Genomic DNA, 144,179 nt, shown 5'->3' on the forward strand with positions numbered 1-144,179 from the left:
ACCATGCCATCTGGTTTGCGCTTAGTGGGACTATCATTTGTTTTTCAACAGGACAATGATGCAACACACCTCCTGTCTGTGTAAGGTCTATTTGACCAAGGAGAGTGACGGAGCACTGCATCAGATGACCTGGCCTCAAACAATCCCCCGACCTCAACCCAATTGAATGGTTTGGGATCAGTTGGACTGCAGAGTGAAGGAAAAGCAGTCAAACAAGTGCTCAGCATATGTGAGAATTCCTTCAAGACCGTTGGAAAAGCATTCCAGGTGAAGCTCATTAAGAGAATGCCAAGAGTGGCTACTTTAACAAATCAAAATATATTTTAGATTCTTCAAACACTTTTGGTTATTTCATAGTTTTGATGTCTTAACTATTATTCTACAATGTAAAAGTAGTAAAAAAAAAAAAGAAACTCTTGAATGAGTAGGTGTGTCCAAACTTTTGACTGGTACTGTATGTAAAATAGATTTCTGCTAATTATTTTAAATGTGAAAAAAAGAAATCACTTTATCATTATGTGGTAGATGGGTGAGAAATGTAAGCCATTTTGAATTCAGGCTGTACCACAAAGGAATAGTTTCTGAAGGCACTGTACCACAAATGACTCATTTGCTAAGCTCTCCATTACTCAGCCTGTATGATCTTTAGCACAGTAAACTTTATCCCAATTCTAGCTCCAAGACAGATGCATTTTTTTTATTTTTTTTTATAAACCTAGCGCGCTGATTTATTGGCACACTGAACCATGTTGCGCACCATAATTTAAAAACTGTGGGTAGTGCTAGAGGTCGTCACTAGTTACCACAGCAACTAAGTCAAACCCCACAATTCATCTTAAAAATATGATTCTAACCTTAAAGGAAGACCAAAAAGCAAATGTTCATGAATTTTTACAATAGTCATAATTGGCTATATCTGAATACTCCATCTTTATGCAACATTTTCAGGGGACCCGTTTTGGCTCATGAGCGCTACTTTCAAAACTACTGGCTGGAATTATAAAACATCTCTGTAGCATTAATACATTTGTTATAATTCAAATTATTTAGATATCAATAGCTGACATAGCTTGTAAATTCTAGGTAGATTTTCCATGAACATACCACCATTCCAGAGCATCAGTCACCCGAATAGGGCCTGCCACATACGCATCTTGAGCCTGGATCTATGTTTGTAAAAAGACCAAGGCAGGGAGAGCGCTGTCTAAGTCTTCTCTTACACTTTGGACTCTTCACTGAACCCCCTCCCTCCCTCTGCACTTTAACCCGTGCTAGCAATGACTTTCAAGTCTAAGGGCTAAATTCAATCAGATGGTGTCAGAGGTGGTACTGTGTTAGAGCTGTCAAATCCACATGAGGCTCCTTGCGTTACCGTACCACGGACAATGCGATTGTATGCAACGAAACCACCCGATTTTATAATCCCGCAGCAGCGCTATAAATTCATCCATCCTTGTTAAATTCAAACACTCGAATTAAACTGAGGCATGTTTTCGCGTTAATTTGGATGGGGGGGGGGATTTATAGCCTAACATCAATTTTTTTTAAAAATTTTAGTCATTTCTATCATCGATAGAGCCTACACTTCTATCGCCGTTTTCAACTTCTAACATGGTAGAGATGAGGGAATTGTTTGACACGAGCAGCTGTTCACCGATTTGTCAGCTCATACCGCAGTTACACATCCAAAACCGCCACACACAGGTTAATGCTCGATCTGATTGAATCAAGCCGTAAAGCGTAGAAAAATGCAGACAGAGGGGAAATTAGCTAACAATAGTAGTAATTAACGAAAATATGCATTATAGCTAATGGTCTTGAAATGATCTTAAACTGAGACACAGAATTAAATATAAAATGTATTAAGTAAAATGTACAATAGTTGGTTAGCCTATGCAACTGCTCAAATATATACTTTTTATTCCACTCTTTGAGACTGGAAATATTTTAAGTAGGTACTTTTTCTGAACATGTGAAAACATTCAAATACAAAACAAATCTTCAAGACTTGAACGTTTGGTTTAGAATGGTGATTACTCCTGTTTAGAACATCCCCCTCAGTCCACTCCGTCTCAAGCCCATGCCTCCTGAGTTACCATAGAAACCGCCGCCGCGGCCTAAAACCAACCAGGAAATAAATTCAGAAATGGCATTAAACATTGATTCAACCATTGTTGTCTGAGTGTTTTCTGAAATACAGGCAGGTGAGAGAAGAAACTTACCCATTTCAGATGCTCCACTAGCAGTTGAGTTTAAGAAGAGCTCAATGTATCGATGTTCTGGGGAACAAAAATAAATAAATTCCCTTTAAAAAAGGTTATATTTTATGGTTCATTTTGAGAGTGGGGTAATCATAACAGGGTAAAACAAAGTAGGGATCCACGTACGCATGTGATTCTTGTCCTTCGACATAGCTGAAACAGCATCTTCATGAGACCTAAACTCAACATCGGCCTCGCCTGTGGATTTCCCATTTGGTCCAAAGTCGATATGAACTCGCACAGGAGTCAATGGGGAGAAGAACTAAACCAAAAAGGCATACACGCCAAAGAGTAAGGGGCTGCTCTGACCACCATGATTGTATAAATTCCAAGTTACATAATTGGACTGTCAATATTTACTTTAAAATGTGTTGACATCATTGGAAGAAGAAATGGGAGTGATTATGGGTACTAGAGAAATGTGATTCTTACATTGGCTATGTCTCCCTCAGTGGCACGGAAAGGCAGGCCCCTCATGTGTACAAAATGGCCACTATGGAAGCCGCTGTGGGAGCCACTGTGGGAGCTATGATCACCTGCACCACCGTAGCCATGGCCACCTATAGCTGCAAGCCAAGCACAGAATACATTTTCCTGAGAAGGAAATGGAGGCACACCTTCAGTGTGACACTAAAAAGGAAAGAGCATATCTTACCTCTTCCTCTATCGCCCCTTATTCGGTCATCAAACATGCCATTGCCAAAACAGTAATTACTGAAGCCATTGTAGTTGTCAAAGCCGCCATAGCCTACGTAAACAGACACAAAGAATAGGGAATCAATTATCATCTTTTCAGACCATTGGCCATCCTCAATCCAGTCCATTCACAAACACTAAATTGACTTCACTAACCAAAACTATTGCACATACCCCCACTGTAGCCTCCTCCACGCATTTGGTCCAAAAGTGCACCCCCCCGTCCTGGACCAGGGAAGAACCCACCTCGCTCCATCATGGGCCTGTCGTAGGGACTGGGTCTCTGCCCCATCATCCTTCTGGGGAGCTCATAGTAAGCCCGGATCTCATTCCGGCTGCTCTTAAAGATTTCTATGTACCTGAATGGGTTTAAATGCAGGTGGGGTTATGACAAGAACACTACATGGGACAATAGCCATATGGAGAACATCAGCAGACAAGACATTGTGCATGATTTCATATGGGCAACTTTATCTAAGCCAAATAGTTGGCGTCAAACAGATAGCTTTATTGTACATCTAGAGGGGCAAGGAATAATACAATTTATTAATTTTAGCAATAGCAGTAACAATATGGCACAGCTTTCACATAATCTGCTAATATTACAGCAGGTTTTGACTTTGCACTTTCATCATGATGCAGTATTAGAAGGCACTCTGACATAAATAGCCTAGTTCCCACAATTCAGCTATTAACAGCTCTATGGTGGTACTGTCATACAATATCTATTGTACTGTCAAAGCTCTCAATTCTGCAGCACTGATCTTAATTCCCTTTTCCCCCATTGCACTGCTTGACAAATAAATTCAATGGAAGACAATGCCCAGATTAAGCATGGTAACTGTCCAAGTAACAAAAAAAATATATTCAAAGTGTGATTTATGAATGATCATACCATCTTTAACTTATAGGAAAGATGCATGACCCCCCGCCCCATATTAGTCATAAAATTAATACCCAGCCCAGACTTTCCGTCCCCACCTGTGCCCTATTCTTTCCTTGTGTTTCCCCAGTGCCTTTTCTGCTATCTCCTTTGAGGCAAACTGCACGAAGGCTTCCCCTGTGCTCCTCCCCTGGTAGTCCATCGGCAATGTTATCCCATTTGGCACGATTTTCAACCCTTTAACCCAAGGACAAATAACCCCACAAGGGGAGACATGTTAAAAGCTGCAACATTCCCATATGTACAAAAGAAAAACCCTTTCCGCTTTTATTTGACTATTTCAATGTGATATCTCTTAGTATTAGACACACCAAAAGACCCAAGAACATACTGCTGAACTTTATTCATGAACACATTGACTTCATGTTATTCAAAGAACAGTAACATCAGAGCAGCATCATGCCATCCAGAAGATGTGGTGACTTTGCGTGTGGTTTTATAAACAGATATTTGTACATTTGTGTGCATGTATGTTATTTAACTATAAGAGATTGAATATCATGCTATACTAAGTCACCACATTCTTATAAAGCCAAATACGGATTTAATTATTTTGAATTGTATTTGCTTGTCATGCACTTACTTGAATGGCTGAAAACTCTAATCCAGCAATAGGCCTGTTTTTGCATTCATAGTTTAAGACATACACTTTGTTTATAGACACCTTACTAAAGCAACGCTATGTATGTACCTGCAAAGAACTGCACTATCTCCTCCTTACTGCAGCCAAAAGGAAGTCCCCGGAGACGTATCATACACCCGCTGCAGCTGTCGTAGTCAGTAGGGCCGCTGCGTTTCAACACCCAGTCCATCTCGCTACGGTTTGACTTGAAAACTACAAGACCGGACAGGAACGGCAAGGATTGACATTAAGATCTGAAAGGTACTCGGTAGGTGGGCAAGTTTTGGGGCTTTTTTGGTTGTCCGTCATGGGTATTTTTTGGTTGCCGAAGACTATGTTCACTTGCCCGAAAGTATAAACTTAACTATTTCCACAAACACATTGGGGAGGAATCAGAAAGACCAGACTAGAGGTCGACCGATTAAATCGGAATGGCTGATTAATTAGGGCCGATTTCAAGTTTTCATAACAATCGGAAATCTGTATTTTTGGACACCTTTAATATTCTTTATTTAACTAGGCAAGTCAGCTTTATTTTCAATGACGGCCTAGGAACGGTGGGTTAACTGCCTCGTTCAGTGGCAGAACGAGGGATCCAATCTTGCAACATTACAGTTAACTAGTCTAACGCAATAACGACCTGCCTCTCTCTCGTTGTACTCCACAAGGAGTTCCTGTTACGCGAATGTAGTAAGCCAAGGTAAGTTTCTAGCTAGTTAAACGTATCATAATCACTAGTTAACTACACATGGTTGATGATATTACTAGATATTATCTAGCGTGTCCCGCGTTGCATATAATCTGACTGAGCATACAAACATCGAAGTATCTGACTGAGCGGTGGTAGGCAGAAGCAGGCACGTAAACATTCATTCAAACAGCACTTTCAGGCATTTTGCCAGCAGCCCTTCGTTGCGCGTCAAGCATTGTGCTGTTTATGACTTCAAGCCTATCAACTCCCGAGATGAGGCTGGTGTAACCGAAGTAAAATGGCTAGCTAGTTAGCGCGCGCTAATAGCGTTTCAAACGTCACTCGCTCTGAGCCTTGGAGTGGTTGTTCCCCTTGCTCTGCATGGGTAACGCTGCTTCGAGGGTGGCTGTTGTCATTGTCAAAGGTTAATGAAATACAAATGGTATAGAGGGAAATAGTCCTATAATAACTACAACCTAAAACTTCTTACCTGGGAATATGAAGACTCATGTTAAAAGGAACCACCAGCTTTCATATGTTCTCATGTTCTGAGCAAGGAACTTAAACATTAGCTTTCTTACATAGCACATATTGCACTTTTACTTTCTTCTCCAACACTTTTTTTTTGCATTATTTAAACCAAATTATACACATTACATTATTTATTTGAGGCTAAATTGATTTTCTTGATGTACTATATTAACTTAAGTGTTCATTCAGTATTGTTGTAATTGTCATTAATCGGTATCGGCTTTTTTGGTTCTCCAATAATCGGTATCGGTGTTGAAAAATTATAAAATCGGTCGACCTCTAGACCAGACTACTGAAATACTTTATATTTTGGTTATCATCAGTAAAATATAATAATAAATAACCTGCCCAATGGGGCAACCTCTGAGCAGGCTCAACTTGCGCAACTGCTCAGGTCACTTGTCCCGGACAACCCTTCATGTCAATCCTTGAGCGGGCAACATCGGTCATAATATACTGAATAACAACTAGCTGACTGATTGATAAGTCTAAATGTGACGACAGACAGATTAGAGATCTGTCAGACAAAATACCTTCAATATAGCGATGACCCATGTGTTTCCTATCCTTTGCTATGGCTTTTTTAAAATCCTCTGCTGATTTCAGCTCCACGAAAGCTTCTCCACTGGGCCTTCCTTCTTTGGAAAACGTGAAGCACACTCCATTCACTTTCCCGACGATGTTACAATCTGCAAGATACACAAGATTAACTTAATTTGAGCCTTCTTCATTGAGCCTTCATTATTCCAGCCAGGTGCAAACAAACGATAAAGTGACTATTGAATGCCACCACTTTCAGTTTTATGAACGAGGCCTACTCACCAGAGAAGAACCCTGCCACCTCTTCCTGGGTGCAGGACCAAGGCAAGCCACGAATTCTCACCACATACCCATCATCATTCACAGACATAGTCTCTTCCTCTGGACCATGGTTAAAAAGGGCAATACAAGTCTTCATTAACGTTAGCAATATTGTGCATAAAACTTACAACCTTACTAAAGTACTAGCTAGGCCTACATGTGGAATTAGATTTCCTAGTAATTAACATGAGCTAGCTAACGTTAATTGTTAACTAGTTAAACCAGCTAATGTTAATTGTTTGCCTCAAGGTCGATTGCATCTTCTTGGGACTTTGGCGAACCTCGCAATTATTGACTAGTTTAACTTAACTAGCTACAAGGTTACCGGTCTTTTTTTTTTGACTATACAAGTCTTGATAGTTAACGTTAGCTAGAATGAAATCAGAGAGATTCATTTCTCACTCAAGCGCTGTTAATTGGGTTCTGTCATTATAGATGTCCTTGATAGTTTACTGACTCTGTGACTAAAACACCAATTTCCATAAACTATCCAGATAGATAATGGTATGTTTTCGACAATACATTATTAGCTATCTAGCTAGCCAGTCTTGTTCCGGAGTAGACGCTAAATAACGTTAGCTAGCTAGCCAACTCTTGCTAAGCTAGCTAGCTAGGACATCGTAACGGTCAAACGGTCTAGGTCAGAAAACAAAACTGTCCATCCAGTTCCGAAAATATATCCATTCCAAAGCGAACAAAAAAAGCATTATATATTTCAATAGGAAGCCACACAAATATTGGGAATAAAATGATAAAACGCGTCTTACAATTTATTTTCCCCGGTCTCAGTTCTTCTCAGGTGACAGGGAGTTCCGCAGCAGGTAATGTCGCGAGAACATAAAACCTCTTCTACCAACAGCCGCCCTCTAGCAGTTTCTAAACGCAGAGGCGCAACATCGCGAGACTTCTGGGAACGCTTACCAAATTTACCAAAGGCCCAGATTCACAAAACGTTCTTAATTGCACTTTTCCCTTAACTATACACTTAAGAAGAAAGTTAAGCAAAGTTGCTATTCCTCAAAAAGGTTATTGGAAATGTTCTTATGTTTCTCCTTAAACTAAAAATTAAGAAGACATTAGATTATTGAAAATAAAATTATTAATTCCAAGAAAGCTAAACCCTTGTTTTAAGCAGGGCAGTCAGAATAAAAGCTCCTGAAAGCCATTGAACATGTTTAATTCACACAAACTTTATCTGAAAATTTCACAATTGATTATTTTACACCCAAGAACATGTTTTAGAACAATAATCTCAGTAAGAAATATGCTAACATGATTGCCATTACTAGATAAATAGCTTGCTAAAACGGTTGTCTAGCAACAACCACATAACATTTGTAAGAAGATATTTGAGAAGTTCCTAAAAAAAATCATTCAATATTAAGATAGTGTTGATGAATTGCACTTACGAACTATTTTATTAACTTGTTGTTTTTCTTAATAAGCTTCTTAAGTTTTTGCGTAAGAAGTGTTTTGTGAATCTGGGCCCAGGTCGGGAGTTGTAGTTTGAGAAGTCAATAAGAGATGTGAAAAATTATTAATTAGTTGTTACTTTTCACTAAATCTAAAGGCACAACCTAGATTCGAGCCAATGTCTTAAGTAGTTGAACATGTTATTACTCCAACCTCGTTAAAGCGACAAACTGCCAAGTTTTCATTCTCGTCAAAAACAACTCTTATATCGAAGGAGTGACTTTAATTTGATGACTTGCACATGCGCAGTTCGGCGCGAAACGACCGTTGGACCAGATGACGTGTTTTAACGAATGTTATTTTTTAAATATAAACAAAATCAATACAAAAAGTACATGGGGGAACACAAGAATATAGAACGAATATAGAAAGGACAATTGGGCTAGGGGGTACAATATCACATTACACAAGGACCTTAAGGGACACACACACACTTAGACATAACAGCTTTTTTGTTGGTAGAATATTTAATTGTCTTAAAATTTGGTTCAATTTATTTTGTAAGGTAAGAAAATGTGTTTTATTTGGACATTTACATTTGTGAATATGACATTTGGCCAAAATAATAATTAAATTAATTACCTAGAATTGTTTCATATTGGCACTCCCCACCCAGTAGGCGCAGTTCTCCATAGGAATGAATAGAATGCTTCAGTATTTCAATTAGAATGTTTGAATGACAAATTTACATGTATTTAGGTATATGTTTGTTATAATGGGGACAGTACTTTTTCATGTTTTATTTTTATGTTTAGGTCACAATATGTAAAATGATGCATTAAGGTATCTATAATAGAATACATGTGGCAAAAATTTATGTAGACATTAATACATACATTTCTATAGCCTCCAAAATATATATATTTTTACAGCGGTGAGGGAGTGCCAGAATGGGGGCATGGTGGCTTTAATACAGTGCCACCATCTAGTGTATATATAAATAATTGACCGCAAAGGCTGTTGAAGAATGGTGCGCACACGGTTTTGGCGAAATGTGTCTTTCAGTACAAACCTTCACGTAACCTAGCAAATGTGGAATCAAACTGAACGCACTCCTGTTTAAGATGGGTTCCTCCTTGTGATTTTGAAAAAATAAATAAAAATGAACCCAGGGCAGATGCGCACCGAGAGATAGCTACACCTGTCCGTTTCTATGAAATCAATTAAATATCGTGCTCATCTGCACTACCTAAAAAGACAGACGAGCAATATTTCAAGGTGGGCCTATTCTATTGGGGAGATTGTCTAGCCAAGCCAGCACTATCAAGTGAGTGCAGACAAAGGAAAGGAGAAAAGGAGAGGAAGCAATGGACTTTAGACTTTTGGGATGATACACCCACTGGTTAAAGTCCATTTGGAGGCGTGCAGCTGTTAAACTTCTGCACTTCTCACTGGGAAATCAGCATAGGCCACTCTAATAAGTAATGGAGATTCCAGTATTCATTGTTGATGCATTTACCAATTTACCTTTCAAAGGAAATCCTGCAGCAGTTTGTCCCCTTTTACATGCAAGTATACTTTCTTTATACATAATTACATCTTATTACATATTCTCATGTATTGCTGAATAATCAACATTAGTATTTGCTTTAAGTTATCTAACCAGTAATCATGCAAAAAAAATACTGTTGACTGTTCAAAACCAAACAGGAATTGCAGGATGATATGTACCAGAAAATTGCTGCTGAGATGAACCTGTCAGAGACTGCCTTCATCATAAGGCTAAATTCAAAAGATGACTTCAGCTCAGGTATCTTTTTCGAGACATTCTGAAATAGAGTTGAAACTGTACTCTATTTCTGTGCAGAAGTTTTCCAAATCTGCCATCTGGTGGTACTCTATTTTATTGCAATTAACCAAGAGGGGGTGATTGATGCCAATGAGAATGAGAGTATATGGGACTCAGGAAAGAAAAGGTAAATCAACTCATCACAACATCCTGAGATTACTGACATGGGAACTTGTATGTATTTTGGTATGTGTTGTATTGAAGGAGCACGCTTCCGCTTGCGTTGGTTCAGCCCCACCAATGAGGTTCCTCTGTGTGGACATGCCACCCTAGCTTCAGCTGCTGTACTGTTTTACAAAAAAAGTAAGAATGACTGTCACATAACAGTATCTCACATGTAAGCAAGTGAATGGCAACTAGTACAAACATATAGTGCAATTCAATTGTTTCTATCCCACAATTCCCTTCCTAAAGAAAATGTCAACGCAAAAGTGGTATTTGAGACTTTGAGTGGAGAGCTGTATGTGCAACAAAAGGGGGAATCTATAGTGATGGAGTTCCCTCTGAACAAACCTACTCCGCTGGTAGGTGATGAAATCAATGTGGCACATTTATGTTCAACATATATATACACTGTACACGTTATAAGTTTTGCATAAAAGCCTTTGCAAATTAATGTAACTTCAGAATTGAAACTTCATATCCACAGGGTCTCAATGAATTTAAAGACATTGTTAATGTAAGTACATCATCCTTCTTACCACTGTTTCTATAATTTATGGTGAAGAATTAAGATCATGTCCATCAGTCTGAATATGAATGCGCAGGCTGCTGTGGGAGACCAGCCGGTTCTAGAAGTGTGCCTCTGTGGCACCACCAAAAAGCTAATGGTGCGCCTTGCTGACACTTGTGACAGGTAACAAAAAAAAAAACTTACTTTATACATTATCACTGGTGCTGGGAAACAGGATGGAATGGCAAATTTCACTTGAAAGGGATTGAAAAAGTGACTGTTTGGTTTTTAGGTCAGTGCTCACATCCCTGCAGCCAGACCCAGCAGTTCTTCTCCGTGTAAACACTGGAGGAAGGGTTAGGGGTCTGATTGTCACCATGATTGGAGCCCCTGGCTGTCAGCCTGGCTATGACTTCTACTCCAGAAACTTCTCCCCCTGGTTTGGGATTCCTGAGGACCCTGTGACTGGTAAGTACAGCAGACATTGGCAAGTCTTTTCTGTAGTCTTTTAGAAAGTTTAATTTGGTTTGTTTTTACATCATTGCAGGCTCTGCACATACTGTCCTTGCAGGCTACTGGTCTGAGAAACTGGGCAAGAAAAAGATGCTGGGTGGGTAACAGTGGAGGCTGCTAAGGGGAGGACGGCTCATGACAACAGCTGGAACCGCACAAATGGAATGGCATCAAACACGTGGAAACCATGTGATTGATACCATTCCACTTACTCCGCTCCAGCCATTACCACAAGCCCGTTCTCCCCAATTAAGGTGCCACCAACCTTCTGCGGTGGGTAATGTAAACAGTGCAACATGGAGTTCAAATTCCATTGCACAGAACCCAATCAATTTACAGATATTGATGGACAGGTACATCTAGAGTAAAATAAATCCAATAAATAAATAATGTATATATATATCATTCAAAGAACTACCACACTGCATTCTCCTCCTGTGTGACAGCCTATCAGTGCTCCAGTCGTGGTGGGGAGTTGGAGCTGGAACTACGGGATGATGGCAGACTGAATATCGCTGGCCAGGCTGTAACCGTCCTGCAAGGGATTCTAACTGTGTAGAGGCTATACTGTTCACGTCAACCTAGCCAAATAATCTGTAGACCTAGCTGTGGCTACAGATTGAGTTTGAGATTAACAATTTGATACAATGGAATAGTCATTTAACAGATGCTCTTATCCAGAGCGATTTACAGGTTTGGGTTAAGTGCCATGCCAAGGGCACAGGCAGACTTTTCACCAAGTTGGCTCAGGATTCGAACCAGCGACTTTTCAGTTACTGGCCCAACAGTCTTTAACCGCTAGTCTACCTGCCGCTCTAGTGAACACTCAACATACAATCCTCACCATTTGTATTTGGACAGTAATCTTAAATTAAAATTTAGGCTCTATAGCCCAGCATTTTGGATTCGAGATCAAGTTTTGAGTAGGAGGCGAGAATACAGAATGTCACTTAATGTGAGGGTATTTTCATACATATTGGTTGCAACACTATATACACAGAGCGTTGCCATTCTTAAAATTACTTATTTTGGTGTTCAAACTTTTGTTCATGTCTTATCTAAACTCTGGCACTGCAACATAAGCATGAGGAAGTGTATTGCTGGTTAGGGTAAATTTCTGAAAACCAAGTGAAATCGCAAAAAAAGAAAGTGTCTGTAACCTCCTGTTCTCTACATGTGACCCCATGTCTGGACTCCAAAATGCAGATTTGGTTCCAATAAAGAAAACTTATTTAATGAGACAAAAGCGCTTCATGAATCGTGTCCCCCCATTTGAAGTCAGAATTAGAATTTATGCTTCATTTTCCAAATACATATGGTGAGGACTGTATTTCAACAGTCTGGAATTTTACTGACAGGGACACAAGGGAAACAAATGTACAACACTTAAAATGATTTATTCACATAGAAATTTTCAAAATGAACGTCAATATAACAAGTAAAAGCTCGACAATCAGCACTGGCTCAGAAACAAGACTAATGACCAATCTTAATCTAACGGAGGTCTGTGAGGCAATGTCTGAGCAATTGCTACATAGCAGATTTAGTGTAAATGGTGCCTGTACTTCAACTTTCGAATGGTCACATTCTGTTGTAATAAAAATAATTAAAACAATAACACCACAAACATAGCTGCCATGGATTCTTGTTAAAACATGAATTAAAAAATATATAGCATATTATCAACTATTTCAAGTAATCAATATTGAGGAATCGATACATTGCTTGATCAGTCTAAAGGCTGATTTCCAGATGGTGAGTGGAGGAAAGGCAATGTTCTACATCAGATGTCCCGTCACAGGTGCATGGTGGGTAATACCTCATGGGCTGCTGGAGGGAGCTGGAAGACGTGGGCCAGTTAAAACAAACACCCTGAGTGGATTGAACAGTAATCATTATCAATCATCAAACAACAACTTAAACCTGTAAAACATTGTTTAAACCTGTAAAACACTGATGTCTACTGCCATTGACCTGGGGGATAGGTTTATGACAGTCATAAATACCTATTCCCTCCCTTCTCTCTCTACCCTAGTGAGGTTACATTTGCAAAACCCTTGGTTAACAGAGATTCTGGGAACATCAGAAGGTGGGGGGAAATTAACTATATTCTGGTAATCTGACCAATGGAACATATGCAGTGGTACTTAATGAATATGATGTCAGTTCGGTTGTCATCTGAGACATTCTCATCAATGATCAGATGACAAACTCTACAGTGGAAAGTCTACACATCAGTTATCGGATTCACATGGAATTGTTGTTCAATTTAAATGTTTGAATATTAAATTATTCGTGATGGGATGAAATGTGATTTTAGCTTCTAAAATGTGAGATTTGGGTTTTCATAAGGGCTCTGTTCAATCAGTGGCCCGCCCCTGTGAAGGGACATGGGCTATAAAAAAAAACCCTTTTCAAATACGCCCTCCTCTCCCTTCCTATATAAGCCCTTGACGTCAATGTAACCTCCTGTTCCGAGGATGTAGGACGACGGTCCTATGTCAGAATGGTTCAGATAATAACTACAGAACGAAGCCAACATCAGCGTGAGCTTTGGTTGCGAATGGTATGAACTTTGAACTCTTATTCACTACAGAAGTGATACCTCCTAGCCGTTGAGATAGCAACAGCAGATGGTTAGGAAGGAACAGAGAGTATCCTGTCTATCACCTAACGCCGTTACTACAACGTATCCAATTGACAACCAGAGACATTCTTCAAAGGACTCGGTTTGGCAACACGGCCTTCCATCTACCACCAACCTACCGAAGAGCAGCTCAGAGTAAATATTTATTGCATTTTCCTTTTCCAAATGGGCGGTAATTTAGAATGCATCAGATACTGTATTTACGATAGCACAGCTTCTCCCTGTGTCCCTGAGTCTTCCCACTCTTTCACTCAAACCCAGCCCTTTTCCTTTGTGTAACAAGCTGTCATATCTGTTCCGCCCGCTAGGGACGTTTTCCTTTATGACGTAATTTGTAATCAAGATAACAGCTCTATAAATATTATTTCGTGGTGCCCGACTCTCTAGTTAATTACATTTACATGATTAGCTCAATCAGGTAATATTAATTACAGATTACAAAAAATATAGAATAGCATGTCATATCACTTAATCTGGCATAGCCAAAGACACGACACTATACAACAAACATTATAGCACCTCCACAGCATCCATTCACCACTATTTCTCTCAGCCATGGTTAAGGCCATACTGGGCAGTGTAAAGGATATCATGCTCTCCTGTGTGAGGTGGTTGAGGAGTTTTTCCAGGGGGGCGTAGCGGCGCAGGGTGGGGGCCGAGCCCACCATGAGGAGCTTGTGTTTAGCTCTCGTGATGGCCACGTTCAGCCTCCTCCAGTCCTTCAGCAGCTCACCCAGCTGGCAACAGACGAGGTCTCACACAGATCAAAAATGTCACGACAGATACAATATGTCCAATTTATTAACAAATAACTAATGTTGAAATTTGCAGAGAATCTATTTTAACTATCCATCCAATTTTGAGGTACTTTGACAAAGGTCAAGATCTCAAGAGACATGGTCGGTTTAAGGTCAACTCACATTGCCTTCTAGGTTACTCCTGACAAAGGAAACGATGATGACGCTCTTGTCGCGGCCCTGGTACTTGTCCACAGTGTTGACCTCCACAGTGCTGAAGGCTGGCCCGGCTAGTAGGCCTGAGATGGCCTTCAGTTGTTGTCTGTAGGGAGCAATGACCCCGATGTCACTGGCCCTGCACCCAGCCTAGTAGAACATAAGGGTATAATTAAGCAATAAGGCCCGAGGGGGTGTGGTATATGGCCAACGTACCACAGCTAAGGGCTGTTCTTATCCACAACATAACACAGAGTGCTAGGACACAGCCCTTACCGTGGTATATTGGCCATTTATATCACAAATCCGAGGTGCCTTATTGCCATTATAAATTGGTTACCAACGTAATTAGAGCGGTAAAAATAAATGTTTGGTCATACCCATGGTATACGATCTAATATAACATGGCTTTCAGACAATCAGCATTCAGGGCTTGAACCACCCAGTTAATAACAGGTTAGTGTAGTACTACCTCTATATGTATCAATGCAGAGCAATCACAAAACAGAGCACTGAGTGACATTTTGAACCAAAGGGGTGGGGGGGAACAAAGACAGTTCTGCTGTTCTAACACAGTACATACAATCTCTGTCATTGCTGTGAGTCCAAGTAAATCAGATTAATTCATTGAAATGTGTGCATTTCGTTTGACTTTCATTGAAGCTCCCACCTTCAATAGCAGACTGACTATGCCGTGCACCAGAGCAGCTTCTGTCTGGTTGCTGATTCCCCCCTGGTCAACCGTCTCCAGGGCTGGAACCTGTCAGTCAGAGCAGCAGTGAGGCACTCAAAGAAGAGGCATGCATATACAGGTCAAATAACATACAAAGGTCCAACAACACCGTTACACAGGTCAAACAAGCCACACTTAAATGCTTATTTAGTTTTGTGGCATCATGTAAAATATAGTAATCAAAATAAAGAGTATTGCAAGAATAATATTGGCGCAAGAGACTGACCTGGGTGGTGTCCAGGAAGCAGACAGGGTTGAGAGGCTCCAGAGCTGCCTGGACCCAAGCCAGGTCCTCCGGCCGGCCCAGACTTAGCTCCAGCTCCCTCTGGACAGAGCCCTGGGAGGGCAGGGTCAGCATGGCGCTGGCAGTCCTCTCTGAGCCACACTCCAGCCTCCCTCCGTACATCAGAGTGTTACTTAGGGACATGATTTTACTGTGGAGGCCACCATGAAATTAGTGTAAAAACGTTGGGTGTGACGAAAGGAAACAGTAACCATTGAGAGAAATAGATAAACAATAGAAAAACAAATTGATGCTGAAATAAATGTTTTAAATAGTTGACATGATTTTGTTAAGAATAACCCACCTATTCATCCTGTACTGGACGTTCAGCTGGACTACAGCCTCACTTTTACGCTCGAGACGCTTGAATAGACTCTCGTCCATACCCAACAACCTAATGACGACTTGAAACATTAGAAATGGAGAGGAAACTCTACTCGAAGAGTCCACACTCTTATTGTATGTTTGGTTTCATCGATCCTGAGAGGTGGGGTCGGTGGTGGTTGTAGAGATGTGTCTACTAGGGCTGGGAATTGCCAGGGACCTCAGGATATTATATTATATGTTGCCGTTAGAATCGCAATACATATTGCAATTCGATACTGTGATTTTTCTATGTCATGGAAATAAAACAAATTGTGCTGAAAACAAATTGTCGCCCTATTTAAAAAGATGGAGAACAAGCTATGAAGGGCAAATATTTGCATTTTGGTGAAGCTAGAGCAAAAATAATATTGCAATCTTGTCAAAACGATAACATCCCGGTGTAACTTTATCAATTTTTGACCCCATCACTAGAATCTACTCACCTAGCCTCTCTGTTCTGGACAATGGGGGGCAGCTGTTGGTGGTCCCCCACCAGGACAAAGCGCTGGGCATAGAACAGGGGCCCAAGGCACACTGGCTGACTGATCTGGGACGCCTCGTCCACAATGCAAAAGTCAAAACGACGACGGGAGAAAATGGGGTGCTTTACACCCATGCACGTGGTGGCCACCACCAGCTATGGAGAGATGGGAGGGGTTATTACATAAACGTTTTTGTATGATAACTGTAGTCTCTCAATGGTTGTGTTCTGCCATCTTGTGAGAGTCCATTTGAACAATTGTAGATCATGCGATAGGGCTGTGGCAGTCATACAATTGTCAGCAGGTGATTGTCAAGCAAATAACTGCCTGTCTCACAGTAATTGACAGTTAATTAACAAACACATTCAGGATCTCCTGGCTTCCACCCATAGCCTACAAGCCACTGATGCAGACAATGGAAAATCTACATTTAAAAGGTCTAACAAATCCAAGTAATAAATCATCACAATAAATCCATTATTTATTTTAGATAGGCCTAAAGAAACATGAAGAAAATGTAGTCGATTTCAGAACAGAATAGCATACTCAGTTGTCCTTATGTTAGGCCCGGATCTGGCTATGCCATATAGCTGTGGGCTACACTAGTTCATTTAGCAGACAAGATTTGCTTACAATTCCGTGTCATTATTTTATAGTATGAAGAATACTAAAGGAAAAGGACAAAAGGAATACTTACGTGAGAATGCTATTCATTGACTATAGCTCAACGTTCAACACCATAGTGCCCTCAAAGCTCATCACTAAGCTAAGGACCCTGGGACTAAATACCTCCCTCTGCAACTGGATCCTGACGGGATGCCCCCAGGTGATAAGGGTAGGTAACAACACATCTGCCACGCTGATCCTCAACACGGGGGCCCCTCAGGGGTGCCTGCTCAGTCCCCTCAAGTACTCCCTGTTCACCCGTGACTGCATGGCCAGGCACGACACCATCATTAAGTTTGCCGATGACAACAGTGGTAGGCCTGAACACTGACAACGATGAGACAGCCAATAGGGAGGGGGTGTGAGACCTGGCCACGTGGTCCCAGGACAACAACCTCTCCCTCAACGTGATCAAGACGAAGGAGATGATTGCGGAGGACCGAAGGAGGACCGAGCACACCCCCATTCGCATTGACGGAGCTGTAGTGGAGCAGGTTGAGAGCTTCAAGTTCCTTGGCGTCCACATCACCAAACCATCATCGTCCAAACACAACAAAACAGTTGTGAAGAGGGCACGACAAAGCCTATTTCCCCTCAGGAGAACGAAAATATTTGGCATGGGTCCTCAGATCCTCAGCTGCAACATCGAGAGCATCCTGACTGGATGCATAACTGCCCGGCCTCCGACTGCAAGGCACTACAGAGGGTAGTGCGTACGGCCCAGTACATCACTTGGGCCAAGCTTCCTGCCATCCAGGACCTCTATTCCAAGCGGCATCAGAGGACCCTAAAAATTGCCAAAGAAAATTGGCAAATTGCCAAAGACTCCAGCATCCCTAGTCATTGACTGTTCTCTGGTATCGCGTGGTACCGGAGCGCCAAGTCTAGGTCCAAAAGGCTTCTTAACACCTTCTGGAGCCATAAGGCCCCTGAACAGCTAATCAAATGGCAACCCAGGCTATATAGATAGCCTGGAGGAACAGAACAAAGGCCTCAGTATTCCTAATTATCCTGGCATCTGGGAGACTGCACCAGAGGCAGATGACCACAGGATGAACCCAAAGTGACTTATGGTGCCCTCCAATCTATATGGAGGGGTGGAACCAAGCATTCTGGGTATCAGCTATATAAACTGCGAATTGTCTGTAAAGGGTAGGCTCTCGGCCCAACAGTCTTCAGTTTTATTATTGCAATAAATAAATCGATATTAAATAAAGATGATTGATTAAAGAAATGACTAAGTCTCTCTCAGTACTGAATTTCCACAACAATAGCCTACAGAAATGTTGAGCAACCTAAGCTCATGGGCTCTCATGAAGTGTTTGATTAGATTTTTGATTAGATTTGCTTGATGTCAGAGTGATTAGAGAGACAGAGTGCTGAATACCAGGCAGTTAGCAAGTTTGGTAGGCTACTAATGACCATTGGGTTCCCGAGTGGCGCAGCATTCTAAAGCAGTGCATTTCAGTGCAAGAGGCGTCCCATAGGGTGGCGCACAATTGGCCCAGCGTCGTCCGGTAAAGGGTTTGGCCGTCATTGTAAATAAGAATTTGTTCTTAACTGACTTGCTTAGATAAACAAAGGTTAAATACGAGAACATTTTTTTAAAATCATATTACTCCAGTGCTAGCCTCCCTACACTGGCTTCCTGTTAAGGCAAGGGCTGATTTCAAGGTTTTACTGCTAACCTACAAAGCATTACATGGGCTTGCTCCTACCCATCTTTCCGATTTGGTCCTGTTGTACATACCTACATGTACACTACGGTCACAAGACGCAGGCCTAATTGTCCCTAGAATTTCTAAGCAAACAGCTAGAGGCAGGGCCTCCTCCAATAGAGCTCAATTTTTATGGAATGGTCTGCCTACCCATGTGAGAGAAGCAGACTCGGTCTCAACCTTTAACTCTTTACTGAAGACTCATCTCTTCAGTCGGTCATATGATTGAGTGTAGTCTGGCCCAGAAGTGTGAATGTGAAGGGAAAGGCTCTGGAGCAACGAACCACCCTTGCCAGTTCCCCTCTCTCCACAGGGATTCTCTGCCTCTAACCCTATTACAGGGGCTGAGTCACTGGCTTACTGGTGCTCTTTCATGCCGTCCCTAGGAGGGGTGCGTCACTTGAGCGGGTTGAGTCACTGACGTGATCTTCCTGTCTGGGTTGGCGCTTCCCCCTTGGGTTGTGCCGTGACGGAGATCTTTGTGGGCTATACTCGGCCTTGTCTCAGGATGGTGAGTTGGTGGTTGAAGATATCCCTCTAGTGGTGTGGGGGCTGTGCATTGGCAAAGTGGGTGGAGTTATATCCTACCTGGGGGTATCATCGGATGGGGCCACAGTGTCTCCTGACTCAGCCTCCAGTATTTATGCTGCAGTAGTTTGTGTGTCGGGGGGCTAGGGTCAGTCTTATATCTGGAGTACTTCTCCGGTGTGAATTTAAGATCTCTCTCTCTCTCTCTCTCTCTCTCTCAGGACCTGAGCCCTAGGACCATGCCTCAGGACTACCTGGCATGATGACACCTTGCTGTCCCCAGTCCACCTGGCCGTGCTGCTGCTCCAGTTTCAACTGTTCTGCCTGCGGCTATGGAATCCTGACCTGTTCACCGGACGTGCTACCTGTCCCAGACCTATTATTTGACCATGCTGGTCATTTATGAACATTTGGACATCTTGGCCATGTTCTGTTATAATCTCCACCCGGCACAGCCAGAAGAGGACTGGCCACCCCTCATAGCCTGGTTCTGCTCTAGGTTTCTTCCTAGGTTTTGGCCTTTCTATGGAGTTTTTCCTAGCCACCGTGCTTCTACACCTGCATTGCTTGCTGTTTGGGGTTTTAGGCTGGGATTCTGTACAGCACTTTGAGATATCAGCTGATGTACGAAGGGCTATATAAATACATTTGATTTGAAATAAAATAGATAAAAATGCAGCAGAGCTTGGAGAAGCCGAATTACCATAACAAAACGGGTCAAGCGGAATTTGACTGCCGTCATAACTCGTGACCGCCAGTGTGACGGTAATACGGTCAACATAACAGCCCTAATCATGGAACTGCTCTTCCTTAGCCTGGGTTAAGTGCAGCATAGTTGGGTGGCAGAGCATCGCTCTAAGTCACCTCTTTCCCTCAGTTTAGCCCACTCACCTCCTTGTTGTAAAGATTCTCCAGCTCAGGGAGTGTGTGGATGCCGTTGGTCCGACACCTCTCCTCTGTGTAGGCCAGGATGTCTGGGTGGACCTTCTGAGCCCGGCCCAGACGCAGGAAGCCCACCTTGAACCTCCGGAGCTTTAGCAGGATGTTGTCCACAGCAGAGTGGGTGTAGCTGGTCAGCAGCACACTGAAGCCACATGCATGGAGAATACGCACCTGAGTAAGGACAGAGAGGAAGGAGACTCAACAACCATTCCAATGTTGATCACATTCACACATACATTGCACGAACAAGGGTCACAGAGAGTGTGTTCGTAAATTGAGCAGAATGTGCAGAAAAACAGATTAATTTACTAACGCTCAACACCCCTTGAATATGGGCGGTGTCATTAAACGTTGGCAAAAAAATAGTAATTAAATTGTTGCCAGCAGCACAGTTAATGCCACCAATGCTCTGGATAACATGAACAGCCTAACCAGCTCGTCTAGGGTGAGTAAAATGGTCAGTGAGGTGTTCCCTCATTTGTGTCTGGAATTAGCTAGCAAGCTATCCAACGTTAGCCAGTTACCTTGGGTGCTTGACTACCGTTGTGAGGTCAGAACGCTCGGGTCAACCATACTCCTCGGGCAGAGTGCGCTCTGAACGCTCCGAGCTTAACGCTCGGAATTTACAAATGGACAATGTGACAACACTGAGCACACTCTGGCACTCCAGATTGAATTTACAAAATACACCCAGAGTATCTAAGTAGAACAGGGAAATGACAAACACTGCTCTTACCAGTGTGCATATAGTGGTGGTTTTCCCAGTGCCAGGCATCCCAACTATGAGCGTATAATCTTTGGAGAGCAAAACCTTCTTCATGGCCTGTTTCTGAGGTTTGTTGAGCCCTGAGACAGAGATGAAACACCAAGTTAGTGTTATAGTTCACTGGAGAGCTTTGCAATTAAGTTAGCAAATAAATAAAATGTTAATATAAAAAGGTAACAACTAAAGTGAGACAAAGGAGAGCGGGGAACAGGGGTGACCAATCAGGGGACACACCTTTCAGGATGTTGGCGACTGTGTCCTTAGCTTCCCTGGGCAACACACTGCTAAGGTTGTCAATGAACTGAGGAGGGTGGAAATCCACTATCAGCTCCCTTAGTCTTTCACTGCAAAGGGGGAGGTGGAGCCATGAGTTAATACCTACTATTAGAGGTATGAGGTAAGTTACTTCCATTTCAGGCAGTAGTACTGAACAGACCTTGAAGGAGACCTTTTCATCATCTTGGAGAGGTTGACCAGATGGGTGCTCAATCCCATTACCCCTTCGTCCTGGTCCAGTCGGAACACAACATCAGAGGAACACTTCGAAAGGTCCCTATGGAAATGAGGGGAACAGCTTCAACTTCAGATGAATACACATACAAATAGCAACAAAAAACGAGCTAAAACCGATAGATAGATACATATATATGTGTATGTATATCTATCTATCTATATATATATATACACACACAGTACCAGTCAAAAGTTTGGACACCTAGCCATTCAAGGGTTTTCCTTTATTTTTTACATCGTAGAATAATAGTGAAGACATCAAAACTATGAACATGTATGGAATCATGTAGCAACGAAAAAAAGTGTTAAAACATTTTAGATTATTTGAGGTTCTTCAGAGTAGCCACCCTTTGCCTTGGATGACAGCTTTGCACACTTGTCATTCTCTCAACCAGCTTCACCTGGAATGCTTTTCTAACAGTCTTGAAGGAGTTCCCACACGCTGAGCACCTGTTGGCTTCTTTTCCTTAACTCTGCAGTCTAACTCATCCCAAACAATCTCAATTGGGTTGAAGTCAAATGATTGTGGAGGCCATGTCATCTGATGCAGCACTCATCACTTTTCTCCTTGATCAAATAGCCCTTACACAGCCTGGAGGTGTGTTTTGGGTCATTGTCCTGTTGAAAAACAATTGATAGTCCCACTAAGCGCAAACCAGATGGGATGGCGTATCGCTGCAGAATACTGTGGTAGCCATGCTGGTCAAGTGTGCCTTGAATTCTAAATAAAATCACTGACAATGTCACCAGCAAAGCGCCATCACACCTCCACAGTTTCACAGTGGGAACCACCCATGCGGAGAACATCTGTTCACCTACTCTGCGTCTCACAAACACACGGCGGTTGGAACCAAAAATCTCAAATTTGGACTCATCAGACCAAAGGACAGATTTCCAACGGTCTCGTGTTCATTGCTCATGTTTCTTGGCCCAAGCAAGTCTCTTCTCCTTATTGGTGTCCTTTAGTCGTGGTTTCTTTGGAGTAATTCGACCATCAAGGCCTGATTCACACAAGTTCTTAATTTTCTGGTTTGACTGACCCTCCATGTCTTAAAGTAAGGATGGACTGTAATTTCTCTTTGCTTATTTGAGCTGTTCTTGACATAATATGGACTTGGTCTTTTGCCAAATAGGGCCATCTTCTGTATACCACCCCTACGAAGACATGGATGTTGATTAAGGCAGTCCCCCGCACCTCTGATTCAGAGGGGTTGGGTTAAATGCGTAAGACATTTCAGTTGAATACATTGTTGGACAACTGACCAGGTATCCCCCTTTCCCTTACCCTGTCACAACAAAACTGATTGGCTCAAACGCATTAAGTAAAGAAATTCCACAAATTAAGGCACACCTGTTAATTGAAATGCATTCCAGGTGACTGGTTGAGAACGCCAGTGTGCAAAGCTGTCATCAAAGCATGGCTACTTTGAAGAACCTAAAATATAAATATTTTTGATTTGTTTAACACTTTTGGTTACTACATGATTCCATACGTGTAATTTTATAGTTTTGATGTCTTTACTATTATTCTACAATGTAGAAAATAGTAAAAAGAAAAACCCTGGAATGAGTATGTGTCCAAACTTGACTGGTTTTGTATATAGAAACTCACTAAACTTCCCAGATTACCATAGTGTTTTGAAAGACATTGATACTGCCATCTTACCGATCCAGGGAGCAGCTTACTGCAGTGCTGCTCATGTCTGTGACGTATCCAGCTGCCACACCAATTAGCTGCAAATCATGGTCGCTCACCACAACTCTGTCGCCAACAATCAAGCCCGTCACACCCTGTTCCCCACCACGACGGCGCTCAAAACGGTGGATATACACACCGTCTGACTGGTTCTTCACTGGGCCAATCAGCTGCATGTTTCCCATACACCCCCCACTCTTCTCCCTGGACACCAAAAACAAATTAGACCACCAAATCACCGGCAAAAGCTTGAGGACCACCATTAGGGGAGTTGCGGAATCTTTTAGCATAAAATGTCTTTGCATTCAAATTTAGAGTACATTTTGTCAGTGAATGTAACAGATTGAAGACCTATTATTACAGATATAAATTGTTCAACAAACATCCATTGTGAAAACTCATGTAATTTTTTCAAGCAATTATAGCCCACCCCCCCAACACTATATCAGCTCACATATGTCACTGTCAATGTTCACAGTTCTGTAAGTCACATTATGTAAACCACATCTGATTATAGATTATCTGATATAGATTTCTTCCGGACCTCTCTTGGGCAGACTGCAGCCAGATGTTGTGCCGGCCTCCCTTCCTCTCCATGGTGTGGGTCTCCAGGGCACAGAGGAGCAGCCAGTGGCTGAAGTAGAGCAGGTGTGCCTCTGTCAGGTGCTCACTCTCCTGCTGCACCAACAACTGCTGTGACTCACTGGAGTAGTAGTCTGGAGCCCTGCTCTCAATGGCCCTGTGCACGCACACACACACACACAAGCTGATTTTTAAGGGCATGAAGTTGCTGTTGTCCTGAATCTCCTATCAGCATATAAGTAGTTCACTCTGGAAGGAAGGCAGTTGTACCTGTCATAGAGAGCACAGTTCCTGATCTGGGGACACCACTTGCAGGCCTGTCTGTCTGTGATGATCCCTGGTAGAGGTGCCATCCGTGTCTTGCCTTCCTTCTCCATACTATTGCCAACGTGATGCGCCAGGGTGTTCCTTAATTTCAACAGCTCTGAGAGAGAGATAGAACATGAGTCAACTATGAGGTCCTGTCTCAAAAGAAATGAATAAAAACTATGTTCCCTATGGAAAATAAAATTCCAAACATATTTGTGGTCAGGGCTTACCTCTTCTGTCCATGTGGTTCCCGACTATAGGATGCAGGTTGCCAGTCTTCAGGTAGAGCAGGAATCCTGCCTCTGCATCACTGCGTCTCTCTAAGCTCATCAGAGTGTAAAGGATGACCTGGACAATAACAAGAGTTTTTATTGGTTTGAGCACTGTTGCAGTCATAACGCATGGATGGTTCATAGAGCTCAATATTTGCTATCTGACTGCCAGGCTGTGTGTGTTCGTTCCACTGGTGTAGTACCTGGCTGCGGTGTTCAATGGAGTTGGACTCTTTGCCAGTCTTCAGCTCCAAAGGCATTACCCTGTTGAGTGGAGGCCTGCCCTTGCGATGAATACGCACCCCTGCTGTCACGTCAATTTTACCCTTCAGGCCGAAACGTGGCGACCAAATGTTTTCCTCGATGTCCACAAAATCTGTGACAGCAATGCTGCATGCGGAGTCCTGCCAGCTCAGTGCCCCATCACTTGGCCTGTGGGTGGGGAGGACCAACATTTTTTTAACTGGCAGTCTTAAAAGATTATTTAAGATATAGAATGGAGAATCAAATTAGTTAGGGGTGGGGTGAGTTGGTACTACTCACAATTTGAGAGTTAACAGTTTCTTGCCTGCCTGTGGAGAGGTGTGAAGGTAATCTCTGGCCCATTCTGTCATTGCTGGCAGGTACTCCCAAATCTCCTGCTTCATGTCCTCCTGAGTCAGTTTCAGGGTGTACCTATGAGGAGGGTTGAGAAGAATTACAATAAAACCCAGACTTAAAGCTGCAAAATATAACTTTTTGGGTCACCCACAATTCAATGTGAATTTGGTAGGATTATAGATCTGTCATCCTCATTGAAAGCAAGACTAACATGTGGTAAATCTGTTCAATGAGCGCTATATGTATGCATCCCATGCTTAAGTTAAGTTTTTGTGTCTTTTACTTTCTGTTTTTGGTCACCAGCTTCAAAACAGGAGAAAATACAATATTTTTCACAGCAGTTTAGATGGTACAATGATTCTCTACACTGTACTTGCTTGTTTAGAATTTTAACAACCAAAGCAATTTCTGCATATTGCAACTTTAAGGGGATACTTTGAATTTTGAAGCCCTTTTTCTACTTCCCCAGAGTCAGATGAAATCATGGAGACCATTTATCTGACTTTGTGTGCAGTTTGAAGGAAGTTGCTAACTAGTGTTAGCGCAATGACTACAAGTCTATGCTATCTACTAGCATGCTAACAACAGTTAGCAACATCCTTCAAACTACACAGAGTCAGATCAATGGTCTACACAGGTTCATCTGACTCATGGGAAGTAGATAAAGGGCTTCATTGGCAAAATACTGAAGTATCCCTTTAACATTTCCTAAAAAACTCCCAATGTCAATGTATGATGGCATTGTATGGTATAGTATAATGACTCTTACATGTCTCCCAGGTAGTTGGGGCTGAGCAGGGCTTGGTTGGCCAGCAGTTGCAGCCTTTCCATAGAGAAGTCTCCAGACATTGCAGCTTTCTGGAAGACGTCATGAACTATCGTACCGTTCAGCATCTGTTTGGAGCCTCCGTCGAAACACTAAGGCAAAGGTGAGGATTACATATCATTACAATAAGGTCGTCAATCAATTCATAAACAGATAGGATAACTGAGCCTGGTATTTCATGGTCATACCTTGAACATTTCCCCCAGCACGGCCCGTCTCATGCAGCGGATCCCGCTGGCGATGCTAGTGCCAGATATGAGCACGTCAGGGAGAAGCACCAAGAATCCTGACTCCCTGTCTATCAGCCAGGTACCTGAGACACATTGGCCCTCCAGGTGAACCACATCACCCGTGGACACTGGTGTCGACTCCCTAGAGAAGGCAAGACGTACTATTATTTTCACATGAACTATATTGTTTGTCTGAAAGTAAACTTGAGCAATATTACCCAGAATCACGTTCTAAAACGGGCAAAAATCTTTTGAGTTCGATACACTGTGTACAAAACTTTAAGCACACCTTCCTAATATTGAGTTCTGCCATCAGAACAGCCTAAATTAGTCAGGGCATGGACTCTACAAGGTGTCGAACATGTTCCACAGGGATGCTGGACCATGTCGACTCCAACGCTTCCCACAGTTGTCAATTTGGCTGGATGCTCCAAGGCAAGCAACACTGAAGCATGCATGAGAGCACCAGCTGTTCCGGACGACTGTGTGATCACAATCTCCGCAGCCCATGTAAGACCTTTAAACAGGTCAACATTCACAAGGCCGCAGGGCCAGAAGGATTACAAGGACGTGTACTCCGAGCATGCGCTGACCAACTAGCAACTGTCTTTACTGACATTATCAACCTGTCCTTGACCAAGTCTAACAAACATGTTTCAAGCAGCCCACCATAGTCTCTGTGCCCAAGAACACAAAGGTAACCTGCCTAAATAACTACCGACCCATGGCACTCACGTCTGTAGCCATGAAGTGCTTTGAAAGGTTGGTCAAGGCTCACAAACATCATCCCAGAAACCCACCTCATTTGCATATCGTCCCAATAGATGACGCAATCTCTATTGCATTCAATACTGCCCTTCCCCACCTGGACAAAAGGAACACCTACGTGATAATGCTATTCATTGACTACAGTTCAGCGTTCAACACCATAGTGCCCTCAAAGCTCATCACTAAGCTAAGGACCCTGGGACTAAACACCTCCCTCTGCAACTGGATCATGGACTTCCTGACAGGCCACCTCTAGCTGGTAAGGGTAGGTAACAACACATCTGTCACGCTGATCTTCAACACAAGGGCCTCTCAGGGGTGCATGCTCAGTCCCTTCCTGTAATCCCTGTTCACCCATGATCGCATGGCCAAGCATGACTCCAACACCATCATTAAGTTTGCCGACGACAACTGTGGTAGGCCTGATCACCAACAATGATACAGCCTATATGGATGAGGTCAGAGACCTGGCAGTGTGGTGCCAGGATAACATCCGCTCCCTCAACGTGATCAAGACTAAGGAGATGATCGTGGACTACAGGAAAAGGAGGACCGAGCACCCCCATTCTCATCAACGGGGCTGTAGTGGAGCAGGTTGATAACTGAATTCCTTGGTGTCCACATCACCAACAAACTATCATGGATCAAACAGACCAAGACAGTCGTGAGGGCACAACAACACTTTTCCCCCCCTCAGGAGAATAAAAAGATTTGGCACGTCACCTCAGATCATCAAAGAAGTTCTACAGCTACACCATCAAGCGCATCAAGCCCTAACTGGTTGCATCACCGCCTGATATGGCAACTGCTCAGTCGCTGACCACAAGGCACTACAAAGGGTAGTGCGTACGGCCCAGTACATCACTGGGGCCAAGCTTCCTGCCATCCAGGACCTCTATACCAGGCGGTGTCAGAGGAAGGCCCTAAAAATGTCAAAACTCCAGCCACCCTAATCATAGACGCTCTCTGTTACCGCATGGCAAGTGATACCGGAGCGCCAAGTCTAGGTCCAAAAGGCTTAACAGCTTCTACCCCCCAAGCCATAAGACGACTACTGAACAGCTAATCAAATGGCTACCCGGACAATTTTTATTGTGACCCCACCATTTTTATGCTGCTGCTACTCTGGTTATTATCCATGCATAGTCACTTTACCTCTTCCTACATATTACCTCAACTAACCTGTGCCTCCACGCATTGTACCGGTACCCCCTATACATAGCCTCATTAATGTTATTTTATTGTTGCGCTTTAGTTAGTTTTCTATTTTCTTCTGGTTTAAAAAAAATATTAAATACAAAAATATATTCGGTTCATATAGTAAATAAATAAGTTACAGTTTCTTAAACTGCACTGTTGGTTAAGGGCTTGTAAGTAAGCATTTCACTGTAAGATCTACACCTGTTGTATTTGGAGCATGGACCATTCTTGATACACGTGGGAAACTGTTGAGCGTGAGAAACCCAGCAGCGTTGCAGTTCTTGACAAAACCGGTGCGCCTAGCACCTACTACCATACCCTGTTCAAAGGCACTTAAATGATTTGTCTGGCCCATTCACCCTCTGAATGACACATATGTAAGATGCGCCAACAGACATGGAAGCTCTGCTTCTAGCTCCTAAGCAACAATGCAGGATTTTGTTTTTATGCATTATTTCTTACATTATTAACCCAGTTTTGTTTTTATATTACATACAGCCGGAAATAACTTTTGGAAATCAGAGCATCGGTAACTCACCAGCATTACGACCAGGTATACAACTTTCCCGAATTGGATCCTTTGTTTGTACTCACCAGGACAATTGAACTTATCCCAGAGGCTGTTCCAAGACACCGCCAGCGGAGAAGGTATTCGGAGTGGACTTTAGTCTGACTCAGGAGGGGTGCACACCATCCACCACTTCAGAGAATATTACTCGCTAATGTTCAAACTCTGGACAATAAAGTAAACAAGCTCAGGGCGAGGATATCCTTCCAGAGAGACATCAGGGACTGTGACACTTTTTCACAGAATCATGGCTCTTTCCAGATATACTGTCCCAGTCCATACAGCCAGCTGTGTTGTCAGTACATTGCGCAGACAGAAATAAAGAACTCTCCGGGAAGAAGAAAGACAGGTGTATGTTTCATGATTAACTACTCATGGTGGGATTGTGATAACATACAGAATCAAGTCATTTTGTTCACCAACCTAGAATACCTCAAATAGTCACAGACGTGTATATTCCCCCTCAAGCCGATACCAAGATGGCCCTCAAGGAACATCACTGGACTTCATGCAAACTTCAAACTACATACCCTGAGGCCGCATTTATTGTAGCTGGGAATTTTAACAAAGAAAAATTGAGAAAACGCTACCGAAGTTCTATCAACAAATTGACTGTAGTACTCACTTAGGAAAAACAGATCACTGCTACTAGCCTTTTTGAAACACCTACAAGGCCCCCCCCCACCCTCCCTTTGGCAAATCAGATCACAACTCCATTTTGCTCCTCCCTTCCTATAGGCAGAAACTCAAACAGGAAGGACCCATGCTAAGGTCTACTCAACGATTGTCTGACCAATAAATCAGAATCCATGCTTCAAGATTGTTTTTGATAACTTGGACATGTTCCGTGTAGCCTCAGAGAATAAAATTGACGTTCACACGAACACAGTGACTAAAGACAATGACGTATTACAAATGGAAAACCAGCCAAGGCACGGACACCGACCTCTTGCTTTCGGACAAACTAAAACACATTCTTCGCCTGTTCTGAGGATAACACAGTGCCACTGACACGGCCTGCTCCCAAGGACTGTGGGCTCTCCTTCCCCGTGGCCAATGTGAGTAAGACATTTAAGTGTGCAAACCCTCGCTAGGCTGCCGGCCCAGACGGCATTCCTAGTCGCGTCCTCAGAGCATGTGCAGCCCAGCTGGCCGGAGTGTTTATATACATATTCAATCTCTCCTTACCAGTCTGCTGCCCCCACTTGCTTCATTCAAGTTGTCCACCATTGTTCCTGTACCCAAGAAAGCAAAGGTAACTGAACTAAATGACTTCTGTAATCATGAAGTGCTTTGAGAAGCTAGTTAAGGATCATATCCCCTCCACCTTACCGGACACCCTAGCCCCACTTCAAATAGATCCAGACTACGCAATCACCATCGCACTGCCCTTTCCCATCTGGACAAGACGAATACCTACGTCAGAATTCTGTTAATTGACAATAGCTCAGCATTCAATACCATAGTATCTTCCAAGCTCATCAAGCTCGGGGCCCTGGGTCTGAACCCCACCTTGTGCAACTAGGTCCTGGACTTCCTGATGGTTCCAATTTGTGCTATGTAAAAAAGCTAATGTTTAAGTTCCTTGCTCAGAACATGAGAACATATGGAAGCTGGTGGTTCCTTTTAACATGAGTCTTCAATATTCCCAGGTAAGAAGTTTTAGGTTGTAGTTATTATAGGACTCTCGCTATATACTATTTGTATTTCATTAACCTTTGACTATTGGATGTTCTTATAGGCACTTTAGTATTGCCAGTGTAACAGCAAAGCTTCCGTCCCTCTCCTCGCCCCTCTCTGGGCTCGAACCAGGAACACGTCGACAACAGCCACCCTCGAAGCATCGTTACCCATCGCTCCACAAAAGCCGCGGCCCTTGCAGAGCAAGGGGAACACCTACTCCAAGTCTCAGAGCGAGCAACTTTTGAAATGCTATTAGCACGCACCCCACTATCTAGCTAGCCATTTCACATCGGTTACACCAGCCTCATCTCGGGAGTTGATAGGCTTGAAGTCATAAACAGCTCAATGTTTGAAGCAATGCGAAGAGCTGCTAGCAAAACGCACAAAAGTACTGTTTGAATGACTGCTTACGAGCCTGCTGCTGCCTACCATTGCTCAGTCAGACTGCTCTATCAAATCATAGACTTAATTATAAACACACAGATATAGGAGCCTTTGGTCATTAATATGGTCGAATCCGAAAACTATCATTTCGAAAACAAAACGTTTATTCTTTCAGTGAAATACGGAACCGTTCCATATTTTATCTAATGGGTGGCATCCCTAAATCTAAATATTGCTGTTACATTGTACAACCTTCAATGTTATGTCATAATTATGTACAATTCTGGCAAATTAATTACGGTCTTTGTTAAGAATAAATGGACTTCACAGTTCGCAACGAGCCAGGCGGCCCAAACTGCTGCATATACGCTGACTGCTTGCACGGGAACACAAGAGAAGTGACACAATTTCCCTAATTATAAGAAATTCATGTTACCAGGCAATATTAACTAAATATGCAGGTTTAAAAATATATACACTTGTGTATAGATTTTAAAGAAAGGCATTGATATTTATGGTTAGGTTTGGTGGAATGACAGTGCTAAATCACCCGGTTGGCTGTGATTAGTAGGCTGTGATTCGATGAGAAATGAACAGGCACCGCATCCATTATATGCAACGCAGGACACACTAGACAAACTAGTAATATCATCAACCATGTGTAGTTAACTAGTGATTATGTGAAGATTGATTGTTTTTTATAAGTTTAATGCTAGCTAGCAACTTACCTTGGCTTCTTGCTGCCCTCGCGTAACATGTAGTCAGCCTGCCACGCAGGCTCCTCGTGGAGTGCAATGTAAGGCAGGTGGTTAGAGCGTTGGACTAGTAACCAGAAGGTTGCAAAAATGAATCCCCGAGCTGACAAGGTAAAAATCTGTCATTCTGCCCCTTAACAAGGCAGTTAACGCACCGTTCCAAGGCCGTCATTGAAATTAAGAATGTTCTTAACTGACTTGCCTAGTTAAATAAATGTGTAACAAAATATAATCATAAAAATATGAAAAAATATAAACTTGAAATCGGCCGATTAATCGGTTGACCTCTAGTGAGGGCCCTGGCGGAGTGGTGCCATGAAAATAACCTCTCCCTCAACAAAACGAAGGAGCTGATTGTGGACTTCAGGAAACAGCAGAAGGAGCACACCCCTATCCACAGATAGGACTGTAGTAGAGAAGGTGGAACGCTTCAAGTTCCTCAGCGTACATATCATTGACAATCAGAAATGATCCACCCACACAGACAGTGTGGTGAAAAAGGTGCAACAGCGCCTCTTCAATTTCAGGAGGCTGAAGAAATTTGGCTTGGCATCGAAGACCCACACAAACTTTTACAGATTGAGAGCATCCTCTTGGGTTGTATGACCACCTGGTCATACGGCAACTGCACCACCCACAACCACAGGGCTCTCCAGGGGTGGTACGGTCTGCCCAAAGCATCACCGGGGGCACACTGCCTGCACTCCAGGACACCTACAGCACCCAATGTCATAGGGAGGCCAAAACGATCAAGTACATCAACCACGGCCTGTTCACCCCGCTACCATCCAAAAGGGGAGGTCAGATCAGGTGCATCCAAGCAGGGACCGAGAGACTGAAAAACAGCTTCTGCAGTATCTCAAGGCCAACAGACTGAAATAGCCATCACTAGCCGGCTACCACCGGACTACTCAACCACGCACCTTAGAGGCTGATGCCCTATATACACAGAGTTGGAATCACTGGCCACTTTTATAATGGAACACTAGTCACTTTAATACTGTTTACATACATATTTTTTCATCTCATATGTATAAACACTGTATTCTAGTAAATGCCACTCCCTGACATGGCTCGTCCTAATATTTATATATTTTACTTAAAAATGTGTGTATTGTTAGATACTGTTGGAGCTAGGGACAAGCATTTCGCTACACCCGCAATAACATTTTTAATGGAAGCCTCTCCAACATAATACATGTAGAATCAGGAATTCCCCAGGGCTGCTGTCTTGGCCCTTTTCAATCTTTACTAATGACATGCCGCCACCGGCTGTGTCTATGTATGCGGATGACTCAACACTATACGTCAGCTACTACAGCGACTGAAATGATTGCAACACTCAACAAAAAGCTGCAGTTACATTTCAGAGTGGGTGGCAAGGAATAAGTTACGCCTAAATATTTCTAATCCCATTGTAATTTGGACACATTCACTAAACCCTAAAACTCAACTAAATCTTGTAATAAATAATGTGGAAACTGAGCAAGTCGAGGTGGCTAAACTGCTTGGAGTACAACAGTAGCTAAAACAGGGAGTAGTCTGTCCATAATAAAGCGCTATTCTATCTTCTTAACACTATCAACAAGGCAGGTCCTACAGGCCCTAGTTTTGTCGCACCTGGACTACTGTTCAGTCGTGTGGTCAGGTACCACAAAAAAGGACTTAGGAAAATTGCAATTGGCTCAGAACAGGGCAGCATGGCTGGTCCTTGGATGTAAACAGAGCTAATAATAAGCATGTCAATCTCTCCTGGCTCAAAGTGGAGGAGAGATAGACTTCATCACTACTTGTATTTATGAGAGGTATTGACATGTTGAATGCCCCGAGTTGTCTGTTTGAACTACTGGTCCACAGCTCGGACACCCATGCATACCTAGAGCCCTATGATTTCCGCAATGCGGAAAACTGGGACGGAATCGAGGAATTTTCTATAATTTGGCTGAAATTGATTTTTTTAATCAAAAGTAGGCCTAATTATTGCAGTAACCTAAATGACAACTGTGAAATTACAGACAAGTAGGCATAGAGAAATACTTCCGTTTTCGATTGCCGTGTTTTAAGAGGGGGTCGGTCAGGTTTAGGACCCTTACGTCACCTCACAACTTGGCTGTCACTGAGAAACGTCTAGAAGAGGCCGTCTATGACAGCCAAGAAGTAAACTATGAGTCAGGCGATAAGCTGTTTTGAAAGTTCTGTCGGCGTACTATTGATTGGACCCGTAAAAATGTGCGATGACCACTTAAAATCTAAAGCCCATGTGAAGAACAAGGAAAAGCACCGTGTTAGCCAGAGCACGCCTCTTCAAACTACCATTACTAGTGCAAGCGCATTTGCAGATTTAAGACAATTTATTTCAGGACTTTGTGGCTGTGTGCACCGAGTCTGAAATCCCCTTAGAAAAGCGAAGAAAGCTACAGCTGTTTCTAGTGAAGCATTACAAACAGGGAGGAGCATTGCCCGAAAATGAGAGCAGCCTCGGTCAAACTCACCTGCTCTGTGTGTTCGACCAACATATGACTGTCGTTCTACAAAAGAGCCGTGGGAAGAGGTTTGGGGTGGTTGTTGACAAGACAACAGATGCAAGGGATTGCAGCGGTCTAAACATTGTCATTGGTGAGTTAATTTAACAGCCCATTGATATACCGTTGCATTAGCCTACATATACATTCTGCAATGTGAATTGTCCGCATGCAAATTGTGATATTCCAAACAACGAGCTATCGTGGAGAAATATAGCGATGTCAGCTAAATGGAGAGGCAGACAGCTGCTAACTATCGCTGTATCTAGTTTGTTTTTACACTTGAAATGACTTATTTTGTCACTTATTTTAGGTTAAAACAGTTTGTCCTTATCTTTTTGCAGGTGTTGAAAACCAGTACTTTCTGGTGGATGTCATTTTCATGGACAGAAGCAACTACTCAACGTTTTCCCAAGCTATACTAGCCTCCCTTCACAGCAACGATCTGAACCTGAATGATGCCTGGGCAGTCACAGATAATGCCTCTTACTGCCTGAAGGCATACAAGGAGGTTCTGAAAGGAGTGATGCCCAACAGTGTCCATGTAACCGGTCTCTGCCATGTCATCAATCTGGTGGGTGAGACCTGGCAGCACTACAAATACTTCTGAAGTTGCATCACTTGTGACATGGATGAGAGGTCTTCTTCAAGAAGCCTGCCAGAAAGAGAAGATGGGTGAGCTTCCTCATTATGAAGGAGTTTGTGCAGGCCAAGGCTCCTCCTAGAGCAGTGATCTCCAGGTGAAATAGCTCCAGGTGAAGTACCATGCACAGCACGTTCATCTGTACAGAGCTTTTGTTGGCAGAAAAGTCATCATCCCAGGCAGTCACAAACATCCTCAGCCAGCTGGAAACAGAGGAGAAGGTGCAGGCCTTCACTGTTAAGCTAACCTGCATCTCAGAGGGCTGCTCCAAACTGATGACAGCTCTGTCAATCCTGGAAGGAACCAGTGTCTGCATACAATGTCATGGAGGACCTGGGCTTTTATCTAGTGAATGGAACGGCAAAAACATGTGGGTATGGTGCCAAGACAGATGAGCTATTGAGAAGGATGGGGATTGGAGAGAGGAGGGAGGTGCTTGACCATCTCCATGATGCATTCCATTTGGCCTTCAAAGTTCTCAAAGCACTGGGACACACATCCAGCCAGAGAGGTCAATCCTAGGCAGGCTCCAGCCATGGAAAAGCAGATTGATGCCTACACACAACTGAAATCCATAGCAAGCCCATCAACAGAGCTCAGTGAAGAATGGATTGCCTATCACCACTGTGTGTCCAGGGAGCCCTCACCTGCTTTGTAGCTTGCTGATTACTAGAGGGGCCTGAGTGCAAGATTCCCAAGAGTTGCAGAAGTGGCAGTGCCCTACATCTACTTCCCAGTCAGTTCAGTCAACAGAGGAGTTTCAGCAAATACAAGACTTTACACAAACAAGCGAGAAGCACTCACCGAGCTAAACACAGAGGCTGACAATCATGTACCTCAATGGAGATATCTGTGATAGATGGAAAACTTACAATGGACAGACATAGGAGCTCATAAGGTAGTTCCATAGGTTTTGCCTATTGCTGCATTATTGCCTAGATTCTTGCATTCATCTTTTTTTCCATTTATAAGTTCAAATAAAGTGCTTCACAAGTGTTACAAAAAACAAAAACGTATTTTTACATAAGTTTAACTCTAGGTTTTGCATATTGCCTAGATTCTTGCATTACTTTTTAAAATTTATAATGAAAAACTTAGAACTCTGTATTGAAGCACTTGCCTTAATAAAAAAAATTGTGCAATGATGTATTGCATCATTACAAATTTACTGTTATACATCTTAATAAAATCGATGTTTTATTCATTCACATTATTAGAAACTCTTTCTGATGATAAAATTAGTGTAAAACACAGAACACAGATTTTTTTTAAGAGAAAAAAATGAATTTTGGGATTTAAAATAATTGCGTATGAGATAAGGCCCTAAATACCCCACAAGACATGCCACAAAAGGTCTCTTCACAGTCCCCAAGTCCAGAACAGACTATTGGAGGCGCACAGTACTACATAGAGCCATGACTACATGGAACTCTATTCCACATCAAGTAACTGATGCAAGCAGAAAAAGAAAAAAAAAAAAAAATATATATATATATATATATATATATATATATATATATATATATATAAAAATTAAATACACACATTATGGAACAGCAGGGACTGTGAAGCAACAAACATAGGCACAGACATGCATTCACACACAATAACATACGCACTACAAACACATGTGCACATGGATTTTGTACTGTAGATATGTGGTAGTGGTAGCTACCAAAACTCAAACCAGCCACACACAAATCATATTCAAGTCAATAGAACACCTAACATCACACACATTGTATAGAGGCACTGTATAGCTAAACCCCAAAAAAACAAGAATCAACGTTGTCCAGGTCATTGATTGTATTAAAAAAACCTCTACTCGCAACTTCAAGGAGAAACACACTAGATTGTATTGGGAGTGCACACAGTGTGTTGTGAAATCTGTGAATGTATTGTAATGTTTTTAAAATTGTATAAACTGCCTTAATTTTGCTCAACCCCAGGAAGAGTTGCTTCTGCCTTGGCAGCAGCTAATGGGGATCCATAATAAATAAATCTGCTAAATGTGTATGTGACAAATAACATTTGATACACAAGCCATGTCTCAAGGCTTAAAAATCATTTGTTAACCTGTCTCCTCCCCTTCATCTCCACTGATTGAAGTGGATTTAACAAGTGACATTAATAAGGGAGCATAGCTTTCACCTCGATTCACTTGGTCAGAATGTGTCATGGAAAGAGCGGTGTTAATGTTTTGTCCACTCATTTGGGTATGTAAAATAATGTATTGTGCAGAAAATTACCATCCATCCTTCAGAATACAAATCTCAGTAGGATGGGAGGTCTTGGAGGCAGTGATGGTCAGATGTTTCTCCACAGAGCCACGAGCACCATGGATCTCCTGCACATCTAGTATCCAGTAGCGGTTGTGCAGCCCAGTGGTCAGAATAACATGGTCTGGGATGCCTTTCTTTTTACTGGTTAGTGAAAAACAACAAAAGGGTAATTTTTATGCACAAATATCACTCCATACCAGAAGAAAGGCATTTCAGGCATATTTTTAAAAATCCATTCCATTTTTTTTTTTTTTTTTGAAACGATGCCTAGTAAGTTAGATGTGCTCATCATACCCAGCATTGGATTTCTCCTCAGTGTTACTGAAGATCTCCTCCATTTTGTCATCAAACCAGTTGTCCTCCAGCCCCTCCAGGTGGTCTTCTGATGTTACTCCTTTCCCATCAGTGCCACAGTCTCTGACAGCACTGTTTTCAACTTCCATTAAGCTCTTATTGGGATTGGGTGGACACGGAAGGATAGTTTTTACACTACTAGGCTTCTCAAAGCTAGTTGCTATCACATGCCCACCGCTTGTATTCAAGTCTGTAGGGCAGCCATTATATTCTGTGGCATCTTTCTGTTCTGTAATGACCGTAAAAGCACACTCCTCTTCACATTCACTCAAGCTGCTGGGGAGAGAGCTCTCATTAGAGGACAAGGACGAAGCTCTTTTGACAGACAGTGGCTTTAATGATGGCATGACGTTTCTAATCTTCTCCTTGGCACCTGATGTCAATACACTGTAACCTAAGTGTATCTGACCAGCCTTGGATGGCTTGCTGCCATTCACAGCTTTGACAACTAGGCCTGTGCCCTGCTGGAATTTCGTACCTTTGGAGTTTTGAGTGTCATCAATGACCTGCAAGCATTCGCTCAGGAATTCCTCTCCATGAAGGAGAGGCTTCCGCAAAGGGCTAATAGAGGGCCTCTTTACTGGCATGGTTTTGGGACGCTTGGCAACCTGCAAGTCATCGGAACTGAACAGTCTTTTCACAGAGCAACGTTGCATGTTACTGTTCTTGGTGCTCGTCTGTACCTGAGGCGGGGGACTGATCTTACTCCTCAGGGAGAACATAACTGCCTTGGGAGAATTTTCCCTTATTAAGCTGACCCCTCTGGAGCACGGTCTGCGGCAGATAGGAGAGAGATGCCCATCTTCAGGCTTTCTGGCAGGGTGAGAGGTTCTGATCTGGCTGTCGGGGGTCTCTGGGACAGATAAGAGGTCAAAAGACAGGGGAGAATTTTCAATGCCTCCCAGGACACTGCGCTGGTTAGAGGTGACATTTGACGAGTCCATCTCAGTTATGCTGCATATAGTTCTCTTTGAGGGAGGCGTTGACTCCTGAAACCAACACAAGGTCAGACTTAAGTTTGTCAACAATTGTACACAGAGTGAGGATAATTCAATAAGAAACGGTAAAGGCGTCAGCATGCTTCAGTTCAGTTGGTGCCTAGCCAACTCTGCTAACCGAACGAGTATGTTCACATGCTCCCTTAAAAAGACCTATGCTTGAAAAATTCGAGAAAAAAGCAGCAATCGTTAAATCCATTGAGGTCGCCATAGCCAGTATACACTTCTTCTAAATAGTCCGAATTAATCTAACTCAATAAATCTGTCATTCATTTTGATGTTTTGCAGAAGATCTTAGTTGAATGTAAAATTGCGCGACTAAGATGTTTGGTGCAGTTATGATTTTTTGTTGTTGCATAAAACGAGTTGCCTCTCATTGAATGACAAAGACTATTGAAGAATCCCTACTGTTGAGCAATCACCGAGGAAGGGGAGTAGGCTTTCCCTGAAATTCTGCTTGCCTCCAGAAAACAATGTGCGCCCAAACAGCGGAATAAACTCACCCGAGTCCAAAAGAAAAATATCATAGTATATGCCAAACTCTACCGGCTGTGAAGCATGTGGACGCCTTAACTCACCTTGAGTTTGTTTGGGTAGAAAAATGAAGAGAGTGTCTTCTGATGGCCTCCAATTACCTATCGTTGGGACAAAGTACAGCAAATTAGCATAGAGCCTTTGTGGTGTTAGGGTAAAGGGGGATACCTAGTCAGTTGTACAACAATGCACGTCTTTCGCATTTAACCCAACCCCTCTGAATCAGTTATCATATCGTAACGAGACCAAAATATCCACAGGAAAGTATTAAACTGATTTGGTAAAAAAGCTGGTACTAGTGCGCTCAGACTTCTGTCACATAAAGCATGTGCAAAATCAAGTAACATGCACGAGCTGCTAGTATGTATGAATTTCATGCATGTATTTACATTGTGTGCGCATGCTTCAGGTGAAATCTGAATGCACTACCAGCATTTTGAAAAGTATGTTTGGTAATACTTTTCTTGTGGATATTTCGCCTCAAATTTCCAGCAGAGTTACACATGGAATAAACAGTATCAATAACACAATAGAGAAAGTGTATATATACAGTGTGTGCAAATGAGGGAGCATAAGGGGGCTGAGGCAATAAATAGACCATAGTGACGAAATTATTACAGTATGGCAAATTAAACACTGGGGTGATAGAGGTGCAGAAGATGAGTGTGCAAGTAGCGGTACTGAGGTGCAAAGGAGCAAAATAAATAACAATATGATGAGGTAGTTGGATGGGCTATTTAAAGGTGCAGTGATCTGCTCTGACAGCTAGTGCTTAAAGCTAGTGAGGGAGAGATGAGTCTTCAGCTTCAGTGATAATTGCAAGCAATGGAAGCAATGAACTGGAAGGAAAGGCGGCCGAAGGAAAAATTGGCTTTGGGAGTGACTAGTGAAATACACCTGCTGGAGCCCGTAATGCGAGTGGGTGCTGCTATGTTGACCAGTGAGCTGAGAAGTTGGGCCTTTACCTAGCATTGACTTATAGATGACCTGGAGCCAGTTGGTTTGGCAACGGATATGAAGCCAGGGCCAGCCAACGAGAGCATACAGGTCACAGTGGTGGGTAGTATATGGGGCTTTGGTGACAAAACGGATTGCACTGTAATAGACTGCATCCAATGTGCTGAGTAGTGTTGGAGGCTATTTTGTAAATGACATCGCCGAAGTCAAGGATCGGTATGATAGTCTGTTTTACAAGGGTATGTTCGGCAGCATGAGTGAAGGATGCTTTGTTGCGAAATAGGAAGCTAATTCTAGATTTCATTTTGGATTGGAGATGCTTAACGTGAGTCTGGAAGGAGAGTTTATAGTCTAACCAGACACCTAGATATTTGTAGTTGTCCACATATTCTAAGTCAGAACAATCCAGAGTAGTGATGCTGGATGGGTGGGTAGGTGTGGGCAGCAATCAGTTGAAGGGCACACATTTAGTTTTACTTGCATTTAAGCGCAGTTGGAGGCCATGGAAGGAGAGTTGTATGGCATTGAAGCTCGTCTGGAAGTTAGTGACAGTGTCCAAAGTAGAGGTCGACCGATTATGATTTTTTCAACGCCGACACCGATTATTGGAGGACCAAAAAAGCCGATACCGATTAATCGGCCGATTTTTTTTTACAATTGTATTTATTTGTAATAATGACAATTACAACAATACTGAATTAACACTTATTTTAACTTAATACAGCAGGGGGGCAGTATTTAGTCAGCCACCAGTTGTGCAAGTTCTCCCACTTAAAAAGATGAGGCCTGTAATTTTCATCATAGGTACACTTCAACTATGACAGACAAAATTAGGAAGAAAAATCCAGAAAATCACATTGTAGGATTTTTAATGAATTTATTTGCAGATGGTGGAAAATAAGTATTTGGTCACCTACAAACAAGCAAGATTTCTGGCTCTCACAGACCTGTAACTTCTTCTTTAAGAGGCTCCTCTGTCCTCCACTCATTACCTGTATTAATGGCACCTGTTTGAACTTGTTATCAGTATAAAAGACACCTGTCCACAACCTCAAACAGTCACACTCCAAACTCCACTATGGCCAAGACCAAAGAGCTGTCAAAGGACACCAGAAACAAAATTGTAGACCTGCACCAGGCTGGGAAGACAATCTGCAATAGGTAAGCAGCTTGGTTTGAAGAAATCAACTGTGAGAGCAATTATTAGGAAATGGAAGACATACAAGACCACTGATAATCTCCCTCGATCTGGGGCTCCACGGAAGATCTCACCCCGTGGGGCCAAAATGATCACAAGAACGGTGAGCAAAAATCCCAGAACCACATGGGGGGACCTAGTGAATGACCTGCAGAGAGCTGGGACCAAAGTAACAAAGCCTACCATCAGTAACACAATACGCCGCCAGGGACTCAAATCCTGCAGTGCCAGACGTGTCTCCCTGCTTAAGCCAGTACATGTCCAGGCCCGTCTGAAGTTTGCTAGAGAGCATTTGGATGATCCAGAAGAAGGTTGGGAGAATGTTATATGGTCAGATGAAACCAAAATATAACTTTTTGGTAAAAACTCAACTCGCCGTGTTTGGAGGACAAAGAATGCTAAGTTGCATCCAAAGAACACCATACCTACTGTGAAGCATGGGGGTGGAAACATCATGCTTTGGGGCTGTTTTTCTGCAAAGGGACCAGGACGACTGATCCGTGTAAAGGAAAGAATGAATGGGGCCATGTATCGTGAGATTTTGAGTGAAAACCTCCTTCCATCAGCAAGGGCATTGAAGATGAAACGTGGCTGGGTCTTTCAGTATGACAATGATCCCAAACACACCGCCTGGGCAACGAAGGAGTGGCTTCGTAAGAAGCATTTCAAGGTCCTGGAGTGGCCTAGCCAGTCTCCAGATCTCAACCCCATAGAAAATCTTTGGAGGGAGTTGAAAGTCCGTGTTGCCCAGCAACAGCCCCAAAACGTCACTGCTCTAGAGGAGGTCTGCATGGAGGAATGGGCCAAAATACCAGCAACAGTGTGTGAAAACCTTGTGAAGACTTACAGAAAACGTTTGACCTCTGTCATTGCCAACAAAGGGTATATAACACATTATTGAGAAACTTTTGTTATTGACCAAATACTTATTTTCCACCATAATTTGCAAATAAATTCATTAAAAATCCTACAATGTGATTCTCTGGATTTTTCTCTCTCATTTTGTCTGTCATAGTTGAAGTGTACCTCTGATGAAAATTACAGGTCTCTCATCTTTTTAAGTGGGAGAACTTGCACAATATGGTGGCTGACTAAATACTTTTTTGCCCCACCGTATAATACACCAATAAAATCAATTTAGCCTCAAGTAGATAATGAAACATGTTCAATTTGGTTTAAATAATGCAAAAACAAAAGTGTTGGAGAAGAACGGAAAAGTGCAATATGTGCTATGTAAGAAAGCTAACGTTTAAGTTCCTTGCTCAGAACATAAGAACATGTGAAAGCTGGTGCTTCCTTTTAACATGAGTCTTCAATAATCCCAGGTAAGACGTTTTTAGGTTGTAGTAATTACAGGACAATTTCCCTCTATACCATTTGTATTTCATTAACCTTTGACTATTGGATGTTCTTATAGGCACTTTAGTATTTCCAGTGTAACAGTATAGCTTCCATCCCTCTCCTCGCTCCTCTCTGGGCTCGAACCAGGAATACAACGACAACAGCCACCCTCGAAGCAGCGTTACCCATGCAGAGCAAGGGGGAACAACCACTTCAAGGCTCAGAGCGAGTGATGTTTGAAACGCTATTAGCGCGCGCTAACTAGCTAGCCATTTCACTTCGGTCACACCAGCCTCATCTCGGGAGTTGATAGGCTTGAAGTCATAAACAGCGCAATGCTTGACGCACAACGAAGAGCTGCTGGCAAAATGCCCGAAAGTGCTGTTTGAATGAATGTTTACGCGCCTGCTTCTGCCTACCACCGCTCAGTCAGATACTTGCATGCTCAATCAGATTATATGCAACACAGGACACGCTAGATAATATCTAGTAATATCATCAACCATGTGTAGTTAACAAGTGATTATGAGATTGTTTTTTTTATAAGATAAGTTTAACTAGCTAGCAAATTACCTTGGCTTAATGCATTCGCGTAACACTCCTTGTGGAGTGCAACGAGAGAGAGGCAGGTCGTTATTGCGTTGGACTAGTTAACTGTAAGGATGCAAGATTGGATCCCCCGAGCTGACAAGGTCAAAATCTGTCTTTCTGCCCCTGAACGAGGCAGTTAAAACCTCTTTGGGATAGGGGGCCGCATTTTCACTTTTGGATAAATAGCGTGCCCAATTTTAAATTCCTGCTACTCATGAAGAAGAATATAAGAATGCATATTATTAGTAGATTTGGATAGAAAACCCTGAAGTTTCTAAAACTGTTTGAATCATGTCTAAGTATAACAGAACTTATGTAGCAGGCAAAACACCAAGGACTAAACTTTCAGATTTTTTTTAGGTCTCCGTCTGCTCAGTGAGTTCTTGTTGGCAAACGATATTTCTTGGGAACTGGTTCAGTTCTTACCACTTCCACTGGATGTCACCAGTCTTTGGAATTTGGTTGAGGTTATTCATTTGTGCAATGAAGAAGTAGGCCATCTAGGAAGTGCGTAACACTGTTGAGAGTTGCTCAAGACTTGAAAAGTAGCATGGTTTGTTGTCTTCCTGTATTGAACACAGATAAACCCATCTACAATTTGATCGATTAATAACGTTTAAAAATACCTAAAGTTGTATTACAAAAGTAGTTTGAAATATTTTGGCAAAGTTTATAGGAAACTTTTGAAATATTTTGTAGTGAACGTGTCGCATTTTGGAAGCAGTTTTTTTCTGGATCAAACGCGCTTTATAAATTAACAGTTGGATATATATGGATGGAATTAATCGAACAAAAGGACCAATTGTGATGTTTATGGGACATATTGGAGTGCCAACAAAAGAAGCTCGTCAAAGCTAATACATGTTTTATATTTTATTTCTGCGTTTTATGTAGCGCCTGCAGGGTTGAAATATGCTACAATCTTTGTTTACTGTTGTGCTATCATCAGATAATAGCTTCTTATGCTTTTGCCGAAAAGCCTTTTTAAAATCGGACATGTTGGCTGGATTCACAACGAGTGTAGCTTTAATTGAGTATCTTACATGTGTGATTTAATGAAAGTTTGATATATATATATATATATATTTTTTTTTTTTTTTTTTTTTTTTTTTTGCCCCGCTGCATTTCCCCTGTTTTTTGCCCAAGTGGCACTAAAACCGTCCCCTATACTATAAGAAGTTAACCCACCGTTCCTAGGCCGTCATTGAAAATAAGAATGTGTTCTTAACCGACTTGCCTAGTTAAATAAAGATCAGTGGTGTAAAAAAAATAAATGTGTCCAAAAATACAGATTTCCGATTGTTATGAAAACATGAAATCGGCCCTAATTAAAGCGGCCATTCCGATTAATCGGTCGACCTCTAGTCCAAAGCATAAGGACCAACCACCCAGACAACCAGTAGAGGAAGTAATTAAACGTACAACTAAGTCAGAAAATTACATACACGTAGGTTTGAGTCATTAAAACTCATTTTTCAACCACTCCACAAATTTCTTGTTAATAAACTATAGCTTTGGGAAGTCGGTTAGGAGATCTACTTTGTGCATGATACAAGTAATTTTTCCACCAATTGTTTACAGACAGATTATTTCACTTATTGCCTTCATATCATAGGCCTGCAGTAGCTAAAGTTGAATAATAGACATACCATACTAAACATTGACAAACATTTATAAACTTTATTAGGGTAATATCAGAAGTAAGTCAAGCAATTGTTTATAAGTAAATTATAAACTGGGTGGTTCGAGGCCTAAATGCTGAAAGCCGTGGTATATCAGACCGTATACCACGGGTATGACCCCAAAAATATTTATGTTGGTAACCAGTTTATAAAAGCAAAAAGGCACATCGGTAGTTTGTGGTGTTTGGCCAATATACCATGGCTAAGGGCTGTGTCCAGGCACTCTGCGTTGCGCATACGAACAGCCCTTAGCTGTGGTATATTAGCCATATGCCACACCCCCTCGGGTCTTATTGCTTAAATAATGCCCAGTTTACATTGTGACGCATTTCATTAAGCCATACAGCATCTACACCTCCTCTGGCCTTTTTGCTTAAATACAATCAGAAGAGAAAATGTAAACAAGGTAAACACACACATTACCCTGAGCCCAATAGAAAAAAGAAACCCTCCCCAAAGCAAAAACAAATACATTTGACAACCCTTGGATCACCCCTCCCCCAGTAAATGTTGATATTTCGCTTACCTGTTGCAGTTTAGCACAGATCCATACATTTATGACTTCCTCTATTGACACAACTACACTTTCTGAGTTAGGCTTATACACAGGTGTTCGGGGAATGCAAGCCGTTTAGCATCCTAGACCTTGCTGTCTATCTCCGACATTTGCAACATTGTTTCAATATTCAAATTTGATCTCTAGCTGTCCCATTGTAATGAACATGGTTGGGACGAGAGCGAGAGGAAGGCAGCGTTTCTCAGCTAGTTGAAATCATGAATCAGCTGCCATCATTTTTATGGATGTATCCAAATAAATGTCACTAGAGAACAGCTTATGCAAATGTAGCTACTGTTGTTACGTGACTGTAAGTTAGCTGTAGTTGGCTAGCTAGCAAGCAAGGGATAAGAACGTTGCCAGCCTGGATGGCAATGGAACATTTAGAATGAATGACTGGGTCGCGTCCATAGATACAGAACAAAAAGACTGAACGACTGGGTTGCAACCCTATATTTGATTTGTGACTATATCTTGTGGAAGGATGAAAAAGTATGAATACATATATCAAAATAAAGTTTAATGAAAATATGGCAATCATTATTTGAATATGTTGGTAACGAGTTGTATAAAAGTGACAATGCCGTCAAAGCCGGCGTTTGGAGGATATATTGGCACAGTTTGCAACACTCTCAGGCTTTATCACTTAATTGTGTGCGTATGTATGTATATATACACACAAATTCAATCAAAATAATTGATACACACCTTGTTAGGGTGAGTGTACCCAAAAGGCCATATATCGATTTTACAGCACGTTTATGGAAAACAGACGGAAGTTGGGGTGACCATCTGATGTTAAAATGCCTGCAGTAACTTGTGGAATAGACAACGGCTGGAATGCACTTTTAACCAATCAGCATTCATGATTATACCCCCGTTGTATAACTCAATAAATCATTAGATTTTTCCATCGTGTTAATGATGGCGGATTAATTTACTTTAATATCATTTTTTTCAAGATGAGAAGAAAATCGTCCACCCCCATGTTTTAGAATATGCACAAGGTGTCTCAATTCAACCGTTAGTTTTTGAAAATAATTTCTTGCTGATATGAAAGGTCCTTATGTTTACAAAACCATACCAAGTAACGCGTGTTAATGTTCAGACTGAACTTCTGGGCTTTTAACAAATCTCCCCCATACAGAAGACGACTTAGTCCAATGGCTACTTTAGCTATGTGTAATGTAATGGAACTTAGTCATGAAGAGCTACGGGAAACCCTGCGAGCTAGCGAGCTAACGTTACGTATTCATGTGACAAACTATTACTTTTACATGCATCATAAAAATGTGCAAATACTCACAGAGTTCTTCTTTAACTTGGTCCTCTGCATTGTAACGTTAGAGATCTGACGACGTGCATGTGTGTTTGGAGGATAGCTAACTTAGATGACTAGCTTTAGATAGCTGCAGCTAACCTGAGTGGCTAAATTACTTTAGTTAACGCAAGCTTACATATTTCGTTAGCTAGTTCCTAGCTGGAAACGTATTACTTCACTAATCACACATACATCTCAAATGCCTACCGGTTACATATAAAAAGGTAGCCAACCTCGTCAAAAGACTTGGCTAGCCAGCTATTTCAGGTTATTTCATTCATTGCCAGCTATGCGTTCCTTCTTATTTTTCGCGCTAAAAGCATTCACGGTAGTTAGAATCAAGACACTCCCACTCCATAATATTTTCTTCTTCGTCTGTGAGTTTTATGGCAGACTACAAACCAAAATGGTGTATTACCGCCGCTAACTGGACGGGGTTGAAAAAAACCAAGGGAAAAAATAAAACCAATACGTGATAGGGAAAATGTACTTAACCAACCCAAAATAAAACAATAAAACAAATACATTGACAAAACCAAAACCCCCAGAGCTCCCACTTCTTTCTTACCTCAAATCTTAATATCTCCCTTCACAGACTCTATGACCTGTGAAGGTCACTTGGCTTGGCTTGAAGATCACTTGGCTACATAGCTGATGCATGCTGGACTGTCCATTAATTCATGGTAATCCATTCTGCTTGTTTATGTTTTATCTGTCGGCCCCAGCCGCATTTAGGCTCTGTGTGTAGTTAATCCGACCCTCTCTGCCTAATCAATCGCCATTCTACCTGCTGTTGTTGTGCTAGCTGATTAGCTGTTGTTGTCTCACCTACTGTTTTAGCTAGCTCTCCCAATTCAACACCTGTGATTACTGTATGCCTTGCTGTATGTCTCTCTCAAATGTCAATATGCCTTGTATACTGTTGTGCAGGTTAGTTATCATTGTTTTAGTTTACAATGGAGCCCCTAGTTCCACTCTTTATACCCCTGATACCTCCTTTGTCCCACCCCCCACACATGCGGTGACCTCACCCATTACAACCAGCATGTCCAGAGATACAACCTCTCTCATCATCACCCAGTGCCTGGGCTTACCTCCGCTGTACCCGCACCCCACCATACCCCTGTCTGCGCATTATGCCCTGAATATATTCTACCATGCCCAGAAACCTGCTCCTCTTATTCTCTGTCCCCAACGCCCTAGGCGACCAGTTTTGATAGCCTTCAGCCGCACCCTCATACTACTCCTTCTCTGTTCCGCGGGTGATGTGGAGGTAAACCCAGGCCCTGCATGTCCCCAGGCACCCTCATTTGTTGACTTCTGTGATCGAAAAAGCCTTGGTTTCATGCATGTCAACATCAGAAGCCTCCTCCCTAAGTGTGTCTTACTCACTGCTCTAGCACACTCTGCTAACCCTGATGTCCTTGCCGTGTCTGAATCCTGGCTCAGGAAGGCCACCAAAAATTCTGAGATTTCCATACCCAACTATAACATCTTCCGTCAAGATAGAACTGCCAAAGGGGGAGGAGTTGCAGTCTACTGCAGAGATAGCCTGCAAAGTAATGTCATACTCTCCAGGTCCATACCCAAACAGTTCGAACTACTAATTTTGAAAATTACTCTCTCCAGAAATAAGTCTCTCACTGTTGCCGCCTGCTACCGACCCCCCTCAGCTCCCAGCTGTGCCCTGGACACCATTTGTGAATTGATCGCCCCCCATCTAGCTTCAGAGTTTGTTCTGTTAGGTGACCTAAACTGGGATATGCTTAACACCCCGGCAGTCCTACAATCTAAGCTAGATGCCCTCAATCTCACTCAAATCATCAAGGAACCCACCAGGTACAACCCTAACTCTGTAAACAAGGGCACCCTCATTGACGTCATCCTGACCAACTGGCCCTCCAAATACACCTCCGCTGTCTACAACCAGGATCTCAGCGATCACTGCCTCATTGCCTGTATCCGCTACGGAGCCGCAGTCAAACGACCACCCCTCATCACTGTCAAACGCTCCCTAAAACACTTCTGTGAGCAGGCCTTTCTAATCGACCTGGCCTGGGTATCCTGGAAGGACATTGACCTCATCCCGTCAGTTGAGGATGCCTGGTCTTTCTTTAAAAGTAACTTCCTCACCATTTTAGATAAGCATGCTCCGTTCAAAAAATGCAGAACTAAGAACAGATATAGCCCCTGGTTCACTCCAGACCTGACTGCCCTCGACCAGCACAAAAACATCCTGTGGCGGACTGCGCTAACATCGAATAGTCCCCGCGATATGCAACTGTTCAGGGAAGTCAGGAACCAATACACACAGTCAGTCAGGAAAGCTAAAGCCAACTTCTTCAGGCAGAAGTTTGCATCCTGTAGCTCCAACTCCAAAAAGTTCTGGGACACTGTGAAGTCCATGGAGAACAAGAGCACCTCCTCCCAGCTGCCCACTGCACTGAGACTAGGTAACATGGTCACCACCGATAAATCCATGATTATCGAAAACTTCAACAAGCATTTCTCAACGGCTGGCCATGCCTTCCGCCTGGCTACTCCAACCTCGGACAACAGCTCCCCCCCCCCCGCAGCTACTCGCCCAAGCCTCTCCAGGTTCTCCTTTACCCAAATCCAGATAGCAGATGTCCTGAAAGAGCTGCAAAACCTGGACCCGTACAAATCAGCTGGGCTGGACAATCTGGACCCTCTATTCCTGAAACTATCCGCCGCCATTGTCGCAACCCCTATTACCAGCCTGTTCAACCTCTCTTTCATATCGTCTGAGATCCCCAAGGATTGGAAAGCTGCCGCAGTCATCCCCCTCTTCAAAGGGGGCGACACCCTGGACCCAAACTGTTACAGACCTATATCCATCCTGCCCTGCCTATCTAAGGTCTTCGAAAGCCAAGTCAACAAACAGGTCACTGACCATCTTGAATCCCACCGTACCTTCTCCGCTGTGCAATCTGGTTTCCGAGCCGGTCACGGGTGTACCTCAGCCACGCTCAAGGTACTAAACGATATCATAACCGCCATCGATAAAAGACAGTACTGTGCAGCCGTCTTCATAGACCTTGCCAAGGCTTTCGACTCTGTCAATCACCGTATTCTTATCGGCAGACTCAGTAGCCTCGGTTTTTCGGATGACTGCCTTGCCTGGTTCACCAATTACTTTGCAGACCGAGTTCAGTGTGTCAAATCGGAGGGCATGCTGTCCGGTCCTCTGGCAGTCTCTATGGGGGTGCCACAGGGTTCAATTCTCGGGCCGACTCTTTTCTCTGTATATATCAATGATGTTTCTCATGCTGCGGGCGATTCCCTGATCCACCTCTACGCAGACGACACCATTCTATATACTTCCGGCCCGTCCTTGGACACTGTGCTATCTAACCTCCAAACGAGCTTCAATGCCATACAGCACTCCTTCCGTGGCCTCCAACTGCTCTTAAACGCTAGTAAAACCAAATGCATGCTTTTCAACCGTTCGCTGCCTGCACCCGCACGCCTGACCAGCATCACCACCCTGGATGGTTCCGACCTTGAATATGTGGACATCTATAAGTACCTAGGTGTCTGGCTAGACTCTAAACTCTCCTTCCAGACCCATATCAAACATCTCCAATCGAAAATCAAATCAAGAGTCGGCTTTCTATTCCGCAACAAAGCCTCCTTCACTCACGCCGCCAAACTTACCCTAGTAAAACTGACTATCCTACCGATCCTCGACTTCGGCGACGTCATCTACAAAATTGCTTCCAACACTCTACTCAGCAAACTGGATGCAGTTTATCACAGTGCCATCCGTTTTGTCACTAAAGCACCTTATACCACCCACCACTGCGACTTGTATGCTCTAGTCGGCTGGCCCTCGCTACATATTCGTCGCCAGACCCACTGGCTCCAGGTCATCTACAAGTCCATGCTAGGTAAAGCTCCGCCTTATCTCAGTTCACTGGTTACGATGGCAACACCCATCCGTAGCACGCGCTCCAGCAGGTGTATCTCACTGATCATCCCTAAAGCCAACACCTCATTTGGCCGCCTTTCGTTCCAGTTCTCTGCTGCCTGTGACTGGAACGAATTGCAAAAATCGCTGAAGTTGGAGACTTTTATCTCCCTCACCAACTTCAAACATCTGCTATCTGAGCAGCTAACCGATCGCTGCAGCTGTACATAGTCTATTGGTAAATAGCCCACCCATTTTCACCTACCTCATCCCCATACTGTTTTTATTTATTTATTTTTATTTTTCTGCTCTTTTGCACACCAATATCTCTACCTGTACATAACCATCTGATCATTTATCACTCCAGTGTTAATCTGCATAATTGTAATTATTCGCCTACCTCCTCATGCCTTTTGCACACAATGTATATATAGACTCCCCTTTTTTTCTACTGTGTTATTGACTTGTTAATTGTTTACTCCATGTGTAACTCTGTGTTGTCTGTTCACACTGCTATGCCTTATCTTGGCCAGGTCGCAGTTGCAAATGAGAACTTGTTCTCAACTAGCCTACCTGGTTAAATAAAGGTAAAATAAAAAAAAATAAATAAAGGTGGTACAGCTTGTGAAAATACTCTATGGAACTCCACTGCTGAGAAGTCTTTCAGTCCCAGGAACCGTTCTGCCACATCCACAATGATACTGTATATATTTTCCTGGACTTCCTCTCCATCTTGGCAGTGCCATTAATCACCATAGCTATAAAGGCCACAATGTCCACATTCTTAACTGTACTCCTAACATATATTGCAGTGGTTCCCAAACTGTGACACAACTTGATGGGATAAAAGATTATGTGGCAAACTTTTCAGAATAATTTATTTAGTGGTAATAACCTCCATCTCATCTGATCCATACAGCAAACCATCAATTTCCGGCAATTTTTTCCCTAGAGATTAAATAGGGGTTATTTTCAAGTATTTTCTTAGTTCATTAGGCCTACTCATGATGGTTAATTGTGTGTACAGTGCCTTCAGAAAGTATTCACACCCCTTGACTTTTTTCACATTTTGTCATGTTACAGCCTGAATTTAATTAACTGTAAGGTCCCTCAATCGAGCAGTGAATTTGAAGCACAGATTCAACTACAAAGACAAGGGAGGTTTTCCAATGCTTTTTAAAGAAGAGCGTCTATTGGTAGATGGGTAAAAAAAAAAAAAAAAAAAAAAAGCAGACATCCCTTTGAGCATGGTGAAATTATTATTACACATTGGATGGCGTATCAATACACCCAGTCGCTACAAAGATACAGGCGTCCTTTCTAACTCAGTTGACGGAGAGGAAGGAAACGTCTCAGGGATTTCACCATAAGGCCAAAGGTGATTTTAAACCAGTTACAGAGTTAAATGGCTGTGGCAGGAGAAAACTGAGGATGGATCAACAACATTGTAGTTACTCCACAATACTACTGTAAATTACAGAATGAAAGGAAGGAAGGCTGTAGAGAAAAAACTATTTATCTAATATGCATCCAAAACAAAGCACTAAAGTAATACTGCAAAAACTTTGGCAAAGAAATTCACTTTTGGTCCGGAATACAAAGCATTATTTTTGTGGCAAATCCAACACAACACATCATTCAGTACCACTTTTCATATTTTCAAGCATGTTGGTAGTTCCATCATGTTATGGGTGAGCTTGTCATAGGCAAGTACTAGGACGTGTTTTAGAATAAAAAGAAAAGGAATAGAGCATAGGCAAAGTCCTAGAGGAAAACCTGGTTCAGTCTGCTTTCCAACAGACACTAACCACATTTCCACGTTTTTTTTGCAAGTAAAGTCAAACCGTATTTTTTTTAAATCAAGACACCTGTGATACAAACAGGAAGTTCGGTACAATTTTATAAAGGCTGACAGATCATTTGTTCATTTGACATGGTGGAACCTTTTTGTGTCGGTAAAATGAATTATGCCTTTATGCACAAATATTGATATAACAACCAACATATCGAAGTAATGAATTGTGCAAGAAATGGAGGTGGAAATGCCTTTATGCACAAATATTGATATAACAACCAACATATCGAAGTAAACTTGGAGTCACGCAATGACATGGTATGTGGTACTCCCACTACGACTCTGGAAATCATGCAGTTTATTAGGCTACAGATAAAATAAATGATGATGAACTTCACAGGGTGGTGAAAGTGCGTGGTGATCTTGACGCTCCTTAATAAATATAGAGTCGTATTCTGGTGACATGATGATCGATACTTGACTGCCGTTTGACAAATACAAATACTCTTGCTCTTATCCATAATGATTTCATCATGTAGATGAGCCTACCCGCACAACCTACCTGCAGTGTATCTGCGGGCTGATGGTTAGAGCGCACGTACAAAGACCAGAGTACGCACATTTGCTATTTAATGCAATAGTTTTTGTTGAAAACGCAATGGAAACACATTGAACTTAAACAAATATTTGGTACATAAAAACTTAAGTGAAAAGTAAATTGTGTGCAGTACGTCATCACACACAGATTGTTTTATCTGCAACAAGTTTGATGGAAACACACCACTGGTTGGAAAATGTGCATATTCTCTTTATTTGAATATTCACATGGAAATCTGTTGCCAAATTAATGGAAACCAAGCTACTGGGAGACAAATCCACCTTTCAGCAGGACAATATCCTAAAACGCATTGCATATTTTTGATACTGAATGTTACCAGATCTTCAACCAAAACCTAATATTAAATAGAGGGAAACTGAGTGAACAAATAACACAACAATTACATACTTATTTCATAAACAAAGTTAGGCAACACCCAATGCAGCTGTGTGAAAAAGTAATTGACCCTTACACTCTATAACTGGTTTTGTCATCTGTAGCTGCAATGACTTCAACCAACAACCTGTAGTTGTTGATCAGTCTCTCTCGTCGCTGTGAAGGAATTTTGGCCCTCCCTTCCATGCAGAACTGCTGTAACTCATCAACATTTGTGGGCTTTCAAGCATGAACTGCTCGTTTCAAATCCTGCCATAGCATTTCAATTGGGATTAGGTCTGACTAGCTCATTCCAAAACCCATCTACCAGGGGTGTTGCTAGGATTTTGAGGACATTGGTGAATTAGCCCAGAACCAGAAGGTGAATCCTAGCAGTGGGGGTCTCCCCCCACTCCCCAACAAATATAATTTAAACAGATAAATGCATCAATCATGTGGACTTTGAGATGAACTTTGAGCGATTAAATCTACAAAGAATGTTGTAAAGAAATATATACAAAAATAATCCACTTATGTCACCTTGATTCAAAAGCCAATACAATATAAATACAATACAAGACATTCAGGTAATTTCCACCTTCCCACCTGCCACAGCAGACACCGCCAGTTTTTAATTACAGTAGCTACTGTGGGTCTCTCTACTCTGGAACACATGCATTTAGTGTATGCCAAACAACCGCCATACCACTCAACAACTTCAAACATAGATTCTGAATGACCTGTTCAATAAGCCAAACTATAAAGAACCCCACAGTTAATCTCTCTCTCTCTCTCTCTCTCTCTCTCTCTCTCTCTCACACATTTCAGAAAAGGAAAATAATAAAATGCTTACAATTGTTGTCAGACTCACAGGACAAGACAATGGGTCTTGGTGTTGAAATGATTATTGAAAATTACATGATAATCCAATGACTCAGTTAGTTCTCTATCAAAGGAGAGATGTGGCTGACATCTAATGCCAGAGTACAGTGCATTCCACTGAATACATGCATTTTCTGTACAAAATGTACTGCCCTATTAACACATTTGTTTTAAAATAGTGATGACATTTGTTTTCTTTTTTAGGACCCTGAAATTCATATGTAAGAATTATTTAATGAAGCTTTTGAATCTGGCCTTAAAAAAACACAAAGTAATGTAAAATCAGGTGATGCCAAATTTAAGTCTGAAATAAGTACACTCATGCTATCTAGAACCTTTAAGGGTTTTTCAGCTGTCCCCAGAGGAGAACCCTTTTTGGTTCGAGGTAGAACCCATCTGGGTTCCATGTAGAACCCTCTATACTAAGTGTACAAAACATTAGGAATACCTTCCTAATATTAAGTTGCACCCCTTTTTGGCCTCAGAATGGCCTCAGATCGTCGGGACATGGACTAGAAGGTGTTGAAAGCGTTCCACAGGGATGCTGGCCCATGTTGACTCCAATGCTTCCCACAGTTGTGTCAAGTTGGCTGGATGTCCTTTGGGTGGTAAACCATTCCTGACACACTAACCGGTTGTGCCTGGCACCTACTCCCACATCCCATTCAAAGGTACTTAAATATTTTGTCTTGCCCATTCACCCTCTGAATGGCACACATACACAATCCATGTCTCAATTGTTTCAAGGATTAAAAATCCTTCTTTGACCTGTCTCCTCCTCTTCATCTACACTGATTGAAGTGGATTGAACAGGTGACATCAATGAGGGATCATAGCTTTCACCTGGATTCACCTGGTCAGTCTGTCATGAAAAGAGCTGTTTTGTACACTCAGTGTATATTGTTTAGTTTCTTTGACATTCAGAGGCTGAGGAGACAAAAATGTGACTTTAATCGGGAAGTAATCTAATTTTGTTACTATCAATTGATTAAGCTATTCACTTTCTATACAATAGAATATTATTAAACCTGGACAGCTTACTCTTATCTGTGTCGGTAGACCTACTCTGTCTGGGGTGGAAAGGTATGCCTAACTTTTGAAAGTACCATGCTCAGATTCCCAATGACCTCTCAGATTTAATTATTTGCGAACAGGGACAGTTTTGATGCAAACAAGACACGCTGATTTGGCATTAGAGAAATATGATAAGATGAACACATAGGCCTATCTTAGCCTGTAATTTTGGTAATACAGTATGTGTGGTATTAAAAATATTCAGCTAATATGTAAAATGACATAGAATTGCATGACATGTTTATAAAAGGCATTTTTCCTCAAACCTGCAAACACAATGGCAGATTCATCCAACAGGCTTGGGAGTTGTAAAACTCCTGCGTAACATTTTGCGCAGCTAGGCAACTATACTGATGCAGGTACCTTTTGAAAATGGTCGCATGCGGTTGGACACATGGAGGAGAGAATAATTTTCGCAGTATCCTCAAAACCATGTCTTTTTGACACAACTGCTGACAGCTACAGGGACATAAACACAAATAAATGCTGCTTGGAGACAAGTGTCCACGATAGTAGGATTGTCAGGTCAGTTTAGTAGTGAGCTTGTGCTAGATGTCGCTAACTAGCTAACCTAGCTTGCTAACCTAGCCAATGAGGTGTGTGTGTGTGTGTGAAAGCAATAGTCAAATCAATTATGCTAGTTACTACCCCTGATAACTTTACCAAATAATCATGTTTGAAAGAGTGTGAGTGTGTATGCTAGATAAATGGTAGATACTACTGTACCCCTGATAATTTGGTCAGATAACTGTGTGTGTGTGTCTGTGTACAGTAGGTGACATGTCCATGATAGCTATCCAATAACTATAGTTATGCTAGGTAATGGTTTGGCTTATCATGTTCATGTCTATGTAGAAGAATACTGTAGGAGGAAGTGGAGAGGACTCAGGGACAGGTATCAGAGAGAGAGAAGGGCAGAGAAAGATAAGAGGTCTGGCTCAGCAGCTTCAGGCCAGCAGCCTTGGCGCTTCTGCCACATTCTTTCTGGATCCATTTATTGTGCCTAGGGCAACGAGTGGCAATTTTACAGCCAGACCCTCTACTACGTCATCCACAAGTGTTGTCGCCACCGGTGCATCAAGACCCTCAACGTCATCTACAAATGCGACCATCACCTCCACCGGTGGAGTGAGACCCTCTACAACATCATCCACGAGTATGACCACCACTGGTGCAGCCATGGAAGATGATGAAATGGAGGAAGCACCTCTGGATCTAGGACCACCTGAGATTATTATGAACCTCACGGAAGTGACCACTGAGGACCTTGTTGAACAGGATGTGGCCGTGGAGAGAAACAGAGAGAGAAACGAAGAGGAACAACGTCACACTAGGTGTCATCGGAGGTACCAGCCCCCGGATCCACTCAACTCATTTCAGCAGAGGCTCTCCTCCAAGCCGTCGAGAGAGATGCAGCCCAACCTGATGCTCACAGGAAGGAGGATGAAGAGACCCTCTTTGCCATGAGCCTGGTGCCAACACTGAAGAGGCTGCCTCAGCAAAGAAAATCAGCAGTCAAGGTTAAAATGTATCAGCTGCTTTTCGAAGCCGAGTTCAATGGTACGTTTTTTTTCTCTCCACATCACAGGTAGTGTCATAAGTGTGCAACTGTGAAGTAAAGTAGACCATTTTTACAGTATAGTCATGTAGGTTTATTGGTATTTCAGATCTGTCACGCCCTGACTTGAGTGTTCTTTGTTTTCTTTATATATTTTGGTTGGGTCAGGGTGTGACATGGGTGATGTATGTATTTTGTACTGTCTAGGGGTTTTGTAGGTTTATGGGGTTGTTTTCCATCTAGGTGTTTATGTATGTCTATGGTTGCCTAGATTGGTTCTCAATTAACCATATTTAGGCAGCCATCTTCTTTGGGTATTTCGTGGGTTATTGTCTATGTCTAGTTGCCTGTGTCTGCACGTTTGTAGTATAGCTTCATGTTCGTTTTGTTGTTTTTGTAGTTTGTTTAGTATCCATCTTCATTCAAATTGAACATGTATTAAATTCCCGCTGCGCCTTGGTCTTCTCACTACGACGAACGTGACAGAATAACCCACCATAAAAGGACCAAGCAGCATGATTGGGAGGAACAGCGCTTAATGGAGAAATAGACCCGGGAGAAGGACGAATGGGTAACAACCTGGGAGGAGATTGAGAGTTGGTCGATCGATCCAGGGAGAGTGCCAGAGCCTGCATGGGATTCTTTGGAACAGTGCGAGGAGGGATACAGGAGAATGGAGGAACGGCGAAGATATAAGGGTACACGGCTAGCACGGAAGCCCGAGAGGCAGCCCGAAATACATTTTTGGGAGGAGGCACACGAGGAGATTGGCTAAGTCAGGTAGGAGACCTGAGCCAAGTCCTCGTGCTTACCATGTGGAGTGTGTAACTGGTCAGGCACCGTGTTATGCAGAGATGCGCACGGTGTCTCCAGTGCGCATTTCTAGCCCGGTGCGCTATATTCCAGCTCCTCGCATTGGCCGGGCTAGATTGAGCATCCAGCCAGGACAGGTTGTGTCAGCTTTACACTCCAGACCTCCAGTACGCCTCCACAGCCCAGTACGTCCTGTGCCTGCTCCCCACACTCGCCCTGAGGTGTGTGTCCCCAGCCCAGTACCACCAGTGCCAACATCACGCACCAGGCTTCCTGTGCGTCTCCAGAGCCCTGTACGCCCTGTTCCTCCTCACCGCACTCGCCCTGGGGTGCGTATCTCCAGCCCAGTACCACCAGTGCCAACACCACGCACCAGGCTTCCTGTGCGTCTCCAGAGCCCTGTACGCCCTGATCCTCCTCACCGCACTCGCCCTGGGGTGCGTGTCTCCAGCCCGGTACCACCAGTGCCGGCACCAGGCCACCAGTGCGCCTCCAGGGTCCAGTACTCCCTGTTCCTGCTCCTCGCACTCACCCTGAGGTGCGTGTCCCCAGCCCGGTACCACTAGTGCCGGCACCAGGCCTATAGTGCGCCTCGGCAGTCCAGTACGCCCTGTTCCTCCTCCCCGCACTCGCCCTGAGGTGCGTGTCCTCGGCCCAGTACCACCAGTGCCGGGACCAGGCCTACAGAGAGCCTCGCCAGTCCAGAGCGTCCGGCGACAATACCCAGTCCAGAGCGTCCGGCTACAGTAGCCAGTCCAGAGCGTCCGGCAAAAGTACCCAGTCCAGAGCGTCCAGCAACAGTCCGCAGACCAGAACTTCCCAGGACGGGCCGCAGTCCGGAACCTCCCAGGACGGGCCGCAGACCGGAACCTCCCACGACGGGTCGCAGTCCGGAACCTACCACGACGGGTCGCAGTCCGGAACCTACCACGACGGGTCGCAGTCCGGAACCTACCAGTCCGGATCCGCCAGAGTCCCCCTCCCGTCCGGATCCGCCAGAGTCCCCCTCCCGTCCGGATCCGCCAGAGTCCCCCTCCCGTCCGGATCCGTCAGAGCCGTCAGACAACCAGGAGCCGCCAGAGACAGCTGTCACGCCGGCGATGCTGTAATCTCCCTCCTGTCCTGAGCTGCCAGAGCCGCTCCTCAGTCCAGAGGCGCCTTTCCGTCCAGTGGCGCACTCTACGATGATCTTCAGTCCGGGGCCCGCTGCGAGGGTCCCCGCTCCAGAGAATCTGGTTTCTCATGGTCTGAGAGTCCTTTAGGTGCCTTTTGGCAAATTCCAAGTGGGCTGTCATGTGCCTTTTACTGAGGAGTGGCTTCCATCTCGCCACTCTACGATAAAGGCCTGATTGGTGGAGTACTGAAGAGATGGTTGTCCTTCTGGAAGTTTCTCCCATCTCCACAGAGGAACTCTGGAGCTCTGTCAGAGTGACCAAGGCCCTTCTCCCCCGATTGCTCAGTTTGGCCGGGCGGCCAGCTCTTGGAAGAGTCTTGGTGGTTCCAAACTTCTTCCATTTAAGAATGATGGAGGCCACTGTGTTCTTGGGGACCTTCAATGATGCAGAAATTTGTTGGTACTGTTCCCTAGATCCATGCCTCGACACAATCCTGTCTCTGAGCTCTAAGTACATTTATTTCTACCTCATGTATTGGTTTTTGCTCTGACATGCACTGTCAAATGTGGGACCTTATATAGACAGGTGTGTGCCTTTTCAAATCATGTCCAATCAATTGAATTTACCACAGGTGGACTCCAACGAAGTTGAAGAAACATTTCAAAGATGATCAATGGAAACAGGATGCACCTGAACTCAATTTCAAGTCTCATAGCAAAGGGTCTGAATACTTATGTAAACCTGTTTTCCCTTTGTCATTATGGGGTATTTTGTGTTGATTGATGAGGGTAAAAAATAATTTAATCATTTTTAGAATAAGGCTGTAACGTAACAAAATGTGGAAAAAGTCAAGGGGTCTGAATACTTTCCAAATGCACTGTATATTTAAGTGGTTTAAATGATCAGGCTAACTTTCCTCTGAACCTTCATTCTTGCCAATTCATTAATCTACAACTAACTATGACTGAGTGTGAGACTTGTTTTCTAATAATGTACGTTTCATGCATATACATTCAAACAAGAAAGAACATCACTAACCACGTTTCCATCCACAGTTCTTATTCCAGTAAAGTCATACTGTAAAAAAAAAAAAATCGACATCTGTGATGGAAACAGGAAGTCTCGATACAGTGTTGTTAATGTAGACAGATCATTTGTTAATTCGACATGGTGGGATCTTTTTGTGTTTGTAAAATTAATTATGCGAGAAATGGCGGTGCAAACGCCTTTATGCGCAAATATTGGTATAATCACGATGATATTGAAGTTAACGTGGAGTCACGTGATGATATGGTGTGAGGTCCTCCCGCTACGACTCGGGAAACCATGCAATTTATTAAACTACAGATTCAATAATCTATGATGACTTCACTGGGTGGTGAAAGCGCACCGTGATCTTGGTGCTTTCCAATAATTATCGAGGGTGTCATGCCCTAATCTGTTTCACCTGCCCTTGTGCTTGTCTACACCCTTTGACCCTTGCCTGTCCTGACCCTGTACCCACCCGCCTAACCACTCTGCCTGTCCCTGAGTCTGCCTGCTGTCCTGTACCTTTGCTCACCCTCTGCATTACTGAACTCTGCCTGCCTGCTGTCCTGTACCTTTCCTCCTACTCTGGATTATCGACCCCTGCCTGCCTTGACCTGTCGTTTGCCTGCCCCTGATGTTATAATAAACATTGTTACTTCACACAGTCTGCACTTGGGTCTTACCTTGATACCAGCTAGAGGGTCTTATTCTGGTGACGTGATCGATGCTTGTGTGCCGTTTGACAATGTCGTGTCTTTACTATCATTAACTGAAGACTGATAGTTTTTATCAAAGATTCTCTGTAATTAGTTGCTCGATTAAACTGAATAATCATGTAACTGTAATTAACTAGGAAGTTGGGGCAACAAGGAAAGTATTCAGATTAAAAAGTTATAATTTCCCAGTATAACCTTTCAGATATTTTCATATCTGACCAATAGTCTTCTGATTAATGATTTATTTATTTTACCTCAGGTTAGTCTCATTCCAAACGTCCTAAATTGTTGGTTATCTGCACAAACCCAGTCTTCACTATGAGTCATCCATACATCAATTGTCTTAAATCATTAATTTATTACTAACTAAGTAATTCACAGAAATGCAAAACAAACAAACAAACTTGGTAAATGTGGTTACATGAAATGATAGGAGAATATGCCCTAGTGGCTGAACCTGCATGGCGGCTTGTTAGACAAAGGAGAAATGGGGGTCAACTAAGAAGTCACCACAAAGTTAATTATAACAATTAAAATGCTAATCCTTTACACATGAACGCTCACTCATTCGGGAACAATTGCAATCAATATATATATTTACGCTCAGTGTGTCGTCTTGATCGCTGGTGAAAAGTTTGTGTCTTTCGTAGAATTGTCCGTCTCTCTCCCTCTCTCTCTCTCTCTCTCTCTGTCTTGGTTAGAGGGGATAGTTCAAAGTGACATTCGTTATAGAATGGATGTTTCGGCGGTTGTCGTTCTTCGCGTTCAATGATACCGAATTCCTAGCTGCAGACTAGTAATTAATATCAAAGATTTATTCTCATTCTGTCGGTATCGATAGTCTAAGAGTTTAACCACGTGGTATGGTTAAAATATTCTACAACCTTTAGCCATCTCGTAATTGAGGTAAGCTTGGTCTGCAACCTTTAGCCATCTCGTAATTGAGGTAAGCTCGGTCTGCTGATAATTTCTCAAAGTTGGGTTTTATTCGGAATGGCAGAAGAGGGCTGTCCCAGGATGTCTGACCCTAACTGGGCTCAGGGGCGGTCCTCTGATTTAGTTCAAATCAAAAGGGAATTGAATTTTTCTTCATTAAACAGTCCACAATCATATTACACAATTATACAAACAGTATCATACTCATTCATTCCATCTTATACAACAATTAGATATCATATCTGGGGCTATTATATAAACAGCGTTATGGTAATGTGGCCACACCGTCTCTCTTGAGCTTCCCAAGTTGTGACAAACGGACCAGTTCGTAGCTGGATTAGTCACCGATCTTTTACACTTTCTCTGTAACATGAAATTTGTTCGTAACTCAAGTTCTGTGAGGTGGAAGGATTTCCTTTGTCTCCATGAAAAACTACTCTCTGTAACTGTGTGTCCATGAGGTATTCTCAGGAATTTACGACCTCTGACCACAGCAGCCTAGTTGAAAGAGGGAAGGGAGAGAGGGGGATGGGGTTGCTATACTCAAAGAGGCCAACGTCATGACAACAAATACAGATTTTCTTGCTCTTATCCATAATAATCTAACTGTATCTGTGAGCTGTTGCACGTGCCAATACCAGAGTAGGCACATTTGCTGTTTACCACAACAGTTTTTGTGATAAAATGATCAGTAAAGTTGAAAATATGATGGAACACATTGAACTTTAGATTTTTTACTCAGTACTATGTCATCACTTACTTATTTTCATCCGCACAAGTCAGTTTGGTGAAAACACCACTGTTGGGGAAATACCCATATTTTATTTATTGTGGATTTTAGAATATTTGCATTTAAACCTGTTACCAATTGGATGGAAACCTAGCTACATTTAGTGTTTTCCCATTTGAGTATGGAGACAAAAAACAAAGGTGTTTCAGGCAGTATTTGAAGTATCGACATTTTGTGTCGTGGGGGGGCTCACAATCTTACAATGTTGCAGTCCAGAAATGAACGCATTACCATATGCCAAAAGCCTGAGCCTCTGATGGAAACAGTAGAACTGTCATCAACGCATACTTCAGTATTCCCCCCTCTCTCTAGGAGCATTTGTGTGCCCAGATTCCATAGGTGTATCTAAAGGATCTCACCCTGGTCACCAATGTAGCCAACCGATGTTGAGAGAGAGATCTGACGGGGACAATATGGGGTCTCAATGTGTTATAGTGACGGCAGGTCTAGTTCAAACTGCAGTAGGATGGCTCTCCTCACAGGTGAGTGAATCAGCTGAGTCCATGCTTGGTGAATAGCAGTTGGTTGATCTCTGGGAGCAGGACACAGGAGAGAGTTGAGTTATGGGATACAAAAGGTAAAAACAAGAATAAATCAAATAAATCATCACAGCAAAGGATTGTAGTTTATGAGCTAGAAATGCTGACAGTCTAAAAAAGTACAACAACTAGGCAACTAGGCAACTAGGATAAGGATAGAGGTAGAGTTCTATGCATCTTACTCTAATTTAGCTCTCAAAGTTTTCTTATCCGTTAGATGTTCAGTGGTTAGCTTAGCCCACGGTTGGGCCACGGTGAACTACAATTAAGATTAACGTTTAGAAACTTCAATAATCATTGCTTGCGAAATGTTTTTTAGACACTGAGAATGAGAATCTTTTTTTTTTATTTTTTTTTAAAATTTTACCCCTTTTTCTCCCCAATTTCGTAGTATCCAATTGTTGTAGTAGCTACTATCTTGTCTCATCGCTACAACTCCCGTACGGGCTCGGGAGAGACGAAGTTTGAAAGTCATGCGTCCTCCGATACACAACCAACCAAGCCGCTGCTTCTTTAACACAGCGCACATCCAACCCGGAAGCCAGCCGCACCAATGCGCCGGAGGAAACACCGTGCACCTGGCCGCCTTGGTTAGCGTACACTGCGCCCAGCCCGCCACAGGAGTCGCTGGTGCGCGATGAGACAAGGACACCCCTACCGACCAAGCCCTCCCTAACCCGGGCGACACTAGGCCAATTGTGCGTCGCCCCACGGACCTCCCGGTCGCGGCCGGTTACGACAGAGCCTGGGCGCGAACCCAGGGACTCTGATGGCACAGCTGGCGCTGCAGTACAGCGCCCTTAACCACTGCGCTACCCGGGAGGCCCAGAATGAGAATCTTTCAAATAAAAAAGATACACTTACTGTAGTAGTTTTGCACAGATCCATAAGCTGTGTGTGCTTCCAGTTGTGGTCCGGAGCACACTAGATGGCTAATTAGCACATGTCTATGTCTTCAGTATGTCTTCCGTAAACAATGTAACAAAATAGTAAAAATAAAGAAAAACCCTGGAAGGAGTACTCATTTAAGGCTTTTTCTTTACTTTTACTATTTTCTACATTGTAGTATAATAGTGAAGACATCAAAACTATGAAATAACACATTATGATATCATGTAAACTCAGCAAAAAAAGAAACGTCCCTTTTTCAGGACCCTGTCTTTCAAAGATAATTCATGCAAATCCAAATAACTTCATAGATCTTCATTGTAAAGGGCTTAAACACTGTTTTCCGTGCTTGTTCAATGAACCATAAACAATTAATGAACATGCACCAGTGTAATGGTCATTATGACACTAACAGCATACAGACGGTAGGCAATTAAGGTCCGGTATAAAAACAGGTATGAAAACTTAGGACACTAAAGAGGCCTTTCTCTGACTCTGAAAAACACAAAAGAAAGATGCCCATGGTCCCTGTTCATCTGTGTGAACGTGCCTTAGACATGCTGCAAGGAGGCATGAGGACTGCAGATGTGGCCAGGGCAATAAATTGCAATGTCCATACTGTGAGACGCCTAAGACAGCGCTACAGGGAGACAAGATGGACAGCTGATCGTCCTCGCAGTGTCAGGCCACGTGTAATAACACCTGCACAGAATCAGTACATCCGAACATCACAACTGCGGGACAGATACAGGATGGCAACAAAAACTGCCTGAGTTACACCAGGAAAGCACAATCCTTCATCAGTGCTCAGACTGTCCACAATAGGCTGAGAGAGGCTGGACTGAGGGCTTGTAGGCCTGCTGTAAGGCAGGTCCTCACCAGACATCACCGGCAACAGCATCCCCTATGGGCACAAACCCACCGTTGCTGGACCAGACAGGACTGGCAAAAAGTGCTCTTAACTGACGAGTCGCGGTTTGCGTTTATCGTTGAAGGAATGAGCGTTACACCGAGGCCTGTACTCTGGAGCGGGATCGATTTGGAGGTGGAGGGTCCATCATGGTCTGGGGCAGTGTGTCACAGCATCATCATACTGAGCTTGTTGTCATTGCAGACAAACTCAACGCTGTGCGCTACAGGGAAGACATCCTCCTCCCTCATGTGGTACCCTTCCTGCAGGCTCATCATGACATGACCCTCCAGCATGACAATGCCACCAGCTCGTTCTGTGCGTGATTTCCTGCAAGACAGGAATGTCAGTGTTCTGCCATGGCCAGCGAAGAGCCCGGATCTCAATCCCATTGAGCATGTCTGGGACCTGTTGAATCGGAGGGTGAGGGCTAGGGCCAATCCCCCCAGAAATGTACAGAAACTTGCTGCTGCCTTGGTGGAAGAGTGAGTAACATCTCACAGCAAGAACTGGCAAATCTGGTGCAGTCCATGAGGAGGAGACTTAATGCAGCTGGTGGCCACACCAGATTCTGACTGTTGCTTTAATTTTGACCCACCCCCCTTTGTTCAGGGACACATTATTCCATTTCTGTTGGTCATATGTCTGTGGATCTTGTTCAGTTTATGTCTCAGTTGTTGAATCTTCTTATGTTCATACAAAGATTTGCACATGTTAAGTTTACTGAAAATAAACGCAGTTGACAGTGAGAGGACGTTTCATTTTTTGCTGAGCATATATGTGTATGTGTGTATATACAGTTGAAGTCGGAAGTTTACATACACTTAGGTGAGTCATTAAAACTTGTTTTTTTTAACCACTCCACAAATTTCTTGTTAACAAACTATGGTTTTGGCAAGTCGGATAGGACATCTACTTTGTATACGACAAAAGTAATTTTTCCAACAATTGTCTACAGACAGATTATTTCACAATTCCAGTGGGTCAGAAGTTTACATACACTAAATTGACTGTGCCTTTAAACAGCTTGGAAAATTCCAGAACAGGATGTCATGGCTTTAGAAGCTTCTGATAAGCCAATTGACATAATTTGAGTCAATTGGAGGTGTACCTGTGGATGTATTTCAAACTCTGTGCCTCTTTGCTTGACATCATGGGTAAATCAAAAGAAATCAGCCAAGACCTCAGAAAAATGTTTTAGACCTCCACAAGTCTGGTTCATCCTTGGGAGCAATTTCCAAATGCCTGAACACGTTCATCTGTACAAACAATAGTGCGCAAGTATAAACACCATGTACCACGCAGCCGTCATACTGCTCAGGAACGAGACGCATTCTGTCTCCTAGAGATGAATGTATCTTGGTGCAAAAAGTGCAAATCAATCCCAGAACAACAGCAAAGGACCTTGTGAAGATGTTGGAGGAAACAGGTACAAAAGTATCTATATCCACAGTACAACGAGTCCTATATTGACATAACCTGAAAGGCCTCTCAGCAAGGAAGAAGCCACTGCTCCACAACCACTATAAAAAAGCCAGACTAATAAAAATATTGTACTTTTTGGAGAAATATCCTATGGTCTGATGAAACAAAAATAGAACTGTTTGGCCATAATGACCATCGTTATGTTTCTAGAAAAAGGGGAGGCTTGCAAGCCGAAGAACAACATCCCAACCGTGAAGCACGGGGGTGGCAGCATCACGTTGTGGGGGTGCTTTGCTGCAGGAGGGACTGGTGCACTTCACAAAATAGATGGCATGGAAAATTATGTGGATTTATTGAAGCAACATCTCAAGACATCAGTCAGGAAGCTAAAGCTTGGTCACAAATGGGTATTCCCATTGGACAATGACCCCAAGTATACTTCCAAAGTTGTGGCAAAATTACTTAAAAACAACAAAGTCAAGGTCTTGGAGTGGCCATCACAAAGCCCTGACCTCAACCCTGTAGAACTTTTGTGGGCAGAACTGAAAAAGCGTGTGTGAGCGAGGAGGCCTACAAACCTGACTCAGTTACACCAGCTCTGTCAGGAGGAATTGGCCAAAATTCACCCAACTTATTGTGGGAAGCTTTTGGAAGGCTACCCGAAATGTTTGACCTACAGTGCCTTGCGAAAGTATTCGGCCCCCTTGCACTTTGCGACCTTTTGCCACATTTCAGGCTTCAAACATAAAGATATAAAACTGTATTTTTTTGTGAAGAATCAACAACAAGTGGGACACAATCATGAAGTGGAATGACATTTATTGGATATTTCAAACTTTTTTAACAAATCAATAACTGAAAAATTGGGCGTGCAAAATTATTCAGCCCCTTTACTTTCAGTGCAGCAAACTCTCTACAGAAGTTCAGTGAGGATCTCTGAATGATCCAATGTTGACCTAAATGACTAATGATGATAAATACAATCCACCTGTGTGTAATCAAGTCTCCGTATAAATGCACCTGCACTGTGATAGTCTCAGAGGTCCGTTAAAAGCGCAGAGAGCATCATGAAGAACAAGGAACACACCAGGCAGGTCCGAGATATTGTTGTGAAGAAGTTTAAAGCCGGATTTGGATACAAAAAGATTTCCCAAGCTTTAAACATCCCAAGGAGCACTGTGCAAGCGATAATATTGAAATGGAAGGAGTATCAGACCACTGCAAATCTACCAAGACCTGGCCGTCCCTCTAAACTTTCAGCTCATACAAGGAGAAGACTGATCAGAGATGCAGCCAAGAGGCCCATGATCACTCTGGATGAACTGCAGAGATCTACAGCTGAGGTGGGAGACTCTGTCCATAGGACAACAATCAGTTGTATATTGCACAAATCTGGCCTTTATGGAAGAGTGGCAAGAAGAAAGCCATTTCTTAAAGATATCCATAAAAAGTGTAATTTAAAGTTTGCCACAAGCCACCTGGGAGACACACCAAACATGTGGAAGAAGGTGCTCTGGTCAGATGAAACCAAAATTGAACTTTTTGGCAACAATGCAAAATGTTATTTTTGGCGTAAAAGCAACACAGCTCATCACTCTGAACACACCATCCCCACTGTCAAACATGGTGGTGGCAGCATCATGGTTTGGGCCTGCTTTTCTTCAGCAGGGACAGGGAAGAGGGTTAAAATTGATGGGAAGATGGATGGAGCCAAATACAGGACCATTCTGGAAGAATGATGGATGGAGTCTGCAAAAGACCTGAGACTGGGACGGAGATTTGTCTTCCAACAAGACAATGATCCAAAACATAAAGCAAAATCTACAATGGAATGGATCAAAAATAAACATATCAAGGTGTTAGAATGGCCAAGTCAAAGTCCAGACCTGAATCCAATCGAGAATCTGTGGAAAGAACTGAAAACTGCTGTTCACAAATGCTCTCCATCCAACCTCACTGAGCTCGAGCTGTTTTGCAAGGAGGAATGGGAAAAAATGTCAGTCTCTCGATGTGCAAAACTGATAGAGACATACCCCAAGCGACTTACAGCTGTAATTGCAGCAAAAGGTGGCGCTACAAGGTATTAACTTAAGGGGACTGAATAATTTTGCACGCCCAATTTTTCAGTTTTTGATTTGTTAAAAAAGTTTGAAATATCAAATAAATGTTGTTCCACTTCATGATTGTGTCCCACTTGTTGTTGATTCTTCACAAAAAAATACAGTTTTATATCTTTATGTTTGAAGCCTGAAATGTGGCAAAAGGTCGCAAAGTTCAAGGGGGCCGAATACTTTCGCAAGGCACTGTATGTAAGATCGAGTTCGCTAGCATGCTCTTATTGTAATGGTTGCATTAGCTCCCTGCTAATTCACAGTCATTTCCATGCTAACACACAAATCAACAAATCAACGGACTTCTGTCCTGCATATTTAATGGGCTTCCTTTGTGTCTATTGTCAAGTATTTACACATTGTATTTCGACTAATTGTGTCATTGCTATGATCTTTGATTACAAATGCCCAGTCTGATAATTATATGCAAGCAACAAATCACGCATCTACAGCCATCAACATATTGTTGTCCTGCACATATAATGTGTTTCCTGGGACCGCTGGCTGGGAATTTGTTAATTACAACACAACACTGAGAAATACCGTCACATTTGTTACATTTGTTAAGTGCGTGCGTGTGTACTGATCAAAGCCTGTTGTCATCTAATGGGCGAGTTGGCATGGCAGTGAATTTAAAGGGTTCTAATCTTCAGCCACTTTGGCTGAGATAGACTGACATGCATTACCTTCCCCTATCAATCACTCACTGTCCATCACAGGGAATTTGTTGTTTTTCCCTGTATTAGCTTCATCTTCACTTTAACCCCCATCACTGAGTCAACAAGATTAAGGCTAAGCATAAAACAATCAAATAAGTCACATAAAGCCAAAGCCAGCTCCATAGAGTCCTTCTGTAGCATCATAGAATACTGATGATTTTAACCATAAATACATAACACTGTTTTATCTCTATGGTTTTACCCCTTTCCACATTGCCTCTCATTAGACAGGGCACAAGCTGTGGCCAAAGACAGACTCCGAATGGCAGAAGACTGTTGCGGCCTTATGTCCCACCCGGGATGAAGAGGACGACGTAAGTACGTACATGGTGTCCACCTGCCTCTCTGTTACCCAGGTGATGTCTTGCGTCATTTGAGTTTCCTTCAATGTTCTGTAATGACGTCAAACTTCTAGAATTTAACTACATGGCTATCTGAGATCAGTGATAATGGCCAATAACAGCTGAGAAATGTGGAAAACAGATCAGGCTGCATTTCTGTTTTTTATTTATTTATTCTGTACTGTACTATATATAGATTTACTAAAGGAAAGGAGAATATAATTATGTTTTAGCCTAGCTAGGGGATTAAAATCACTTCTATGTAAAGGGAAGATTGTTCCAATCATTACAGGGATGAAAGAGTGAAAGAGAGTAGTTATCTGTTTTATCTCTAGTTGATCATTTAAAGCTTATGTAACATTCCACATTATGTCTGTGGGTGTATTGTACTATGTGATTTAGGATCTGGGTTGTCATCTTACAGTATTGACTTCTTGTAGATCTGGACCCATATTCATAAAGCACCTCAGGAGTGCTGATCTAGGATCAGGTCCCCCCATGTCAATATAATCCTATTCATTATGATCTAAATGGCAAAACTTCTCATTGATCAGCACTCCTACTCTGATCCCAGTGCCCAGGGGGTTAGACAGAAGGACATGGGAGGCAAAAGGTCCTGTGTGTGGGGCAGACATTTGAAAGTAGACCTAGGTAATGTAGACCTAGGTAATGTAGACCTAGGTAATGGCAGTACTGGCATTTGGCAATGGCAGGCACCAGATGGGGTGACAGATGGGGGTTTTGTGTTTGAGAGACTGACAAGTGCCAAGGCCCTGTTTTACCTCACTCACACACACACACACACACACACACGCACACGCACACACACACACACACGCACACGCACACGCACACACGCACACGCACACGCACACGCACACACACACACACCTCCATCGTCCCTCCCTCTGCAACAAGCACCTTTTTAGGCACCCCTGAGTCATCAGGATCTCTTCCAGGAACAACTAGCTTTTTATCGTCCACCTGAGATCTGTAATACGTCTCCTGCTTCTGCAGTTACAGAGGAGAGAGAAGGCACTCGATGAGTGCCTTCTGCTCTTTTAACAGTGCCTCTTTACAAACGGCTCTGTATCATTGGCCACACAGCACAGGCATGGATACACACACACATTACAGTACACTAATCACTTCTCTGAAATGGATTTCTTTGTTTTCACCTTTCCATCAGCAATCAAGTGCTTCAGTGACCTGAAAGTAAAAGCCTGGATTGGGAACTGTCAGAACTAGTTGTCAGGGTTGAGAAAGAGGTCCTTTGGTGTTTCGTATTGTATTATTGTTCTATCGTATCTATTGTTTTTGAGCGCAAAAAATATTACAACATGTTGGCAATAATGTGACAGATTTCTCTTTAGCTCTCTCTCCCTCCTTTTTCTTTCCAGTTCTATCTAAATCCTGCTTCGTCTCTCATCCCTCCCTCTATCTCTCCTTCTGTCCCTCGCTCCTCTCCCTGCGTGTGTTGAGTAATTCACATCATCCATTACTCTGGGCCTGTGCTTTGTTATTAGATTGACCACCATTGCTTGCTCGCACATGCACATTCATACACTTACACTTACACTCACTCACACACACACACACACACACACACACACACACACACACACACACACACACACACACACACACACACACACACACACACACACACACACACACACACACACACACACAGTTAGAGTGAGGGAAAGAGTGAGTGAGGGAAAGAGTAAATGGGTGGGTGGGTGAGTGAATGTCCTAAAAGCGTTCACGGTCTCACGTCAGAATTAGATGCTCATCCCTGTTTCTGAAATGTCACATTTCGAAATGATTCCAAATGTCAAATTTTGTGTTTAAGGGAAAGTTTAGGCATTAACACAAAATGGTTTGGTAAGGGTTAAGGTTTGGGATAGGGTTTAAAAATAATATTTATTGATTGATTTATTGCTGCATTCAAACATGCAACCTTTGGCACCAGAGGCAGATGCTTACACCCCTCAGCCGTCCTTGTCCACAATGCCCTAGCAAAACCGAAACTTACTTGAAGGTAACAGCGCTCACTGTTGCCCCTAGTGGTCGGGTTCCACATCATCTCTGGACATCCTCAGACATGGATGGACGTTGAATACTGACTTCTATCACGGGTGACCTGCCTGGAATGTCAGCCGGTGACAAGTAACAGAGGGGTGAATGAGTGATTGAATGGGTGAAAGAATTATAAATGAGTCTGAAGTATATTGAAGTCTTGCAACTTCATTGTTTATGCACTTTATTTAGTATTGCTTTTTTATTTATCAATACATTTGAATTACTTTGAATATTACATTTATTTTGAAATGTTAATAGTGTATTTGTAACAAACTGTTACTTTTTGTACCTACTGTTAATTTCCTCCCTTCCGTTTTCAATGTAATGCATGGAAAAGATCATGTTTAACAATGTTCAGGTAACATTAGCGAAATTAGCTAATTATCAAGGTCAATGTTTTTATTTTAAAAGTAACTCAATTACTTTTACTCTGAATATTTTTTTTTACACCAATAGTTTCATTTCTACTTGAGGACAATTTTATTAAAGTAACAGCACTTCTGCTTTAGTGGGATATTTAAGTACTCTTTCCACCCCTGAAAACAATGTTGTTCCTCACATACACAGTCACATAGCTTCTCTTACTGGTATGCAAAAACAAACACAATCACATAGAATCACACACAATCACAATTCCACTCATGCCTGCAATGATTTTTCAGGTCATTCTGTCACGACTTCCGCCGAAGTCGGTCCCTCTCCTTGTTCGGGCGGCATTCAGTGGTCGACGTCACCGGTCTTCTAGCTATTGTCATATATACACATATTCATATACATAGCTCATATATCAAGCACATATATTAAGCCGCCTGACTCAAGTCATTGCACGCACCCCTGTCCAAACAGGAAGCACCCTAGCCCCAGCCATAAACTGCCAGTTTCAGTTCCCCTTATCTCACAACTCCTGGACACACACACCTCACTCCCCCCTCTACTGGTCGGGTGCCAAGAGCAGAGGACTCTGCTGTGCACCAATGGGGATCCTGCTCTGGCTGGAGCAGGCCCGCCTCCAACTCTTCGGGACCAGTCAGAAGACCAACACGACAAGACTCCACCTACATTATTCCATGTATAAAATCTGCTGCAACCTTTGTCTAGATCCCTTTTCAGCTAACTCCTTCTGAGCTATATGAATAGGTCCGTGCACGTTAAACTGCAGGACAAGATATCTTTTGACTCAATAAACTGCCTTTTTGTTACAACTGAAATCCACTCTGTCCAGCGTCCATGATTTGGTCTCACTCTCCTGTAGTTAATCATCAACACTATCGCCGCTCCACTTTTCATTTTCCATTTGTTTTTTCTTGGTTTTCCACACACCTGGTTCACATTCCCTCATCTGACTAAATGTATATTACCCTATGTTCCTCCCATGTCTGTGTGTGGAATTGTTTGTTTGTTACCTGTGGTTCGCATCAGGCTGGTTTGCGCCGGTTATGTGTTTGACCCGTGTGTTTTGTTTATTGTACCGTTTGTGTACTTTGGGCATTATCGCTGTTTTCCTTGGGCATGAATAAAGTGCGCCTGTTATCACCCATCTCTGCTCTCCTGCACCTGACTTACCTTCAAGCAGTTGCGCACATTGTGACACATTCATTCTTAATTTTCACAATGCTGGATATTTTATGCCCTCCTGGTATGTTATTATCCTTTCAACTGTCTCAGTGTTAAGTATAAACCAAGGTTTTTGCATTCTAGATGGTTGTATTTCTGAGAGCTTCGTAAATCAATGCTTTAGTTTCTTTAGCAGTTTATATTTCAATGTAAACAACCATGGAATTTAAAATTACTCAGCCAAACATTTTCCTGACAGCTCTCTCTTTGTACACAAACATTCAGATCAGCCAGGTCGAAAGCCGTCGACTGCGTTTGGAGAAATGTTGATGAGGCTGAGATCCTGTTTCTCAAAACACCCACCCATTCTTTATAATATTTCAGGTCATCTCCAGTGGACAACAAATGGGACAAACTCCCATAATGTTCCTGTTTCCTCATTACTTACTGTGTACAGGTCCCCTAGTAATTTTCTCAGTAATACTATATGTCTGGTAATGCATGATACAGGGCTCCCTTATAAAATAAATACAGTGCATTCTGAAAGTATTCAGACCACTACTTTTTCTACAATATTCTAAAATTGATTACATTTATGTTTTTCCTAATCAATCTACAGACAAAACCCCATAATGATGAAGCGAATACAGGTTTTCAGAAATTTAAGCAAGAAATAATGACCAAATACCTTATTTACATAATTATTCAGACTCTTTGCTATGAAATTCAACATTTTGCTCAGGTGCATCCTATTTCCATTGATCATCTTTGAGTGAGATGTTTCGACAACTTGATTGGAGTACACCTGTGGTAAGTTCAATTGATTGGACATGATTTGGAAAGGCACACCTGTCTATGTAAAGTTCCACAGTTGACAATACATGTTAGAGCAAAAACCAAATCATGAGGTCGAAAGGAACTGTCCGTAGAGCTCCGAGATGGGGATTGTGTTGAGACACAGATCTGGGGAAGGGTACCAAAACATTTCTGCAGCATTGAAGGTACCCAAGAACACAGTGGCCTTCATAATTCTTAAATGGAAGAAGTTTGGAACCACCAAGACCTTTCCAAGAGCTGGCCACGGATCATGGAGGTGATCAAGAACCCGATAGTCACTCTGAAAGAGCTCCAGAGTTCATCTGTGAAGATGGGAGAGCCACTCCACCATTTAAGCCTTTATGTTTGAGTGGTCAGATAGAAGCCACTCCCCAGTAAAAGGCACACAGAGTTTGCCAAAGGCACCTAAAGGACTCTCAGACCATGAGAAGAATGGGAGAAACGACCCAAACACAGGTGTGCCAAGCTTGTAGAGTATGGTGGCAAAATTGCATGATTATGTTAATAATACCTTTATTGCATCATGGTTGTTTTATTCAACAGAATAGATAATGTTGTTAACTATTGTGTGTGTGTTCTACTGAGGATGGGCCTCTGGGAGATAACACTGGCAAGAGATTTACGATGTCTTTTGGGTGATAAAACCCCTCGGATGGGGCCACAGTGTCTCCTGACCCCTCCTGTCTCAGCCCCCAGTATTTATGCTGCAGTAGTTTATGTGTCGGGGGGCTAGGGTCAGTTTGTTATATCTGGAGTACTTCTCCTGTCCTATTCGGTGTCCTGTGTGAATCTAAGTGTGCGTTCTCTAATTCTCTCCTTCTCTCTTTCTTTCTCTCTCTCGGAGGACCTGAGCCCTAGGACCATGCCCCAGGACTACCTGACATGATGACTCCTTGCTGTCCCCAGTCCACCTGGCCGTGCTGCTGCTCCAGTTTCAACTGACCTGAGCCCTAGGACCATGCCCCAGGACTACGTGACATTATGACTCCTTGCTGTCCCCAGTCCACCTGACCGTGCTGCTGCTCCAGTTTCAACTGCTCTGCCTTATTATTATTCGACCATGCTGGTCATTTATGAACATTTGAACATCTTGGCCATGTTCTGTTATAATCTCCAACCGGCACAGCCAGAAGAGGACTGGCCACCCCACATAGCCTGGTTCCTCTCTAGGTTTCTTCCTAGGTTTTGGCCTTTCTAGGGAGTTTTTCCTAGCCACCGTGCTTCTACACCTGCATTGCTTGCTGTTTGGGGTTTTAGGCTGGGTTTCTGTACAGCACTTTGAGACATCAGCTGATGTACGAAGGGCTATATAAAAACATTTTATTTTATTTGATTTGAAGAGCATTCCAGAGTATGAGCTAATGTTTCTGTTCTATATGGTACCAGAGAGAGATGGTTCCAGTTTAGTGTCGGAGGGCCAGACACTGGTCTATACAATGAAAACTATTGACACAGAAGACACTGTCTGCTATGTATTATAGGTATCTTTCACACAAATCTTAACCTTGTGACCCATTCTATGTATCTGTTGTTCGTCATGTAGGTTGAAAGGGGTATATCTTGGCTATAAAATACCTTTGTACTTTTGTCTTGTCGCTTTTCAACGGATCATCAGAAACGGTGATTCGTTGACAAGCCATTGCTATTGCAAAGCTCTCACTATTAAGATTTAGTTTAAGTATACCTCTGACTTGTGTGATAAGTTTGTCTCTCCTCATTTGATAGTAAAGAAATGAACCACCACAAGAGTCATACCTAAGAAGACTTGATGCTGTAATCACTGCCAAAGGTGCTTCAACAAAGTACTAAGTAAAGGATCTGAATACTTATGTAAATGTGATATTTCATTTAAAAAAAATGTTTTTTTAATTTTTTAAAGTTGACTGTGCCTTTAAACAGCTTGGAAATTCCAGAAAATTATGTCATGGCTTTTGAAGTTTCTGATAGGCTAATTGACATAATTTGAGTCAATTGGAGGTGTACCTGTGGATGTATTTCAAGGCCTAACTTCAAATTCAGTTCCTCTTTGCTTGACATCATGGGAAAATCAAACGAAATCAGCCAAGACCTTAGAAAAAAACGTTTTAGACCTCCACAAGTCTGGTTCATCCTTGGGAGCAATTTCCAAACACCTGAAGGTACCACATTCATCTGTACAAACAATAGTGCGCAAGTATAAATGCCATGGGACCACACAGCCGCCATACCGCTCAGGAAGGAGACGCGTTCTATCTCCTAGAGATGAACGTACTTTGGTGCGGAAAGTACAAATCAATCCCAGAACAACAGCAAAGGACCTTGTGAAGATGTTGGAGGAAACAGGTACAAAAGTATCTATATCCACAGTAAAACGAGTCCTATATCGACATAACCTGAAAAGCCGCTGCGCAAGGAAGAAGCCACTGCTCCAAAACCGCCATAACAAAGCCAGACTACGGTTTGCAACTGCACATTGGGACAAAGATTGTACTTTTTGGAGAAATATCCTGTGGTCTGAAACAAAAATAGAACTGTTTGGCCATAATGACCATCGTTATGTTTGGAGGAAAAAGGGGAGGCTTGCAAGCCGAAGAACACCATCCCAACCGTGAAGCACGGAGATGGCATCATCATGTTGTGGGGGTGCTTTGCTGCAGGAGGGACTGGTGCACTTCACAAAATAGATGACATCATGAGGAAAGAAAATTATGTAGATATTTTGAAGCAAAATCTAGGGAGAGTAGCATCAGGTCTGAACTTTCTCCATTTATAGACAATTTGTCTTACTGTGGACTGATACACATCAAGGCTTTTAGAGATACTTTTGTAACGTTTCCCAGCTTTATGCAAGTCAGCGATTCTTAGCTTTAAGAGAAGTCAATTGCCTAGGGGTTCAAATACTTTTTCCAATTTACAAGTCATATCAAAGTTTATTTGTCACGTGCGCCGAATACAACAGGCATTACAGTGAAATGCTTACTTACACGCTCTAACCAATTGTGCGGAAAAAAAAGGTACAGTGCCTTGCGAAAGTATTCGGCCCACTTGAACTTTGCGACCTTTTGCCACATTTCAGGCTTCAAACATAAAGATATGAAACTGTATTTTTTTGTGAAGAATCAACAACAAGTGGGACACAATCATGAAGTGGAACGACATTTATTGGATATTTCAAACTTTTTTAACAAATCAAAAACTGAAAAATTGGGCGTGCAAAATATTCAGCCCCCTTAAGTTAATACTTTGTAGCGCCACCTTTTGCTGCGATTACAGCTGTAAGTCGCTTGGGGTATGTCTCTATCAGTTTTGCACATCGAGAGACTGAAATTTTTTCCCATTCCTCCTTGCAAAACAGCTCGAGCTCAGTGAGGTTGGATGGAGAGCATTTGTGAACAGCAGTTTTCAGTTCTTTCCACAGATTCTCGATTGGATTCAGGTCTGGACTTTGACTTGGCCATTCTAACACCTGGATATGTTTATTTTTGAACCATTCAATTGTAGATTTTGCTTTATGTTTTGGATCATTGTCATGTTGGAAGACAAATCTCCGTCCCAGTCTCAGGTCTTTTCCAGACTCCATCAGGTTTTCTTCCAGAATGGTCCTGTATTTGGCTCCATCCATCTTCCCATCAATTTCAACCATCTTCCCTGTCCCTGCTGAAGAAAAGCAGGCCCAAACCATGATGCTGCCACCACCATGTTTGACAGTGGGGATGGTGTGTTCAGAGTGATGAGCTGTGTTGCTTTTACGCCAAACATAACGTTTTGCATTGTTGCCAAAAAGTTCAATTTTGGTTTCATCTGACCAGAGCACCTTCTTCCACATGTTTGGTGTGTCTCCCAGGTGGCTTGTGGCAAACTTTAAACGACACTTTTTATGGATATCTTTAAGAAATGGCTTTCTTCTTGCCACTCTTCCATAAAGGCCAAATTTGTGCAATATACGACTGATTGTTGTCCTATGGACAGAGTCTCCCACCTCAGCTGTAGATCTCTGCAGTTCATCCAGAGTGATCATGGGCCTCTTGGCTGCATCTCTGATCAGTCTTCTCCTTGTATGAGCTGAAAGTTTAGAGGGACGGCCAGGTCTTGGTAGATTTGCAGTGGTCTGATACTCCTTCCATTCCAATATTATCGCTTGCACAGTGCTCCTTGGGATGTTTAAAGCTTGGGAAATCTTTTTGTATCCAAATCCGGCTTTAAACTTCTTCACAACAGTATCTCGGACCTGCCTAGTGTGTTCCTTGTTCTTCATGATGCTCTCTGCGCTTTTAACGGACCTCTGAGACTATCACAGTGCAGGTTCATTTATAAGGAGACTTGATTACACACAGGTGGATTGTATTTATCATCATTAGTCATTTAGGTCAACATTGGATCATTCAGAGATCCTCACTGAACTTCTGGAGAGAGTTTGCTGCACTGAAAGTAAAGGGGCTGAATAATTTTGCTCGCCCAATTTTTCAGTTTTTGATTTGTTAAAAAAGTTTGAAATATCCAATAAATGTCGTTCCACTTCATGATTGTGTCCCACTTGTTGTTGATTCTTCACAAAAAAATACAGTTTTATATCTTTATGTTTGAAGCCTGAAATGTGGCAAAAGGTCGCAAAGTTCAAGGGGGCCGAATACTTTCGCAAGGCACTGTACATGTAGGTATTGTTTAAGTGACTGCGCATATATAATGAACAGAGAGTAGCAGTAGCGCAAAAATAGGGGTTGGCGGGTGGTGGGACACAATGCAGATAGCCCGGTTAGCCAATTTGCGGGAGCACTGGTTGGTCGGCCCAATTGAGGTAGTATGTACATGAATAAATAGTTAAAGTGACTATGCATATATGATAAACAGAGAGGAGCAGCAGCGTAAAAGAGGGGTTGGGGGGGGGGGGTACACAATGCAAATAGTCCGGGTAACCATTTGGTTACCTGTTCAGGAGTCTTATGGCTTGGGGGTAAAAACTGTTGAGAAGCCTTTTTGTCCTAGACTTGGCACTCCGGTACCGCTTGACATGCGTAGAGAGAACAGTCTATGACTGGGGTGGCTGGGGCCTTTGACAATTGTTATGGCCTTCCTCTGACACCACCTGGTGTAGAGGTCCTGGATGGCAGGCAGCTTTGCCCCAAACGCACTACCATCTGAAGTGCCTTGCGGTCGGAGGCTGAGCAATTGCCATATCAACCAATGATTCAACCGGTCTGGATGCTCTCGATGTTGCAGCTGTAGAACCTTTTGAGGACCTCAGGACCCATGCCAAATATTTTTAGTTTCCTGAGGGGGAATAGGCTTTGTCGTGCCCTCTTTACCACTGTCTTGGTGTGTTTGGAACATTCTAGTTTGTTGTTGATGTGGACACCAAGGAACTTGAAGCTCTCAACCTGCTCCACTACAGCCCCATCGGTGAGAATGGGGTCATGCTCAGTGCTCGTTTTCCTGTAGTCCACAATCATCTCCTTAGTCTTGGTTACGTTGAGGGATAGGTTGTTATTCTGGCACCACCCGGCCAGGTCTCTGACCTCCTCCTTATAGACTGTCTCATTGTTGTCAGTGAGTGTTTAAATTCTGTAATCAATATAGACAAGATACAATAATTAGTGGTATTTGTTTTAGCACACTATGTTTGTCTATTGTTGTGACTTAGATGAAGAGCAGATCAAATTTGATGATCAATTTATCAGAAATCCAGGTAATTCCAAAGGGTTCACATACTTTTTCTTTCCACTATATATACTGTATTCTCTTCTACTGTATTTAGTCTATGCCACTCCGACAATGCTCATCCTAATATTTATATATCCCTTAATTCCATTATTTTACTTTTAGGTTTGTGTCTATTGTGTGTATTGTTGTGAATTGTTATATATTACTGCACTTTTGGAGCTAAAAACACAAGCATTGCGCTACACCCGCAATAACATCTGCTAAACATATGTATGTGACCAATAAAATCTGATTTGAACCTGTACACCACACACACACATGAACACACACACACATGCGGTAAGGTCAGGTTAGCCCCTCGGGTGGTCTGTCACATAGTCAAGTGTGCTCCCTCTCTGGCCCCTAGGTCACCAGGCTGTTTGTTATGGCGCACACCTGTCACCATCGTTACGCGCATCTGCGCATAATGACACTCACCTGGACTCTATCACCTCCATGATTACCTGCCCTTTCTATGTCACTCCCTTTGGTTTCTTCCCCAGTTGTCATTGTTTCTGTTTCAGTTTCATGTCTGTGCGTTGTTTTTGTTTCTTGTTTTGTATTATGTTTTCATTTATTTATTAAATTATTCACTCCCTCAACTTGCCTCCTGACTCCCAGCGCACACGTTGTAGAATGATGATTCAACAAAGGGAAGTATCAGGGAGTGTTTTTTATTTTTTGTGTGTGTTGGAGGTGATGTTCGGTCTGGGGGTTGGAGCTGGAGCTACCTGGGAGGTCTCAGCCAGTTTGTCGGATTCCCATGCCTTGGCGGGTTCTACGGGTTCCCCTGCCTCAGCTGGCTCGACCAGTTTCCATACCGCAGCTGGCTCGACAAGGTCCCATGCCTCAGCTGGGTGAACAGGTTCCCATGCCTCTACCGAGCACCTCAGCTGGTTTGTCAGGTTTCTGCGCCTCAGTGGAGGCGACTGGTACTGTCGTGCATGCTCTCTCTCCGACGCTCTAGGTCGCCATGCTCCCACGCCTCAGTTGGATCAACAGGTTCACGTGCCTTAGCAGAGGTGACCGGTCAGCTCCTGATCCCCGGGATCGTCATCTTGGTCATCTTGGTACTGTCAGGTGTGCTCCTGCTCTGGCCTCTAGGTCACCAGGCTGCTCGTTATGGAGCACACCTGTCACCATCGTTACGCGCATCTGCGCATAATGACACTCACCTGGAGTGTCATTAACCATCACCTCCTTGATTACCTGCCCTTTATTTGTCACTCCCTTTGGTTTCTTCCAGCGTTGTTCGTGTTTCTTGTTTTGTATTATCTTTTCATTTATTTATTAAATTATTCACTCCCTGCACTTGCTTCCCGACTCCTAGCACACACATTACACACATTCACAGGCTCGAATCTCACCTCTAAATTGTCTGTGAGGAGAAAGAAAACCTGAGTGGCTGGGTGACGCGAAGCTCTGAATGGGAACTTGTGAGTAGATTGCCATGAAGATACAGTGGATTTGTTACAGTGTGTGAACAGAAGGAGGGAGACACTGAGGATACAGTCTGAGCGAGAGGGTTATGTTCATGATCTATAAAGCCTATACTAGACTGAGTACTGAGTGCTGTGTGCTCTTGCGCACACAGCACACACACTCGTACACACAGCCGGCATCCTTCTACTCCCCACATGAACATGCAGACAAATTGATTGGTAGTTTTGGGTAAATTAAATGGGATAGTAGATAGAGGAACCTGCTATCCAGAAAATCGGACGGTCCTTATTCATGTATCCTGCTTGTTGGGCTATTTATATCAAGGGGTAGCGAGAGTGTGTGTGTTCATGCATGTGTGTGTGCGTGCGTGAAAGCGTGTGTGTTTAAATCTAAGTTGATTTGTTTTACTATGTTACTGCCTGCTTACGTCAGATTAAATGGCTTTGCATCATAAAGGTAACTGAGGTGTAGATTATTTGAAACAACATTATGGTTAGATGGTATCATTGCTAAGCCTGGGCTGCTTCACTATTTTCCATCAACGCACACACATACATGGATCAATCAGAGTAGAGGAGATAAAGAGGAGATGGAACAGTTAACTATCTTCCATCGTCCCCCTACTTCCCAACCGCACCCCTCCGCGTCCCTCTGCATCCCTCTTGTCTTTGACGTCACTGTGCTTGGGCAGCCAATCAGGTTCCTGAGTCACACCAACCACCTCTCCTTCGCCCCTCCTCCTCCTCTCTGTCTCTTTAAACCTCAAAGGCTGTGGAAACACAACACATAATGTGCTGCCGCCACTGGGAGGGCGGACGGATGCAATGCAGAACACACACCACACCACGCACCAAACACATCGAGACAGAGTAAGTGGATCCTCTTGCAGAGAGACTGCATACGAAGCCAGAGCTCATATCTCTTTCTCTCTCCCTTTCTCTTTCTGTCTGAATATGTCTTTGTTTGTCTCTTTGTTTTCTCTGTGTCTGACTTCATCAGTCTCTCTCCCCATCTCCATCTCTTTTTATTTCTCTGGATAACTTCTCCATTTCCCCCTTCACTCTCTGTCTCCCTTCTGCCTCTCTGTCTTTCTCCATATATCTCAGTGTCTCCCTCCTGATCTCTTCTCCCTGTCTTTCACCCTCCAGGCACAAGCTGTCTCCAGACGACAACAACAGAGAACGCAGCAGCCCCTGTAGTAACAGAAAGAAGAGATCCACCAGAAGAACCCCTCTCACTCCTCTCCTCTCCCTAGGACCGCAGCTCTGAAATGGGCTGCTCCTCGGGACGCCAACCCCCGGCCCCGGTGCTTCAACCAGACCTGGACTGTGGCAGCAGCATACCTCCGGAGTTTCCCCATAGAGGGGACCTGGTCCAACCCCCAGAGTCTCTCTCCACACTAGAACGACTAGCCCAGGCCACTGGCGGCACGGAGAAGTCTTGGTACCGCTGTGTGTTCCCATTTGGGGTTATCTCCCTGGTGATTGGTGTGGCGGGGACAGGGGTCACCTTCATGTATAACACGCCAGACCTGCACCAGACCAAGGTGGTGTCCATGGTGTTGCTGGTGGTTGGGATGGTCATGCTGTTGATGGCGGCAGTCTGCTGGAGGGACCACAGGCTGAAGAGAAGGAAGAAGAAGGAGGGAGGGTTCTTCTGCTCTGAACAGGGCACCTTGTGAGGTTTGGAGGAGGAAGAGAGATGTATGGAACAGAGACACAGACAGATGAAAGGATGGATGGATGGAAAGGTTGAAAATCTGTGAGGTCCAAACCGATCAACCTGCCACATGCTTCAGCGAGACGCTAGATTTCAGGGTGGTGGAGAGGGTTGAGAGTTCCTAAATCTTCTTTCTCTTGTTTGGAAATATAACCTCCTCCTTCTTTACTTTTTTACCAGCCCCCATGTCTCTGAGGAGGTTTACTTTGTTTTTCACTGTGTGGAGGAGGGAGGGCTGTGTTTTCAGGGTTTTAAGTTCAGAGAGTTCTGTCAACGGTTAACCGTAGACCCTGATAACCTACTGTAGCTGTAAGATGTCCCATCAGAACGATTAAATCAGACTTTGGATGTGTACCAAATGACACCATATTCCCTACATAGTGTATACCCTATTCCCTACATTGTGCATAGTGTAGGGAATTGGATGCCATTTTGGCCCAGCATTTGTGTCCACACTTTTCATTCATAGTGATTTACACATTTCTGCTTTCCCCTTCAGTTGGCTTCGCAGTTTCCTAAAAATGAGGACATCACTGGATCTGCCACAGAATGGGCTGAGCTGTTAAATTTTTACCAGTGGTTCTTTTTGCTGCCGTGTCAGTAATAAATTGTGATGAATTGACTTGCGTTTGTGTGTAACCGATGTGAAATGGCTAGCTAGTTAGCGGTGGTGCGCGCTAATAGCGTTTCAATCGGTGACTTCACTTGCTCCGAGACCTTGAAGTAGTGGTTCCCCTTGCTCTGCAAGGGCCGTGGCTTTTGTGGAGCATGGGTAACGATGTTTCCTGGGTGTCAGTTGTCTATGTGTGCAGAGGGTCCCTGGTTCGAACCCAGGTTGGGGTGAGGGGACGGATGAAAGTTAAACTGTTACATGTGCACCTCGAAGTGGTATGAATTTATAGTTGAAGGTTTCAGATAATGACATCACCCTGCGACAAGACTGCTGTAAGTTTGTCAACTTTGCATTCCTCTGTATGATATTACATGTATGTTTGGTGCGCTCTTAGATGTGTAGAGGTTTATGGACTGATACGTCATTTGAATGGCATTCATATCACAAATCACATATCACTACCTGACCTGGGTCAAATATAATATGTCAAATACAAGCTGCGCTTGATTTAGTATTGTCACATTCGTCGTAATAATGGTCGGACCAAAACGCAGTGCGATATGAGTTCCACATACTTTATTATTAGTGAAACTTAACTAAACAATAAAGCACAAACTGTGACTACAGAGGTGCAATGTGCACTAACTCCAAACAATATCCCATAACACACAGGTGGAAAAATACTACTTAACTATGATCCCCAATTAGAGACAATGATAGCTTGATTCCCTCTAATTGGGAATCATACCAAAACACCAACATAGAAAAAACAAACTAGAACCCCACATAGAAAATATAAACTAGACTAAACCCCTAGTCACGCCCTGACCTACTCTACCATAGAAAATAAAGGCTTTCTACGGTCAGGACGTGACAGAACCCCCCCACCCAAAGGTGCGGACTCCGACCGCATAACCTGAAAAAAAAAGAAGGGGTTGGGGGGGGAGTGTCTAGTGTCGGTGGCGACTCTGGTGCGGGACGAAGAACCCGCTCAGCTCTCAGATCCACCATCTTTGGTGGTGGTTCTGGTGCTGGCCGAAGAACCTGCTCATCCTGTGGATCCAGCCTTGGAAAGAAGCTGAACACTGTACCTGGACTAGACCTCGGTGCAGAAGCAGACTCCTGCCATAGACTGGACGTCGTGTCTAGACTGGGCATCAGGGCAGAGAAGGGCTCCTGCCATGGAGCTGGACTGGACACCGTGTTCGGACTGGACATCGGCGCAGAGGAAGGCTCCTGTCTTGGAGCTGGACTGGACGCTGTGCTCAGACTGGGCATCGGCGCAGGAGAAAGCTCCGGTCATGGAGCTGGAGGTTCCGGACCGTGGACCGTCTCAGGAGGTTCCATACCGTGGACCATCTCAGGAGGTTCCGGACCGTGGACCGTCTCAGGAGGTTCCGGACTGTGGACCATGTCAGGAGGTTCCGGACTGGGAAGCTCTGGACGGGGGATCGTCGCAGGAAGCCTGGTGAGTGGGGCCGGCACTGGTGGCACCGGGCTGGTGACAAGCACCCCAGGGCGTGTGCGGGGAGCAGGCACAGGACGTAGCTGACTGGGAAGGTGCACCTGATGGAGAGTGCGAGGAGCAGGCACAGGACGTACCGGACTGGGGACACACACTTCAGGGAGAGTGCGAGAGGAGAGGAGGAGGCACAGGACATACTGGGCTGTGGAGGCGCACTGGAGACCTGGTGCGTAGAACCGGCACAAATTGTACCGGAACAATGACACACTTCGCACGGCGAGTGCGGGGAGCTGGCACAGGACGTACCCGGGTTGTGGAGGCGTACTGGAGACCTGGTGGGTGGAACTGGCACAGATGGTACGGGACCAATGACACGCTCCTCAGGACAAGTATGGGGAGATGGCACAGGTGGCACCGGACGGCTAACACGCTCCTCAGGGCGAATGCCGTGCATACTATGCCAAACCAACAGCTCTCTCGCTTCACTCTCCTCCAATTTATCCAACAACTCATCGAAGGTCTCTAACTCACCCCTCCGTTCACTCTCCTCCAATTTGTCCAATAACTCCTCGACGGTCTCTGACTCACTCTGTTCGCTGTCCTTTTTTGGGACTGTCTTTTGGGCTTGCGTCGTGGCAGCGAACCCCGGCGTCGTCGCTGTCCTTCCTTCTCTCCCTGCGTCTGCTTCCACGGAAGGCTTTCGTCTCCAGCCATAATTTCCTCCCAAGTCCAGAATGTCTTCTCCTTTTTTCTCTCCTCCCAAGCCCAGTGTCTAGTGTCGGTGGCGGAATATTCCCAAAAGTGTAAACTCCAAGCTAAATCAAGTGATCCTCAAATACTTTCTAATATTTTGAAGTATTTGAAGTAATGTATTTGCCGCAGGTCTGATCACTACTGTGTCTTACCACTTAAGTTGCCACGTTTTGCAATCAATGTACCTCTTTAAATGAATGTATATTAATGTCTATATATAAAGATTGTGTACAGTATAGTTTATTGGGAGATGTTAATTTGTACTTTTTTTGTATTTGAGATTTCCTGTTTAAATGATTCAACTAGAGATTTTTTTCAATTTGATATAGCTATCCGTCCGTTTCCTTGCTGCAAAATAATGTTTTTTGACTTTACAGAACATCCTCTGCATTACCATTCTGTATCAATCTCTTTCTGTTGGGTAGATTTAATGTGCATCCGAAATGGCACCCTATTTCCAATATAGTGCCGTGCCTTTTGAAAGTAGTGTACTAAGTAATGTATAAGGTTTCATTTGGGACACCATCTTACATTCCTGTGGGGAAACGTTGTGTGCAGCTAGCTATTAGTCAGTCACAGCATTGCCGTGGCTTTTATTTCAGTGCCTTTATTTCAACATCAATATATCTCTGTAATGGTGTCATGACTGACCACGAGAATCCAAATAGGTCAGATTAGGTTTGCAATTAATTACTTCAATCAGACCCCCTTTCACCCGTAGAGGGGGAGGAAAGAACTAGTGGGGATTGACACTCACGTCCTGTTTTAAATCGAGGGAGAAGATCCAGGCCTGTGCTCTCCAAATTCATCTAAGGAATGTGCTTTGTCTCAACAGACCTTTTTGCAGCTGAAACTCTAACACGTTCAAAAGCGAATACTGGAACAATATTTTGAACGTAGAACGTGCGGAATAGTCAGGCGACAGGGTAGCCTAGTGGTTAGAGCGTTGGACTAGTAACCGGAAGGTTGCAAGTTCAAACCCCCGAGCTGACAAGGTACAAATCTGTCGTTCTGCCCCTGAACAGGCAGTTAACCCACTGTTCCTAGGCCGTCATTGAAAATAAGATTTTTTTCTTAACTGACTTGCCTAGTAAAATAAAAAGACTGTTATGTTATTTTGTGAGGAAATACTGTAAATTGGAAAGTATACATTACATAGATAGAGTTTCCATACTATGGGTTGTGCATGTAATATGAAAAATTATAGAAGTGTTTTTGTTAAAAGAGGGTTGTGATTTGAGAAGCTATAACAGATAATTTTTTTTGCCATAACTTTGCACAGTGAGTAATCACCGCAAAGTTATGGCAGCCAGCCAGCTGGAACCACCCCTTTCGCGCAAAATGTATAAATGATGGGGTACGAATTAACACATGGAACCAGAAAAAGTGTAAAGTGGCAGCTACGCGTTTACAATGGTTTGAACTTTGAATCTCAACACGAGGTCGAGACGATAGATTCACCTCATGAGTTCTTGCTCAAAGCGGACGTCGGTTTGTGTGCAAAGTATATGGTTATTGTAGGCGAGAGTAGTTTCTGAACATGGCAATGTTAAGTGTCTCTGTCCCTCTCTCTCCCTCTCCATCTCTTCTTTAACAACATCCATGTTGTTGTCATTCCGCTAGGGACCTGTTTTCAGTGTAATAAGTCTCCTGTCAATAACTGGTGCAGATTGTGTGTGTTTATCCTGTGTTCCCATTTAATTAGTTAGTAAATAAATAATTCAACCAATTTGTGTAGTACTGAATCATAAGTAAGGCTCAGGGTTTTGCAGGTGCAAGGAGGTTACGACTGTTCAGAATGGTGACATGATAAGAGGTTATTATTTATAATTTGACTGTTTATAGATGTGATAGGTAAAAACCTTTTGGAGTTTAATTCGGGAGATGGTAACACTTTGAAGAACCACTCTCGTGGTGCCTCCGATCCTAATGAGTGAGTTAATTGTTACCTGATTAATTTAATCAGGTAACAATTAAACATAGTTAGTTAATTAGATAAATAACAATTTTCAGATTGTTAGTCAAGTCACGACTATGGGTTCACCCAAGCTGTACACCCACTGTGCCAGTACTAGAGTAGCTGATGAAAAGGAGATGTTGCCATTATCTGTTTGTGTAATCTGGTTGTATATGTGTGTGTGTGTGTGTACCTGCATACGTGTGGCATCCCTCATATAAAAGGGGGACATAGTGTATGGGTGAGCCATGACGTCAATCTGTGAGCTACAAATCAAACAGTATCAGTTCCATTGAAGAAAAAATAACAAGGATACAGAGATTAGTAGTACCCAGATTTCAACCAGGCCCACTGACACTGTAATTCTCTTCAGATTCACAATTAGTTGTGTGTATTAATGCTGTATTAAATGCAAGATTATTAATGTAAACTAAACCTGTGTACATTTCTGTCAATCAAACTGAAAAGAAAATGGCAGTCACGGGGGATGAGAGGAAGAGAGATATAAATATAGTACTCTCCCTCTGTGGTAGGCTCCCACAGTGTTGCACCAAAAGCACTCTCTCTCTCTCGCTCTCTCTCTCTCTCTCTCATCAATCTCTTATTTTTCAAACTGGTTTTATCCCGACATCTGTAGCCTATGACTCATCTCATTAGCAGGATTAACTAATTAGTCTGCCATTGATTCATCTGCTGATCCGCTACTCATGCCTGGCAGGTCCCAGTGATCCTTTACTCGTGGCTGGCAGGTCCCAGTGTCAAAGGTCCTTAATTAGCATACTCAAAAGTAGTCTGTCATGTCCTCAGCTCTAATCAGTACAGACACTTTCAGTCAGTCACATTGAACGGAGGGAGAGACAGAGCTGCTGTAGTGTCTGAATTACTGCATGGGCTATGTACTAAATGGTACCCTATTCCCAAAAGCAGTGCACCATATAGGGAACAGTGTGCCTTTGGGATGCATCCCATGAGTTCAGTGAAGTCTAGCCTAATCAAAGGTAGCTTCAGCTCTAGTGAAGTTCTGCTTAGGCTTGATAGGCTAACAATAATGGTGGATAATACATTTCCTATTTCATTTTTATGGATTTTGAAAAGGAGGTGGTCATGTTTGGGAATGGGTGCATACCAATACTAACCAATCAATAATCAATGGCTTCAATAATGGCATAAAATGATAAGATTTACTGGGGTACACATTCCTCCCATAGGACTTGGCCACCTTGGCACTTTCCTGTAACCCAGGATAATTAGCGTTCCTGAACAAAGCTATGTTTTGGTTATTTAACCCCCTACCCGAGGACAGCAGGAAGTAGGCCTAACAGACTAATCCTCTTCAACTACATGGATTAACAGGTCAATTTGCAACATTTCTTAAATGTTGAAATAGTGATCTAACTACCAAAGCATGTGTACCTTGTGGTGATAACATTAACAAAAGGCATGATTAGCCTGTATGTTATATGTAATCTAAATTGTAATCTATGGAATCCCAAAAGTAATTATTTATCATAATAAATAATACTGCATATGACATTTAGCAGATGCTTTTATCCAAAGTGATTTACAGTCATGCATGCATACATTTTGACATATGGGTGGTCCCGGAAATCAAACTACAATCCTCATGTTGCATGCAACATATTCTACCAATTTAGCCATACAGGACCACATGTAGCATATCAAATCAAATCAAATTTATTTATATAGCCCTTCGTACATCAGCTGATATCTCAAAGTGTTGTACAGAAACCCAGCCTAAAACCCCAAACAGCAAGCAATGCAGGTGTAGAAGCACGGTGGCTAGGAAAAACTCCCTAGAAAGGCCAAAACCTAGGAAGAAACCTAGAGAGGAACCAGGCTATGTGGGGTGGCCAATCCTCTTCTGGCTGTGCCAGGTGGAGATTATAACAGAACATGGTCAAGATGTTCAAATGTTCATAAATGACCAGCATGGTCAAATAATAATAAGGCAGAGCAGTTGAAACTGGAGCAGCAGCACAGTCAGGTGGACTGGGGACAGCAAGGAGTCATCATGTCAGGTATTCCTGGGGCATGGTCCTAGGGCTCAGGTCAGTTGAAACTGGAGCAGCAGCACGGCCAGGTGGACTGGGGACAGCAAGGAGTCATCATGTCAGGTAGTCCTGGGGCATGGTCCTAGGGCTCAGGTCCTCCGAGAGAGAGAAAGAGAGAAGCAGAGAATTAGAGAATGCACACTTAGATTCACACAGGACACCAAATAGGACAGGAGAAGTACTCCAGATATAACAAACTGACCCTAGCCCCCCGACACATAAACTACTGCAGCATAAATACTGGAGGCTGAGACAGGAGGGGTCAGGAGACACTGTGACCCCATCCGAGGACACCCCAGGACAGGGCCAAACAGAAAGGATATAACCCCACCCACTTTGCCAAAGCACAGCCCCCACACCACTAGAGGGATATCTTCAACCACCAACTTACCATCCTGAGACAAGTTTGAGTATAGCCCACAAAGACCTCCGCCACGGCACAACCCAAGGGGGGTGCAGACAGGATGACCACATCAGTGAATCAACCCACTCAGGTAACACACACCCTCCTAGGGACGGCATGAGAGAGCCCCAGTTAGCCAGTGACTCAGCCCCTGTAATAGGGTTAGAGGCAGAGAATCCCAGTGGAAAGAGGGGAACCGGCCAGGCAGAGACAGCAAGGGCGGTTTGTTGCTCCAGAGCCTTTCCGTTCACCCTCCCACTCCTGGGCCAGACTACACAATCATATGACCCACTGAAGAGATGAGTCTTCAGTAGAGACTTAAAGGTTGATACTGAGTTTGCGTCTCTGACATGGGTAGGCAGACCGTTCCATAAAAATGGAGCTCTATAGGAGAAAGCCCTGCCTCCAGCTGTTTGCTTAGAAATTCTAGGGACAATTAGGAGGCCTGCGTCTTGTGACCTTAGCGTACGTGTAGGTATGTACGGCAGGACCAAATCAGAGAGATAGGTAGGAGCAAGCCCATGTAATGCTTTGTAGGTTAGCAGTAAAACCTTGAAATCAGCCCTTGCTTTGACGGGAAGCCAGTGTAGAGAGGCTAGCACTGGAGTAATATGATCAATTTTTTTGGTTCTAGTCAGGATTCTAGCAGCCGTATTTAGCACTAACTGAAGTTTATTTAGTGCTTTATCCGGGTAGCCGGAAAGTAGAGCATTGCAGTAGTCTAACCTAGAAGTGACAAAAGCATGGATTAATTTTTCTGCATCATTTTTGGACAGAAAGTTTCTGATTTTTGCAATGTTACGTAGATGGAAAAAAGCTGTCCTTGAAATGGTCTTGATATGTTCTTCAAAAGAGAGATCAGGGTCCAGAGTAACGCCGAGGTCCTTCACAGTTTTATTTGAGACGACTGTACAACCATTAAGATTAATTGTCAGATTCAACAGAAGATCTCTTTGTTTCTTGGGACCTAGAACAAGCATCTCTGTTTTGTCCGTGTTTAAAAGTAGAACGTTTGCAGCCATCCACTTCCTTATGTCTGAAACACATTCTTCTAGCAAGGGCAATTTTGGGGCTTCACCATGTTTCATTGAAATGTACAACTGTGTGTCATCTGCATAGCAGTGAAAGTTAACATTATGTTTTCGAATAACATCCCCAAGAGGTAAAATATATAGTGAAAACAATAGTGGTCCTAAAACGGAACCTTGAGGAACACCGAAATTTACAGTTGATTTGTCAGAGGACAAACCATTCACAGAGACAAACTGATATCTTTCCGACAGATAAGATCTAAACCAGGCCAGAACTTGTCCGTGTAGACCAATTTGGGTTTCCAATCTCTCCAAAAGAATGTGGTGATCGATGGTATCAAAAGCAGCACTAAGGTCTAGGAGCACGAGGACAGATGCAGAGCCTCGGTCCGATGCCATTAAAATGTAATTTACCACCTTCACAAGTGCCGTCTCAGTGCTATGATGGGGTCTAAAACCAGACTGAAGAATTTCGTATACATTGTTTGTCTTCAGGAAGGCAGTGAGTTGTTGCGCAACAGCCTTTTCTAAAATGTTTGTGAGGAATGAAAGATTCGATATAGGCCGATAGTTTTTTATATTTTCTGGGTCAAGGTTTGGCTTTTTCAAGAGAGGCTTTATTACTGCCACTTTTAGTGAGTTTGGTACACATCCGGTGGATAGAGAGCCGTTTATTATGTTCAACATAGGAGGGCCAAGCACAGGAAGCAGCTCTTTCAGTAGTTTAGTTGGAATAGGGTCCAGTATGCAGCTTGGAGGTTTAGAGGCCATGATTATTTTCATCATTGTGTGAAGAGATATAGTACTAAAACACTTGAGCGTCTCTCTTGATCCTAGGTCCTGGCAGAGTTGTGCAGACTCAGGACAACTGAGCTTTGAAGGAATACGCAGATTTAAGGAGGAGTCCGTAATTTGCTTTCTAATAATCATAATCTTTTCCTCAAAGAAGTTCATGAATTTATCACTGCTAAAGTGAAAGTCATCCTCTCTTGGGCAATGCTGCTTTTTAGTTAGCTTTGCGACAGTATCAAAAAGGAATTTCGGATTGTTCTTATTTTCCTCAATTAAGTTAGAAAAATAGGATGATCGAGCAGCAGTAAGGGCTCTTCGGTACTGCACAGTACTGTCTTTCCAAGCTAGTCGGAAGACTTCCAGTTTGGTGTGGCGCCATTTCCGTTCCAATTTTCTGGAAGCTTGTTTCAGAGCTCGGGTATTTTCTGTGTACCAGGGAGCTAGTTTCTTATGAGAAATGTTTTTAGTTTTTAGGGGTGCAACTGCATCTAGGGTATTGCGCAAGGTTAAATTGAGTTCCTCAGTTAGGTGGTTAACTGGTTTTTGTCCTCTGGCGTCCTTGGGTAGACAGAGGGAATCTGGAAGGACATCAAGGAATCTTTGTGTTGTCTGTGAATTTATAGCACGACTTTTGATGCTACTTGGTTGGGGTCTGAGCAGATTATTTGTTGCAATTGCAAACGTAATAAAATGGTGGTCCGATAGTCCAGGATTATGAGGAAAAACAGTAAGATCCACAACATTTATTCCATGGGGCAAAACTAGGTCCAGCGTATGACTGTGACAGTGAGTGGGTCCAGAGACATGTTGGACAAAACCCACTGAGTCGATGATGGTACCGAAAGCCTTTTGGAGTGGGTCTGTGGACTTTTCCATGTGAATATTAAAGTCACCAAAGATTAGAATATTATCCGCTATGACTACAAGGTCCGATAGGAATTCAGGGAACTCAGTGAGGAACGCTGTATATGGCCCAGGAGGCCTGTAAACAGTAGCTATAAAAAGTGATTGAGTAGTCTGCATAGATTTCATGACTAGAAGCTCAAAAGACGAAAACGTCATTTTTTTTTTTTGTAAATTGAAATTTGCTATCGTAAATGTTAGCAACACCTCCGCCTTTGCAGGATGCACGGGGGATATGGTCACTAGTGTAGCCAGGAGGTGAGGCCTCATTTAACACAGTAAATTCATCAGGCTTAAGCCATGTTTCAGTCAGGCCAATCACATCAAGATTATGATCAGTGATTAGTTCATTGACTATAATTGCCTTTGAAGTAAGGGATCTAACATTAAGTAGCCCTATTTTGAGATGTGAGGTATCATGATCTCTTTCAATAATGACAGGAATGGAGGTGGTCTTTATCCTAGTGAGATTGCTAAGGCGAACACCACCATGTTTAGTTTTGCCCAACCTAGGTCGAGGCACAGACACAGTCTCAATGGTGATAGCTGAGCTGACTACACTGACTGTGCTAGTGGCAGACTCCACTATGCTGGCAGGCTGGCTAACAGCCTGCTGCCTGGCCTGCACCCTATTTCATTGTGGAGCTAGAGGAGGTAGAGCCCTGTCTATGTTGGTAGATAAAATGAGAGCACCCCTCCAGCTAGGATGGAGTCCGTCACTCCTCAGCAGGTCAGGCTTGGTCCTGTTTGTGGGTGAGTCCCAGAAAGAGGGCCAATTATCTACAAATTCTATCTTTTGGGAGGGGCAGAAAACAGTTTTCAACCAGCGATTGAGTTGTGAGACTGCTGTAGAGCTCATCACTCCCCCTAACTGGGAGGGGGCCAGAGACAATTACTCGATGCCGAAACATCTTTCTAGCTGATTTACACGCAGAAGCTATGTTGCGCTTGGTGATCTCTGACTGTTTCATCCTAACATCGTTGGTGCCGACGTGGATAACAATATCTCTATACTCTCTACACTCGCCAGTTTTAGCTTTAGCCAGCACCATCTTCAGATTAGCCTTAACGTCGGTAGCCCTGCCCCCCGGTAAACAGTGTATGATCGCTGGATGATTCTCAAGTCTAATACTGCGGGTAATGGAGTCGCCAATGACTAGAGTTTTCAATTTGTCAGAGCTAATGGTGGGAAGCTTCGGCGTCTCAGACCCCGTAACGGGAGGAGTAGAGACCAGAGAAGACTCGGCCTCTGACTCCGACCCGCTGCTTAATGGGGAAAACCGGTTGAAAGTTTCTGTCGGCTGAATGAGCGACACCGGTTGAGCGTTCCTACAGCATTTCCTTCCAGAAACCGTGAGAAAGTTGTCCGGCTGCGGGGACTGTGCCAGGGGATTTATACTACTATCTGTACTTACTGGTGGCACAGACGCTGTTTCATCCTTTCCTACACTGAAATTACCCTTGCCTAGCGATTGCGTCTGAAGCTGGGCTTGTAGCACAGCTATCCTCGCCGTAAGGCGAGTACAGCGACTGCAATTAGAAGGCATCATGTTAATGTTACTACTTAGCTTCGGCTGTTGGAGGTCCTGACGAATCGTGTCCAGATAAAGCGTCCGGAGTGAAAAAGTTGAGGAGGAAAAAACAAAAATATAAACGGTAATTAAAAAGTAAAAACCGTAAATTTGTCAGGTAGCAAAACAGGTTGGCAACAAAACGCACAGCAAATCGAAAACAAGTCTGCAAGTTGTGACCGGAAATGGCATTTTCACAAATCTAGATTAGGGCGCCTGTTTTAATTGCAGCTGTGCTTTGAGAAGCAGGGCCAGATAATAGGAGCTGACAGACATATGTATGTACCACACGATCATGAAATGGCAATAAACAATCACTAATAATGCTGCATACTCCAACAAAGATTAAAATCTCACATTTCTGGTAACAGTAGTTATACATTGCTGAGGTATAGTCACTTTTAAAGACACAAGCTCAACTACACAATACAAATATGATCAAAATATGAAAATATGAAATATTTTATTCTATGTATTTGGTATTCAGCAAAACTGGCTTGAAATGACAATACAAATATAGTAAAAAAAAGAGCTATAAGATTTCACCTTCCTTATAACTGTAAAATACATACGTGTTAGAGAAAACGTGCATATTTTCTAAAGCTTTCTCTTGATCAAAACCTTTGCCCCTATCCTTCTGAACATCAGACAGTGCTCTAGCTTGGCTTCCTAAACTCATTTCGGAAATGGCCTTTCATCTCATAATAATCGGAGCCAGTCAGGATAATTAATGTGGCAGGTTAGGAGTAGTCTCGTAAACCTGATTCAAGGTAAATACATTGTGGGAGGCGACAAGTCTGCATATGGAGACAAGGTTAGGATAACTAAACAAGCAGGTTAGGAAAATTAAGGTTAAGGTTAGGAAAAGGCTTAGGGTTAGGCTTAACTAAAATCATACAATTAAGCAGCAAGCAGCCACGCAAAAACAGTCTTGAGTGACAACCAATATGCCCAATTACAGTAGTTTACAGTAGGTTCCCATACAACCACTTACGTTGATCCTCCCACTTATTTCGCCGCGCATATCCACATTTTTTTTTTTTTTTTTTTTATTTTACCTTTATTTAACCAGGCAAGTCAGTTAAGAACAAATTCTTATTTTCAATGACGGCCTGGGAACAGTGGGTTAACTGCCTGTTCAGGGGCAGAACGACAGATTTGTACCTTGTCAGCTCGGGGGTTTGAACTCACAACCTTCCGGTTACTAGTCCAACGCTCTAACCACTAGGCTACCCCTGCCGCCCCATATGCAACTACTCATGGGCCATGACTCGTGCTTTGTCAGTGGTGCTTTCAAGACAAATAGGCACTTTGAGAAAAACTAGGTCAAATCATGATGTCTGTGATCTCCAAGTGGGAAAGTCGGAGCTCTAGAAAGATGCCAGTTTCCGACATGGAATTCCGAGTTGGATGACCATTCAAAACTATTTTCCCCAGCTAGTTCTTTTCCATGTTCCCAGTTGTCTTCAATTCACTGAATTCGAAAGTTGCAATATCGTTCAGCCAGGAGTTGATGGACAATCGGAAGAGTGAATGAAATGGTAGGTGGGACATCCCAGCTTTAAGTGGCACAGGCAGAAGAGATTATTTCTGCGTTCGCATGCTAGTCAGAAGGCAGCACTTGCTAACTGGATGAACGCCGCATGTGTATAATATAACTACAACCACTCAGCAAATTGGTCATTTCCGAGTTTCCTAGTTCCGACTAGCAGGTGAACGTGGAAATACTCCAGAGTCTGTGAAATATAAGGCTATCGCTGAATGCAAGGCATTCGATCGACGGTGTCCACAGATAGCTAATATCAGCCACCTAGGCACCTAGATAGAATTTGTCAAATATCATACGTTTTGCAAATTTATATCATATTTAACATCTGACAAATTCTTAACATAAAATACGCATTTTAATTCGTAACATATGGAGTGTCGGATTTGCATACAGAATAATACGAAATGCTATTTTATTTATTTATTTTATTTCACCTTTATTTAACCAGGTAGGCTAGTTGAGAACAAGTTCTCATTTGCAACTGCGACCTGGCCAAGATAAAGCGTAGCAATTCGACACATACAACAACACAGAGTTACACATGGAATAAACAAAACATACAGTCAATAATACAGTAGAACAAAAGAAAACAAAAAGTCTATATACAGTGAGTGCAAATGAGGTAAGTTAATTACAATATAGCAATTAAACACTGGAATGGTAGATCGGCAGAAGATGAATGTGCAGGTAGAGATACTGGGGTGCAAAGGAGCTAAATAAATAAATACCAGCATATTGAGACCAGGTTGGACAAACAAATGGGGTGCCCAAAAGAAATTGATTGCTACCAACTCATTGTAATTGTAAACTGCCTCATTTTGTATGTCTAGCAGTCAGATTACACATTGAAGGGTTCTGCCTACAACCCTCTATGAAGGGTTCTACCAAAAAACATTTTATCATCAAAAGGTTCTTCATAGAACTCTCTATGAAGGGTTCTACCGAGAACCCTTTAATCTTTGGAGGGTTCTTCCTAGAACCCTCTATGAACAGTTCCACCAGCCTTATTAGCCTTTAAAATTGTATTGTTTATGACAATATATTACATGTATCATAAGGCCTTTCTTTGAGGGCCTAGTTAAACCCTACCCTAACTCCTGTTTTAAAGGCCACGTCAGGCCTGCAAGTCACATTACGCTGGCTTGCAAAGTGATATTTAGATCCTACTGGAATCTAGCCGGAGTTATGATCTCCAAAAAAAACACAAAAAAAATATATAATCACCTGTAACCTGACTGCCAGGGTAGGGAAGATTTAATACTGAGACTACCTAAATCATCTAAACTAGAACAACCACGTTAGTAACAGGTGCAATAAGTCCAATTACTTACAGATTGGATTAGTTTACAAAATGGTATGCTATTTATCTTTGTGTAGCATAAAATGTATCAATCAATCAAAAACACAGATAGTAAAACAAACATTTCTGAAACTCACCCTGCAATAAAGCATTCTGGGAAATATGATATACGGTTCTATGTAGAACCCTTCTTGCCATCCAAAGAATAATCAAATAACCCTTTTTTCCAAAAGGGGTTCGTCAGATCAAAACGGTTCTTGCTATTCCTCCCCAAAGAACCCTTTTGGAACCCTTTTTCTAAGAGCGTAGATAGGTGAGGAAACAATGAAGAAGTATCCTTGAAGCCATAATAATAACTCAAGGATAGTTGGATTAATGTACTTCTCTTCTCATTAACAAGACAAACAACACTTGGGTCTGGTAACATTCTGCACCTCCCTATAGTTAAAATAGAAAATCACAGGTAAGCTGACTAGAATGGACAGGTGGATACTCGCACACACACTCACATACTGTTTATTGAGATGGATGTACTCATTATGGTTGGTTTCACGGGAGAGTTGAATCCACCCACACTGCAGGAAGAGTAAAGACACAGGGGAGTTGAACATGCAGCTGGGCTAGACTACTACACTAGAACACGTGCAGTGGAACATCACAACATACTATTACAGTGGTTCTCCTCCACTACAGCCCAGTCGATGTTAATAGGTGGCCTGTTCGGCCCGCCTTTTCCTGTAGTCCACGATCAGCTCCTTTGTCTTTCTCACATTGAAGGAGAGGTTGTTGTCCTGGCTCCACACTGCCAGTTCTCTGACCTCCTCTCTATAGGCTGTCTCATCGTTGTCAGTGATTAGGCCTACCACTGTTCTGTCGTCAGCAAACGTAATGATGGTGTTGGAGTCGTGTTTGGCCACACAGTCGTGGGTCAACAGGGAGCGTTGGTAGCGTTATTTTGGTTGATTTTGTGCTCTCAAACCAGTGAGTTTATTAACATTCTTCATTAAGAATTTGGGCAACATTTTATTACTGACAATGAAAGAGGTGGAAATGTTGTTCCCTTGTCATATAATTGCTACATTTACTATAAATATAGAATTAAAAAATGTTTTGTTCAGATTGTATTTTGGCTATTATTTTTCACGATGCGAATATTGGGTTGGGACTGAGACAACCTGGTTAAATTTGGGTCCCAAGGCAAAGCCAGTTGGAGCAAGTCGGGAGTTTCAAGTTCCTTGGTGTCCACATCACCAACGAACTACCATGGTTCAAACACACCAAGACAGTCGTGAAGAGGGCACGACAACACGTTTTCCCACTCCTGCGACTGAAAAGATTTGGCATGGGTCCCCAGATCCTCAAAAAGTTCTAAAGCTGCACCTTCGAGAGCATCCTGACCGGTTGCATCACCGCCTGGTATGGCAACTTCTCGACCATAAGGCGCTACAGAGGGTAGTGCGTATGGCCCAGTACATCAACGGGGCCAAGCTTCTTGCCATACACTACCTATACTGGGCGGTGTCAGACTCCAGCCACCCAAGTTATAGACTGTTTTCTCTGCTACCACATGGCAAGCGGAACCAAGTCTAGGACCAAAAGGCTCCTTAACAGCTTCTACCACCAAGTCATAAGACTGCTGAACAATTAATCAAATGGCTACCTGACAATTTACATTGACACCCCTCTCCATTTGTTTTTTACACTGCTGCTACTCACTGTTTATTATCTGTGCATAGTCACTTCACCTCAACCTACATGTACAAATTACCTCGACTAACCTGTACCCCCGAATGTTGACTCTGTACCGGTATCCCCTGTATATAGCCTCGTTATTTTTTAAAACTTTTTATAATTTTTTACTTTAGTTTATTTGGTAAATATTTTCTTAACTCTTTATTGAACTGCACTGTTGGTTAAGGGCTTGTAAGTAAGCATTTCACAGTAAGTATTGTTGTATTTTATGGCAATCCAGCCATTACTTGAGATATATATTGTTCTCAGTCTGTTCTCAGTCTTGTTCTCAGCCTGTGGGCATCATGTGTGTAGTGATCCAATATCCATAGACATGCCATTTAACAGTTATCACTGGCCCTTGCTCAGCCTTATTCACCAAGAGCCCAGCGCTGAGCCTTCTTGTTAGCAAAGTCACTGATCAAGTCTTTGAAGTCCAGCTTTCTAGCTAACTGACTTTCAATGGACAGCATGGCAAGACTGCAAAGCCTGTCCTGGGACATAGTGGACCTCAAATAGTTTTTAAAATCAGATTTAGTTTACTGAAAGCTCTCTGGCCACCAGCAACAGTCACAGGCAGTGTGCAAAATACATATAGAGCAATGCACACTTCTCCAAAAATGCTTTGCAGCTGCAATTTTGCATCTTACAAATTTCATTCAGGAGACCAAGAGGGGACAAGTTAGGGGGGAAAGTGGCAGCATATACAGTGTATGCACCTGGCCGTGTATGCACTGTATGCACCTGGCCGTGCTGCAGCTCCAGTTTCAACTGTTCTGCCAGCGGCTATGGAATCCTGACCTGTTCACCGGACGTGCTTCCTGTCCCAGACCTATTATTTGACCATGCTGGTCATTTATGAACATTTGAACATCTTGGCCATGTTCTGTTATAATCTCCACCCGGCACAGCCAGAAGAGGACTGGCCACCACTCATAGCGTGGTTCCTCTCTAGGTTTCTTCCTAGGTTTTGGCCTTTCTAGGGAGTTTTTCCTAGCCAACGTGCTTCAACACCTGCATTGCTTGCTGTTTGGGGTTTTAGGCTGGGTTTCTGTACAGCACTTTGAGATATCAGCTGATGTACGAAGGGCTATATAAATACATTTGATTTGATTTGATTCAGGTGTTTTACTTTATTTTGAAACTCAGGTGTAAGATCTCTGGAACACTTCATGATCAGTGGATGGGACACAGAAGGGACTTTATCTACACTAATCTGCCCAACTTTCAGAACAGCAGAAAATTATTCTATAGTTTTGCAGTGGCGTGGACCCTAATGTCCAAGTCACTTATGATGTTGTACATAGCAGTAAAAAATACTGTGTTCCGAAACACCGTTGGTACACTGTCCTGACCTGTCTCCTCTTGAGAGGTCTCTTCATGGAATCACTTCCTTTTCCTCTGGCGGCTGTGTTCCTTGCTAAATCGAGGTGCAACATCCATTTGTGTAGCAATCAGTGTTGCCTCAGACATGAGACTCCCATCCATCTCTAAGACACTGCATCTCTTCCTTTAAGGCTCTGATATTGGCGGTCTCTCTGTCAAGTGAGATTTTTCCTGACTGATTTATCACATTCCTGTCCTCAATGGGGGTAAAAACTGGGGGTAAAAACTGTTGAGAAGCCTTTTTGTCCAAGACTTGGCACTCCGGTACCGCTTGCCATTCGATAGTATAGAGAACAGTCTATGACTGGGGTGGCTGGGGTCTTTGACCATTTTTAGGGCCTTCCTCTGACACCGCCTGGTGTAGAGGTCATGGAGGGCAGGCAGCTTAGCCCAAGTGATGTACTGGGCCGTACGCACTACCCTCTGAAGTGCCTTGTGGTCAGAGGCCGAGCAATTGCCGTACCAGGCGGTGATGCAACCGGTCAGGATGCTCTTGATGGTGCAGCTGTAGAACCTTTTGAGGATCTCAGGACCCATGCCAAATTCTTTTCGTTTCCTGAGTGGGAATATACTTTGTCGTGCCCTCTTCAAGACTGTCTTGGTGTGTTTGGACCATTCTAGTTTGTTGTTGATGTGGACACCAAGGAACTTGAAGCTCTCAACATGCTCCACTACAGCCCCATCGATGAGAATGGGGGCATGCTCGGTCCTCCTTTTCCTGTAGTTCACAATCATCTCCTTAGTCTTGGCTACGTTGAGGGATAGGTTGTTATTCTGGCACCACACGGCCAGGTCTCTGACCTCCTCCCTATGGGCTGTCTTGTCGTTGTCTGTGATCAGGCCTACCACTGTTGTGTCATCTGCAAACTTAATGATGGTGTTGGAGTCGTGCCTGGCCATGCAGTCATGGGTGAACAGGGAGTACAGGAGGGAACTGAGCACTCACCCCTGGGGAGATCCAGTGTTGAGGTTCAGCGTGGCAGATGTTTTGCTACCTACCCTCAGCACCTGGGGGCGGCCCGTCAGAAAGTCCAGGATCCAGTTGCAGAGGGAGGTGTTTAGTCCCAGGATCCTTAGCTTAGTGATGAGCTTTGAGGGTACTATGGTGTTGAACGCTGCGCTGTAGTCAATGAATAGCATTCTCACATAAGTGTTCATTTTGTCCAGCTGGGAAAGGGCAGTGTGGAGTGCAATAGAGATGGCATCATCTGTGGATCTGTTTGGGCGGTATGCAAATTTGAGTGGGTCTAGGGTTTCTGGGATAATGGTGTTGATGTGAGCTATTACCAACCTTTCAAAGCACTTCATGACTACGGACGTGAGTGCTATGGGTCTGTAGTCATTTAGGCAGGTTGCCTTTGTGTTCTTCGGCACAGGGACTATGGTGGTCTGCTTGAAACATGTTGCTATTACAGACTCAATCAGTGACATGTTGAAAATGTCAGTGAAGACACCTGCCAGTTGGTCAGCACATGCCCGGAGCCCACGTCCTGGCAATCCGTCTGTCCCCGCAGCCTTGTGAATATTGACCTGTTTAAAGGTCTTACTCACATCGGCTATGGAGAGCGTGATCACACAGTCGTCCGGAACAGCTGATTCTCTCATATGCCTCCGTGTTGCTTGCCTCGAAGCGAGTATAGAAGTGATTTAGCTTGTCAGGTAGGCTCGTGTCACTGGGCAGCTCGCAGCTGTGCTTCCCTTTGTATTCTGTAATATTTTGCAAGCCCTGCCACATCCGACGAGCGTTGGAGCCGGTGTAGTATGATTCAATCTTAGCCCTGTATTGACGCTTTGCCTGTTTGATGGTTCGTCGCAGGGCATAGCAGGATTTCTTGTAAGCTTCCGGCTTAGAGTCCCACACCTTGAATGCGGCAGCTCTACCCTTTAGCTCAGTGCGAATATTGCCTGTAATCCATGGCTTCTGGTTGGGGTATGTACGTACAGTCACTGTGGGGACGACATCCTCGACATCCTCATTCTCTTATTGATAAAGCCAGGGACTGATGTGGTGTACTCTTCAATGCCATCAGAAGAATCACGGAACTTGTTCCAGTCTGTGATAGCAAAACAGTCCTGTAGTTTAGCATCTGCTTCATCTGATCACTTTTTTATAGACCGAGTCACTGGTGCTTCCTGCTTTAATTTTTTGCTTGTAAGCAGGAATCAGGAGGATAGAGTTGTGGTCGGATGTACCAAATGGAGGACGAGGGAGAGCTTTGTACGCATCTCTGTGTGTAGAGTACAGGTGATCTAGAATTTTTTTTCCCTCTGGTTGCACATTTAACATGTTGATAGAAATTTGGTAGAACTGATTTCAGTTTCCCTGTAATAAAGTCTCGGGCCTCTAGGAGCACCGCCTATGGGTGAGTGGTTTCCTGTTTGCTTATTTCCTTATACAGTTGACTGAGTGCGGTCTTAGTGTCAGCATCTGTCTGTGGTGGTAAATAAACAGCCATGAAAAGTATAGCTGAAAACCTCTCTAGGCAAGTAGTGTGGACTGCAATTTATCACAATATACTCTACTTCAGGCGAGCAAAATCTAGAGACTTCAACTGCATCTGTTGGGCCTGGCACCAGGCAGGGGCAACTGATTTAGTATGAATAGCTTGCTAAAAGTTTGCCTGCATTGATTAAATGTCAGCTAAAAGAGGAGCAAAATATAAACACTCAGAATGTTCTGTGAAGATTAAATAACTAATGTTAGGGGAGCAAAAGTAGCCTATTTCACTATGGACTAAGCCAACAGAATAATTTCCATTCAAACCTTTCGGTTACTGACCAAATGCTCTAACTGCTAGGCTACCTGCCGTCCTATAATAACAATCACAATAACTATAACGTTGCCAAATCATGATGAGTACGAACAGAACGCGTCTCATTCCTGAGCGGTATGACGGCTGCGTGGTCCCACTGTGTTTATATTTGCGAACAGTTGTTTGTACACATGAATGTGGTACCTTCAGGAGTTTGGAAATTGCTCCCAAGGATGAACCAGACTTGTGGAGATCTACAATTTTTTTTCTGAGGTCTTGGCTGATTTCTTTTGATTTTCCCATGATGTTAAGCAAAGAGGCACAGAGTTTGAAGGTAGGCCTTGAAATACATCCACAGGTACACCTCCAATTGACTCAAATGATGTCAACTAGCCTATCAGAAGCTTCTAAAGCCATGACATCATTTTATGGAATTTTCCAAGCTGTTAAAGGCACAGTCAACTTAGTGTATGTAAACTTCTGACCCACTGAAATTGTGATACAGTGAATTATAAGTTAAATAATCTGTCTGTAAACAATTGTTGGAAAAATTACTTGTGTCATGCACAAAGTAAATGTCCTAACCGACTTGCCAAAATTATAGTTTGATAACAAGAAATTTGTGGAGTGGTTGAAAAACTAGTTTTAATGTCTCCAACATAAGTGTATGCAAACTTCCGACTTCAACTGTGTGTTCCTTGTTGTTTCCATGTCATCTACCCAGGCCCAGTTCCATTGCACAGCTGACAACCTCTCCTGTGTGTTAGCTCCAGGGTCACAGTGTGTTGCTTCTCCCTGACAGTCTGGTTGCCTGAGAGAAAATTCTCTCTCTATACAGACTAGCGTGCTGCATATGCTACCTGCAATCGCAATGAGTGGGATCTCTGTATTTTTTTCCTCTGAGATCCTATACGAGTGTGTGAATGGGAGTAAATCCCCAGCAAGGGGCTTCAACAAATGTTTTCTCCCAGTTGAATCTCTCTCTCTCTAATTATGACAACATAACCTTCTTTTCCAAATTATTCAATAGCTGTGGCTTGTTTTCAAATGTATAAACGAGACAATTCCTTAATCAGACAGGGGAAGGGTAATTACAGCGTTTCACTGTTTTGTTGTTGGTCAATGGAAACAGGAGGCACCTGAGCTCAACTTCGAGTCTCATAGCGAACGGTCTGAATACTTTTGTAAACAAGGTATTTCTGTTTTTATTTTTGTATAAATTAGCAAACATTTCTAAAAACCTATTTTTGCCTTTTCATTATGGGGTATTGTGTGTAGATTGCTGAGGACATTTTTTCATTGAATCCATTTTAGACTAAGACTGTAACGTAACAAAATGTGGAAAAAGTCAAGGTTTGAATACTTTCTGGAGGAGCTGTATATGTACAAAAAATGTAATATGAATAAATCAACAAATACCCTACCATCTAACCTTACACTCACTAAAACCCCACCACCCTACTCCACTATTTAATTAGATCTAGTCCTACCTCAGGCCCAAACCCCGAAAGGACGGGACACCACCACTCAACACACCCTCTAACTCTTCTGACGTTAAGTCTCCTAAACCCCAAAACCTCTCTGCAGCTGCTGCTACAACCACAATTTTCTGTGACTTAAGTTCCATCCCTACAGTACAGTTGATAACCATTGCTATAAATGCTAAAAATCCAATCTTACTGAAGCATATATCACTTGTTGGCCTATCCCTATGTACTGGTACAGATCTACTACTCACACCACTCCTCTCAGATCCCTAAACCTTGCCCCCTTTCCCCATCTTCCTCTACTTTTTCACTGCCTCAGCATATGACAACTTCTGCACCACTCTAACCCTGGAAACCTCAACCTGCCTCTTTCGCACTGGTCATTTCTGATCCCCAGGCCCTTGGGAACCCCTACAATTAACACATACCACTACTTTCCCCAATGCTACCTATTCCGTTGTCTCATTCCTTTCTGAACACTTTTCCCACTTGGGATCCTCCCTCTGTAGCCGATGTGAAATGGATAGCTAGTTAGCGGTGGTGCGCGCTAGTGGCGTTTCAATCGGTGACGTCACTTGCTCTGAAGACCTTGAAGTAGTGGCTCCCCTTGCTCTGCAAGGGCCATGGCTTTTGTGGAGCGATGGGTAACGATGCTTCGAGGGTGACTGTTGACGTGTCCAGAGCGTCCCTGGTTGGCGCCCAGGTCGGGGCGAGGGACGGACGTAAAGTCTATACTGTTACACCTCCTACACACTGCTGCCACATAAGCTTGACACCTGTAACAACGTAATGTATTCGGCACAGAAGCTTGTACAGGTAACCATTGAAAGTCCGTGTTGCCCAGCAACAGCCCCAAAACATCACTGCTCTAGAGGAGATCTGCATGGAGGAATGGGCCAAAATACCAGCAACAGTGTGTGAAAACCTTTGTGAAGACTTACAGAAAACGTTTGACCTCTGTCATTGCCAACAAAGGGTATATAACAAAGTATTGAGTTAAACTTTTGTTATTGACCCAATACTTATTTTCCACCATAATTTGCAAATAAATTCATTAAAAATCCTACAATGTGATTTTCTGGATTTCTTTTCTCATTTTGTCTGTCATAGTTGAAGTGTACCTATGATAAAAAATTACAGTCCTCTCTCATCTTAAGTGGGAGAACTTGCACAATTGGTGGCTAACTAAATACTTTTTTGCCCCACTGTATACCCCTAACATCACTTTGTCGGGCAAAGACTCAATATCAAAACTCAAAAGAACAGACAACTACTCCTCTGTTTCACCACTCACGCCACCCTGTCAATCGCACCAAACGACAATCATCACAGACATTGGGAATCTTCCCCTTCAATTGGTCAACTTTAACATTTACCGCTACCCCAGTAATCTCTCCTTTCAATGGTGCCCATTTATTGAGAGCAAAACATTTCACATCTCTTGTCCCCATTTGTTTAAACATGTAGCGCCCTCTGACCAGCAGAAACACAAACAAGATCCCTTCTGGTCACCATCACCGGTTCCACAACACCCAACTTTGTTTTCACCCACCCTGAAACCACAAATGAATCAGCAAAAAGACAAGAGTCCACTTATTTCCCCAAATTTCACTTCTACCGTCACAGATTCATTTTTATCCTGACCCTTGGTGCAATCCTCGGGCTCCGAGAACTTCACCACACCTACCACCTCCGCCCTCACTCACTTCCATTTCTCCTCCTGTCTTCAATCCGGCATACTGCTCACTAGGCTTAACCTTTCTATCATTCTTCATTAAGAAACCATCTCCCTTTGTCTGCTATTTCTAACTGATTCAAGCTCACCCTCTTCCTCCCGCTCTCTCTTCGACCTCCTCTGCTTCTCTTTCCCCCCCATTCCTCCTCCGTATTCCAATAATTCCTCTCCTTGTGATTACACTGCACTCCTCCTGGCATACATTTTGTTCTTACCCTCTCAAGGGACAACATTTTCTCATGGGATAATTGTTTCTCCTCACTCACTTTGGATGTGCACTGGGATTCTGGACAGCTCCAAAGGATTGTTGTTAGTGTCCGCCTCCTTTTATAAAAGCACGCCTTTGGGCAGAGGCAGGGGCCAGAGCATGAAGCACCGCCCAACACAAGTTGTAGACTTTCAGAGTATGGAAAAAATGTGTCTGCTTGTATATTCAGAAAGCCAGGATGAGGGATTGCACTGAATGAAAGTCGGTGTATGGGAGAGAAAATATCTGTAAAGTTAAAAAAGTACTCGCTCTCAAAACCATGAAAAGGAATAACCCAAGGAGGCCGAGATGCAAAAATAATATAATTAATTTAATCTATGCTCGAAATAATACAAAAAGTGAAAGTACAAGGTGCTATATATTTACAAAAAGGAATGGCGCATACATTTCAGCCTTATACCTATCAGTGCTGTACAAACATATTAAGAAGACAGATACAGTACTTAAGACACACCTGCTGTGCGTAACAGGCGCAAGCATATAGTTGATTAGAGAATGACGAATAGAAAGTCAATGTATATTAAGGAATGCACAGAAGAGTATAAAAAATAGAAAATTCAAATGTAAAATATAATTGAAAAGAGACTATTTTCTACATAACAATATCAGAAGCAAATGATATGAAATACTCAAGTAGGCTAAAAAGCTCAGAAAATGTCTTTGGGGGGGAGGGGGACTGTAAAAAGGGAGATGGTTGTTGCAAAATAAATGTACAAATACATGTTATTCAATCATTACACCCATACTGCTCCTGCATATCAACAAGCGTCTGTGTAGCCAGGCGCTAAAATAGAACTTGGTTCTATTTGTGAAGCTTGACGTGCTGCAAGTCCCGCCTCTCCCATCTCCTCTTTGGTGATTAAAAGATTAACTGAGGTCCACACTCCAGACCAGTTGGTGGTGGAAATGCACATTATAGTTGGTTGCCAACCACCATGTAAAGTCCAAAGAAGAAGAAGAAGCCTGAAAGAGGAGAGATTACTAGAAACCAACTTGGTTTACCCTTTTATATGTGGATTCATTGTCAGAGTAGAGGAACTTGTGCATTTCAGGTAAAATAACAACCCAATATCCCAGGACAAATTAGCTAGCAACAGCAAGCTAGTTAGCTAAATTGCCATAAATGTTTAATACTTTTCGACCTGTCCCCAAATTAATATAGTTGGTTCAGAGCTCGTTTTGATATTTCAACCTGCATGTCCTAATCGCGTCTGGTGTGCGTGGACAAAATCAAAGCATGCATGCGAGCGGTGTGGTCAGCATGTCAGGGACATTCTCTCTCTCTCAATACCCCCAACTCCATTTCTCTCTATCTCCGTAGCCCTCTTTCCTCTCTCTCGCTCATTCTCATTGATGTGAGCTCACTATCATTCAGTTCATTAGTCTCTCTCATCCCTCTTCTCCTGCCCTCTTCCTTCTAGCTCCGCTTTTTATCTCTTTTCCTCCGAGATCTATATCCTTCCATTCTCTTTCGACTGTGAGATAACTGTGTAACACACAACATACCTTATCTAGAGCTGGAGATAGCCTAATATTAACATATCCCCACTTACTATAGAATTCACACATTATATAATGGACACTTTAATAGTGTCCATTATATAATGGACACTTTAATAGTGTCCATATAAAGGTCATATTGTCTTTTCTTTCTTACAACATCTGGTCATCACTTTGTCTTTTATTTCTCTGTCTTATTCCTTCTGGCAGGTATTGATCTTTGGGGATCTATGATTGTTAAATCAGAATCACCTTTATTCACCAAGTTCATATACATATACCAGGAATTTGCCTCAGTGAGAAGGTGCTGCCAGCAGTAGACAATTACAGGAGGTTGGTGGCACATTCATTGGGGAGAATGGGCTTATGGTAATGACTGCAGTGGAATCAGTGGAATAGTATCAAATACATCAACCACATGTATTCCAGGTGTTTGATACCATTCCATTTGCTCCGTTCCGGCCATTGTTATGAGCCGTTCTATCAGCAACATCCACTGTACAATATACAAACAGAATACAGACAACAGTCTACATAGATATCATACAGAATATACAATATCGGAACAGTAAACATAAAAGTCTAGAGTATGGGCTGATTACAGAGGAGATATATCTATATAAACAGAGGGAGGCATGCTGCCATGGCCAATATACACTGAGTGTACAAAACATTAGGAACACCCTCTCTTTCCATGACATAGACCACGTGACAAACTCATTCCACGGAGGGCCGAGTGTCTGCAGGTTTTCGCTCGTCCCATGTAATTGATTTATGAATTAAGGGAGTTAATTAGTAAGTAAGTCCCCACACCTTGTTGTCTAGGGTTTAATTGAAAGGGAAAACATGCAGACACTAGGCCCTCCATGGAATGATTTTTAAATGTATTCTACTTTTAACTAGGCAAGTCAGTTAAGAACAAATTCTTATTTACAATGACAGCCTAAGAACAGTGGGTTAACTGCCTTGTTCAGGGGCAGAACAGATTTTTATTTTGTCAGCTCAGGGATTTGATCTAGCAATATTTTAGTTACTGGCCCAACTCTCTAACCACTAGGCTACCTGTTGCCCCAACATACCCCTGACAGACTGACCAGATAAATCCAGGTGAATGCTATGACCACTTATTGATGTCACCTGTTAAATCCACTTCAATCAGTGTAGATGAAGGGGAGGAGACAGGTTAAATAAGCATTTTTAAGCCTTGATACATGGATTGTGTATGTGTGCCATTCAGAGGGTGAATGGGAAAGATAAAATATGTAAGTGCCTTTGAACGGGATATGGTAGTAGGTGCATCGGTTTGAGTGTGTCAAGAACTGCAATGTTGCTGGGTATTTCACACTCATCAGTTTCCTGTGAGTATCAAGAATGGTCCATCACCCAAAGGACATCCAGCCAACTTGACACAACTGTGGGAAGCATTGGAGTCAACATGGGCCAGCATCCTTGTGGAACGCTTTCAACACCTTGTCCATTTCTCAACGAATTGAGGCTGTTCTGATGGGAAAAGGGGTTGCAACTGTTTTGTACAGTCAGTGTATACAGTGCATATACAGTGTTGTGCAGTGGTATACATAGTGCAAATACAATATTGTAAAGATTTGTATTAGTGGTCATTGATGACGTTTCTGATAAAATATTCACCCAAGACGAACTGAAGTCTTATGTGGTTGAAATACTGTCTGCTTGCATTTCTCAAGGGATGCTGAAAGTAAGAAATCCTATTTCTCCACTCCTGTTCCCAAGAAAAGTGTATTGTTTAGTGTTTTGATGTATTGCTACATTTAGTGAATCGTTTTACTGCAAGAAATGCAGTACATTTCTAAGGTTTGCGTTAAGTTTAGGTATTAACTCTGAATGGTTAAGGTTTGGGATTGGCTTAAAACGAAAACATCAAAAACACTAGATTTGAACATGCAACCTTGGAATTAAGGCAGATGCTTATGCCCATCCGCCATCCCTAACGTCTTAGCTAAACTGAAACCTTACTTGAAGGTAACAGTTGCTGTTGCACTGTTGCCCCTAGTGGCTGATTTACGTCATCAGACATTGAATACTGACTTGTTCCATGGGTGACCTACCATTCAGGGCTTAACAAGCTTCAACTCTCTGGCGTGCTTCACTTCCCATTTCCAACTTCATTATTAATTCTGGGGATACACCTGAATCAATGAGACAGGCCAGGGGAAACGGTTGTAAATATGAAATATATATTTTTTAAAACTAGGCAATTCAGTTAAGAACAAATTCTTATTTTCAATGACGGCCTAGGGAACAGTGCCTGTTCAGGGGCAGAATGACAGATTTGTACCTTGTCAGCTCGGGGGTTTGAACTTGCAACCTTCCAGTTACTAGTCCAACGCTCTAACCACTAGGCTACCCTGCCACTCCATCACACACTGCGCTGGGATTTGCAGTTTTAATGGGATTTGGTGAGTGTGTGATTTTACCATCTGAAATAAGCCATCAATTAGCATTTCCTATTCAAATAATGCCCAGTTATTTGTATATATATATATATATATATATGTACATTTGACTGTAAACAGAATTTTACCATAAATCACAGCTCAGGTCTGTGTGGAATAGCCTTGGCTTTCTATTACCCCTCTCCGACTCAAGGACAGTAACCTATGACTCAGTCTTGCAAATAAACATCCACATCGGCACCCAGGAAATAGATATTGTACACACACACAAAGTTCTAATTAATTCAGAATTGACCCCAACCCTGCTAGCCACCATGCCTTGTTGATCCCAGACTGGATGCACCTGTACTGACCTCGCCTTCTGGATGGTAGCGGGGTGACCAGGCCATGGCTCGGGTGGTTGATGTCCTTGATGATCTTTTTGGCCTTCCTGTGACATTGGGTGCTGTAGATGTCTTGGGTGCAGGCAGTGTGCCTTTGGTGATGCATTGGGCAGACCGCGGTTGCGGGCGGTGCAGTTGCCATACCAGGCGGTGATACATTCCGACAGGATGCTCTCAATTGTGCCAGTGATGTGTATGCAGAGGAACTCTAAGCTTTTCACCTTCTCCACTGCGGTACCGTCGATGTGGATATGGGCATGCTCCCTCTGCTGTTTCCTGAAGTCCAAGATCGGCTCCTTCGTTTTGTTGACGTTGAGGGAGAGATTATTTTCCTGGCATCACTCCACCAGGGCCCTCACCTCCTCAGTCTAGACTTGTCATTGTTGGTAATCAGGCCTATTACTGTTGTGTCTCTGCACACTTGATCGAGTTGGAGGCTTGCGTGGCCAAGCAGTCATGGGTGAACAAGGAGTACAGGAGGTGGCTGAGCACGCACCCTTGTGTGCCACTTTGTTGAAGATCAGCGAAGTGGAGGTGTTGTTTCCTACCTTCTCCACCTGTGGGTGGCCCGTCAGGCAGTTCAAGACCCAGTTGCAGAGGGTAGGGTTCAGACCCAGGGCCCCCAGCTTAATGATGAGCTTGAAGTTTACTATGGTGTTGAAGGCTGAGCTATAGTCAATAAACAGAATTCTTACATTGGTATCCCTCTTATCCAGATGATAGTGCAGTGTGCAATGCGATGGCGATTGCATCGTCTGTGGATCTATTGGGACGGTATGCAAATTGAAGTGGGTCTAGGGTTTCAGGTAAGGTAGAGGCTATATGATCCTTAACTGGCCTCTCAAAGCACTTCATGATGACAGAAGTGAGTGCTACTGGGCAGTAGTCATTTAGTTAATTTACCTTTGCTTTCTTGGGTACAGGAACAATGGTGGACATCTTGAAGCAAGTGGGGACAGCAGACTGGGATAAGGAGAGATTGAATGTGTCCATAAACGCTCCATCCAACTGGTCTGCGCATGCTCTGAGGACGCGACTAGGAATGCCGTCTGGGCCGGCAGCCTTGCGAGGGTTAATACACTTAAATGTCTTACTCACATTGGCCATGCAGAAGGACAGCCCACAGTTCTTGGGAGGGGGCCGTGTCAGTGGCACTGTGTTATCCTCAAAGAGGACAAAGGAGGTATTTAGCTTGTCCGGGAGCAAGACGGTGTTCGCGACGTGGCTGGTTTTCCCTTTGTAATCCGTGATTGTTTGTAGACCCTGCTACATATATGTCTTGTGTCTGAGCCGTTGAATTGCGACTCAACTTTGTCTCTGTACTGACGTTTGCCTGTTTGATAGCCATACAAAGGGAATAACTACACTGTTTGTATTCGACCATATTCCCAGTCACCTTGCCAAGGTTCAATGCGGTGGTTCGCACTTTCAGTTTTGCGCAAATGCTGCCATCTATCCATGTTTTCTGGTTTGGGTAGGTTTTAAAAGTCACAGTGGGAACAACATCCCTGTATACTTCCTGATGAACTCAGTCACCGTGTACGTTTATATGTCAACGTAATTCTTAGAGGCTACCCAGAACATATCCTAGTCCATGTGATCAAAACAATCTTGAAGCATGGATTCCAATTAGTCAGACCAGCGTTGAATAGACCTTAGTACGGGTACTTCCTGTTCAAGTTTCTGCCTATAGGAAGGGAGGAGAAAAATGGAGTCGTTAACTGATTTGCATCTACCAGAAAAAGTATTAAAAGGTATTAGCAATACATCAAAACATAATGTTGAACTAAAGACTCTCGGCAACTAATATCAGCACCTATATTTAGATTTGGAGAAATTCTGGATGTTTAATAAACATTGCCTTGTGCCTTCTAATTCTGTTACAAGAAACTCACATATCTTTAAGATATTTAGTAATTTCTCTCCCTCATGAGGAAGGAGGATAATGAAACTTCACAGAAGAAACAAGTAAAGGTAGACCTAGCAATTAGTTAGTGGTTTTACTGATATCAAGTTTGTTTATGAATTATTAAATGATTAAAACTCGTAGTTGTTATCAAATCGGTTCCGGAATTACTGAAAAATCTGTAACAAAATTATTGCAATTGGCTACAATGGGAAATCAAGCCCAAACTCAGTGGTGTAAAGTACTTAAGTAAAATTACTTTAAAGAAGTACTTTACTTTACTATTTATAATTTTGACAACTTACTTTTTCTCCACTACATTCCTAAAGAAAATAATGTACATTTTACTCCTTACATTTTCCCTAACTCCCAAAAGTACTTGTTACATTTTCAATGCTTAGCAGGACAGGAAAATGGTCTAATTCACACTTATCAAGAAAACATCCCTAGTCATCCCTACTGCCTCTGATCTGGCAGACCTATTAAACACAAATGCTTAGTTTGTAAATTAGTCTGACTGTTGAAGTGTGCCCTTGGCTATCCGTATATTTAAGAAACTAAATAGTGCCGTCTGGGTTGCTTAATATAAGACATTTGAAATGATTTATACTTTTACTTTTGATACTTAAGTATATTTTATCAATTAAATTTACTTTTGATACTTAAGTATATTTAAAACCAAATAGTTTTAGACTTGTCAGTGTTTTCCACCACTGCCCAAACTACATTTGCGTCACATGCTGTCCTCCCTTCTACTGGCATATTGTTATGTTCAGATCAACAGTTTCTCTCTTTCTGTCATCTGTGTAGGATGCTGTCTTTCGGATAGGGTATTTAAACGGGTGTCCTGGCTCTCAGTGGTCACTAAAGATCCCATGGCACTTATGTAAGTGTTAACCCCAGTGTCCCAATCTGGCCCTCATATCAAAGGGTTAAATGAAAATCAATGAAACAGTCTGGTGGTCAAAGCAGTCTTGAGAAACTCTCTCTTTTTCTCTTTGCCGCTCTCTCTCTCCAGTTAATGTCACCTCTCCCAGCTTACTGACACCTACCACCTACCCTCTTTATTTTTTCCACAAATTTGGACAGCACAGTACAGCACAGTCGAGAACAGTAATGTAATGAAAAGTACAGTAGAGTTCAGTTCAGTAGAGCACAATAGAGTAGGTGTACAGTATAATGTACTGTGTTGTAATGTACTCTACTGTACTGAACATATCTACTTTACTGTACTGAACTATACTGTGCTGTGTTGTGCTGTACTGTACTCTACTGGGCTGTACTGTGAGGTCCAAACATATGAAACATAGACGTCTATGATTGTTTCAGATTTGGTCTGGACCTACCAAAATGTGGTCTATTTGGGAGCGGAGCTCATTACAATAATAGCCAGTGTGTAGAGTAATACCCAAACATGCAAAAGAAGGATATTGCATATTTCTAACTTTGTGTACCTATTCAGGATACATCACCATTTAGTGAAAGATATCAATATCCGTAGTTATGCATTTCTGTATAGTACAGATCAGGAACCCATGATGTCATTCTGTTACCAGATGTAAAGCCACTTCACCTACTGTAGTTCAATAACCAACATATATATATATTTTTAAACTTAAGGTGTCTTACTGGACAACTCACTCTTTCTGCAGACATCAGAGCAGATAATTCAGAGAAGATGTTTAACAATTTTGGGGGGGGAATCCTGGTCGCATAAAAACCTGAGGAAGTTTTACTGTAATTCTATTACCAAACTCTGCATCTGCACAGTTCTCTCAGTAAATGTTTTTTTTGTGAAATGTCCTGTGTAAATTCTTCACATTAGTCCTTGTGCATAGATTGTATGGTTTATTAAACTTTGACATCAATAGTTTTTGTTCGGCATAAGTGTAATTCCATTACTGTGGAATTTCCCGGGGAGAAAGAAAGAGATAAAAAAATACAAAATAAAATCTTAAAAGCACTCTTTTTCTCCCAACACAGGGGTCTTATGAGTATTTCCTCTGCCGTAGCAGAGCCATGTATTTAGGTAAGCTTGTTAGATTGACGTGACAGTAAACATTTTGCAGCAGATCGTCTAGTGGGATGTGTATGTGTGTTTGGAGACCCCGTCTTTCTGCTGCTAGCTGAGATTTTCCCCCTGAGATATCCCAAAATAACAACAAAGGGCCCTCAGTGCGTTGGATGAAAGCCCTGTCACCAACCATTTCAGTACGGAAACAGTAGGAAAGTACCCTCCCCTACTGTAGCGCTGACTGACTGACACCACTCTGTGGTAGAGTTGCATGAATGAGACATTCAGCCACTTCAGGGTGTAATGAAGTCCCTACTTCCGGCATCTGCACATTTAGAATTTATGGAAATTAAGAGTCAGAGGAGCAGGGCTACTGACTAAATCAAATCAGTTTCTTTCTTCCCCCTAACCAAGTGGCCGCAGCTTCACAAAGACCCTGGATGTATCCCAAATGGCACCCGTTTCCCCCTTTAGTGTGCACTACATTAGACCAGACTCTGCCATTTGGGATACAACCCCTGTGTGAAAAATCTATCATTTCAAATTGTGCTGGGTGACCACTCATTAACAAGAAACGTATGGCACAATATTTCTCATTCATATGGAAATAATTACCGGTACATACATTTTCTCATGAATATGCAAAGTCTGAGAGGCTAATGGGCAGTGTGGAGTTGTTCTCTCCATTTATTCACATTATTCAATTATAATATTGATTCATACATGCAGGGAACCCACAGATGAAGCTACTATAGAAAGAGAAATTACACCATAATTACTGCAATAAGCCTTTAATGTTCTTTAGATCATTATAAACCCTTATAAATCAGTGTTGGGGAAGCTACCTCGGACTGGAAGAAGTTAAGCTACACCAAAGCTACCCTTACAGTTTACTTTGAAAAATGTTCACTACATCCAAAATACTTTGTGAAAAATGTCAAATGTCGTAGTCTACAAATTGCAAAAACAGATCACTTTAGGGTCATATGTTAACAGGATGTGTAATTTAGCCTATTAAATTCAAAACATTACACACACACTCCCTCCCTCCCACACCCTCTCTCTTACTTATTCCGTCTTTCGCACACATCCTGTCACACACATCCTGTCACACACACATACCCCACCCTCTTTCTCTCTCTCTCACACACCCAACTTAGAACAAACATAATTTAAGAAACACCAACAAAATATATAGATTTTGATTAAGATAAGTTTAGAATTACATTGATTAGGCATATGCATCCTACTGTTGAAGCACATCTCCTTGAGTAGCCTATCTAGCCCTTTTCAGTTCTGGTTGTTGGACTAAACTATGCCGTTTGTTTTCACTACACTACTCCTCCCATGAGTAGTTTAAAATGGCCCACGACATGGTTTATTTAAACTATATAAAATACATAATGTTTCTGCCCCCGTGTTTTATGAACGAAAAGAGCTTCTTGATATCAAGGCTGCGATTACTCACCCCATACTGGAGGAATTCTTCTTCAACGAGTCGGACGGGAAGGATTTACTCCAGACACCCAACAAGGCCCTCATCCCCGTCAATCGCAGGAGGAAAAGGCGTAGGTATCATGGACGACAGTCCGGGTGGCCTGTAAGGCTCCGTTGATGAGAAGGTAATCTACCTTTACCATCGGTCCTATTAGCCTACGTACAATCAATCGCTAATAAAATAGACTAACTACGAGCACGCATATCCTACCAACGGGACATTAAAAACTGTAATATCTTATGCCTCACAGAGTCGTGGCTGAACAAAGACAAGATTAACATACAGCTGGTGGGTTTTACACTTTTTTGGCAGGATAGAACAGCAGCCTCTGGTAAGACAAGGGGCGGCAGCCTATGCATATTTGTAAACAACAGCTGGTGCAAGAAATCTAAAGTAGTATTGAGGTTTTGCTCACCTGAGGTAGAGTATCTCATGATAAACTGTAGACCACACTATTTACCAATTTTTCATAGCTGTCTCTATATCACCGCAGACATATGCTGGCACTAAGACCACACTCAATGAGCTGTATACTGCCATAAGTAAACTGGAAAACGCTCATCCAGAGGCGTTGCTCCTAGTGGCCAGGGACTTTAATGCATGAAAACTGAAATCAGTTTTACCTAATTTCTATTAGCATGTTAAATGTGCAACCAGAGGGGAAAAAAAACTCAAGACTACCTTTACGCCACACAGAGACGCATACAAAGCTCTCCCTCGCCCTCCATTTGGCAAATCTGACCATAATTTTATCCTCCTGATTCCTGCTTACAAGCAAAAACTAAAGCAGGAAGCACTAGTGACTCGGTCAACAAGAACGTGGTCAGATGAAGCAGATGCTAAGCTACAGGACTGTTTTGCTAGCACAGACTAATATGTTCCAGGACTCTTCCAATGGCATTGAGGAGTACACCACATCAGTCACTGGCTTCATCAATAAGTGCATCGATGACATCATCCCCACAGTGACTGTACGTACATACCCCAACCAGAAGCCATGGATTACAGGTAACTTCTGCACTGAGCTAAAGGGTAGAGCTGCCGCTTTCAAGGAGCGGGACTATAACCCGGAAGCTTATAAGAAATCCTGCTGTGACCTCCAACGAACCATCAAAGATTGACTAAGATTGAATCGTACTACACTGGCTCCGACGCTAGTTGGATGTGGCAGGGCTTGCAAACTATTACAGACTACAAAGGGAAGCACAGCCATGAGCTGCCCAGTGGCACGAACCTACCAGACGAGTTAAATTACTTCTATGCTTGCTTTGAGGTAAGGAACACTGAAACATGCATGAGATCACCAGCTGTTCCGGATGACTGTGTGATCATGCTCTGCGTAACCGATGTGAGTAAGAATTTTAAACAGGTCAACATTCACAAGGCCGCAGGGCCAGACGGATTACCAGGACATGTACTCCGAGCATGCGTTGACTAACTGGCAAGTGTCCTCACTGACATTTTCAACCTGTCCCTGACTGAGTCTAATACCAACATATTTCAAGCAGACCACCATAGTAACCTGCCTAAAAGACTACCGACCCATAGCACTCATGTCTGTAGCCATGAAGTGCTTGAAAGGCTGGTCATGGCTCACAACACCATTATCCCAAAAAACCCAAACCCCAATTTTGATACCGCCCCAACAGATCCACAGATTATGCACTCAACACTGCCCTTTCTCACCTGGACAAAAGCGTTCAACACCATAGTGCCCTCAAACCTCATCACTAATCAAATCAAATGTTATTGGTCACATACACATTGTTAGCAGTTGTTATTGCGAGGGAAGTGAAATACTAAGCTAAGGACCATGGGACTAAATACCTCCCTCTGCAACTGGATCCTGGACTTCCTGATGGGCCGCCCCCAGTTGGTAAGGGTAGGGAACACCACATCCGCCACGCTAATCCTCAATTCAGGGTTCCCTCAGGGGTGCATGCTCTGTCCTCTCCTGTACACCCTGTTCACTCATGATTGCATGGCCAGGCATGACTCCAACACCATCATCAAGTTTGCCAATGACACAACAGTGCCTGGTCACAGACAACGATGAGACAGCCTATAGGGAGGAGGTTAGAGACCTGGTCATGTGGTGCCAGGACAACCTCTCCCTCAACGTGATCAAGACAAAAGGAGATGATTGTGGACTCGAGGAACAGGAGGACCGAGCACGCCCCCATTCTCATCGACGGTGCTGTAGTGGAACAGGTTGAGAGCTTCAAGTTCCTTGGTGTCCACATCACCAAACTAACATGGTCAAAACACACCAAGACAGTTGTGAAGAGGGCACTAGAAAGCCTATTCCCCCTCAGGAGACTGAAAAGATTTGACATGGGTCCTGAGATCCTCAAAAGGTTCTACAGCTGCACCATCGAGAGCATCCTGACTGATTGCATCACTGCCTGGTATGGCAACTGCTCGACCTCCAACTGCAAGGCACTACAGAGGGTAGTGCATATGGAAATTGTTTTTGACCAGATACAATGCTATTTCACAGTAAACAAATTGACAACAGAATTTCAGCATGCTTATAGGGAAGGACACTCAACAAGCACAGCACTTACACAAATGACTGATGATTGGCTTATAGAAGTTGATGATAAACTTATTGTGGGGGCTGTCTTGTTAGACATTATTGATCATAGTCTGCTGCTGGAAAAACATATATGTAATGTAATGTGGATGAAGAGTTACTTGTCTAAGAGAACACAGAGGGTGTTTGAAAGATTAGTGGAATCTGTGTGAGTAGCTGGACAGGTAGGATGACTGACAGTGAAGGTGAACAGGTGGTCACGTGTCAGGTGACAGAGGAATGGATGAGACTGAGGCAGGAATTCCTTTAACCATAAAGTGGTATATTTACTGAGTAGTCTGTGTTGCATCACAAAGGAAACAAATAACATGTATCCAATCAAATTCATAATCAAAGATCAAACCATATCATTCATTATTAACATCATTTAGGGAATTCAACAGTCCAGTTCATTAAGTCAATAGTAATCATCCGCGAGTCATTTAGGCTCGTAACTATTTATCATAAATTATGAAAGAATACAAACAGTGAATGGTTATACAATCGATAATCCCCATTATCAAAGTCAATCAGTTAGCAACAATGACGTTTCTCATTTCACTCTTTCAATTGTCTTCATGTGTACATATAATTAATTTCAATACATATGAACCATATCGATTGCATAATTGGCCTATGAGGATCCGTAGGGCCGTGATCATTGACAATTCACATTACACAATATGTTTGAAGCTGCGCTCCAAGCCGCGCTCCGCGGTAATAACTATTAACAGTAACTGAATGGCCCACTCTCCCGATCGCCACAGATAATTCAGATGAAAGGTAACATAGTCGGTGGACTTACGTGGATTCATGGACGCACAGAACTTCTGGATCAGATGGAGTTAAGGAAGAGAAAGCAGCGAGATCAGGCGATGGCAATTTCCTCCTTTTATGGAGTTGAGATCTGTCCGACATTTCCACCTGACCTAATTAAAGCGCCCCTGGCCCAGCTGAGTAAATGGCAATGAATTAAAGGAGTATTCCACCAACTCCATGAGCCTTTTCTACAGTGTTATTAAACGGAAGCCTCTTAAATATAATCCAGTAAGAATCAGTAATTCCCCAGGGTAGCTGTTTAGTCCCCTTACTTTTTTCAATTTTTACTAACGACATGCCACTGACTTTGAGTAAAGCCAGAGTGTCTATGTGGATGGCCCAACACTATACACATCAGCTAGTACAGCAACTGAAAGGACTGCAACACTCAAAGAGCTGCAGTTAGTTTCAGAGTGGGTGGCAAGGAATAAGTTATCCCTAAATATTCATAAAACTTAAAGCATTGTATTTGGAACAAAACACTTACTAAACCCTAAACCTCAACTAAATATTGTAATAAATAATGTGGAAATTGAGCAAGTTGAGATGACTAAACTGCTTGGAGTAACCCTAAGTTGTAAACTGTCACGGTCAAAACATATTGATGCACTAGTAGATAAGATGGGGAGAAGTCTGTCTATAATATAGCAATGCTCTGCCTTCTTAACAACACTCTCAACAAGGCAGGTCCTACAGGCCCTAGTTTTGTCACACCGTGACTACTGTTCAGTTGTGTGGTCAGGTGCCACAAAAAAAAGGACTTAGGAAAATTGCAATTGGCTCAGAAAAGGGCAGCATGGCTGTCCCTTGGATGTACACAGAGAGCTAATATGAATAATATGCATGACAATCTCTCCAGGCTGAAAGTGGAGGAGAGATTGACTTCATCGCTACTTTTATTTATGAGAGGTATTGACATGTTGAACGCACCGAGCTGTCTGTCTAAACTACTGGCACACAGCTTGGACACCTATGCATACCCCACAAGACATGGCACACAGTACCACATAGAGCCATGACTACATGGAACTCTTTTGCACATCAAGTAACTGATGCAAGCAGTAAAATTAGATAGATTTTTTTTTTTTTCAACACCTTATTTATTTATTTTATTTTACCTTTATTTAACCAGGTGGGCCAGTTGAGAACAAGTTCTCATTTACAGCTGCGACCTGGCCAAAATAAAACAAAGCAGTGCGACAAAAACAACAGAGTTACACAAACAAATGTACAGTCAATAACAAAAAAGGAAATAAAAATAGAAAAATCTATGTACAGTGTGTGCAAATGTAGAAGAGTAGGGAGATAGGCAATAAATAGGCCCTATAGGGGAAAATAATTACAATTTAGCATTAATACTGGAGTGACAGATGTGCAGATGATGATGTGCAAGTAGAGATACCGGGGTGCAAAAGAGCAAGAGGGTAAGTAATAATATGGGGATGAGGTAGTCTGGTGTGCTATTTACAGATTGGCTGTGTACAAGTACAGTGAACGGTAAGCTGTTCTGAAAGCTGATGCTTAAAGTTAGAGAGCGAGATATAAGACTCCAGCTTCAGAGATTTTTGCAATTCGTTCCAGTCATTTGGGCATGATCAGTGCAATATACCTGCTGGAGCACGTGCTACGGGTGGGTTTTGCTATGGTGACCAGTGAGCTGAGATAAGGCGGGGTTTTACCTAGCAACGATTTATAGGTGACCTGGAGCCAGTGGGTTTGGCGACGGATATGTGGTGAGGACCAACCAACGAGAGCATAGAGGTCGCAGTGGTGGGTAGGTTATGGGGCTTTGGTGATAAAACGGATGGCACTGTGATAGACTACATCCAGTTTGCTGAGTAGAGTGTTGGGGGCTATTTTGTAAATTACATCGCCGAAGTCAAGGATCGGTAGGATGGTCAGTTTTACGGGGGTATGTTTGGCAGCATGAGTGAAGGAGGATTTGTTGCAAAATAGGAAGCCGATTCTTGATTTAATTTTCGATTGGAGATGCTTAATGTGAGTCTGGAAGGAGAGTTTACAGTCTAACCAGACACCTAGGTATTTGTAGTTGTCCACATATTCTAGGTCAGAACCGTCCAGAGTAGTGATGCTAGTCGGGTGGGAGGGGGCGGGAAGCAATCGGTTGAAGAGCATGCATTTAAAAGCAGTTGGAGGCCACGGAAGGAGTGTTGTATGGCGTTGAAGCTCGTTTGGAGGTTTGTTAGCACAGTGTCTAGAGAAGGGCCAGATGTATACAGAATGGTGTCGTCTGCGTAGAGGTGGATCAGGGAATCACCAGCAGCAAGAGCCACATCATTGATATATACAGAGAAAAGGGGGGACTTGTCAAGTTTCTGCAGAGGTTGCTGAGATGTTGGCCGCGGTAGGGGTAGCCAGGTGGAAAGCATGGCCAGCCGTGGAATAATGCTTATTGAAATGATCGATTATCGTAGATTTATCGGTGGTGACAGTGTTTCCTATCCTCAGTGCAGTGGGCGGCTGGGAGGAGGTGCTCTTATTCTCCATGGACTTTAGTGTCCCAAAACATTTTGGAAATAGTGCTACAGGAAGCAACTTTCTGTTTGAAAAGCTAGCCTTAGCTTTCCTAACTGACTGAGTATATTGGTTTCTAACTTACCTGAAAGTTGCATATCGGGGGGGATTTTGATGCTCAAGCATAACGCCACAGGATGTTTTTGGGCTGGTCAAGGCAGTCAAGTCTTGGTTGAACCAAGGGCTATATCTGTTCTTAGTTCTAATAGTTTTAATGGAGCATGCTTATTTAAGATGGAGAGGAAAGCACTTTTGAAGAGCAACCAGGCATTCTCTACTGACGGGATGAGGTCAATATCCTTCCAGGATACCCGGGCCAGGTCGATTAGAAAGGCCTGCTAGCTGAAGTGTTTTAGGGAGCATTATGGAACAGCGGGGACTGTGAAGCAACACAAACATTGGCACAGACACATATACACACACAATACATACACATGGATTTAGTACTGTAGAGATGTGGTAGTGGTGGAGTATGGGCCTGAAGGCACACAGTTTGTTGTGAAATCTGTGAATATATTTTAATGTTTTTAAAATTATAGAAATTGCCTTAGTTTGGCAACAGCTAATGGGAATCCATAATCAATACAAATACAGCCCAGTACATCATTTGGGTCAAGCTTCCTGCTCCCAGGACCTCTATCAGGCGGTTTCAATGGAAGGCCATAAAGATTGTCAATGACTCCAGCCACCCTATGTCACGCGCTGGGTGGGCATTCTTTGTTCTTTTTCTATGCATTTGTATTTCTTTTGTTTTGGCAGTTTCTTGGCAATTTCTTGCACGGAATGGCCATTTCTCAGAACAAGAATAGACTGAGGAGTTTCAGAAGAAAGGTCTTTGTTTCTGGCCAATTTGAGCCTGTAACCGAACCCACAACTGCTGATACTCCAGATACTCAAGTAGTCTAAAGAAGGCCAGTTTTATTGCTTGTTTAATCAGCACAACAGTTTTCAGCTGTGCTAACATAATTGAAAAGGGTTTTCTAATGATCAATTAGACTTTTAAAATTATAAACTTGGATTAGCTAAAACAGCGTGCCATTGGAACACAGGAGTGATTGTTGATAATAATGGGCCTCTGTACACCTATGTAGATATTCCATGAAAAAAATATATATATATCAGCTTTTTCCAGCTACAATAGTCATTTACAACATTAACAATGTATATACAGTATTTTTGATCAATTTCATGTTATTTTAATGGACAAAAAAAGTGCTTTTCTTTCAAAAACAAGGACATTTCTAAGTCACCCCAAACTTTTGAACGGTAGTGTAGGGTTAGTTGGTGGTACAATTTTTTATTTTCCCCATTCCTTTTTTTAAAATCACAAAATGGAACGTGATCGACCACACGCTCCCTCACAATAGGTGGAGGCATGCACAAACAAATGTGTGAACGCCATGATACCAAAGAAGAAGAACTACAGCCATCATTATCATTATTTCCCAGCATGCTCTATTGCAGGTGGATTTTTATAATTGTTTGTTTCAATATCTATGTTCGTGCATGTTGATTGATTGATTAATCTTATGCTACACAAAGATAAAACAGATTTTTTTAAACTTATCCAATCAGTTAGTTCCATTTTTTTTGCACCAGTTACTGAAATGTTTGTTCTAGTTTAAAATGTCTTATGTAGTCTCCTCATAGTGTTTTTAATTCTGGCAGTGAACTGTTGGATATCCTAACTGGCTGTATTCCAATTTGAATTACATGTGACTTGCAGATATGGTAGCAAATTTTGTTCCTATGTTTTCCAGAACTCCTGGTTGGAAGTTTCCTGGAAATGGAAGCAGGAAATCCAAAATCCTTCAACTAGGTTTTTTGTAAAGTCACTGGAATTTTGCAACTCACCCTGATGTGGCCTGAGGTATGAACTGGGGTACAATTACACATGTACAACTAAAGCTACAAAGGATGACCTTACAGGGTACCACTACAGTGACAACTGTTTACACCCCTCTAAGAGTGTAATAAAATGTCCTGAAATTCAGGTATGCAGGCACATAAGGCTGGCAAGTCACATTATGCTGGCTTGCAAGATGTGTAATTCCTATTGGAATCCAGCCAGTGTGGGGATATCCATTTTTGGCATTTGTAATAACTTGTATTCAAAATTACTGCCTGGGTTGGAAAAACCAAGCCCTGTGACTACACAAAACATCTAAACTGGAACAACCATTTCAGAAACGGGTATCCAGGTAAAATTAGATTAGTTTAGAATTGTTTTTCATTTATTTTTGACTTGCATACAATTAGTTAGTACAGCATTGAGTCTTGTTGGGTATGGTGCTACAAGCTTGGCAAACCTGTATTTCGGGAGTATCTCCCATTCTTCTCTGCAGATCCTCTCAAGCTCTTTCAGGTTGGATGGGGAGCGTTGCTGCAGAGCTATTTTCAGGTCTATGCAGAGATGTTCGATTGGGTTCAAGTTCGGGCTCTGGCTGGGCCATTTAAGGACATTCAGAGACTTGTCCCGAAGCCACTCCTGCATTGTCTTGGCTGTGTGCTTAGGGTCGTTGTCCTGTTGGAAGATGAACCTTCACCACTGTCTGAGATCCTGAGTGCTCTGGAGCAGGTTTTCATCAAGGATCTCTCTGTATTTTCCTCCGTTCATCTTTCCATCAATCCTGACTAGTCTCCCAGTCCCTGCCACTGAAAAACATACCCACAGCATGCCTCCCACCACCATGCCTCCCTGCAGGAATTGTGCCAGGTTTCCTCCAGATGTGACGCTAAGGCATTCAGGCCAAAGAGTTCAATCTTTGTTTCATCAGACCAGAGAGTCTGTTGTATTCGGCGCATGTGACAAATACATTTTGATTTGATGTGCACCACCAAGTCAGAACAATAGGCCAAATTATGAGAGGAAAGGGACCAAATTATTAGGGTGAGGCACATGGGCAATAAACAGCTTACTACAATACATACACATAGTATTACTTTCTTAGCTACATTATACATATTTCCCTGACATATTACATCATTTATACAACAACGTACAATACATTTTTGGGCTGACCTTGTTGTGCTGTGCTTACTTGAACAGGAAGGTGGTGCGGCGGTCCTTTGTGGGGAAATTTTGTCATCAAAGACTGGCATTCTCTGGATTTATTGTGCATTCAAGACAACTGGGACCACGGGAAAAAAAACAGGTCTAATCATGGCGTTAGTGATCTTCAGGTTGGAGCGCTAGAAAGAGGCATGAGTTCCGGACTTGGAATTCCGAGTTGGATGATCATTCAAAACTTTCCCCAGCCGGAGCTTGTTTTTTTCCCAAGTTCCCAGTTGTCTTGAACTCGCATAAGTCATGCTGTAACGGTTTTCTAGGTGAGAAGGAGAGTCGGACCAAAATGCAGCGTGTAGATTGCGATCCATGTTTATTTAACAAACAAAACACGAATCTAAATACAAACACTACAAAACAATAAACGTAATGAACGAAAACCGAAACAGCCTATACTGTGTAAACTAACTCCGAACAAGGACATCAGAACACTAAGGACAATCACCCACGACAAACTCAAAGAATATGGCTGCCTAAATATGGTTCCCAATCAGAGACAACGATAAACACCTGCCTCTGATTGAGAACCACTCCAGACAGCCATAGACTTTGCTAGATAACCCCACTAGCTACAATCCCAATACATACACACCAAAACCCCCAGACAAAACACACCACAATACAAAAACCCGATGCCACACCCTGGCCTGACCCAATACATGAAGAAAAACATGAAATACTTAGACCAGGGCGTGACACATGCTGGATTGACAGCATGGACAATGTTGAATGTTTATTGTTTTAGGCTTGGAAAAGAGACTCTTAAACCCAGACTTGGACCACACATCAACTCCACTGAATAGCAGGCTAGTGATTGCTTTGCAATGCTTGTTGAATTTGCAATTTCCTACTTGTGGTGTAATGTTTATGTCCAATGGCCAATGAGCACCGATACATTTAATCTATAATATCTCTTCATAATTTCTCTTCATGTGACAAGGATTTAAAAATGATTTTCCAGTAGATTGTCAACTTGATTCATGATGACTGCTAGCTTGCTAGCTAAGATTTTGAAAGTATGATGACATATCCAGTCAAATCAAAGCTACTGTAAATATCATTTGACGTCATTTTATCTGTGGCCGATGACCTTGAGTCTTCTTGGATGGGCACTTCAAACTCTATGGAAGTACCCAAGGGGCTGGAATTTCTGAGCTCTCCCTGTAGATTTTGTGGTGACGTAGTGTCCCCATGAGTGACAGAACATTGAGCCAATCACGGCGCATCTAGAGAACATTACCAACCCCTACGCTCCATATTTTCCATTGGCTGCCCCACCACCACATAAAGCACTGAGCTAGAATGAAACACCTGCATTTTGGAGCTGCCTTACTCAAGAAAGCAAAAAAGAGACCATGTTTGTATGTGGCTTTATTAACTCAAATATATTTTTTTACATTGTTTTCAAACTGATATGTGGCACGTATTAATGCCAAAATAACAAGCAAAACAGGCAACAACAAAAAATGACCACAATTATTTATTTATTTTGTTTGCTAAACAGGTGAGGCTCAAAACAGGGCTCTGCCCCACCTGCCTAGAATGACAGGTCATCACTTGGGCGGAGAGACATGTATCTTGTCAGTATATCCATCATCTTTGTGTATGCTCAACGATTATTCAGATTGCTACCATTCAATCACATATGTTACAGTGCCAGCCAGTGGCCTGGAGAAAAAGCAAATGATTGAGATCTTTAACCAGTTGTAATGTGGAGATTAGCGCCATCTAAAGGTAGTAGTTAGTCAACACCAGATAATGACTGATGAATCTATGTAAGATCCTCATCAGAAGGGTTACCTGGAGGTAACCTGGAGGTCAATTCCAGTTCAAATGTATTGCTATTCAGATGGAATTTACCCCAACCCCGCTTGTTAGACACCTTCAGTGCAGTGTGCTGTCGTTTTGTGATAAGAAGTCCATTTGTTGTAGTAAATTGGAAACTAAAAGGGATATAATGACTTTGTGGAAATTAATTTCCAGACTGAAATCAGTTATGCTTGAAATCCTTGATATCCTTTCAAATAGACTGGAATCAAGTTGATAATGCATTCAGATCCCTTTTCAAATCTCCAGTCAAGCCAGCTAATGCATTAGAATGACAAAGCGGCGAGCGCAGATTGGGAATATTACTCCCTAATCTAAGAGAGACTGAAGATAAACAGATCACGGATAGAGAAATTTGGAGAGAGAGTGAGAGTGAACGCATGTGAGGAGGCCAGGAAGGAGAAGGGAGAGAGAGAAAGAAAGAGAGAGACTGTGAGGAGGCCGGGAGGGAGGAAGAGAGCGATGAGTCATCCCTCATGAAAAGCATCCCTCTCAGATGGCAGGATCTCCCTGATGGTTTCCATGCCACCTGCATCCTGATTATGCCTGCAGCTCTCTGTCCCTCTTCTCTCTCTCTCTCTCTCTCTCTCTCTCTCTCTCTCTCTCTCTCTCTCTCTCTCTCTCTCTCTCTCTCTCTCTCTCTCTCTCTCTCTCTCTCTCTCTCTCTCTCTATTATTGCTGTGTATGAAAGCAAAATAATAATAATGAGATGGTAGTGCCACTCTCTAAAGGTAAAAAAGCAAACACTTTTGAGGCTCAGATGTAAGAATGAGTGCAGTTTACCTATAAAGTTATAATAAGGGATGGGTGGATTGTTGACATTACAATCATCCATAGGTTGATGAGCAAATGATAGCTAATCAACAGGTTCCCAAACACAGAATACAAACACTCCAAACAGGAGTTTAATTCAACTGTCGAGGGGCATTTGGTTCTGAGGTCCATAATAACAAACTCTAATACAACATGAAGGACAATGAATGGACAGTGTAACTCTAACCTCTGTCAATAACTAGTGTCTTTCTCCAGACACTTCTTGAACAGGGCATGTCTCGCTTGCTCGTGTGTGTCCGTCCTCATCAATTGCTTCCCAGAAATAGACCACTCAGAAACACAGAGTTCTGCTTTGAATTGCAATCCTTAAACCTTTCTGATTCTCCTGAGAAACACCATTCACATCGCAAGCCACCAATCACCTTTGTCTATTTTCAAAGCTCTCTCTGATCTCTTCCAATTGTACAAAGAATGTTTTTGATATTGACTTAATGCAGTAATTATATTCATGATGCACAATTCTAAAAAGCTTCATGTCTGTGCAGTGCAACAGCAATGAGTAATTGGTAGTTAACTGAGATGTAAGGGAGGGAGGGATCATCTACATTTATGGTCCTTCATGAAAAATACAGTTTCATCCCTCTAATAACAAGGATTTGTTTCTTAAGGAGAAAGCAGTTACGTCAATCTCTTATAAATCTTCCACAGATTGCTTCTAGCAATATCCTAGGAGGGAAAATAAGCTCATTTTTGCAATGTGGTATTATTGCTTCTCCTAAGACATTTTAACAGGTGTATTAAGAATTGGATCCGACAGGGAATTGAAATTAAAGATGGACTCCAAAGCCTGAGGGATGTATAGTCTACGTTCAAGATAAGCTTTCTGCCCAGTCCTCCACCATACTGGGGATTTTCATTTTCTGAAACAGTTTTATTATGAAAAATAGTTTTATGTTCTCTACCACTGGTTGGCATAAAGATTATCTACAGGTGTCAATTATAGACATATTTTTGTCCTCATCCCCCTGACACGAGTGAATCTAGGCTTAGTCCTCCTTCACAAATAATTGAAACTTGAATATATTGCTACTTTCGAGGGAAGCTCCTCAGGGAAACAGTTATTATATACAGTTATTATTATAGCTGACATTAACCCCCATAACTCTAGATCTCTGCCCATAGTGGTGCTCCAACCAGCGACACACTCACAGAATCCTACCCATTTTCTGTGTTCCAAATGGCATCCATTCCCTATATACAGTGGGGCAAAAAAATATTTAGTCAGCCACTAATTGTGCAAGTTCTCCCACTTAAAAAGATGAGAGGCCTGTAATTTTCATCATAGGTACACTTCAACTATGACAGACAAAATGAGAAAAATAATCCAGAAAACCACATTGTAGGATTTTTAATGAATTTTTTAGCAAATTATGGTGGAAAATAAGTATTTGGTCACCTACAAACAAGCAATATTTCTGGCTTTGGTGGCTGACTAAATACTTTTTTCCCCCACTGTAGTGCACTACGTTTGACCAGGGCCCATAGGTCACATTTGGAGCACACACATTATCATTAGGCATTGGTGTGTTGTGTATTGCTAAGGCGTTGGTGTGTCATGATTGTAACCCTGTAAGTGTCTCCAATTCGATCTCATAGCCACCAACTGCAGGCCTTTATTCTGCAGAGTAGCCTCAAGGAGACACTTGTTCCATTAATCCCGTTGTAAATGTGCATTAGGGGCATGGTCAAAAGTAGTGCACAATCTAGGGTGCCATTTGGGATGCACATTATTTTCTCCCTCTTCACTCTCCCTCCCTCCTTCTCCCTTTGTTACGGTGCGTGAATGAGGACCCAAAAGCGAATCAACTTAAACAGAGCTTCTTTAATTACCAAACATAGGTAGGCTCAGATGGACCGGCAGATTCCGACAGGACAGGACAAGGTTACAGCAAACATGACGACAGTCTGGTTCAGGCATGAATGACACAAACAAACAAGAATCCGACAAGGACAGGAGCAGAAACAGAGAGAGATATTGGGACCTAATCAGAGGGAAAAAAGGGAACAGGTGGGGAACGGGGTGAATGGGTAGTTAGAGGAGACAAGGGACAGCTGGGGGAAAGCGGGGGAGAAAAGGTAACCTAACACGACCAGCAGAGGGAGACAGGGTGAAGGGAAAGGACAGAGACAAGACAACATGACAGTACATGACAGTACCCCCCCACTCACCGAGCGCCTCCTGGCGCACTCGAGGAGGAAACCTGGCGGCAACGGAGGAAATCATCAATCAGCGCACGGTCCAGCACGTCCCGAGAGGGAACCCAACTCCTCTCCTCAGGACCGTACCCCTCCCAGTCAACTAGGTACTGATGACCACGGCCCCGAGGACGCATGTCCAAGATTTTACGGACCCTGTAGATAGGTGCGCCCTCGACAAGGATGGGGGGGGGGGGGGGGGAGACGAGCGGGGGCGCGAAGAACGGGCTTAACACAGGAGACATGGAAGACCGGGTGGACGCGACGAAGATATCGCGGAAGAAGAAGTCGCACTGCGACAGGATTAATGACCTGAGAGATACGGAATGGACCAATGAACCGCGGGGTCAACTTGCGAGAAGCCGTCTTAAGGGGAAGGTTCTGAGTGGAGAGCCAAACTCTCTGACCGCGACAATATCTAGGGCTCTTAGTTCTACGCTTATTAGCAGCTCTCACAGTCTGCGCCCTATAACGGCAAAGTGCAGACCTGACCCTCTTCCAGGTGCGCTCGCAACGTTGGACAAAAGCCTGAGCGGAGGGGACGCTGGACTCGGCGAACTGAGATGAGAACAACGGAGGCTGGTACCCGAGGCTACTCTGAAAAGGAGATAGCCCGGTCGCAGACGAAGGAAGCGAGTTGTGGGCGTATTCTGCCCAGGGGAGCTGTTCTGACCAAGACGCAGGGTTGCGAAAAGAAAGACTGCGTAAGATGCGACCAATAGTCTGATTGGCCCGTTCTGCTTGACCGTTAGACTGGGGGTGAAAGCCGGAAGAGAGACTGACGGAAGCCCCAATCAAACGGCAAAACTCCCTCCAAAATTGAGACGTGAATTGCGGACCTCTGTCCGAAACGACGTCTGACGGAAGGCCATGAATTCTGAAAACATTCTCGATGATGATTTGTGCCGTCTCTTTAGCAGAAGGAAGCTTAGCAAGGGGAATGAAATGAGCCGCCTTAGAGAACCTATCGACAACCGTAAGAATAACAGTCTTCCCCGCTGACGAAGGCAGTCCGGTGACAAAATCTAAGGCGATGTGAGACCACGGTCGAGAGGGAATAGGAAGCGGCCTGAGACGGCCGGCAGGAGGAGAGTTACCGGACTTAGTCTGCGCGCAGACCGAACAAGCAGCCACGAAACGACGCGTGTCATGCTCCCGGGTGGGCCACCAGAAACGCTGGCGAATGGAAGCAAGCGTACCCCGAACGCCAGGGTGGCCGGCTAACTTGGCAGAGTGAGCCCACTGAAGAACGGCCAGACGAGTAGGAACGGGAACGAAAAGAAGGTTCCTAGGACAAGCGCGCGGCGACGGAGTTTGAGTGAGTGCTTGCTTTACCTGCCTCTCAATTCCCCAGACAGTCAACCCGACAACACGCCCCTCAGGGAGAATCCCCTCGGGGTCAGTGGAGGCTACTGAAGAACTGAAGAGACGAGACAAAGCATCAGGCTTGGTGTTCTTAGAGCCCGGACGATAAGAAATCACGAACTCGAAACGAGCGAAAAACAGCGCCCAACGCGCCTGACGCGCATTAAGTCGTTTGGCAGAACGGATGTACTCAAGGTTCCTATGGTCAGTCCAAACGACAAAAGGAACGGTCGCCCCCTCCAACCACTGTCGCCATTCGCCTAGGGCTAACCGGATGGCGAGCAGTTCGCGGTTACCCACATCATAGTTACGTTCCGACGGCGACAGGCGATGAGAAAAATACGCGCATGGGTGGACCTTGTCGTCAGAGAGGGAGCGCTGAGAAAGGATGGCTCCCACTCCCACCTCTGACGCGTCAACCTCGACAACGAACTGTCTAGAGACGTCAGGTGTAACAAGGATAGGAGCGGATGTAAAACGATTCTTGAGGAGATCAAAAGCTCCCTGGGCGGAAACGGACCACTTAAAGCACGTCTTGACAGAAGTAAGGGCTGTGAGAGGAGCTGCCACCTGACCGAAATTACGGATGAAACGACGATAGAAGTTCGCGAAGCCGAGAAAGCGCTGCAGCTCGACGCGTGACTTAGGGACGGGCCAATCAATGACAGCTTGGACCTTAGCGGGATCCATCTTAATGCCTTCAGCGGAAATAACAGAACCGAGAAATGTGACGGAGGAGGCATGAAAAGTGCACTTCTCAGCCTTCACAAAAAGACAATTCTCTAAAAGGCGCTGGAGGACACGTCGAACGTGCTGAACATGAATCTGGAGTGACGGTGAAAAAATCAGGATATCGTCAAGGTAAACGAAAACAAAGATGTTCAGCATGTCTCTCAGGACATCATTGACTAATGCCTGAAAGACAGCTGGAGCGTTAGCGAGGCCGAAAGGAAGAACCCGGTATTCAAAGTGCCCTAACGGAGTGTTAAACGCCGTCTTCCACTCGTCCCCCTCCCTGATGCGCACGAGATGGTAAGCGTTACGAAGGTCCAACTTAGTGAAAAACCTGGCTCCCTGCAGGATCTCGAAGGCTGAAGACATAAGAGGAAGCGGATAACGATTCTTCACTGTTATGTCATTCAGCCCTCGATAATCTATGCAGGGGCGCAGAGACCCGTCCTTCTTCTTGACAAAAAAAAACCCCGCTCCGGCGGGAGAGGAGGAGGGGACTATGGTACCGGCGTCAAGAGCTACAGACAAATAATCTTCGAGAGCCTTACGTTCGGGAGCCGACAGAGAGTATAGTCTACCCCGGGGGGGGGTGGTTCCCGGAAGGAGATCAATACTACAATCATACGACCGGTGTGGAGGAAGAGAGGTGGCCCTGGACCGACTGAACACCGTGCGCAGATCGTGATATTCCTCCGGCACCCCTGTCAAATCACCAGGCTCCTCCTGTGAAGAAGAGACAGAGGAAACAGGAGGGATAGCAGACATTAAACATTTCACATGACAAGAGACGTTCCAGGAGAGGATAGAATTACTAGACCAATTAATGGAAGGATTATGACAAACTAGCCAGGGATGGCCCAAAACAACAGGTGTAAAAGGTGAACGAAAAATTTAAAAAGAAATGGTTTCACTATGATTACCAGAAACAGTGAGGGTTAAAGGTAGCGTCTCACGCTGAATCCTGGGGAGAGGACTACCATCCAGGGCGAACAAGGCCGTGGGCTCCTTTAACTGTCTGAGAGGAATGTCATGTTCCCGAGCCCAGGTCTCGTCCATAAAACAGCCCTCCGCCCCAGAGTCTATTAAGGCACTGCAGGAAGCTGACGAACCGGTCCAGCGTAGATGGACCGACAAGGTAGTGCAGGATCTTGAAGGAGAGACAGGAGTAGTAGCGCTCACCAGTAGCCCTCCGCTTACTGACGAGCTCTGGCCTTTTACTGGACATGAAGTGACAAAATGACCAGCGGAACCGCAATAGAGACAGAGGCGGTTGGTGATTCTCCGTTCCCTCTCCTCAGTCGAGATGCGGATACCTCCCAGCTGCATGGGCTCAGCACCCGAGCCGGCAGAGGAAGATGGTAGTGATGCGGAGAGGGAGGCGACGGAGAGCGCGAGCTCCTTTCCACGAGCTCGGTGACGAAGATCAACCCGTCGCTCAATGCGAATAGCGAGTTCAATCAAGGAATCCACGCTGGAAGGAACCTCCCGGGAGAGAATCTCATCCTTTACCTCTGCGCGGAAACCCTCCAGAAGACGAGCGAGCAAGGCCGGCTCGTTCCAGCCACTGGAGACAGCAAGAGTGCGAAACTCAATAGAGTAGTCTGTTATGGATCGATTGCCTTGACATAGGGAAGACAGGGCCCTGGAAGCCTCCTCCCCAAAAACAGATCGATCAAAAACCCGTATCATCTCCTCCTTAAAGTCTTGATACTGGTTAGTACACTCAGCCCTTGCCTCCCAGATTGCCGTGCCCCACTCACGAGCCCGTCCAATAAGGAGAGATATGACGTAGGCGACACGAGCAGTGCTCCTGGAGTAAGTGTTGGGCTGGAGAGAAAACACAATATCACACTGGGTGAGGAACGAGCGGCATTCAGTGGGCTCCCCAGAGTAACACGGCGGGTTATTGATTCTGGGCTCCGGAGATTCGAAAGCCCTGGAAGTGGCCGGTGGATCGAGGCGGAGATGGTGAACCTGTTCTGTGAGGTTGGAGACTTGGGTGGCCAGGGTCTCAACGGCATGTCGAGCAGCAGACAATTCCTGCTTGTGTCTGCCTAGCATCGCTCCCTGGATCTCGACGGCTGAGTGGAGAGGATCCGAAGTCGCTGGGTCCATTCTTGGTCGGATTCTTCTGTTACGGTGCGTGAATGAGGACCCAAAAGCGAATCAACTTAAACAGAGCTTCTTTAATTACCAAACATAGGTAGGCTCAGATGGACCGGCAGATTCCGACAGGACAGGACAAGGTTACAGCAAACATGACGACAGTCTGGTTCAGGCATGAATGACACAAACAAACAAGAATCCGACAAGGACAGGAGCAGAAACAGAGAGAGATATTGGGACCTAATCAGAGGGAAAAAAGGGAACAGGTGGGGAACGGGGTGAATGGGTAGTTAGAGGAGACAAGGGACAGCTGGGGGAAAGCGGGGGAGAAAAGGTAACCTAACACGACCAGCAGAGGGAGACAGGGTGAAGGGAAAGGACAGAGACAAGACAACATGACAGTACATGACACCCTTCTTCTGACATCTTCTCTCCTTCTCTCCAAGCTGATTTGAAATGTTTGAGAAAGCACAAGGTGGAGGGAGAGAGAGCGTGACATACAGTACCAGTCAAAGGTTTGGACACACCTACTCATTCAAAGGTTTTTAAAATATTTTTTACTATTTTCTACATTGTAGAATAATAGTGAAGAAATCAAAACTATGAAATAACACATATGGAATCAATTAGTAACCAAAAAAGTGTTGAACAAATCTAAACATATTTTATATTTTACATTCTTCAAAGTAGCCAACCTTTGCCTTGATGACAGCTTTAAACACTCTTGGCATTCTCTCACCTGCAAAGGGAAATGTGTCCTGCATTTCAATGAGAGCCCTTAAAATTACCCCTGAATGTTTACTTTGACATGTTGATACAAGATCATCTCTTGGAAAAGTTACATAATAAGTCATCCAGGGGCCATACTCGTGAACCTTTGCTAAGACCATTGGTTTAAACCATTGGGCTTAAAAGATTAGCTGCTAGCTTTTCCCAAAGGCCATCCTGGTAAAAGAGTACGGCCAGCTGAGATCTTAAATGGTAGAGCCACCATCCAATCACATTTTTGGCCACCAGTGAGATTGTTAAACCATCCAACTGCTTGGTTTAGTTTGTTACTAATGGTCTTGTTAAGTGGAGTGTGCCAATATATTTAGCATGATGTTTCCTTGACGAGTCTACTGATGTTACACAAAATTCTAAAGTCAGTAAGGCACATATGGGGCAAGGTTTTTTAAAGGAAACATTGCTCTACTGATGGTGCTCAAGTCAAATAACACATACACTACTGTTCAAACGTTTGGGGTCAATCCTCTTTCTATTCTGGTTAGAGCCAGTTTGCGCTGTTCTGTGAAGGGGGTAGTACACAGCGTTGGAAATTTCTCGCATGGAATAGCCTTCAATTCTCAGAACAAGAATAGACTGACGAGTTTCAGAAGAAAGTTATTTGTTTCTGTCCCTTTTGAGCCTGTAATCGAACCCACAAATGCCGATGCTCCAGATACTCAACTAGTCTAAAGAACGCCAGTTGTATTGCTTGTTTAATCAGAACAACAGCTTTCAGCTGTGCTAACATAATTGCAAAAGGGTTTTCTAATGATCAATTACCCTTTTGAAATGATAAACTTGGATTAGCTAACACAACGTGCCATTGGAACACAGGAGTGATGGTTGCTGATAATGGGCCTCTATGTAGATATTGCATAAAAAAATCTGCAGTTTCCAGCTACAGTAGTCATTTACAACATTAATAACAATGTCTACACAATTTCATGTTATTTTAATGGACAAAAAAAGTGTTTTTCTTTAAAAAACAAGGACATTTCTAAGTGACCCCAAACTTTTGAACGGTAGTGTATGTGATGAAGTAGATAATTTTAACTGTCACAGAGCCTGGAGGGGTGGGTGTGGAGTCAAGCGCAGAGAGCAGAGGATAATGGGGGAACCGGACTTTATTGCGCCATCCAACACTAACGCCCAAAAGCACAGGCAAATATCAAAAAGAATGTCCAACCCAACACAGGGCACAAACAGACAGGAACACTACACACAACAACCTTGACTAACAGAAAACAAGCCTGCACAAAAACAGACGGGCCTAAGAGGTTTAAATAGTCCTGAATCAAAACTAAAACAAGAGACAGGTGCAACCAATAAGACATAACAAACAGAAAAGGAAAAGGAGATGGCAGCTAGTAGACTGGCAACGATGACCACCGAGCGCCGCCCGAACAGGCAGGGTAGTCGTGACAGTACCCCCCGCCTCCCCCCCCATGTGCGGCTCCCGCAGCGCGCCGCCACCGGCCTGGAGGGCGACCCGGGGGGCGAGGCACAGGGCGATCCGGATGGAGGCGGTAGAACTCCCTCAGTAGTAATGGATCCAAGATGTCCCCCACCGGTACCCAGCACCTCTACATTGGACGGACAAAGAGACGCCTTCAAGATCGCTTAGCGGAACACAAGTATGCCATACGGGTAGGTAATGAAGACTACCCCATTGCTAAGCACTACAAGTCCCGACACCATGGCAACCCTGCCTCCCTACAAGCTATGGGTATTGATCATATTCCTGCCTCTATTAGAAAAGGGGACCGTCTTAAACAGTTAAACCAAAGGGAAAGTTTTGGGATTTACAAACTACAGGCCACTAAATACCCTGGTTTAAATGAAGATATGGATTTCTCACCCTTCCTGTAGGGTCGTGATGGGTCCATTTGCTGTCATCTAGTGGACATTTTGCTCAATTGCCCTCAGCTATGGTTAGACTGTTGTTCATGTTTTTCTGTGTTCTAGTGTACCAGGGAATATATAGCTTTCTTCTTCTTCTTGACACCTCTCCCAGTCATATTTAAGGTTAGAACTACCGTTTAGTGTTCTGATACTTCTGGAGTTGTATTTTTATGATAATATTGCTACAGTATTTTAATGTGTATAGTATTGCTTACTAGGTGTGTCCAATCAATTGTGTAACCACTCCTTCTTCCAATTAAGGCTAATTGAAAAGCTGTTAAAAAGAGGACCTTGTTTTCCTTTTTCTGTACTCCCTGACGAAGGCCATGCAGCCGAAACGCGTCGGTAAAAAAAACCCACTTGTTTCTATTGAACATGCCATACTATTAAAGGCATTTTAATCAATTATATGAAGAGTACCTTGGTCCTCCTTTCTTTTTGATGACCAATTTCCCCCTTTTACCAAAGAGCACCTTCTATCTACCAAAATGTACTATTGTGTACCTTTAGTAGCGCTTCCCTCCCTCTTTCAAAAATACAGGGTGTTGCATGCTGGGATCGTTGAGAAAATGGGGACAAGTATCCTGCAACGAATCCTGAATTGTCTGTATACGTAATACTTGATGTTTGCAACAAAAAAAAATGAAAATGAAATGTTGTCGTTGTTTGAAAGTGGCTCATTAACGTTATTGTACCTCAGAGAGGCAAGAAGGATGGTGGAGCAGATGTTGATAAACATTTATTATAACCCTTCTAACCCTGGGTCGTATGGGGGTAAGGAGCGTTTACAGAGAGCTATAGCCGAAGAAACAGGTAGCCGGTTAAGCGCTGCTAAAGTGAATGAGTGGTTAGCCGAGCAGGATGCTTATACTCTACATAAACCTGTACGAAAACAATTTCCAATAGAGTTTTTTTCTACTCATCCCTTGTCCCAATTTCAGGCGGATCTATGTGACATGCAGGCCCTTGCAGATAAAAATTATGGAAATCACTACATGCTAACGGTTATAGATATTTTCTCTAAAATAGCATTTGTAAGGGTCTTAAAAAATAAGAGCGGGCAGAGGTGACCCGGGCCTTTGACTCTATCTTGAAGGAAGGAGGAGCCCCCAAGAAAGTGCAGACTGATGGCGGAAAATTATTTTTGAATAATACTTTTCAGAAACTCATGAAGAAGCACAATATAGTACATTTTGCTACAGGCTCGGATTTGAAAGCTTCAGTTGTTGAACGCTTTAACAGAACTCGGAAGGAGCGGATGTGGCGATATTTTACAGCTCACAACACGCATAGATACATCGAAATAGTTCAAGATTTAGTAAAGGGGTACAACAACAGCTACCATAAGAGTATATGGATGAAGCCCTCCGAGGTCTCTTCTGAAAACTATTTTTAAGTCTTTAAAAATCTGTATGGTTTGTTCCCCCTTCGCCATAAGCAAAAAAAAATAAAAAATTCATAGTGGGGGACTTGGTGCGTATTTCCAAGTTGAGGGGTGTTTTCGACAAAAAATATGAGCAAGGTTACAGCGATGAGGTGTTCACCGTTATCGAATGTCTGCCGCGCATACCCCTGTCTACAAATTAAAAGATTATGACGGGGAGTTTATAGAGGGGGATCTTTTTATGAGAAGGAATTACAGAAGGTACAGTTGGGTAAAGACAAAGTCTTTCATGTGGAGGAGATTCTAGATCAAAAGAGAGAAAAGGGTTAAAAAAAAATGGGTGCTGGTCCACTGGAAAAAAATGGCCCCAAAAGTTCAACAGTTGGGTATTAGTGCACGATATGGTGGAGGCATCAGGGGTTAACTTAAACCCTCATGCATGATAAATACACCATCATTCACCATCACAGCGGCTTCTACCTGACTCTCCCCAGTAATGCGTCTGCACATATATATCGTAATAACCAAAATTTGAATTATACAACCAATTTTCCAAAGCCTATAGAGTTATCAGAGGCCTGGGCAGTAGGTCTCAGCGAGATTACATACCCCCATAGTTGGTATAATATCAAAGCTAAGGACTGTGATTTTTATTGCAAAAGGATATTGGAACCTGCAAAACTTATTAAGCTTAAAAAGGGGTTCTATAGAACCGTCGACAGGATCGTCTCAGAGATGAATGAACTCCTAACCCAGAACAATATGGAAATACTCTTGATCTACAACCCTATGCATAAACGTGTACAAATCTCAGGGGATGCTGGTGGGGGTATAAAGATTCCTGATAATATTGTGTGGTGTTATTCATGTTATCAACCTTTGTATGATGAATTGTTGAAGAAAATAAAAATCAAGTTTGTTGAAGGAATACCTGAATCCCTGTCTGATGATGAACTTCTCCCTCCTCATAAAAACAATCTGCTGGTTTTGGACGATATGCTATCTGCAGGTAGCGAACATCCCGAAATTGCACAAACTTTTACCCAATATACTCATCATAGAAACCTGTCCGTGCTTTACTTGGTGCAGAATGTGTTTCACCAAGGTAAAAATAGTTGTACCATTAGTTTGAACGCCAATTACATGGTTTTATTCAAAAACCCTAGAGACAAACTACAAATTAACACTCTAGCTCAGCAGATGTACCCGGGAAGGAAATCCTACTTTATGGAGAGCTATGAGGACTCTACCAAAGCACCATTTTCTAATTTAATCTTGAATTTAAAAGCAAATACTCCAGAACACTTGAGGCTACAAACCGGTCTGTTCCCATGGGAGTGGCCGGCTGCATACATTCCTAAAAAGTAACAGCTATGTCTCTGCGTTTAAAAAGAAACCTGCCCCTCTTGAGAAGCCTAGTTGGGGCTACAGCTAAAGAACGGAAGGCCATCTTGGGTCTCTGTTCTTCAGATCTCAAATTATCCCTATGTGAGATTGCTTTGAATCTTCTCAAAGGACGCATTCCACTCACACTGACCCAATTGAAAAAATTAAAGAGACAAAAGACCTCGATCAAACTCTTTGCCAATAAAAGGGCCAGTCTTCAAAAGAAAAGACATAGCATACAACAGTCTGGGGGTTTTCTTCTACCTTTACTAAGTATAGCCGTGCCCTTCATCACAACGTGGGGGTTGAACACAGAGTGTGATGGCCAATAAAATGTACTTGGTGCCACAACAAGAGTTGGATAGACTTAAAAAAAACAAATGGTCCTGAAAATATCAGACAAACAACGGGAAATGATTTGGATACGGCCATGAAGGATATTTTGAACCAAAAAGGATTGAAACCTAATGATAAGGTCCAAAAATACACAAACCTCTTGCAAAGGTATTTGGCCTAGGTAAAACAAGGTGAGAGAGAGACCAACCATTTAACGCTTTCCCTACCGGACCCTTTAAAAGATGACAGCCTAGTGAGAGCCAAGCTCCTGTAATGGTTGTACCTGCGATCTTACCGGCTGAAGATCAAATGCCTGTTGAAGATAAAGTTATTCATGACATGTTGACACATGTTCCGGCACGTAACAGGAAAAATGTTAGATACATTATGAACAAGATAAAAGAGTCAAAGGGGACCGCTACTTGGAATGGCAAAGGAGCGTTTATCCTTCAGGGCTCTGTTGTCAGGGGTTCACATATGCTTGACTTGCTTAAAAGTACCACAGCTGCTTTTGATATTTTCAAACAAAACAAGCTACAACGTTATCACTACTTCTTAAATCATCATTGTAAAGAGACATAACATCTTCAAAATAAACTCCCCGGGCTCTTTGGCATAGGTAGAATATACAGTGGTGACCGCATGTAGTGGAAAGGTTATCTTGCACTTGTTTAATGCTGTAGTATATCTCTGATCCATTTTTGGTCAAAGGTTCTTTAATAGATTTGGGGAAATGTGAAAAACCGGGTGGAAAGCCATAGGAATCAAAAACAGTTGAGATTTTTCTTCCTCCGTCTTCTAATGTCACAGCTAGCCAATGTTCACCCGGCATGTGTTTAGGATGGGTATTGACAATAAACATGGCCGGCCGCTCCGGCCATTTCTCAATAGGTAATTCATCCCAAGCCAACACTCCACAAAATTGTTTTCCAATCAATCGGATCATGAGCTCTTCCAACTCTTGGGTATTCATGTCTTTGCTCAACTATCCTTAATAATAATCCACTAAGACCTGTCTTCGGGCATTCACTTCCAAGATTGAATCAGAGCATGCATAAACAATCATGCTAACGGTACAGGCTAAAGGTGTACGGAAACGCATTTCCAGCCTGAGGTTACCTTTGGACACCACAGACAGATTTCCTGAGGTGTCATCATCAGGTGATACATTGAAAGCATACAATGTGTAACCCTCTGCAAAATAATTTCTGTCAATACGTAAAGAGAGATCTTTTAGATGCCTCCCGGTAGCCAGGAATAGACTGTAAAATTCTCGCACAGATATGTTGTTATTAAATTGCGTTTGGAAAGCCTTAGCAGGGACCTGACGTCCATCCTGACAGAGAACTACATACTCTGCATTGAAGTGTTGAAAATTAAATGTGTTTTTATGTAAGCTGCCCGTATTAGAGGCGTGATCAACCAAACCTATGACAATGTATCGGGGTAAAGGGCCTAGAAAAAGGTTTTCTTGACTGCAGATTCTACTGCCCACAGGTATGCTAAAGGTTTTCATGGTAATTCTTTGGAGAGGGTAGAGGGCATTTCCTTTCATCAAAGCCTGTGAGGGACCCAGACGAACTGCCAGAGATAGACACTTTTTTTATAAAAAGCGTTGCCCCCAACACTTTTAAACTAAAGTCCCTGTCCTGGGCAGACATCAGGCAAAACTCATCTTTGGCCCTGGTTAATTTTATTCTTAAATCAACTGAATTTAAGAGTAAACGTTCTTGAGAGAAAATAGGTTTGTGTATTTTCTTGAGAGAAAATGTCAGAGTGTATAGGCCCTAGCAGATGAAACTCTTGAGATTCGGCACAGTAGTGAACGCGTGCCTCCAGTCCTTTGTTTGCACAAGTGGAAGGGTCTGTCGATTCCATAGAGACTCCTGCAGTGAATCCTGCAGTATCCTTGCAAAACAGCCCGGCGCTGAATTGTGTCTTGAGAGTGTCTTCTGAGTAGTGGAGTAAACACTCCATGATGGCCCTATAAGGGTATGTGGCACTGCTTTGACTGATTAGGCGTTCACCCAAAGTCACATCCACTTGGGAGAAGATGGTGGCCACTGGGTAATTAATGAGACTCACTTTAGGGCCTCCCGGAGGGCGCAGTGGTTAAGGGTGCTGTACTGCAGCGCCAGCTGTGCCATCAGAGACTCTGGGTTCGCGCCCAGGCTCTGTTGTAACCGGCCGTGGCCGGGAGGTCCGTGGGGCGACGCACAATTGGCCTAGCGTAGTCAGGGTTGGGGAGGGTTTGGCCGGTAGGGAAATCCTTGTCTCATCGCGCACCAGCGACTCCTGTGGCAGGCCGGGCGCAGTGCGCGCTAACCAAGGTTGCCAGGTGCACGGTGTTTCCTCCGACACATTGGTGCAGTTGGCTTCCGGGTTGGATGGCACTGTGTTAAGAAGCAGTGCGGCTTGGTTGGGTTGTGTATCGGAGGATGCATGACTTTCAACCTTCGTCTTTTGTAGCGATGAGACAAGATAGTAGCTACCAAACAATTGGATACCATGAAAAAGGGGTCAAATTCACCCAAAAAATATTTTTTTAAAAATGAGACTCACTTTGAGTCAATTAGCACCGTCACTTTTAGACGTAAATGCACCAAGGTGTTGTTGAGGTCCAGATAGATGTCACCGTGGCCTGGTAATTCCATAGGACCGTTGTCGGTAATGGCAGAGAGTGGGGCTATCTCCACATAACTGGACCTCTCTATTGAATGTTGTGTTAAGGGAGCCGTGAAAAGATCGAGCTCTGTCTTTATAGCTTCAGAGGACATGCGGTGTAAAAGAGCCATGTTGCTTGTTCTTTTAGAAAATACTTCAGAGTATTCTTTTTGTTGTTTTTGGTCCAGACCTCCTCACTTTACCAGTCTTTGACTTACTGTGTTTAATTTAGCGGTTAACCTCCACTTTTTAGGGGCAGGCCTGCACCTTATTCTTGCTTACAGGTACGTAGTGTGGCTTGTCATAGTTGACAGTGACTACATCGCCATCCTTTCCGTCTATATGAACTGTTCTCAGGAGGGGCACACAACTGTCTCCTACCCTTTGATAGGATATTGCCACGTTCTGACCTTAGTTCCTTTGTTTTATCTTTGTTTTAGTATGGTCAGGGCGTGAGTTGGGATGGGCAGTCTATGTTCTTTATTCTCTAACTTGGGATTTCTGTGTTTGGCCTGGTATGGTTCTCAATCAGAGGCAGCTGTCAATCGTTGTCCCTGATTGAGAACCATACTTTGGTAGCCTGGTTTCACCTTTGAGTTGTGGGTGATTATTTTTCCATTTCAGTGTTTGCAACCATTCGGGACTGTTTCGGTTTTCATTTGGATTATTTTGTTATTTTGTATTTTGTATTAATTTCCCATTAAAATACATTATGGATACATATCACGCTGCATTTTGGTCCTCCGATCCTTCCTACTCCTCCTCCTCAGAGGAAGAAGAAACCCGTTACAGATATGATGTCGGAATACACAAATATGTTGTAAAATCCTGCATGTATATCGCAGGGAATGGGAATCATTTATCTTTCACATACGTCCATTTATTGGGACCCATCCCCAGCATGTAGGCTAAATTACCGCTGGTCTTTATACCCCCGTCAGCATCCCCTGAGATTTGTACACGTTTATGTATAGGGTTGTAGATCAAGAGTATTTCCATATTGTTCTGGGTTAGGAGTTCATTCATCTCTGAGACGATCCTGTCGACGGTTCTATAGAACCCCTTTTTAAGCTTAATAAGTTTTGCAGGTTCCAATATCCTTGTTGCAATAAAAATCACAGTCCTTAGCTTTGATATTATACCAACTATGGGGGTATGTAATCTCGCTGAGACCTACTGCCCAGGCCTCTGATAACTCTATAGGCTTTGGAAAATTGGTTGTATAATTCAAATTTTGGTTATTACGATATATATGTGCAGACGCATTACTGGGGAGAGTCAGGTAGAAGCCGCTGTGATGGTGAATGATGGTGTATTTATCATGCATGAGGGTTTAAGTTAACCCCTGATGCCTCCACCATATCGTGCACTAATACCCAACTGTTGAACTTTTGGGGCCATTTTTTTCCAGTGGACCAGCACCCATTTTTTTTTACCCTTTTCTCTCTTTTGATCTAGAATCTCCTCCACATGAAAGACTTTGTCTTTACCCAACTGTACCTTCTGTAATTCCTTCTCATAAAAAGATCCCCCTCTATAAGCTCCCCGTCATAATCTTTTAATTTGTAGACAGGGGTATGCGCGGCAGACATTCGATAACGGTGAACACCTCATCGCTGTAACCTTGCTCATATTTTTTGTCGAAAACACCCCTCAACTTGGAAATACGCACCAAGTCCCCCACTATGAATTTTTTTTTTTTTTTTGCTTATGGCGAAGGGGGAACAAACCATACAGATTTTTAAAGACTTAAAAAGAGTTTTCAGAAGAGACCTCGGAGGGCTTCATCCATATACTCTTATGGTAGCTGTTGTTGTACC

General features: G+C 43.1%; 4 protein-coding genes, 1 long non-coding RNA gene and 1 pseudogene across 8 annotated transcripts; 3 read left to right on the top strand and 3 right to left on the bottom strand.

Annotated features, from left to right (window-relative positions):
• Positions 1-1,846: 1,846 nt before the first annotated feature.
• hnrnph3 (heterogeneous nuclear ribonucleoprotein H3 (2H9)) lies at positions 1,847-8,330 on the bottom strand. Of its 2 annotated transcripts, XM_021580992.3 has the most exons (11): positions 7,373-8,330; positions 6,567-6,665; positions 6,278-6,433; positions 4,592-4,735; positions 3,939-4,077; positions 3,132-3,316; positions 2,917-3,009; positions 2,694-2,827; positions 2,388-2,523; positions 2,223-2,279; positions 1,847-2,117 (listed from the first exon to the last, which is right to left on the bottom strand). In XM_021580992.3, the coding sequence occupies exons 2-11, from the start codon at positions 6,652-6,654 to the stop codon at positions 2,044-2,046; spliced, it is 1,206 nt and encodes a 401-aa protein (XP_021436667.1). In that variant the 5' UTR covers positions 6,655-6,665; positions 7,373-8,330; the 3' UTR covers positions 1,847-2,043. The 2 variants fall into 2 exon arrangements, with proteins under 2 accessions (XP_021436667.1, XP_090073391.1); XM_090217265.1 differs by lacking the exon at positions 3,939-4,077.
• On the top strand, positions 8,320-12,680 carry pbld (phenazine biosynthesis like protein domain containing). Of its 2 annotated transcripts, XM_021580994.3 has the most exons (10): positions 8,320-8,583; positions 9,555-9,586; positions 9,729-9,828; positions 10,072-10,170; positions 10,282-10,391; positions 10,517-10,546; positions 10,635-10,723; positions 10,833-11,008; positions 11,088-11,150; positions 11,500-12,680. In XM_021580994.3, the coding sequence occupies exons 3-10, from the start codon at positions 9,744-9,746 to the stop codon at positions 11,610-11,612; spliced, it is 765 nt and encodes a 254-aa protein (XP_021436669.2). In that variant the 5' UTR covers positions 8,320-8,583; positions 9,555-9,586; positions 9,729-9,743; the 3' UTR covers positions 11,613-12,680. The 2 variants fall into 2 exon arrangements, with proteins under 2 accessions (XP_021436669.2, XP_021436668.2); XM_021580993.3 differs by lacking the exon at positions 8,320-8,583 and having other exon boundaries at positions 9,312-9,586.
• dna2 (DNA replication helicase/nuclease 2) lies at positions 12,435-46,900 on the bottom strand. Of its 2 annotated transcripts, none has more exons than XR_016491056.1 (23): positions 46,488-46,900; positions 38,901-38,957; positions 37,265-38,313; positions 36,938-37,111; positions 26,124-26,307; positions 25,879-26,027; positions 25,053-25,184; positions 24,713-24,941; positions 24,468-24,585; positions 24,199-24,352; positions 23,891-24,085; positions 23,317-23,550; positions 21,574-21,690; positions 21,372-21,481; positions 21,108-21,217; positions 20,321-20,542; positions 16,479-16,672; positions 15,974-16,213; positions 15,613-15,820; positions 15,324-15,413; positions 14,621-14,803; positions 14,291-14,437; positions 12,435-12,902 (listed from the first exon to the last, which is right to left on the bottom strand). XR_016491056.1 is itself a non-coding variant. In XM_021580991.3 (23 exons), the coding sequence occupies exons 1-23, from the start codon at positions 46,515-46,517 to the stop codon at positions 12,849-12,851; spliced, it is 4,230 nt and encodes a 1,409-aa protein (XP_021436666.3). In that variant the 5' UTR covers positions 46,518-46,900; the 3' UTR covers positions 12,435-12,848. The 2 variants fall into 2 exon arrangements, 1 of the variants encoding a protein (XP_021436666.3); XM_021580991.3 differs by having other exon boundaries at positions 15,974-16,063.
• Positions 46,901-55,510: 8,610 nt separating this feature from the next.
• LOC149972561 (uncharacterized) lies at positions 55,511-56,749 on the top strand (annotated as a pseudogene).
• A 24,674-nt stretch (positions 56,750-81,423) lies between these two features.
• Positions 81,424-87,584, top strand: LOC110502740 (transmembrane protein 100). The gene is made up of 2 exons (XM_021580995.3): positions 81,424-81,511; positions 81,791-87,584. Exon 2 carries the CDS (start codon positions 81,913-81,915, stop codon positions 82,321-82,323), a length of 411 nt encoding a protein of 136 aa, XP_021436670.1. The 5' UTR covers positions 81,424-81,511; positions 81,791-81,912; the 3' UTR covers positions 82,324-87,584.
• Positions 87,585-88,677: 1,093 nt separating this feature from the next.
• On the bottom strand, positions 88,678-94,188 carry LOC149972562 (uncharacterized). The gene is made up of 2 exons (XR_016491062.1): positions 89,613-94,188; positions 88,678-89,317 (listed from the first exon to the last, which is right to left on the bottom strand). It is a non-coding gene; the product is annotated as an uncharacterized LOC149972562 (long non-coding RNA).
• Between the last annotated feature and the right edge of the window lie 49,991 nt (positions 94,189-144,179).

This window comes from Oncorhynchus mykiss, chromosome 23 (genome assembly GCF_057628025.1).
Source record: "Oncorhynchus mykiss isolate SJ-2025 chromosome 23, ASM5762802v1, whole genome shotgun sequence".
Taxonomy (NCBI): domain Eukaryota; kingdom Metazoa; phylum Chordata; class Actinopteri; order Salmoniformes; family Salmonidae; genus Oncorhynchus; species Oncorhynchus mykiss.

Coding starts and splice junctions, on each gene's coding strand:
- hnrnph3 (XM_021580992.3), bottom strand. CDS start 6,654: ATGTCTGTGAATGATGATGGGTATGTGGTGAGAATTCGTGGCTTGCCT. Junction 6,434..6,566: donor GGTGGCAGGGTTCTTCTCTG/GTGAGTAGGCCT, acceptor TGTATCTTGCAG/ATTGTAACATCGTCGGGAAA. Junction 2,828..2,916: donor AAGGGGCGATAGAGGAAGAG/GTAAGATATGCT, acceptor CTTGGCTTGCAG/CTATAGGTGGCCATGGCTAC.
- dna2 (XM_021580991.3), bottom strand. CDS start 46,517: ATGCAGAGGACCAAGTTAAAGAAGAACTCT. Junction 21,691..23,316: donor GTAAGCTGCTCCCTGGATCG/GTAAGATGGCAG, acceptor TCATTTCCATAG/GGACCTTTCGAAGTGTTCCT. Junction 12,903..14,290: donor ACCTCACACAGGAGAGCATG/ATATCCTTTACA, acceptor TAACTGGCCCAC/GTCTTCCAGCTCCCTCCAGC.
- pbld (XM_021580993.3), top strand. CDS start 9,503: ATGGAGATTCCAGTATTCATTGTTGATGCATTTACCAATTTACCTTTC. Junction 9,587..9,728: donor CAGTTTGTCCCCTTTTACAT/GCAAGTATACTT, acceptor AAAACCAAACAG/GAATTGCAGGATGATATGTA. Junction 10,171..10,281: donor TGTACTGTTTTACAAAAAAA/GTAAGAATGACT, acceptor CCCTTCCTAAAG/AAAATGTCAACGCAAAAGTG.
- LOC110502740 (XM_021580995.3), top strand. CDS start 81,913: ATGGGCTGCTCCTCGGGACGCCAACCCCCGGCCCCGGTGCTTCAACCA.